At 36.9% G+C, this 144,179-nt stretch overlaps 1 protein-coding gene and 2 pseudogenes across 1 annotated transcript; all 3 read right to left on the bottom strand.

The window, feature by feature from the left end:
* Positions 1-25,007: 25,007 nt before the first annotated feature.
* On the bottom strand, positions 25,008-25,556 carry LOC149246783 (geranylgeranyl pyrophosphate synthase, chloroplastic-like). Its single transcript, XM_089442533.1, has one exon. It carries the CDS (start codon positions 25,554-25,556, stop codon positions 25,008-25,010), a length of 549 nt encoding a protein of 182 aa, XP_089298659.1.
* Positions 25,557-36,336: 10,780 nt separating this feature from the next.
* On the bottom strand, positions 36,337-110,915 carry LOC149246782 (geranylgeranyl pyrophosphate synthase 7, chloroplastic-like; annotated as a pseudogene).
* Positions 110,916-116,381: 5,466 nt separating this feature from the next.
* On the bottom strand, positions 116,382-117,540 carry LOC149246781 (geranylgeranyl pyrophosphate synthase 7, chloroplastic-like; annotated as a pseudogene).
* Between the last annotated feature and the right edge of the window lie 26,639 nt (positions 117,541-144,179).

Below are 144,179 nucleotides of genomic sequence, written 5' to 3'. Positions count from 1 at the left end.
TTAAGGATAGGTCAAATGTTGAAACTCCCTGATGAATCCCCTTCAACTAGGAAGGTGGCGCAAGCTCGGGAAGAACACCCTTATTGACTAAGTGTCGTAGGCTAAGCATAGCTATGTGTGTGTGTGTGTGTGTGTGTGTTAATTATAAAAGCTCAGAGGAGACAAGCACCATGCATGTGTACGAGGAAGGAGTTGCGTAGAGGCATAATGCCAGGTTTTTGAGGGAGACCCTCTATAAATAATGGTGTAAACCAAATAGATCCTTCATATATAACAAGTCTAGTGAGCACGAAATAACTAAGTGTAAGTTGTCCTTCCTTTATGAAACGATAATATTCCTATTAGTGTCATGGTTTCGAAGCAGCGAAATGTTGATGACAGACCCCCCCCATTCTTTCAATCTGTTCTGAATGATTATCCATCATCTATCTGGGGGCAAGGAACCCATCCACCCACCCACCTGACATCATGACGAGAAGGGGGGTCCTAATTTGATCTCGACTGTTAGTTTCCCCGGCGTATGAGGGTCATTGATTAGCCAAGGGGAAGCTTGAAGTTTTATTTTAGATATATATATAGGATAGGATGGCCACTTGGATAGGACGATTTCATCATGACATTGGAGTGATGTCACCTTGGTGGTTTCAGAAGGTGGGCTACGAGAAAAGGCTCAGGGGGGAAATGTTCTGATATAGGTTAGCATGACAAGGGAATGACATCACCCTGGAAATTTGGATAAGGGGATAGGGATACATGGTAGAGGAATTCACGTCCTATGGAACAAAAATACTATGTAAGTTCACAAAGACAGGTTCTATACCAGGGGATTTAGAAGGAGACATCAGCAAGACAGGAAAGCCTAAGATGGAGTAATTCTCGGCAATGACGGAAGAGGTTTTCTATCTCAAGGAATTTAGGTGGTGATGTCAGTGAGAAGGAATCCCTCATTTAATCTGGGTTGTTGATCCTTATGATGGATGCACTTCGTTGATCATCCATGAGGGTTACATCATGGTATTTGTGGACAAAGATCAAGATTAGATGGTCTTCCACATATGCATGCCATAGTGGCATCACTATGAAACGGAGCTGGAAGAAGGATTACATGGTAGTGAGATGGGATGCCATGTGGGCACCATGTGGGGACCACACAGGATCCATGTGGTAGGACATTGTGATGTGGCAAGAAATCATTGGCAAAGCCTATAAATGGCCATATCTCTCAATTCAAAAGTTGGATTGAGGTAAAATTTTATATTGTTAGAAAGCTCTCAACGAGCCGGACACAATGGTCATGTTTATTTTGGGTTTTGAAGAGTTTAAAAACTTATGAAATTTTCAGACCCTATTTCCATTACACAGCTATGGAGGTTGGGTCAGTGATAATAATGCCACTTTCTACCTTAGTATGAGCTATGCTTGGATGGAGGTATGTTACAATTTTGCATACTCCTCATATCATATTTTTTAACAGATTTTAGGTTCTAATTTAGAATCCCATCAGTATCCAATTACATTTCTAGATCACGTGCTATGGAGGGCATGTTATACTCTAAAATCAGTTAGTCAACTAGTGGGTAAAACTTCCAAGTCACAAGGAACTAGTTTTCAATTTTTTGGTACTCTAGTCTCATGTTACTATTGTTAACAAGAATAAGGCTCAACTACTAGACAAATATGATGGTATACGACAAATATGATAATAGACTCATGATGGGGTTGTTTAGTAACACTATCCTTCTTCATAAAAATTCAATAGGTGACATAGTATGCATTGTATTTTAAGGGGGGTTTTCTTCCCACCGGGATTTCCCTCTTTACTTGACTCTCCTCATATTGTGTCTTAAATAAATTGTTGCATGAGTACCTAAAATGGTTGCAAATTTATAGGATTCATTTATTTTTTTTACATAGTTGTTATACATGAGTATCTAACATGACTAAAAATTGTCAAGACTCGTTGACTAGTATAACCCCCAGTTAGGCTTTAAGGGGTTGTTGGTGTACACTACACTTAATAGTTCATCAAAATCACATCAGTACATACATTACGGCCATCATTGGAATATTTTTTGTACATTATTAGGGGAAAATAGGACCACTTTTCATTCACTACTAGACATTCCCTATCATTTGGCACATTATCTATTTTTAGGGTTTTCTATATTTAGTTGTTTTATTTTTAGCAGGGGGTGCAACCTAGGATGACATGTTGTACTAACTAAACATTGGTTTGAGGATTAAATGGATAATTCCACTCCATTAATGTACATTCCCTCATGCATAGGCCTCCCTATTGTGATTGTGCAATTCCTCCCTAATATTTAGAAATTGGTCACCATTTTTTTCTCTCCTCCTCTTGCTAGTTGACTTTTAGTCCTATTTTGGAGTTTATCCTAGTTTAATTGGTAATTTTTTTGTATGTGAGAGTTATTGATCAGTTATAATCGATTTCTAACTCCACTTTCTTTCAATTCACTCCATTATAGGATATTTTGCTAATTTTGGGTCTCCCGAACTAATTTGGACTCACTTGCCAAATAAGGAAAAGATTTTTAGTAAACTAAGTGCATGTTGTTGGAATCCCAACCTAATTTGAATTTCTTATTCCTCCTAGAGTGTCTATATATTTTATCCATGTTCAGAATTAATATAAAATCATATTTTATGAGTAATTTGAATTGTCTCCTTGGTTCATTAGTTAATATCTCAGTACTCTTATTCTCTCTTCTTTCTTTCTTTGCAAGTAGCTAGTCTATTATATTCACACACTTAGATCCTATTATTGTTCTTAAAATAAAATAGCTAAGTGGATGTGTTGAACCCCAAAAATATAAATGGATTCTACAAAGATAATTTTGCACTTGTTTAGGAAGAGAATAAGGATAATGCTAAGGCTAATGGATAAGGCTATGCTAGTGCATTATGACGCCATGTCACTACTATACCACCCCCTTGTCAATGCCACATGTCATCTTATATGGTAGAACCTACTAAAATTAGACATGTTATAAATAGGCCACCTACTAGTAATATATATGCTAATAATAAGCATGCTAACAATAGACAAGTTAATTGGTTGGAGGTAAAGGAATGATGGCCAGGGTTTTTGTGGGTGTTCTGTATCATTCTTCCACCACATGGTTCTTCTTTACTACTACCATGCATGATGGTTCAAATTTTTGTGAATGGCATCTCGCTCATGTGCCAATTCTAGATCTATTTAGGCACGCGGTGATCCTTGATAAGGCATCCATCCCTTTCCCTCTATATTATGCAGGTCTAGTGTCATTCAAATAGGAAGGTAAGACTTTGGTTACAGTAGAGTATTGTTTGTTTAGAATCGTTCTTTCAGTGGATCTGCCATTTAAGTAGATGGAACTAGAGATCCTCAATTCTATGAGTGAATTGATCTATTGAAATGGAGGATTAAATGTAGAGTTGTGATGCCTATTTTGTTATTTGACAGTTTAGTGTTTCCCTACTGTAGATCAGGTGGCATCGGTGGAATGGCATTCGGTTATGAATTTATTTTTTTCTGCTATATCTTTTCTCAAGTCCAATCCCCTCATATCCTTACTTCTGCGTAGATTTGGCTGCATATTTATGTGAATATCGAATATTGAATCCAAATCTAGGATCAGAGATATATTTCCAAGTTTTTCTTAAAACCCTAGTTGGAAAATCAACCTTACTTTGGGTTAGGGCCTCTGATTGCGTTAAAACATTGAAGAAAAATATCCAAAATATTATGGGTATTTCAATGATCTTACAAAGACTGATCTGTGGAGGAAAATCAATGCAAGATGACTTGAGGTTACACGACCATAACATTATTCCTTCATCCACCATAATCTTAAATTTGAGGCTTCGGGGAGGCTCATCTGGATCTAGCAATCTAAAGGGTGCAATGTCATACCGGGATGCAGTGAAAAACAAGGGAGTATCTATATCCCATACTGATCAGGTGAAAGTTTCTAATTCATTCTAGACAACTGGGAATAATCCCGCATCATCTGGGCAAGGCCAGAACCTACCGGGCCCCTACATTGCTGATCAAATTGAACATGCTCTAGCAATGGCAATAAATATACTAGAGGTAAAGGATCTATTTGACATTCTCCAATCACGAGCTATTGTGTGCAGGTTTAATGACATCTAGCCCAAATAAGAGGACCTTTAGCAATGGATATGCTCTAATTGGATGGCAATCTGCGACATTCATCTCTCTTATAAAGTTTTTTTTATCATCCAATTTGACACCCATAAGGACTTGGACTATCCTCTAAATGAAATTCTATGGTTTTGGAGCAGAGCAGGTCTATCTATTACCCCATGGTTTCCAGGATTTAATGTTAACACTTTGGTGGTTTCTAAAATTCTAGTATGGGTAAGAATGTATAGTATTCCTCTCCCTTTCTCGCACCACCATGTGTTAGAGGGAATTAGATATATGCTAGGAAAATACATCAAGACATATATAGACAGAGTTGATAAAGGTATTTTTACCTTTGCCTAAATCTACGTAGAGGTGGATCTTAGCAAGGGACTACCGAATAACATCCACTTGCTCCATAATAGTTTCCATTGGACCTAACCTCTAGACTTTGAGAACACGACATTTAGGTGTCACATTTTCCTTCAGACTGGTCATTTACAAAATACATGTTTGCAAGTAAAGAAGTTTCCAAATAGAGAAAAAGAAATAGTCCAAAAAGTAAAAGGGATGGAAGGTTCCAGATCCACATGTTTCAGAAGAAGAGAATGAAGAAGTTGTGGTGAATCAGATGAGTGAGGAGGTCCATAAACTAAGGGCTCCTTAAGTCCCTAAAAGTGTTGTTTCATACCCTAAAGGATCATGATCAACTAATTACATCATTTCCCAGAAGTTCCACCTGAAAAACTACTCAGAACTGGCCAAAACTAGACCATACAGACTGCTCCATGGGCAAGGTGTGATGCATACTAGCTTCCAAACTAGCCAGGTGCAATGCATACTGAAATGGCCTTCTGTGGGGTGCGATGAGCGAGAATAGACAAATGGCAGAGGAGTGGAAAATTCCATCAAGGAAAGGAAAAATCAAGCTAGGATTAGAGCGAAAGATCCAAGTTGGTCCTCTTTTCTTCCCTCTCATCTATCACACTTAAAGGAACTCTTGAAAAGCTTTCATTGTTTGTTTCTAAGATAGCTAACCATCTTAGTGGGACTAGCAGTTCGAATCGACACTAGTTTTTCCTTAAAAAAATTGGCAACTCCATTGGGGAACGAATAGTTTGTTTTGTTTGTTTATTGTTTGCTTTATAAACTACAGACAGAGCCTGAAGTTAGCCAGCTAGCCTTTGAAGCACCTTTGCTATGCAATTGCGATGTAGATGAATGCTGCTTTAGTCAATCTCCATGTTGGTTTATGAACCAAACATCTAACTTACAAAACATTCTAAGTGCCCTTGTGGTAGCTCAGAACCTCATAAGATCTTACCCCTATGCTTTGTTTTTACTGTCCATCATTACTCAGCCTAAATTACTGAACTTAGCTACAAATTTTGAGAAAAAACCAAGCTCAGTTTCGCTCCCTGGTCCATCGCACTATTCGTAATTGTGCAACCTAGATGCCTCGCACCTCCCATGTGTTGCAGGTGAGATGCATCCCTGTTTCCCTATGTTACAGGTGCGATGATTGAGTGATATTGTTTTCTTCTCTGAAAGTTGGTTTTTCCTCCTTGTTTTCAGCTTTATTCAATAGTTTTGTTGTACATGATCAGTATCTTCTTGCTGGAACCTTCTTACTTCACATATTTCATCCTCCATCAGTTAGGAATTGTAAATGTTTTGGTGTATTTGTGAATCATTTATAGTCTTCCTTTGTCAAAAGTAGCTTAATCAAACTGTTGTTTTTGATACAAGTGTCATAATTGTCATTTTGAATCAAAAGAAGAGTGTTGTAAAGTCTTCATCTTCTAGATAGTTGATTGTACTTTTGACATTGTACTTGATTTGAGTTATTAGTATTTGAAGTTTCGAAAAACAGTTTTCAATTTGAAATCGAAAAGTGTCGTCTTAGTCTTCCTTTCGTTTTGAAAAGAAATTGTTAGAAATGTCACTTTGAAAGAAAATAGTTCAGATCTGTACTTAGCTTTCCTTTTTGGCATTCACACATTAAGGAAGCAGAAAACAAATACATGCATGTGCATTTGCATTTTGACTGCATGCGAAATTTGATTTAGGAAAGTGCATTTAGTGTGTGCTCTATGCTCTCTGCTGAAAGAAAAATCATTATCTTCTTTCCTTTGTAGCTAGGATTTTCATTGCTAAAAGAACATAAACGATTGTTTATCATTTTAGATTACATATTTAGGAATTTTACATCTACATCACACGGTGAACCTTGAAAGACAAACTTCTAAGCAAGATCAACTCTAAAATAAATCTCAATGAACATAAAAATGCTTTGGAATCTAACGCAACACATCTAGAAGTCTAGGCTAGAGACGTGTCCCGGCGTCGTAAAACCTGGTAACTATTGTTTTCATTGAAGGTTGGGTGATTCCTCCTCTTTGATACGACAAGTGCCAGTATGGACTTGTGCTCCCCGTACCTTTGAGTATATATTGGGACACCACAATAGGCTGATATCCTTTATCCTTAGAAAGTCGTGTCTACCGCCCTATTAATCGCAATTCACTGAACACAGCATTCAGGAAGATTGACTACTGTACATAAGTCCTTGGTAATTTCTCTATCATTTATCACCAAGGTGTATTTTTCAGTTTTGCGATTGGTTTGGTAATCCCTCTGGCTAGATTTCCAGAGGCTAGATTTCCAGAGTAGTCACTTTCGTTCCTTTTTTACTCCTTAAAAGAAAAGGTCCATCTGAGCACTTGTCACTTCAGGCTCATTAAAAATTGAAGGTGACTAGAGTCACCTTTAGCTTTTTCTCAACTCTTAAAAATAAAAAAGCAAGTTGCGTCAAAGTGTCTTAAAATTTATTTTAATCAGAATAACATCCCTATTCCTTCGTTGATCTGAGGTTGAGATAATGGATTCTACCAATCAAGGAATCCCTCTTGGAGGGAATCCTAGTCCTTTCTCCTCTTGGGGAGATATTGGTTCTCCATATATGGCTACATTATCCCTTCCAGGAATCACAATCAGTCTGCCGGTATGGCTCTTCTCAACCTCTATCGTTCAAAACACCATGATTCCTCAACAATCTAATCAGCAACCAGATGATACTGAAGTTACCCCTTCACCTTCTACTTCATTTGTTTCTCCTTCCCCTTCTTCCTCTTCGCTTGGTGAAACTAGTGACACTAAAAACCAAGTAGCTGAGAAGAAAAAGAAAGGGAAGGAGAAGAAGAAGAAGCCAGCTAAACAAGGGAACAACAATGCATCATCCAGTGAAAATCTACACACTAAACTTTCCAAACCAAAAACTCCATGTGCAATTTGCAAGGGGAGCCACTACCATCGAGATTTCCCTTGCATTCCGCAGATCTTGAGAGAATGGTCTCCCCATTTACACCATTCAATGTCATCAACCTCTAACAGTCAGGATGACAGCACACCATCAACTAGTGAAAACGAAGTCAATAGACAGAAAGGAAAAGTCAGAGTTCTATATAGGTTATGTGAAGGTGATCATACTCTTCACTATTGTCCTTTTCTAGACGAAGCAAAAAGAATTTTGGATAACCATCCTACTTCACCGCAACAACTTCCACCTAAATACAGGAAACTCTTACCAAGTCCTTCGCTAGTTGAAAACCCGATTGACATAACTCAATTGTCGATCGAATCAACTATCATTGAAAGTGAACCTCCTGAGTCCATACCGGACCAAAGTCAACTGGTTGAAATGGCAGTCGACCCAGTCTTGCCTTCAGAAGGCCCACCTTCGGATGATACTATTTCCAAAGAGAATGAGAACGACACCGTTCAAATTCTTTTTGTCAATACAGAGTCTAATAAACTTTGGGGCAATCCACCCATTCCTTTACAACAGGAAGAGACCATTCCGAATCATAGTACAAGTTTACAAAATGATCGTTTCTGGTACTATCATAGATGAAGGGGCTTCAATGAGCATCCTTTCCTCAACTTCTTGGAAAGAGGTTGGTTCGCCATCATTTTTGCCTGAAAAACAAAATTTATCGTGCTTCAATAAAGGAACCAGTCGACCATTAGGGATCCTTCCAAAGTTACCGATAACTTTAAGAAAGAAAATTGTTCATTTAAACGTGATGGTAGTCCAAGGTCCACTAGATTACAATCTACTCCTTGGATGTGACTATATATATAGCATGGAAGCTATTGTTTCCACATTCTTTCGAGTGATGTGTTTTCCACACGAAGGCAAACTGGTGCAACTTGTCGACCAGCTTTCATTTCCTGGTTTAAACACAGCTATGAATCAACCATCATCCCTAAATGGTATCTTCATTTCAAAAATGTCTCTTCAACCTTCATTCCATCCACCTAATTACGGCGAGTAGTTCAGTGAGCGTGATGAAGTTTAGGGGGCATGCACCCTGTCTACTTCGGCAGGCAAACCTAGAGGAAAAGAGAGATTTTCTTGAAAGGTTGTAATGCTTGGGCTAAAAAACATTCCTATGTAGGTTATGTGATTAGTCTTATACACTTATTTCCTTTGTACAATTGTGGTTGGAAGCTCACACCATTCACCTACGTACATTATGTGATTAGAAGCTCACACGATTCACCTTTGTCTATTTTGATGGACAAAGCAAAGGAAGAGTTTTTTGTCTACCGACAGAAACAATCCTGCCTAACCGCAAGGACTTCCATTTGGTAACCTGGAAAATCTCCTTTTACTAAAACACCTGGGGGCATGCAAACCTTTGCATGCAAGTGAAAAATGACCTTTGATTTTCTTAGTTTGTAGGTTCTCAACCCTTTAACCTCGTAGCTCAACCGTTTCTAGCCTGCATAAAAAGGAAATGAGCACATGTTATAGTAGTGTTCAAGCCCATTAAAAAATAAATCTACTAAGAGACATTATCAAAAGACTGGTAAGAGCAATGTTCCCGCAAGGTTCAAGCTCGTTAAAAAATCAACTTGCACTGAGCATAGTTTCTCCTAATTCAAGCTCATTAAAAAATGAAACCACCTTTGGTAAATAACCTTTGTGATCGCCATGCTATCAGCCCTTTTGAACCTTGGTTGTGTTCCTACCATCACCTCCATTCATTTGGCCGACCATATGCTTCCACTTGATTGTTTACCCTTTTGAGGAACATCTGCGACGAGTGATTCTGATTGCCACCCTCTTCACACTGCCATGTTTTGAGAAGTTCCAAACTTACTTGGAACTGGTTGCTACCCGAAAATACCACTCATTCCTCAAAAATTAGTCCCTTTTAAAGTCTTTTGAGACTCGTTAAATATAAAAATATCGTCGAGCCATTGGCCTTTCCAGCTTCTTAAAGTAAAGGGAATGCCATCCCTCTCATATATTTTAATATTTTTGAACCTGAGGGATTATTAAACAAAAATATGGAGTGCTTGTCTTTGTCAGCTCATTAAAGCTATCGAAAAGTCATCCCTTTCGTATTATTTTATACTTTTTTGGACTTAAGGGATTATGCCACGAAAAAGCACTGTTGGAGTCTCCTTTTTGTCCCTTTTCAAACTTTCTAGACATGAAAAGGACCGAGTTATCTTTGTCGTTAAACTCGTTAAAATAATAGCGAAAAACTTGTCCACCCAGATAAGAACGAGTCTCACTAACGCTAGGCTCGCTAAACACAAAGCGACAGGTTTTCCCGAAGGGAAAATTATAGACCAAGCATATGTTATCCTCCTCAAGCTTATCAAAAATAAAGAGGTATTGGTCAGCAATGACTGGGGAAAAATGGGAAGAAAACTTGAAGAACTTTATTGGTAGCAGGTCGCTCTTGAACATGACACTTTCACTCCATCACCATGATTGAGTTGGGTTGGGTTTTTTCGTTCACCATCACCATTGGTCCTCCATACCATCCATGGGGTTAACACTACCAAGTCTATATCAGTGTCACCAATATGTTCAAGAAAAGTCATTAAGAGAATTCACCATCCAACAAATGCCTCATCCATTGCAATACTTCCACCCTTCATTTTTCATGACTGCCATTCCTAAACCTTATATCATCAGATCGTTTTCACCTCCACAAAAAATCATTTGCTTCGTTTCGCATCGTAGATGTGGGATACTTTAAGGCCCTCCTGTGATAGGTCACTTCTTGTCGACATCAGCTCATTATCCCAGAAGTTGACTTAGAAACAACCCTTTCAGTACTTTGAAGTTTGCATGCCTCAATGGCAAGTTTCTCACTTCCGGCGACAGGTTTACATCAATGACCTTTGACCGAAAGATTTTGCATGGTGTTCAACATCAACTCATATATTCACACCATGTGAATTGTAATGTAGTACCTTGAGGTTCATCATCATTATCGATGACTCCTCTCGTGTCTATTAACAACTTACATTATTGGCTGGTAATCAGGTGATGTCTTTCCATGTTCGACTTTAGAACATCTTTTCACATGGATCGACTTGTACATTAGGCGAAGATTGAACGAGTTTTGAAGACCTCACATCTAGTTTCATCCATCTGGGCTGTGATATATTTAGGAACATAAAGACATCAAATGTGCACAGAATCTACACAAATAGTCATCTAAACAAAATAAGATGACTTTTCATGTAAAGAATCACCAGTCTGTAACAGTAGATGATTGTTTGTCCTATGTACATGAAAATGAATTTATAAAGCTGAGCATGGGAATACCCGCCTCAGCTAGATCATGAAAATAATATGATGATGATGTATTGTATTGTATCTTATATAGGTCACCTTCCAGTATGAATAACTCGGATCCTCGTGATAAATCATTTCACCCGACATCAGAAGATTTATGACCTCATGCTTTAGGGGGCAATTATTATAGACATATTTGGGCACTACAACCCCAAAATCATATGTCCATAAGCCAAGGGCTCCTTAAGTCGCTAAAAGTGTTGTTTCATACCCTAAAGGATCATGGTCAACTGATTACATCATTTCCAAGAAGTTCCACCTGAAAAACTACTTAGAACTAGCCAAAACTGGACCATACGGACTGCTCCATGGGCAAGGTGCGATGCATACTAGCTGCCAAACTAGACAGGTGCGATGCATACTGAAATGGCCTTCTGTGGGGTGCAATGAGTGAGAATAGACAAATGGCAGAGACAGTTTGCTAAGTGGATGATCATGGAATCTTCCATAAACTTCTCCTGTGACACTTGCCTCTCTAAATTTGCCCAGGGATGGATAAGAGATCAATGAAATCTCCAAGTGGAACCAAGAACTATCAGTGGAATGTGTTATGAAACCAGCTCAATAAGAGATAGAAAAGATAGATCAACGCCTTAGAATTTAGCCTCTTCGAGGGGGAAACCTCCTTTACATTACATAAATGAACAATTCTTGGATGATTCAAATGACAAAACCTCCTTTCTATATATAGGAGTCTAAGGAGTCACAATATAACCCAGCTGACCTAACAATAATAATATAACGCCACAAAAATAACAATAGAGGGATTCTATGGGGCACAATAATAAAAATATTGGGATAATAGGGGCACAACAATATTAATAAGGGATGCAACTACAATATTAATGGGGTAATCACTAGTATTATAGGGACCCAACATGCCCCTCTCCTTCAAAAAAGTGTTGTCCTCAATGCTTGAGTAGTTCTGGATGCTTCTGTATAAAATTCTCATCCTCCCATGTGGAATCTTCAGTGGATAAGTTCTTCCACTTGATAATATACTCCAAAATTGATCGATTTCGTAGCTGTCGAGTTCTTGTTTCTGTGACTGCTTCTGGTTCCAATATAATTTTTCCTTCCTCATCAAGTTCTAGAAATATTGTTTGAACTGGGAGCTTGTCGCCTATAACCTTCTTTAAACAAGAAACATGGAAAATTGGGTGCAATCGAGAAGTTGCAGTAAGCTCCAATTTGTATGCCATAGTACCGATATTTTGCACCACCTTGTATGGACCATAATACTTTGGTGATAATCTATTATACTTCTTAGCTTGCTTGAGGGACATTTGCTTATATGGTTGTAGCCGTAGGAATACCCAATCACCTACATCAAAACTTCTTTCGATGCAATGTTGATCTGCTTGTTGTTTCATTCTATTCTGTGCCAACACGAGGTTATTCTTTAAGAGTTGGAGGACATGTTGTTGATGTTCAATGTGATGTTCCACTGCTTGAACCTTAGAATTTTCTCTTAAATATGATGTGATGGATGGTGGCTGATATCCATAAAGTGCCATAAATGGGGTCATTTTTTTTGCTGTATGGAAGGAAGTGTTATACCACCATTCAGCTAGAGGCAACCATTTGACCCATTGTGTCTGTTTATCAGATACAAAGCAACGAAGATATCCTTCCAAAAATTTGTTTACTATCTCAGTTTTCCCATCAGATTGAGGATGATAAGATGAGCTATGAGCTAACTGAGTACCAAGACAAGAAAATAATTTTGTCCAAAAATTTCCAGTGAAAATGGGATCTCTGTCACTTACAATAATCTTTGGGTTTCCATGTAGCTTTTGAATTGTTTCCATAAATGTAGTAGATACTGTACTGGCTTTAAATGGATGTGATAATGCACAAAAGTGTGCATACTTGGTAAGTCTATCAACTACCACCATGATGACACTCTTTCCCTCAGACTTGGTTAAACTTGTGATAAAATCCATTGAAACCTCCTCCCAACGTTGGCTTGGAATGGATAAAGGTTGTAATAGACCCAGGGTCTTAATTGTTTCAACTTTATTTTGTTGGCAAACCAAACATTCTACCACAAACTTTTGAATATCTGATTTAAGGCCATCCCAAAAAAATTCCTCCTTAACCCTATGGTAAGTTTTTAAAAATCTTGAGTGCCCTCCTAAGGGAGAAGTGTGCAATTCCATAAGAATCTTTTGTTTCAGTTGGGAATTCTTACAGAGGTATAAGCGATCTTTGTACCATAAAGAATCATTTTGCCAGCTAAATGTATCAGATGTACTGGAATCTTGTTGTAACTTTCGAATAAGTGCCCACACTTCTTCGTCATTCTTCCATTCCTCCCTTGCTTTGTTTATCCAATCTAGTTGGATAATAGAAATGGCACACAACAATGCTTCCACGTCCTCATCCTTTCTTGAGAGTGCATATGCCACCACATTTTGCTTCCCTTTTTTGTAGATGATTTCAAAGTCATAACCCAACATCTTTGTGACCCACTTTTGTTGCTCTTCAAAGGATAATCTTTATTCTAAAAAGTATTTAAAGCTATCATGATCTGTTTTTACCTTGAAGTGTCTTCCCATTAGGTAGGGTTGCCATTTCTTAAGTGCATGCAGTATTGCCAACATTTCCTTCTCATAAATAGCTTTGTGTAAAAACTTTCCCTTGATTGGACGACTTTCAAAAGCAATGGTCCTTTCATCTTGCATTAAAACAGCACCAATTCCATTTCTTGAAACATCATGTTCCACAATAAAGGTTTTTGTGAAGTATGGTGTAGCTAAGACCGGTGCTTGGCACATTGCCTCTTTAAGATGTTCGAAGGCCTTTGTTGCTTCTGGAGTCCATGAAAATGCATATTTCTTCAATAATTTTGTTAGAGGTGCTGCTATTCTCCCATAATTCTTAACAAACTTGCGATAATACCCTGTCAACCCGAGAAATCCTCGCAGATGCTTTATGGATGTGGGGATTTTCCATTCCTTAATGGCTTTAATTTTGCTAGGGTCTACCTTAACTCCTTCATGAGATACAATATGACCCAGATATTCCACCTCTTGTACTCCAAAGAAACATTTGGATCTTTTTGCATTTAATTGTTTCTCCTCCAATAGTTGTAGCACCCTGTCAACATGTTCCACATGATCCTTCCAAGACTTGCTGTAGATTAGTATATCATCAAAAAATACTAACACAAATTTTCTAAGGAATGGTTTGAAAATGGAATTCATCAAACCTTGAAATGTTGAAGGTGCATTGGTAAGGCCAAAAGGCATGACCAAAAATTCATAATGACCCTCATGAGTTCTAAATGCTGTTTTTGGAATGTCTTTAGTCTTCATTCTGATTTGATGATATCCTGAATGAAGATCCAACTTGGTGAAGTAAATTGATCCATGCAATTCATCTAGTAATTCATCAATGACAGGAATGGGAAACTTATCTTTAATAGTTAGCTTGTTGAGCTCCCTATAATCCAGACACATGCGCCATGATCCATCCTTCTTGTGCACTAATACTACTGGAGGAGAGAAAGAACTTTGACTCGGTTGAATTATACCAGCCTCTAGCATTTCTGCATCCATACATTCAATTTCACTCTTTTGGGCATAGGGATATCTGTATGGCCTGATGTTTGGAGGAACACTTTCTGGAATCAGATGAATAGCATGATCATGATCACGAATAGGTGGGAGACCTTTGGGAGTCTCAAATACCTTGGAATGATTGTTCAAGACTTTTTGGAGATCTAGAGAAATAGATGATTCCAATGTGGAAACATCTAGCGAACATAATTGTGCAATTACACCCCTTTGTTCCTTTTTTAGAAGCTTTGTCATACCATTAGAGCTGATTATCTTTCCTGGTTTCCCTGCAATACCCCTTAATTCAACTTCCTTTCCTTCCACAGAAAATTTCATGAAAATTTCTTGAAAATTAAAAGCTATTGTACCCAAGGATTGTAGCCATTGGACTCCTAGTACAACATCAGCACCTCCCATTGGAATGGAAAGCATTGGGCTAGTCAATACATATTCTCCCATCAATAGCTTGATATTATGGCACTTTCTAGAGCAATTTATTGTTCCTCCATTTGCAACCATCACTTGACACTCTAGTGCTGGATATAAGAAGCAATTCAATTCTTTTGCTACCTTACAATGAATAAAATTGTGGGTACTTCCTGAATCAATCAACACTATTACCTTTTTCTTCTTGATTTGTCCTTCTATCTTGATGGTTTGAGGAGTGGTAATTCCAGCCAATGCATTACAAGATATGGTCAGATTCATTTCTTCTTTATCTAGGCTTTGTTCCTGGAGTATATCCTCTTCTTTTGACCTTTCTTGCTCCTTTTCTTCTTCCTCTTCGCAATCTATGTAGAATAATTTCTTCTCAGCACACTTATGACCTTTAGTGTATTTTCTATCACAACTGTAACAAAGCCCTTTTACTCTTTTTTCTTCCAATTGTTGTGGTGTCAACCTTATAGGTTATGGAAGACTAGGGGCAACAACACTTCCATCTTTATAGTTGTGAGTGGTATGCTTCCTGGTTGCCATAATTTTGCTTTCCATTTTTCTTGCTAACCTGAATGCCTTCTCTAATGAATCAGGTTCCCAAAGGCAAACATCATGTTGGATATTATCCTTTAAAGATCCTATGAACACATCAATCCTATGCTCCTATGGAATATTTTTACCCTTATGTTCAATTTTTGGAACTCCTCAATGTGCTCCATTATTGAACCCTTTTGTTTGAGACTTATCAATTGGCTAAAAAAAGTGTTGCTTTTTGTATCCTCATAATGTGCTGTCAATTCTTCCGTAAAAATTGCCCAAGTGATAATTTGTTTACGAGAGCAAAGCCATTGATACCATACAAACTGATTTGGTTCCAAATATAAAGTTGAAATACTTACCTTTTGTGTGTTTTGCACATTATTGAGATCGAAAAATTGCTCCATCTGTAATATCCATGTTGCGGGATCCTTGCCATCAAACTTCCTCATATCGATTTTTGGAATATGGTGGGTCTTCGATCCCACGTTAGAGTCTATGAAATCATGATTAAATTTATTTTTTTTCACATCATGAGTTTCCTTTACAACCTTTTCACCATTAGTAAGTATTTCTTGTAGAAAATTTGTCAAATCTGTCTTCAAATCTACCATGTCTGTCTTCAAATCTGTCTTCAAATCTGCCATGTCTCTCTTCAAATCTGTCTTCAAATCTATCTTCAAATTGTCCATCTTAGCTTCCATTCCCTTTATCTTAGATGCCATGCCATTTATCTTAGCTTCTGCTAGCTTTTGTGAGCGTGACATTTGTTGCACTTGTTCTTGTAATTTTGATATATCATGTAGCATTTCTTCCTCTTCTTCATGAGTCATGCTAGGGCTTTCAGGTTGCTTACTAGGTGTTTGCATTTTCTTTCCTCGGGGCATCCGTTACCAATAATAATGCTCTACTATGCCCTTTGAATTCCTTCAAAATAAATTTTCAAACCAATCTTAAGCAAAAATTTAAAAGAATCTACACACCTTTTTTCACTTTGTAGGAGCTCGATATTTCCTTTGATGTATCTCTGCACTTTCAGATCATCCAAATCTAAAATTGTGACCTACAGTAGCCCTCTGTGTCCTCTTTCTAATGCCACCAATCTGATCCAAATTGGATTCTCCAAGGAAGAGTTATGAAAAATCTCCCACAGTGACCTGATTATAGACTAGTTCAGTAGAGTGAACTTGTACGACGTGCCACGAGTCACTGTTTTGACCTTTGGCTCTGAAAAATATATACAAGAAACTACAGTCTGTCCTCTTTCTGTACCTTCTTACGAAATTTCAATCAAATACTCAGAGAGAAATTTATGAATATTTTCCCCAGGTCACCTGTTTGGAATGAAATTCAATAGTCTGCAAGAAGACCAACTTCCTCAGATCATATCTCCGCAAATATAGTGCGAACAACTCTGAAATTTAGACCCAAGATTTAGCATGATTTCTTCTCAAATGGTTTTTTTTTTAGCTTCTGAAACATCGCAGAAAAAAAGTTATAGAGAAAATTCCACGATGACCCGTTTGGAGCAGCGAAACCCTAGAATCCAAAGCTCCAATACCAAATGTTATGAAACCAGCTCAAGAAAAGATAGAGAAGATAGATCAGCACCTTAGAATTCAGCCTCTTCGAGGGGGCAACCTCCTTTACATTACATAAATGAATAATTCTTGGATGATTCAAATGACAAAACCTCCTTTCTATATATAGGAGTCTAAGGAGTCACAATATAACCCAGCCAACCTAACAATAATAATATAAAGCCACAAAAATAACAATAGAGGGATTCTATGGGGCACAATAACGACAATATGGGGATAATAGGGGCACAACAATATTAATAAGGGATGCAACTACAATATTAATGGGGTAATCACTAGTATTATAGGGACCCAACAGAATGACACTAATCCAAAACCCAGAGCTGACTCACACCCTTGCAAGACATCTATAAATGGATCCCTCATCTGAGAGATCTAGAGGCCGGAATTTTGTATTTTGTAAGGAAGTGTTGTTGGTTTGTTGGTGAGAAGAGACATTGCATTGTTGGGTGATTTTCTTGTTCATGAGGTGAAGAAGGCTTCTACACTGGGAGGATGATGCTGGAACAGACAGTTGGGTTGTAATCCTCTCTTTCACTACTATTAATAAAGTTCTTTGAGTTTTCCTCCATTTAATTGTGTGTTTATGAATCTTGATCTTTATGAATGCAATTGTATGGTCAATGTGTTTTTGATTCCGCATTATTTATGATGTTTTAAATGGAGATGCTTTGATGGTTTTCTATTACTTTGACTCTACAAGTACTCTTTGAAGCAGGACAAGTAGGAGAGGAGTGGCAAATTCCATCAAGGAAAGGAGAAATCAAGCTAGGATTAGAGTGAAAGATCCAGGTTGGTCCTATTTTCTTCGCTCTCATCTATCACACTTAAAGGAACTCTTGAAAAGCTTTCATTGTTTGTTTCTAAGATAGCTACCCATCTTAGTGGGACTAGCAATTCGAATCGACACTAGTTTTCCCTAAAACACCAGTAAGGAAGAGGAAGTTGGAGCAACGATCCAGAGCTAGAAAACTTTTAAAAAAGCAGGGAAGGTAGTGCAACAGCCGATGGATGCACCCCCTCATCTAGATATGGGTGGAATGAAATGAACCCATCTATCAGAGAGCTTAGATATAGAAAAAGAAGTCTCTTTGAAGGAAAATAAAAATCAATTGGCAATTGTCAGTGCCACTCCTTCATAAGGAGTCTAGCAAAAACTTGAAAAGAAGAAAGGTAGAAAGGGTTAGGCAAATAGATTCTATTTTTCTAGATATACATTTTTAGTTAGTTCTTGAACATCTATTTTGGTCAGCTATAGTATGTCACATAGTCATTATTGATATGCCTGCGGGCATCTACAACATGTAATTTTCATTTTTATTAATGGAAATTATGGTTTTTTCTTGCGGAAAAATAATAGACATACTAACAATTGAAAAACTAACAATATAAATGTTATAAATAGACATCCTAATAATAAAAAAGGTTATCAAGACATGTTATAAATAGTAGCCCTCCTAAATATTGGAAATATGTAGGAAAATGTGCATGTACACTCACAAATCCAATATAAAAATTTTGGTCAAATATGGCACAATAATATTGGATTTGTGCACATGGAAACCTTTAAAGTTGAGAAGCCTTGTTGAATGACCTCATTCCAAACAAAGGAATTCTTTTTGAGTAGAAATTTTAAGGGAGAAATGAATTTTCCATAATTTTTCACAACTTCTTGTAGTTGTTTGTAAGTCTAAAGAATCCATGCAAGCTCTTGAAGGTTTTTGTTTCCCTCATAGCTTATAATTTGACCCCAAGAATTCAACCTTTGAAGCCCCAAAAAACAAATTTGAGAATTCTATGAATAGCTAGTGATCCTATTGGAGTTGGAACCCAAGCTTGGGGGCTTGGAACCCAAGCTTGGGGTTTTGCACCCATTGATATTTTGGCCAAAACCATGAGGAATTTTGGACATGTGATGGATGGACATTATAGAGGAAAACAAGGAGAATCCAATGCTTTGAGAATCGTCGAATTCCGAGATGTCCTTGATGACATATGAATTTTTGAAGTTGACAATGATTTTTTGGGTGTTCAAGTCATGTAGGCTTGAATTGAAATTAGACAAAACTCATGTCTCTTCACTAATTCAAGTAGCCCTTATAAAGTTTATAAGTATAAGGTGAGAGAACTCATTTTAGGTATCCAAATGTGCAACAATCCATAGACTTCTCAACAAGACAGTCGAGCTGAAGAAGAGATTGTTGTGTGTGGAGCATGATTGTTCAGAGATCTTTTGCTTCAGCTAGATGTACACCCCAGGAAGTTTGTACACCCCTCCACGCGGGGGGGGTGCGGGGGGGACTTTGCCCCCCTGTGAGGGTGGCTAGGGGGTCCAGGGACCAGCGGTCCCCCAGTGGGGATTTGAGGGCAGCGCCCCCGAAGCCAAAAATAGATGTAAAATTGCCTTGTAAAAGTATAGTAATTTCTAGTCAATCTAGGCCATTCATTAGGCGGATGATCTGACAATAGAACTTATGTTTAGTTTAGGGTTTTTTTCCCTAGAAGGCAACCCCTCTCTTTGTATGAGGGTATTTTATTTGAGGCCGTGATATAGATGTGTATTCTCTGAGCGAGACATAGAGAGGTGAGACTGTGAGAGAAAATAGAGGATATTACAGTGGATTTGTTGTAAGTTGTGTCTCTTCATTTTGCTGGATAATAGAAAGGAAGGGTTGGCTGTTCGGGGTGGACGTAGCCCAAACTGGGTGAACCACGTATATCTGTGTCTCTCTTGTTTTATGTGTTTTCTGTGTTTATATTTATGTAATATTTTATGTGTTCCATTGCTCCGTAATATATAATTTTCTAACAACTAGTATCAGAGCCGAAGGTCTATTTGGCTAATAAAATTGCAGGAAAGAAAGGTTCCTCGTTCGAGTGGGAGCAATGGCGGAAGATGGTAAGTTTAGGGTCGAGAAATTTAATGGCACTATGGAAGATGCAGATGGAATATTATCTGTATCAGAAAGATCTGTACCTACCATTGAGCGGAAAAACAAAGAAGCTGACGGCTATGACATATGAAGAATGGAACCTTCTCGATAGAAAGGCACTCAGAACAATACGGTTGTGCCTCGCTGCATCAGTCGCCTTCAACATTTCGAAGGAAACAACGACAGAGGGTTTGATTCAGGCGTTGTCGAAACTATATGAAAAACCCTCGGCCTCAAACAAGGTATTTCTTATGAAACGGTTATTTAATATGAAGATGTCGGAAGGTGGATCTATTGCAGATCATTTAAATGATTTTAATACAGTTACAAGTTAGTTAAGTTCTGTAGGGGTAAACTTTGAAGATGAAGTTAGAGCTCTGTTATTCTTGTGCTCATTTCCAGAAAGTTGGAATGGTTTAGTAATGGCCATTAGTAACTCTGTCTCTGGATCTAGTACTTTAAAGTTTGATGATGTTGTCGGTGCTATCCTTAGTGAGGAAATGTGATGGAAAAGCTCTGGTGAGACATCGGGTAATGCTTTGAGTGCAAAGTCTAGGGGAAGAAAAATGGAAAGAGGAAAGAGCTCAGGATATCACAGTAAATCAAGGAAAGGTAGATCCAAGTCCAGATCAGGGATAGTGTGCTGGAAATGCGGAAAGAAAGGACACCTAAAGAAAGACTATAGATCTCGGAAGGGAAAAGAAGGAGATGCACAACAAGAAAACAATCATGAAGCAAATGTGATAGGTGAGGTGTTACAAGATGCTTTGATTCTTTCTTTCGAAAATATTACCGATTCCTGGGTGGTAGATTCAGGGGCCTCATTCCATGCCACACCTGATAAGAAATACTTTCATGACTATGTTCAAGGAGATTTTGAACAAGTTCGTTTGGGTGATGATAAACCCTATAAAATTGTTGGAATGGGTAAGGTTCTTGTAAAACAGCAGAATGGAAACCAATGGTTACTAAAGGAGGTAAGGCATGTTCCAGATCTAAAGAAAAATCTGATTTCAACAGGACAGTTAGGTGGTGAAGGTTGTGTGACAACTTTCACAGATAAAGCTTGGAAGGTCACCAAAGGAGCCCTGGTAATAGAAAAAGGCGAAAAGGTTGGTACATTGTATTTATGAAATGGTATTTCTAACTCTGTTAATGCTTTAACTTCCAAATGAGCAGATGCAGCATTATGGAATCATAGGCTCAGACACATGAGTGAAAAGGGGATGAAGATTCTTCACTCAAGGAATTTGTTGCCGGGTTTGAAGAATGTTGATTTGGACTTCTGTGAAAATTGCATTTATGGAAAACATAAGAGAGTCAGATTTCTCAGAGTTGGGAAAGAAAAGAAGAGTGAAAAATTAGAGCTTGTGCATACAGATGTATGGGGACTTGCTCAAGTATCATCTCTCGGTGGCTCTTGTTATTATGTTACCTTTATTGATGATGCAACTAGAAAGACTTGGATTTATTATATTAAGAATAAATGGGATGTATTTGATACTTTCAAGAAATGGAAAGCTTTGGTTGAGATTGAGACAGGAAAGAAATTGAAGTGTCTTAGATCAGACAATGGAGGTGAATATTGCAGCAAAGAGTTTGATAGGTACTGTTCAGAGCATGGAATTTGCAGAGAGAAGACAGTTCCAAGAACACCACAAGAAAATGGTGTGTCAGAAAGGATGAACAGAACAATCATGGAGCGTGCAAGGTGCATGAGATTGCATGCAGGATTGCCTTTACAGTTTTGGGAAGATGTTGTAGATACTGCTGTTTATCTAATAAACAAAGGGCCTTCAAGTTCCTTGGATGGTGGTGTTCCAGTGGAAGCATGGACAGGTAAAAAGGTAAACTACTCCTTTTTAAATCCATTTGGTTGTGAGGCCTTTGTCCATATTGATAAAGAAAATAGAACAAAGCTTGAGGCAAAGTCAAAGAAATGTACCTTTATTGGATATGGTGTTAATGATTTTGGTTATCGCTTATATGATTACGAAAATCACAAAATCATTAGGAGCAGAGATGTAATATTCAATGAAAAGGTCTTGTATAAGAATCAGTTGCAGGAAAAGAAGCAAGAAAAAGAAAACAAGGAATATGCATTTCTTGATGAAATCACTGAAAACGTAAAGGTGCCTGAAAATAATAATAATCAATAACCACAACAACAGGAACCACCACAACAGCAATAGGCACCCCAAACACCTGAAAGTGGTGTTAGAAGATCTACCAGGATAAGTAGACCCTTTGAATGATACTCTCCTTCATTATATTATTTATTATTGACTGATTCTGGTGAACCCGAATGTTATGAAGAAGCAATGCAGGTTGAAAGCAGGAAGAAGTGGGAGGTAGCCATGGAAGAAGAGATGGAATCCTTAATGCATAACCAGACTTGGGACTTAGTCAGGTTGCCTGCAGGAAAAACTACATTGAAGAATAAATGGGTTTACAAGCTGAAGGAAGGTGATGGAGAAAACAGAGGTACAAAGCTAGACTTGTGGTGAAGGGGTTTGCACAGAAGAAAGGTATTGATTTTTATGAAATATTTTCTCTTGTTGTTAAAATGACTTCAATCAGAACTATTTTAAATCTAGTAGCAGCTGAAGATTTGCATCTTGAGCAGTTAGATGTAAAGACAACCTTTCTCCATGGGGATTTGGAGGAGAGATATATATGCAGCAGCCACAAGGATATGAGGTGAAAGGGAAGGAGAAACTAGTGTGCAGGTTGAAGAAGAGCTTGTATGGCTTAAAACAGGCTCCAAGGCAGTGGTATTTAAAATTTGACAAGTTTATGTCTGAACAAGGTTATACTAGCTGCAAAATGATGGCAGCTTATATTATATTGTTATTATATGTAGATGACATGCTTGTTGCAGGGTCTAACATGCAGGAAATAAATGTGCTCAAAAGAAAATTGGCAAATTCATTTGCAATGAAGGATTTGGGAGCTGAAAAACAAATCCTTGGTATGAGAATCACTAGAGACAGGAAAAAGCGCAAATTAAAATTGTCTCAGAATGAGTACATACAAAAGGTGTTGAAAAGATTTAATATGCACAATGCAAAACCAGTTAGTACACCTTTTGCTAGCCATTTCAAACTTAGTAAGGAAATGTGCCCAAAGACCCAAGAAGACATGGATTATATGTCTAAAGTTCCATATGCCTCAGCTATTGGAAGCTTAATGTATGCAACGGTTTGCACAAGGCCTCATATTGCACATACAGTGGGAGTTGTAAGCAAGTACATGAACAATCCAGGAAAGGAACATTGGATGGCAGTGAAATGGATTCTCATATATTTGAAAGGTACCACAAATCAAGCATTATGCTTTGTTGGTTCAAACATTTCTCTACAGGGATATGTTGATGCAGGTATGGCAGGTGACAGAGATAACAGGAGGAGCACTACAAGATATGTATTTACTGTTGGTGGAACAGCTGTCAGTTGGGTTTCAAAAATCCAAAGTGTTGTTGCGCTTTCAACAACAGAAGCATAGTATGTTGCTGCTACAGAGGCTAGTAAAGAAATGATTTGGTTACAAAGGTTTATGGGTGAATTAGGTAAGGAGCATGATATGGGCACGTTAGACAGTGATAACCAAAGTGCCATTCATCTTACAAAGAACTCAGCATTTCATTCCAAGACTAAACACATACAACTCAAGTACCATTTCATACAATCAGTGTTGGAAGATGGAGAGTTGAAGCTGGAAAAGATACACACTAGCCAGAATCCTGCAGACATGCTACCAAAAGTTGTAACCAGGGAAAAACTGAGAACATGCTCAGTTTCAATTGGTCTTCAAGGATCACAATGAAGATGAGAAACAACAAGGTCCAAAGAGGAATCATTGTCTAGCAAATGAAGCAGCAGTGGAGTTGCTACAATCATTCTCCAAGTGGGAGATTGTTGTGTGTGGAGCATGATTGTTTAGAGGTTTTTTGTTTCAGCTGGATGTATACCCCAAGAAGTTTGTACACCCCTCCACGCGGGGGGCTGCGGGGGGAACTTATTCCCCTACGGGGGTCTGGGGGGGCCGACCCCCCCCCCCCCTGGCTGGGGGTTCCGGGGGCCAGCGGTCCCCCGGCGGGGGTTTGGGGGTAGCACCCCCAAAGCCAAAAATAGATGTAAACTTGCCTTGTAAAAGTATAGTAATTTCTAGTCAATCTGGGCCGTTCATTAGGCAGATGATCTGACGGTAGAACTTATGTTTAGTTTAGGGTTTTTTGCCCTAGAAGGAAACCCCTCTCTTTGTATGAGGGTATTGTATTTGAGGCTGTGATATAGATGTGTATTCTCTGAGCGAGACATAGAGAGGTGATACTGTGAGAGAAAATAGAGGATATTACAGCGGATTTTCTGTAGGTTGTGTCTCTTCATTTTCCTGGATGATAGGAAGGAAGGACTGGTTATTCGAGGTGGATGTAGCCCAAACTGGGTGAACCACGTATATCTGTGTCTCTCTTGTTTTATGTGCTTTCTGTGTTTATATTTCTGTAATATTTTATGTGTTCCATTGCTCTGTAATATATAATTTTCTAACAGAGATGCCAAGATAAAAGAAATGAGAGTGTTTTGGGTCTGTACTTTCCTATTTCCTATTTGCCAATTCTACCCGAATAACCTCCCAAAAACAAGCAAGCAGCTAACTAGGAATTGAAATGTTTTAATATCTCTATTTTTAAAAAGTTCGAACATTAACATAGATTTATAATTTCTATAGGTTCAGATTTTGATAAAATGATGAGGATAGATATATATATATAAAATATATATAAAATAAAGTTAGTATATTTTGGTGTTGAAGATGAATCACAGTTGATGGTTGGAAATGGGTTCGTAAATATCTTTTTTTGGTATTGAATATGAATCACAGTTGATAGTGTGCAACCTATTGACAAAAATCTTCTTTTATGTCATTTTCACCAAAAATATTTTCTTAACATTTAAATTATAAATCATAGAAACCTAAAATCAAAAATATTAATAATAATATAATATTTTGAAACTGAAGAAATCTAAAGCATCCATATTATTAGAATCATTGGGACTATGGACAATGCCAGGAGATACAAAGTTATAAATATGGCACCATTTCTGAAGTTTAGCAGATGCTAAATGGATACATAACACACAGAGATTCAAGAACGCTTTTCAGTTCTCTCTGAGTGCAATGTAATCTACAAGACCCAACAAAGGTGCAGCCTTCGTTGGAACAAGATAGCTCCTCCTTACCTCTCTTCACCAATTCAATAGTAAACTCCTTTGCTTTCTCCAAAACCATCAACTTCGGATAAGTGGCCTTATCACTAACCAAATATTTTCTTATCGTCTTCCCAATTTCTTCTGACAATTTTGTGACATAGAGTATGTCATATACAACCTGAAATAGAAGCCCCAAGCAACAGGTAAACCTTCGAATTCTCTCAATTTCATCTTTCGAAGCACCACTAATGATCACCCCACACATAGCCGAGCACTCCAATAGCACTCCAGTCTTGTGAATATGAATCCATTCCAGAGTCTCAAGCTCAACAGAAGCATCTCGCTCACTCGCAAGATCCACAATCTGGCCACCCACAATCCCTTGGGATCCTGTTGCTCTACCCAATTCAGATACCACCCTCAAAATCTCAAACCACTTGTGATCCATTCATAATAGGTTACTAACTGCCTAATAGGCCTTATAAAGTGAACCATTTTACATTAAATAGGTATCCACTATTATATAATGGACCTTATTCAAAGAGGATGATCACATACAATAATTAACTAACTCCTAGATAGCCTAAGGTATGGAGGTTAATACAAGACCTTTACAATCAGATCATTGGTTTGTAACATGTGGCTAAAGGTAGCATCGACAAAAAATGAGTGTTAACCAATACTGCCAATAAGGAAAATAAAGGAAAAAGATGAAGATGGGATAGTTTAAGGCTATAAGAACGAATTACCAATGACTGTGATTGTTAGGTCCCTATAATACTAGTGTAGCCCCCATATTGTTATTGTTGTGCCCCATAGAAGCCCACTATTGTTATTGTTGAGATCTTACTTTATTATTGTTATGTAAGCCCTAATTATATTTTGACCCTTTAGACTCCTATATATATTAAGGAGGCCTTGTCATCTGAATCATCCAAGAATTGTTCATTAATGTGATGTAAGGGGAGGTTACCCCCTCAATGTGGCTTATTATCTAGGCATTGATCTATATTTTCTTATGTTTTTGTGTTATTTTGATTTGGATACATAACCTTTGGTATCAGAAGTAAAAACAGAGCATGATAGTCTTAAATAGTACTACTTGGAACAAAGAGAATCTTTAGAAGAGCAGCAAAAATGGGTCATGAAGATGTTGGGTTATGATTTTGAAATCATCTACAAAAAAGGGAAACTAAATGTTGTTGCAGATGCACTCTCAAGAAGGGACGAGGATGTGGAAGAATTGTTTTATGCCATTTCTATTATCCAACCTAATTGGATAGCTGAAGTACGAGATGGATGGAAGAATGATGAAGAAGTGTGGACACTCATTCAAAATTTTTAGCAAGATTCCAATTCCTATGCTACATTTATTTAGAAAAATGATTCACTATGGTACAAATATCGCTTATATCTATGTAAGAACTCCCAACTCAAATAAAAGTTTCTTTTGGAATTCCTCACCTCTCCTATAAGAGGCACTCACGATTTTTAAAAACTTACCACAATGTCAAGAAGGAATTTTTTGGGATGGCCTTAAATTTGATATTCAGAAGTTTGTGGTAGAATGTTTAGTTTTCCAACAAAATAAATTTGATACAATTACAACCTCGAGTATTTTACAACCATTAGCCATTCCAAGTCAGTGTTAGGAGGTCTCACTGGATTTTATCGCGGGTTTACCTAAGTCCGAAGGAAAGAGTGTCATCATGGTGGTAGTTGATAGAATTATCAAGTGTGCACACTTTTTTGTACTATCTCATCCTTCAAATCCAGTACAGTTGCTACTGTTATTTTTATAAATAGTTCAAAATATGCAAGGAAACCCAAAGATTATTATAGGTGATAGAGATCCCAGTTTCACTAGAAATTTTTGGACAAAATTATTTTCTTATCTTGGTACTCAATTATCTCATAACTCATCTTATCATCCTCAATATGATGGGAAAATTGAGATAGTGAATAAATGTTTGGAAGCATATCTTCATTTCTTTGTATCTAAAAAACAAACACAATGGGTCAAGTGATTACCACTGGCAGAATGGTGGTATAACACTTCCTTCCATACCGCAGTAAAAATGACCCCATTTATGGCACTTTATGGATATCATCCATTGTCCATGCCATCATATTTAAGAGACAATTCTAAGGTATAATCAGTGGAATATCACATCAGGCATCGACAACAAGTTCTCCAACTCTTAAAGGATAACCTAACTCTAGTGCGGACTTGAATGAAACAATAATCAAATGAGCATCATAGTGGAAGATGTTTTAATTTCAGTTATTGGGTATTTTTATGTCTACAATCATACAAACAAATGTGCCTCAAGAAATATAAGAAGGATAATAAATTATCACCCAATTACTATGGCCCTTACAAGGTTTCAAAAGATCGGTACTATGGCATACAAATTGGAGTTGCCTACATCTTTGTGAGTACACCCAGTTTTCCATGTTTCCTGCTTAAAGAGCGTTATAGGTGACAAGTTCCCAGTTCAAACTATTTTTCCAAAACTTGACGAGGAAGTAAAATCATATTGGAGCCTAAAGCAATCATGGAAACAAGAATCTGATAGTTACGGAATCGATCAATTTTAGAGTATCTCATTAGGTGGAAAAACTTATTTGTTGAAGATTCCACATAGAAGGATCAGTATTTCAAACAGAAGCATACAAAACTACTCAAGCATTGAGGACAACACTTTTTTGAAGTAGAAGGGCATGTTAGGTCCCTATAATTCTAGTGTATCCCCCATATTGTTATTATTGTGCCTCATAGAAGCCCACTATTGTTATTTTTGAGCCCTTCATTTATTATTGTACCCTATAGACTCCTATATATACCAACGAGGTCTTGTCATTTGAATCATCCAAAAATCGTTCATTTAATAATGTGATGTAATGGGAGGCGTCCCCCTTGAAGTGGATTATTATATAGTTGTCGATCTATATTTTCTTATGATTTTATGCTATTTTGATCTATATACATAGCATTGTTGATGTATTGACTTGAAATAATTAAATGGAATGGTTGTATCAACATTCCACACAATGTTGAGGCCACAATACATATACTAACAATAATGTAAACTAGAAAATGGAATTCAATGCCAACCAATAACTCAATTAAATGTAAAATCAATATGTGGCCGCAGCCATCATCTAATCATATCCATGATTCATTGTGGGTAATTTGTTGGGATGAGGAAATAAATCAATGGTTATCAAGTCCAACAAGCATTAACCCAACCATTGATAGAGAAAGCATAATCATTGTGTTTATAAATTGATATTGTTGTAACTATTGTTCAATATCTACCTATTAGGAAAATAAGAAATTATCAAAGGAAAAAACAATAAATTTAGCCATACGATACTAACCAACAGTCTAACCCAAACTCCATATTATGACCAAGCAATGAATAGAACAAGCACGAAATAGACTGTTAAACCACACACGACATTTAAACATCATTAACACAATTTTTTTACTTATATACCCAAATGCAAAAACTAACATTTGATGGGGACTTTGATTAAGCTTGGAAAATAGATACAAAGGGTGAGTTATATATAGATTAGGTGTATTGCTACTCACTAACAAAATTATAGATTACATTGGCTTTGGGACAACTTTCTCTGTTCAAGCAAGCTTTTTCTCCCAAGCCCTTGATCTTTATTTTATTTCCTATGTGTTTCATAGTCCGTGGAGATTGGTGACTATGGCATCCACAAAATATTTGTACCAAGCATATCTACCCCGAAAGGATCACTTCCTACCATCTCAACCACACGGCGTGACTCCAAGAGTGTCGAGAGAATTGAACCCATTACCTCTCAATAGCAGAGGAGCTTTAACGATGGGGACTCAACCAACTGAGTTAAACCTCAAGGCTACTCCCAAGCCCTTGATGCTTCTAAAGATGGCATTTTTATTCATTTCCTCTCTAGCTCTCCTCCTCTCCTCTTCATTGTCTTCTAATTCAATAGGTTTCATTTTTAATAGAGATACTCAAATTGCCAAGTATCTATATTAATTGTTCATCTTCTCATGTCTTTAGTTATGGACAATTAATTCAAACTTTTCTAATATTTAATTACAATTTTTAAAATGAGAGAAATGTCTCAGTTCTATTTCAAATGACATCTTCCCATTTAAAGGCTTTTGTTCCCTGTAAGGATTAACTCAATTATCTAGTTTCTTCTTAGTTACAATTCTTGCATTCTCTACTATTGCAAATCAAGGCTATTTGATTGGTTGTGATGGAATATTAAACAACCCTATCAAGTCATCTATATGTGGCAATCTATGATTGCATCTAGAGTTACATTCTACTACAGCTTAGTATGAGGGGGATGTATGATTTCTTATGAGCTCAACATAGAATTGACACATGTCCTTTAAATTCATATTATTAAAAATGAAAATATTTTAGTATAAAAAATATCAATGTATTAATTTTTTTTATTAAAAAAGGCTAATAATTTATAATATCAAAATAGAAGTATTTTAGTTAACAAATCTAAAAATAGTAGTTTATAATTGATTTTTTTAATAAAAATTAATAAATACAAATAAAAAAAATTGATTAATTTCTTTCTATACTTCAAAAAAGGAATAAAAAAATTTCCATATATAAATTAAGAATAATATTTTATATTATATTTATCAATAATATTTTATATATATCAATAATATTTTATATTATATTTACCAGCTAGTATGAGCTTACATCCATTTAAATTTGAATCTATCATGGGCCTAGAGGATCGTATAAACCTTCTTTTTGGAGTGTAGAACTTGAGATAGAAATTTGATACATCTCTGAGCATGATGGATTACATGGATCTAAGTGGATATATCTCCAAATAATGGTACTTCCACTACAAGATGGAAGATCCCAAATAGGAACTACTTTTGGCATTAACTTATTGATGACTTCATTAGTGAAGATGATATTTTCTACCATTTTTATGTGTTTATCATCTTTGAAACATAATATCACATTAAAAAGTCATATATTTGATTTATATATTTAACTATAATTTATAGAAATTTTTAATATTCAAAAATATCAGTTTATGCAATGTAAAGATTTTTCACAATTATATTTATTTTCTACAGTAATATATTTTTATATTTACTAATGTTAAAAATATAATTTACATATATAATAAATTGTTATTAATATTATTATTTAATTATCAAAAAAAAATTTAAATATTAATCATCAATCAAAATGGGTTTTATTGTCTATTTCAAATAAATTTATACGGTTCTATCCAATACTTAAATTATGGTAAACCAAATAATTAACTATACAATCACATTAAAAATATTAATGTGGTTGACATAGCCAAAGGCTTCATAAATATAACCAAAAAAACTATTGCAACACAAAGAATACCTTACTAATGCACACATTTACCTAATTAACCATGTATAAAAAGGTTATGGGTCAACTTTAAGTTACGAAAAAAAGGGAATTATAAATTAATGTTATAAATAATAATGAGGAACTTATTAGAATTGGAATAATCTCAAATCCCTAGGAAATTGGTGGGGTGTTAGTTACGTGCAACATGAATTTTTTAAATTTATTAAAAGTCATTGCAACCTAACAAACTCTTTAATACACTATAGCTGTTGATGGGAATTAAGACTAAGCTGAGCATATTCCCTTGAGAATCAATGTAGACCCTCAATTAAAAAAATCAAAATCAAAAGCAACAAATCCTCATCTACCTTAAGTTGAAATAAGAAAATTTAGACAATTAAAATAAAGTAGGGTAAACTAATTCTATTAATTAAACAATTAATTAATTAATTAAACAACTAATTAGTTAATTAAATAGCTAAATAAAAGCCACAAAATATAAATTAGTTAAAATTGACACTACTTCTATTCCATAACTAAATTATTATAAATTAATTAATTAATTAATTGAGATAAATTAAAATAAACTAATTTTATTAGTTAAATAGCTAACCAAAAGCCACAAAAGTATAGATTAGTTGGCAATACAATTTTTATTACTGTATATTACAATGAAAGTGACCTGACCCACTTGCCAATTCTACCCAAATAACTTCCCAAAAATAGGCAAGCAGCTAACTAGGAATTGAAATGTTTGAATATTTCTATTTTGAAAAAGTTCTAACATTAACATAGATTTATAATTTCTGTAGATTTAGTTTTTGATAAAATGATGAGGATAGATATATATGAAATAAAGTCCGTAGATTTTGGTATTGAAGATGAATCACAAAAATCTTCTTTTATATCATTTTCGCCAAAAATATTTTCGTAACATTTAAATTATAAATCCCAGAAACCTAACAGAAACCTAAAATCAAAAATATTAATAATAATATAATATTTTGAAACTGAAGAAATCTAAAGCATCCATCCATATTAGAATCATTATAAATATGGCACCATTATTGAAGTTTAGCAGATGCTAAACGGATACATAACACATAGACATTCAAGAACGCTTTTCAATGGATTTTATCGTGGGTTTACCCAAGTCCAAAGGAAAGAGTCTCATCATGGTGGTAATTGATAGACTTATCAAGTGTGCACACTTTTTTGCACTATCTCATCCTTTCAAATCCAGTACAGTTGCTATTGTTTTTTTTATAAATAGTTCAAAAGATGCAAGGAAACCCAAAGATTACTATAGGTGATAGAGATCCCACTTTCACTGAAATTTTTGGACAGAATTACTTTCTTATCTTGGTACTCAATTATCTCATAACTCATCTTATCATCCTCAATATGATGGGAAAATTGAGATAGTGAATAAATGTTTGGAAGCATATCTTCATATCTTTGTATCTAAAAAACAAACACAATGGGTCAAGTGGTTACCACTGGCAGAGTGGTGGTATAACACTTCCTTCCATACCGCAGTAAAAATAACCCCATTTATGGAACTTTATGGATATCATCCATCGTCCATGACATCGTCTTTAAGAGACAATTCTAAGGTCTAATCAGTGGAATATCACATCAGGCATCGACAACAAGTTCTCCAACTCTTAAAGGATAACCTAACTCTAGTGCAGACTTGAATGAAACAATAATCAAGTGAGCATCATAGTGGAAGATGTTTTAATGTGGGTTATTGGGTATTTTTATGTCTACAATCATACAAATAAATGTACCTCAAGCAAGATAAGAAGGATAATAAATTATCATGCAAGTACTATGGCCCTTACAAGGTGTTCAAAAGATTGGTACTATGGCATACAAATTGGAGTTGCCTACATCTTTGTGACTACACCCAGTTTTCCATGTTTCATGCTTAAAGAATGTTATAGGTGACAAGTTCCCAGTTCAAACTATATTGCCAAAACTTGACGAGGAAGGAAAATCATATTGGATCCTGAAGCAATCATGAAAACAAGAATCTGGAAGTTACGGAATCGATAAATTTTAGAGTATCTCATTAAGTGGAAAAACTTATTTGTTGAAGATTCTAGATGGAAGAATGAGTATTTCAAACAGAAGCATCCATAACTACTCAAGCATTGAGGACAACACTTTTTTGAAGTAGAAGGGCATGTTAGGTCCCTATAATTCTAGTGTAGCCCCCATATTGTTATTATTGTGCCTCATAGAAGCCCACTATTGTTATTTTTGAGCCCTTGATTTATTATTGTTGACCCTATAGACTCAACCATTGATAGAGAAAGCATTGATAGAGAAAGCATAATCATTGTGTTTATAAATTGGCGCTATTGTTCAATATCTACCTATTAGGAAAATAAGAAATTATCAAAGGAAACAACAATACATTTAGCCATATGATACTAACCATCACTCTAACCCAAACTCCATATTATAACCAAGCAACGAATAGAACAAGCACAAAATAGAGTGTTAAACCACACACAACATTTAAACATCATTAACACAATTTTTTTACTTATAAACCCAAATGGAAAAATTAACATTCGATGGGGACTTTGATTAAGCTTGGAAATAGATACAAAGGGTGAGTTATATATAGATTATGTGTATTGCTATTCACTAACAAAATTATAGATTACATTGGCTTAGGGACAACTTTCTGTGTTCAAGCAAGTTTTTTCTCCCAAGCCCTTGATTTTTATTTTATTTTCTATGTGTTTCACAGTCCTTGGAGATTAGTGACTATGGCATCCACAAAATATTTGTACCAAGCATATCTACCCCGAAAGGATCACTTCCTACCATCTCGACCACAAGGCTTGACTCCAAGAGTGTCGAGAGAATTGAACCCATTACCTCTCAATCACAGAGGAGCTTTAACGACGGGGACTCAACCAACTAAGTTAGCCCTCAAGGCTACTCCCAAGCCCTTGATGCTTCTAAAGACGACATTTTTCTTCATTTCCTCTCTAGCTCTCCTCCTCTCTTCTTCATTGTCCTCTAATTCAATAGGTTTCATTTTTAATAAAGATACTCAAATTGCCAAGTATCTATATTAAGTGTTCATATTCTCATCTCTTTAGTTATGGACAATTAATTCAAACTTTTCTAATATTTAAATACAATTTTTAAAATGAGAGAAAAGTCTCAGTTCTATTTCAAATGACATCTTCCCATTTAAAGGCTTTTGTTCCCCATAAGGATTAACTCAATTATCTAGTTTCTTCTTAATTGCAATTGTGTGCTTGCATCCTCTACTATCGCAAATCAAGGCTATTTGATTGGTTGTGATGGAATCTTAAACAACCCTATCAAGTCATCTATTTGTGGCAATCTATGATTGCATCTAGAGTTGCATTCTACTACAGCTTAGTATGAGGGGGATGTATGATTTCTTATGTGCTCAAAGTAGAATTGACACATGTCCTTTAAATTCATATTATTAAAAATAAAATATTTTAGTATAAAAAATATCAATGTATTAATATTTTTTTATTAAAAAAGGTTAATAATTTATAATATCAAAATAGAAGTATTTTAATTAACAAATCTAAAAATAGTAGTTTATAATTGATTTTTTTAATAAAAAATAATAAATACAAATAAAAAAAATTGAGTAATTTCTTTCCATACTTCAAAAAAGGAATAAAAAAGTTTCCATATATAAATTAAGAATAATATTTTATATTATATTTATCAATAATATTTTATATATATCAATAATATTTTATATTATATTTACTAGCTAGTATGAGCTTACATCCATTTAAATCTGAATCTATCATGGGCCTAGAGGATGGTACAAACCTTCTTTTTGGAGTGTAGAACTTGAGATAGGGATTTGATACATCTCGGAGCATGATAGATCCGGGGTTACATGGATCTAAGTGGATATATCTCCAAATAATGGTACTTCCACTACAAGATGGAAGATCCCAAATAGGAACTACTTTTGGCATTAACTTATTGGCGACTTCATTAGTGAAGATGATATTTTCTACCATTTTTATGTGTTTATCATCTCTAAAACATAATATCACATTAAAAAGTCATATATTTGATTTATATATTTAACTATAATTTATACAAATTTTTAATATTCAAAAATATTTATGCAATGTAGAAGATTTTTCACAATTATATTTATTTTCTACAGTAATATATTTTTATATTTACTAATTTGTACAATTTTTCAAATTGTACACATTAATAAATTAAAAATATAATTTACATATATAATAAATTGTTATTAATCTTATTATTTAATTATCAAAAAAAAAATTGATATTAATCATCAATCAAAATGGGTTTTATTGTCATATTTCAAATAAATTTATACGTTCTATCCAATACCTAAATTATGGTAAACTAAATAATTAACTAATACAATCACATTAAAACTATTAACATGGTTGATACAGTCAAAGGCTTCATAAATAAAACAAAAAAAACTATTGCAACACAAAGAATAAGGTACAAATTTACCTAATTAACCATGTATAAAAAGGTTATGGGTCAACTTTACTTAAGAAAAAAAGGGAATTATAAATTAATGTTATAAATGATAATGAGGAGGTTATTAGAATTGGAATAATCTCAAATCCCTAGGAAATTGGTGGGGTGTGAGCCACGTGCAACATGAATTTTTTAAATTTATGAAAAGTCATTGCAACTTAACAAACTATTTAATACACTACAGTTGTTGATGGGCATTAAGACTAAGCATAAGCTGAGCATATTCCCTTGAGAATCAATGTAGACCCTCAATTAAAAAGATCAAAATCAAAATCAACAAATCCTCATCTACCTTAAGTTGAAATAAGAAAATTTCGGCAATTAAAATAAAGTAAGGTAAACTAATTCTATTAATTAAACAGTTAATTAGTTAATTAGACAACTAATTAGTTAATTAAATAGCTAAATAAAAACCACAAAATATAGATTAGTTAGAGTTGACACTAGTTCTATTCCATACCTAAATTATTATAAATTAATTAATTAATTGAGATAAATTAAAATAAACTAAATTTATTAATTAAATAGCTAACTAAAAGCCAAAAAAATGTAAATTAGTTGGCAATACAATTTATATTCCTGTATATTACCATGAAAGTGACCTAACCCACTTGCCAATTCTACCCAAATAACCTCCCAAAAACAGCCAAGCAGCTAACTAGGAATTGAAATGTTTAAATACCTCTATTTTGAAAAGGTTCGAACATGAACATAGATTTATAATTTCTGTAGATTCAGATTTTGATCAAATGACCAGGTAGATATATAAAAAATATTTATATATATATATATATATATATATATATATATATATATATATATATATATATATATTAATTAAGTGTAAATTTTGGTGTTGAAGATGAATTACAGTTGATGGTTAGAAATGGGTTTGTAAACATTTTTTTTGTTGAAAATAAATTATAACTAATAGTGTGAAATTTGTTTACAAAAATCTTCTTTTATATCATTTTCACTAAAATTATTTTTTTATAATTTTTAAATTATAGATCACAGAAACCTAAAATCATATTCTCAAAAAATCCAATATCATTTTCACTAAAATTATATTTTCTCAAACACTTGGATTATAGATCATTTAGTTTATAGATCATAGAAACCTAAAATCATATTTTGAAATTGAAGAAATCTAAAGCATCCGTCCATAATATTAGAATCATTGGGACTATGGACGATGCCAAGAGATACAAAGTTATAAATATGGCACCATTTCTGAAGTTTAGCAGATGCTAAACAGATACATAACACATAGAGATTCAATAACGCTTTTCATTTCTCCCTGTATGCAATGTAATCTGCAATACCCAACAAAGGTGCAACCCTCGTTGGATCGACACATGATAGCTCCTCCTTACCTTTCTTCAGCAATTCAACAGTAAACTCCTTTGCTTTCTCCAAACCCATGAGCTTGGGATAAGTGGCCTTGTCACATAACAAATCCTTTCCTGCTGTCTTCCCAATTTCTTCCGACGATTTTGTGACACCAAGTATGTCATACACAACCTGATACAGAAGTCCCACGTGACGGGTAAACCTTCGAATTCTCTCAATTTCATGCTCGGACGCACCACCAATGATGGCCCCACACACAGCCGAGCACTCGAGTAGCACTGCAGTCTTATGAACATGAATCCATTCCAGAGTCTCAAGATCAACCGAAGCGTCCCGCTCGCTCGCGAGATCTACAACCTGGCCACCCATAATCCCTTCAGACCCTGATGCTCTACCCACTTCACATATCACCCTCAAAATCCGATCACTCCCCACCGTTTTGCTCGTGGACACTGCAATGTGCTCAAAGGCAAATCAAAGAAGTGCATCCCCTGCAACAAGAGCAGTGCCTTCCCCGAAGACCTTATGGTTTGTGGGTTTACCTCTGCGCAAATCATCATTGTCCATGCAAGGCAAGTCATCATGCATCAAAGACATTGTCTGGATCATCTCCATTGCACAAGCAGTTGGCATGGCGAGCTCCTCGGTCCCTCCCACAAGCTCACAAGCTGCAATGCAAAGAACAGGACGAATCCGTTTTCCTCCTGCAACAAAAGAATACCTCATGGATTCATATATTTTCTTGGGATGACTCAGTGGGATAGCCTTATCCAAAGCCTCATTCACTGCCAGTGCCTTGGAAAGGATGTACTCCTTGAAATCAAATTCAACGAAATCTGTGTTTGATGGTCTAACTGATGATACGACCAGATGTCTATATGACAAAAGCCCACGAGGAGCCAGATGGTCGCCAATAGAAGTCCCTGATGAGTCTGAAACTCCATGAAAACGTTTTATGGGAATCAAAACTCTCCTCAGATTACTTTCTTGAGAATCAATATTCATAAAATACAGGCCATGGCAGCTAGCTGTTGCTGTTGGAGATTTTTCTGATAAAATCCCAAAAACAAACAAACAAACTCCACACAGAGACACTGCTGTTTTTAAACACAGGATCTTTAACACAGCGGAAACTTAAAAAAATTACTTGCAACTGACAGAGTTTTCACACACACCACAAATTTCTATTCATTAATAAAAACTGTTGTTACAAACTATGGTTCTTCCTCTCTCACAGAGGGATTTACAAAAAAAAGGACTCAGACTGTTGTGTCTGCTGTATATATTATTTTGCTGCTACTGCCTTTTCCTTTTCATTCACGCACTGCTGGGTTCTCTATTTTCACTTCTTCGCACTGCTGTGCATTACAATACAATTTACATTGTTGTTTATTACAATTCTATTACATGGGCACTGCTGCGTCTCCCCTCTTCAATCTCCTCCACACAACAAAAAAAAAATTACATATATATATGACAAAAAAAGGAAATTACTTCACGTTTTCACTTGCCATGCTTCCGTAAAATAAATAATAAAAATTAAATGCTTTTACCAACTATTACTTGAGCCCATGCTCCCGCTGAAATAAAATTAAAAACTTCACCAAAATTTACCAACCACAGTAAATAACATTTACTGTTTTACTGAAACTTACTGGTGGTAAAGTAAAACTTTTACTTCACGTAAAATTTCATTTAATGCTCGCCTATACTTCACCCATTGACTTCATTTAAATCGCATTGCAGAATCCCATTTGGTCGGAACACAATATTGGGGCACACACATATGGTGTGATCTGCGATATGCGATCGGATCGCATCGCACCATCACAATCGCAGAAATCACAGCACATAAGGGAGTGTGTCAGAGTGTGTTTGCGATTTGCGATTTGCGATAGATCGCATCGCAAATAAAATAAACCTGCAGTTGAAATTATATTTCAACACTCCCCTTTAATTTCAACTGCTGGGTTATCAATCATACCCAGACGCTTCCTTAAAGATTCAAAGTTCTTCTGATCCAGTGGCTTGGTCAGAATATCCGCAACCTGTTCCTGAGTGCTGCAATGTTGTAAAACAATTTCTCCGTTGTTCACCAATTCTCTTATGTAGTGAAACCTTGTATCAATGTGTTTCGTTCGCTTGTGAAACACAGAATTCTTGGACAACGCAATAGCTGAGCTATTGTCACAAAAAATCACCGTTGTTGTTGCCTGCTCTTGGCATAAGCTCCTTAACATTCTCCTCATCCACACTGCTTTACATGCTGCTGCTGTAGCTGCCACGTATTCTGCTTCTGCTGTAGACAACGCCACGATTGGCTGTTTCTTGGAAGCCCATGAAATGGCTCCTGAACCCATGTGAAAAACATAACCGGATGTGCTTTTCCGGTCATCTATACTTCCAGCCCAATCGCTATCGGTGTAGCCAACTAAATCTGAACTTTCTGAAAAAGTATATAAAATGCCAAATCTTTTTGTACCTTTGACATACCTCAGAATTCTTTTTGCTGCCTGCCAATGTGCTTCTTTTGGCTTCTCCATGAATCTGGAAATCAAACTAACAGCAAACATTATGTCAGGCCTCGTTGCAGTTAAATACATAAGGCTGCCAACTATGCTCTTATATAAGCTAGGATCAAAATCCTTGCTGCTGTCCTCTTTGCTGAGTTTTAATCCCATTACCGTGGGAGTGATTGCTGCTTTGCACTCTTGCATATTAAACCTGCTCAACACTTCATTTACATATTTTGCTTGTGAAATAAAAATTCCATTTTCATTTTGATCTACTTCTATTCCCAAGAAGTATCTCAGCAAACCCATGTCAGTCATTTCAAATTCCTTTTTCATGACTGATTTGAACTGTTCAATGAGGTAGTCATCATTACCTGTAAAAATAACATCATCAACATACAAGACAATAATTAACATTTTGCCATCCTTTTCTTTGATGTAGACTGTGGGTTCTCCCTCACACTTGTCAAATTCATTTTCCAGTAGATAGGAATCTATCCTACTGTACCACGCTCTTGGAGCTTGCTTCAGCCCATAAAGAGCTTTCTTCAATCTACAAACTTTGTGTTCTTGGCCTTTCTTCTCATAGCTAAGAGGCTGCTCAATATAAACCTCTTCTTTTAACACTCCATTTAGGAATGCCAACTTTACATCCATTTGGTAGACTTTCCATTTGTTTTGTGCTGCTATGGATAGCACTGCTCTCACGGTTTCCATTCCTGCAACCGGTGTGAAAGTCTCCTCATAATATCTCCCATATTGCTACTTGTATCCCTTGACGACCAGCCTTGCCTTATGTCTTTCAATTTTGCCTTCAGCATTGCACTTGGTCTTATAGACCCATTTGACTCCAATGACTTCTTTACCTTTTGGTAGCTCAACCAAATCCCATGTCTTGTTTCTTTCTAGGGCATTCATCTCCTCATCCATAGCTTCTATCCGTTTCTTGTCTTTAATTGCCTCTTCGAAATGAATAGGATCATCAACATGACAATACAAGGCAAATAAGGAATTCATTCCTTCATTATAAATGTCACTCAAGTTTCTGAACTTCTTACCTCTTTCACTTGGTGTGCAAGTGCTTGAAGATGCACTTGAATTTCCTCCTTGTGGTGTGCTTGGAGAAGCACTCTCATTTCTCCTCAAGGGTGTTCCTTGCTGTCCTTGTGTTGGCGCTACTGTTTGGGGATGTATTTCTACCATTTCCTCATCATCTTCATCATGAGACAAACAGTTTTTAACATTAACTGTTTTCTCTATGCTTCCATCCCAAGCTTCCTCCTCAATAAACTGAACATCTCTGCTCACAAAGAACTTCTTGGTGGATGGGATATACAACCTGTAAGCTTTGGATTCCTCACTGTATCCAATGAAGATACATTTCTCCCCTTTGCTGTCCAACTTCCTCCTTAGCTGATCGGGAATGTGTGCATAGGCCACACATCCAAAAATTTTCATGTGGGTGACTCCTTGCTTTCTCCCACTCCATGCCTCTTCTGGCACTTTGTTCATCACAGCTTTTGTAGGACACCTATTCAAGATATATACAGCACAGTTTACGGCTTCAGCCCAATAATCATTTGGCAAATGCTTTGCCTTCAACATGCTTCTCGCCATATCCATAATGGTTCTGTTCTTCCTTTCAGCAACTCCATTTTGCTGTGGGGTGTACCTTGCTGTAAACTGCTTATGTATTCCATTTTCTCTGCAAAAACATAAAAATTCTTTGGAGATATACTCACCTCCTCTGTCAGTTCTCAAAACTTTGATGCGCAGCCCACTTTGATTTTCCACGAGTGCTTTGAAATTTCAGAATTTTTCAAACACTTCTGATTTGTTCTTCAAGAAATAAACCCAAGTCTTTCTTGTAAAATCATCAATGAATGTTAGAAAATATTGGTTGCCTGCTAAAGATGGGGTTTGCATTGGTCCACATAAGTCTGAGTGAACAATTTCTAAGGGTGCTTTTGCCCTTATGCTTTTCCCACTTGGAAAACTTTCTCTGTGTTGTTTTCCCAATATGTAGCCTTCACAAAGGTTGTCCGGTTTCTCTATCAATGGTAATCCTCTTACCATTCCTTTTCTGCTCAACAAGTTAAGACCTCCAAAGTTGAGATGTCCAAATCTCAAGTGCCACAACCAATTTTCATCCTTTGACACACTTTGGAGAGCCTCTTGGGTAACTGCTGCCATTGCATCTTTGTTTTTCAAATCTGCTCTTATTCTAAGAGGGAACATCCTGTTCCTTGTCATCTTCACTTCAGCAATGCATCTTTTGCTGGGTGGGATATCCATGATGGTGCATACATCATTCTCAAAGAAAACATTGTAACCATTTTGAACAAGCTGTCAAATACTCAAAAGATTACATCTCATTCCAGGAACATAATAGACATCTGCTATGGTTTTCCTTTCACCTTGCTTTGTAAATATTTTAACTTCTCCTTTACCCATAACAGAAATTTTGCTATCAGTCCCAAGTGTGACTTGTGACTTCACACTTTGATCTAAAGCAGAAAACAAAGCTATGTTTCCTGTCATATGGTTGTTGCAACCGGAGTCTAGAAACCATATATCTTCACTATTTGTTTCAGCCATGTTACAAGCTAACAACACATTATCTTGGTTGACATTTTCTCTAGTAATATTTGCACTAGACCTATTACTCACATCATGCTGCTTCTTCCTACATTCACTGGCATAATGCCCATATTTTTTACAATAATAACATTGGACATTGGATTTTTCATACCTTTGTCCTTGAGCATGATGTTGTCCACTTTGTTCGGTGTTGCCTTGACCTTGGTTCTGATTTGGATTGTTGCCTCTTCCTTGAGCATTTGCTCTGTTATCACTGAAAAGATTTCAAAGGAAAAAGGTAAGGTAAGGGAGAATTGGTCTTGGTTATTCTCATGCTCCTCTTGGTCATGTTCATGCAATAGACATTTGACCCAATTCTTAGTTTGAGCAAACAAGCCCATGGTGAGCAGAGATAAGAAATCTTCATCAAATTCAAGCAAGTACATGAGGTACCAACAAGGGCAGAAGAAACAGGTTGAAGACTTAAAGATACAATTGAACCAGCAAAAAGGATCTCCATAAAGAAATCTCACTTCAAGTAAGGATATGCTTCAAAGTTTTGGTAGTTTTGCTTGGTATAATCTTTTCAAACATTTCCATTCAGTTTTGGAGGGTCTTGAAACATTTGAAAGAATGTTTTAATAGCAAAGTTCTCAAATAGCAAAGTTTTGGGTTGAAACTGCTGAAGGTGACAGTTTTGTTTTTTGAGGATCTACCTTGAAAGAAAAAGAAGATTATTTTGAAAGGGATGTTGCTGCAGAGGTGTAATAAGATCACTTGAGAAGTTTTGAGCCCTAATCAAAAGGAAAATTCAAGAAATGAAGATACATACACATGCTAAACCTTGCGCTACGAAATCACTGAAGCAGCGTTTTTCAGGAGAAAACTGTTTTAGGTAGTCAACTTCCAGGAGGTCTCTAGAGCAACTGAAAGCATATTTTTGGAAATTGAAAGAGGTTTTTATTCCTAACATAGTGAAATAGAAAAACCTCTTTCAGTTTCTTCAAATTAATTATGAGCTTGGAGAAATGGGTGACTAAAAGTTGCGCTACGAAACTGCTGTAGGTGCAGTTTTTCATCTTCTGTTTTACACCTGTTTTTCAAGGATCGATTCTAGGCAGCTGGAGTAGTGTTTCAAAAAACCAAGAGAGGTTTTTGTTAAGCACGGATTTTTTCACAAAAAACTCCTTCCATTTTTCCAAATACATTTTTTACGAGAAGTTATGACCTCTGTCCCAAGACCTATTTTTCAGCCGGAACAGAGCAAGGGACAGTTTCCTGTTTGCCACGTGTTTTTCAAGGACAGTTTCTGGACAGTTGGAGAAATTTTTTAACAAACCAGGAGAGGTTTTTGTTCTGGACAACATGGGCTACAAAAACCTCCCTCTGTTTTGTAAAATGTGTCATGGATGAAGAGATAAAGGCTCTGTCCCACGTGCCAATTTTCAAGGATCCTAAACCTAAAAACAAGGAAACATGTTCCCTAATTTCTAGGGTTTGTCTTCAACAGTCAGATGACCACGTGGGAGGCTTCATCAAATTCGAATTCTTGAGGTTGCAATGTGTCAAAGAATGTTTTAAATGCTTGGATAAGGTTGTTGAATCATGATAAGGAGTTACACTCCTAGTTGTATTAGGTCTCTAGGACTGCTAGTTAGGTGTCATTTGCATTTAATAGTTAGTTTTGAGTGTCATTAGGTGTCATAGTAGGATGAATTCGAATTCCCCTCATGCTGGAGGAGGAATCTCAGTTATGTAAAGAGCTCTATATATAGCAGAAGAGCTGATGTACAAAACGTTGGATATTTGATAAAACAGAGTATTGTTTTGGCTTGTGTAAAAACTCAGTTTCAGTAATATAATTTGCTGCTTTTCTTCTCAGGATTCATAGAGTATTTCTATGTTCAAGATGTGTGGTTTTACTTTGTCCTTGATGTTTTTACAGTTGTATAAATACACAAACACTCAGAATTCACTTATGCTGCTCCGATTTCCTGTGTGTATTTGTAAAGTGTGGTTTTCTATGAGTTGTGTTTTGAGCATCTAAAGGCTAAATGCCCTGACTTCTATGTAAAGGCAGTGTCATTGTTTACTGAAGTATGATTGACTCCATAGGCCCAATGGAAATTTGTTTAATTTTTATCCAGCCTTCATATTTGTCATTGTTATTTCACAAGAGTTAGCCATCTTATTAATAGTCAAGATCAATAACCCTTTTTGAGAGAGCCCTCTCAGGCTAAGGAGGCTAAGCCTTAGTCAAAAGATTGGTTTGAAACAGTTACTTGAAGTCTTCCTGGTTTGCAGCCTTCCAGGGCTTGATTTCGAGATAACACGCTCGACTGTTCCTTCCACCTCTGTTCTAGCTTCTGCCTCTTCTTCTCTTGTTTCCTCTGCCTTGACCTCTTCCTCTTCCAAAGGACATCTAGGTTTTGAAGGCTTGCTCTAGAGATGAGTTTTCATTTCTACTCAACCTCTGCTCATGTGTGATCAGTGATGCATGAAGCTCATCAACTGAAAAGTTTGAGAGATCCTTTATCTCTTCTATGGTGGTGACAATCACATGGAACCTTGAGGGCAGGCACCTCAATAGTTTCTCCACAATCCTCCTTTCTTCAAGTATCTCTCCATGAGATCTTATTTGTGTGACCAGGCCAATTACTTGAGTGAAGAATGAGTCAATATTATCTGACTCCTTCATGCACAGATTCTCAAAATCTTTCCTCAGCAACTGTAGTTTTGCTGTTTTCACTTTCTCCATGCCTTGATAGGCTGTCTTGAGAGTTTGCCATGCATCTTTGGATGTCTTAGCTGCTGCTAACCTTGGAAACACGCTTCCATGCACTGCTTGATACAAGAAGAAGAGGGCTTTTGAGTCCTTCTTCTTGTGGCTCTTTAACAGATCCTTCTCTCCCTGAGTTAATGCATTAAACTCATTTTCATCTACTGGTTGTTCAAAACCATCCTCAACTATTTCCCATAAGTCTTGGGAAGCAAACAAGGCTTTCATTGTTATTGCCCAATAGTCATAGTTTTTACCATCAAATAATGGGAGCTGCATACCCATGCTATTGTTGGTGCCGGTGCCAGCCATTTTTGCACTCTTAACTATGCTTCAAAATACAGTCAAGTATTTAAGAGAAATACCTTGGATTCTTTTGCCTGAGTCTTCACGCTGCTGGAGAAGTTGCTGCAATAAGAATCCTTCCTTCAGCTTCTTTGAACCCTTCAAAGAGCCTGGATTAGCTCTGATACCACTGTTGGAGATTTTTCTGATAAAATCCCAAAAACAAACAAACAAACTCCACACAGAGACAGTGCTCTGTTTTTAAACACAGGATCTTTAACACAGCGGAAACTTTAAAAAATTACTTGCAACTGACAGAGTTTTCACACACACCACAAATTTCTATTCATTAATAGAAACTGTTGTTACAAACTATGGTTCTTCCTCTCTCACAGAGGGATTTACAAAAAAAAGGACTCAGACTGCTGTGTCTGCTGTATATATTATTTTGCTGTTGCTGCCTTTTCCTTTTCATTCACGCGCTGCTGGGTTCTCTATTTTCACTTCTTCGCACTGCTGTGTATTACAATTCTATTACATGGGCGCTGATGCGTCTCCCCTCTTCAATCTCCTCCACACAACAAAAAACAAATTACATATATATATGACAACAAAAGGAAATTACTTCACGTTTTCACTTGCCATGCTTCCGTAAAAGAAATAATAAAAATTAAATGCTTTTACCAACTATTACTTGAGCCCATGCTCCCGCTGAAATAAAATTAAAAACTTCACCAAAATTTACCAACCACAGTAAATAACATTTACTGTTTTACTGACACTTACTGGTGGTAAAGTAAAACTTTTACTTCACGTAAAATTTCATTTAATGCTCGCCTATACTTCACCCATTGACTTCATTTAAATCGCATCGCAAAATCCCATTTGGTCGGAACACAAAATTGGGGCACACACATATGGTGTGATCTGCGATATGCGATCGGATCGCATCACACCATCGCAATCGCAGAAATCACAGCACATAAGGGAGTGTGTCAGAGTGTGTTTGCGATTTGCGATTTGCGATAGATCGCATCGCAAATAAAATAAACCTGTAGTTGAAATTACATTTCAACAGTTGCCATACTGCTATAAGCCATGAGATGCTATTATAAATTACTGCAACGAAAAACAGAGATTGAAAACAGGTCAGTAGATGCAACAGAAGAATAAATGCATATGAATTCAAAGAAGTTTGTACTATTGAAAATTTGAACTTTATTACTGACATGTATGAGGGACAAGAATGATCATATTACTACACGAACATACTCAAATTTTTCCAGTACCTTAGAAGAACAGTGAAGAAGAACTGGGTTGCGTGCTTGTTGGGGAGCATGCATGAATTTCCTTTAAAGAGTGTTTGGACCATAATGCGCATCACAAACGACAAAGGTTACAGATGCCGATTAGAAATGTCTGTGCACAAAATTCTCTTGGGAAGAAATTGTTGCCCAACTGCTTTTGGGTTGGTTACTTATAATACAAAATGCTAGGCTATGAGCGGCCAAAGGTAGAAGAGCCAATGAGACAGATCGGGATTCTAAGTTATTATAATAAAATTATTTTAAATGATAGTTAGGTATGTGAAGACAACCATTTTTAGTTAAAGTGAATGTATTCTCTTAATATTTTTGTTGAAGTGAATGTATTATTTTTCATATAAAGAGAAAAGAATCTTTTTTATGGGATTGTTTTGTATGATGTGATATGATTAAATGATATATTTAATTATGATTGTATTTTTAGTTTAATAATATATTTTATATGACGTTTATTTAATGAAAGGATATTACTTTATATATAAATAATTAATATAATTATATTAAAAATATTAATGTGGTTGTTATAATCTAAGGCTTCGTAAATATAATAAAAAAAATTATTGCAATATGAAGAATGTCTTAGCAATGTACATATTTACTTGATTAACTATGTATAAAAAGATTATGGGTCAATTTTAACTTAGAAAAAAAAAAAATTATGTATCTTATTGTAAAATGGACCATTCTGCTAAATAAAAATTGATTATATATTAATTTCCTCATATAATTAGAATATTAATTTATTAAAATTGGAATAATCTCTAATCCCTAGGAAATTGGTGGGTGAGGGAGCTATGCGACAAGAATCTAATTTAACTTGAGAAAAAAAAGGAATTGCACATCTTATTGTAAAATGGACCATTTTTCTAAATAAATTTTCTTATATATTAATTTTTCCATCTAATTAGAATATGAATATATTAGAATTGGAATAATCTTAAATCCCTAGGAAATTGGTGGGCAAGGAGCCACATGCCAAAAATATAATTTATTAAATTTATTAAAACTCAATGTAACCTAACAAACTTTGTAACACATTAGAGTCGTTGATAAAAATTAAGACTAAGCATATGTTGAGCATACGCCAATGAAAATCAATATAGGCACTCAATTAAAAAAATAAAAAATAAAAAGTCAAGAGATCCTCATCCACCTTAAGTTGAAATAAGAAGCCTTCAGCAATTAATGTGAAAGATACCATAAAAGAATTATAAATATTAATTATAATTGGATTTTAATTATAAAAACATAATCAAAATCATGCCTCAATGTATCTTAGGGGAGGCTATTGCATCTACACATGCCAATCTATATTAGCATGATACAACATCTCAAGCATACTAGATCATACATGGATATCATAACCATAACAATAATTATCTAACATGCATGCATAATAACATATAGGAGACTGACACGCATGCATAGCAATATGCAATACCCTAAGGTCTAGTGTTGCAACTTAGCTCTGATACCACCCGCTTTTACAATCTCTCTAGGGTAAACATAAGCTGAGAGTTACTATGACAAAACCATACATCCAAGTTCCAGTTACGGAGGTAGGGTTTAGTAACCAGAAACTTACCAATACCTCTCAGGGACACCTGATTACCCAAATGTCATACAACATCCACTGTCGATCTAACCTTGAGCTCAAACTTCTTTTTACCTAACCTCATAGGCCATAAAAACACATGCCAAGTTTTGCATGCTACCAGAAGGCTCCATCTCCATGGACAAACCTTCCTTCATGTGGTTGCAACGAAAATTTCCTATTTCATAGGGTGCAACTAGAAACCCTGATCCATATTTTTAGGATTAGTTCCAATTCATTTGCCTAAAACTGCCCAAATTTCTCCAAAATCACCTTAATCACCTACAGGAGTCATTAGTCACAATTATTGACTCAATTCCTACTCAAACTTATCAAATACATGAAAATCATCTAGACAAAAACTTTGCAATCAAGGTACCCATAGGCCATAAATGCATAGTTTCATTAGAGAATCACCAAGAAGGATTGTTTCCCTCTCTTACTAGATGCAATAACATACAATAACCTATGAAATCATATCAAGTAGCTAAGAAATAATTAAACCATGGAATGGATCAATAACAAGAGAACATCATAAAACAAGAAATATATCATGCATGTAACCAACATTTAACTAGAATAGAACCATGACAAACCAATCATAAAATCAGAACGTGTGCTCATTAATCTCAATAAGAATAAACACATTAATATGTATGAAAATTCCAACCAAATTGGGGAATTTCACGTACCACCCGACCATAGATTGGGCTGAACCAAATCTCTCTTTTAGCCAATCACCCCCATTCCATATTCCAAGCATCAATGTGGAATCTCATGGGATAAACCAAAACAAAACCAACTAGGGAAGCATAGGCTAAACCACCTCAACCCTCAACCATAGTGGTTTCACCTAAACTAGTCCAGAAATGACCAAAGAAACACAAGCTTGGATGCCTCAGAAATTCTTCACCATACCCATAGGAATTCTCCTATCTCCACCCACCTCTCAAGGGCTTCCTGAAGAAAACCATTCCCACCCCTAACCCTTGGGATTTTCCTAATACCACCTCACCCGAATCCAAAATATTCTGACAATCCAAAGCTCAACCAAGAATTAATCCCATCACACCATAGCTATCTAGGAAATGGCAAGGCAAGGCTAAAGTCATTGTCAATCCAAGAAAATCCCATGCCATTGATAGAAAAATAACATGTAAACTAAATGCATGCACCATGCATTCAAATACCAACAATGAAATCACACATGAAACATGTTACATGCAAAATCTTCATGTTGTAGATGCTCCTCCAATATTTTCCTTGTGCTCCCTTGCTTTCCTTTCCTTTTCCTTTGCTTTCTTGCTTGTGCCCAAGTGCTCTCTCTCTTCTCCTAGAGATTTATTTCTGAAAGTGATCAAAAGCTAGAATTGACAATAGTTTTCAAATGTTTTTGTAATGTCTTTTTATCCTTGATGTCTACTATCTCTTCCTTTCCTTTTTCCTTTATCCTTCATTTTCCTTCATTTTCTCTCTAATTACCTTGAATGCATATTCTTGTCTCTTCATTTTCCTTTTCTCCTATTTTCCTTTATTCCTTATATTAAATTTATGTTTATTGCCTTTTTCCTTTGCTAATGCCAATGCCAATTTCCATAGCCAATAATTAACCACAAGTGATACCAACTATAATTTTTGTTCCCTCCATTCATATTGGAATATGTGTCCCATAACCTTGGTATTTTTTTTTCCTTTAATGTCCTTTATTACATGAAACTTTAACTAGAGGTTGTTACAGTAGTCTAGGAGGGGGCTGAAAAATAGGTGTCAGTACCGCAAAAAAAGTTGATGGAAAGTGTTCTCTTATTCCTACATAAATAACTCAGCTCACAAACCTCCTTTTAATTTAAATCTCTCTCTCCCAAAAAAAAAAAAAAAACTAAACTAAGACTTTCTATGCTCGGCATGAACCCCTGCATTGTTATGTTCATTAATCCATTGTGGTGTAACAGTAGGAGGTTGTTGATAACACTAGAGAAATGGGATTTGTTAATGATATGTGTGTGAATGGTGGAGAAAACATTCAGATGAGTTGAGTTTAAAGACAAAGTTAAACACTACAAGGAACTATGTTGAGTGGTTTCCTTCGGGTTGAGAAACAATCAAATAGTTCAACTTAAAGTTATGATTTTCTGTAGCTTGAATCAATGATCTAATATGTTTTTCTTGTGATATTAAGTGACTTGCAACTGCAGATTTCACCTCATGAACAAAACTATTGATAGGAGTATGTTTTAAAATTGTTGAGAATTTCCTTATGATGAATCTCATGAAAATTCATGTGCTTATGATGAAGGAAAATCATGGAACTTCAAACACGAGCATATGAGGATGATTGTAGGACAAATAGAACCAGCTTAAATATATCAAAGCCAATGGCGCGCTAGTGATGATGAATCTAGGAAAAGGGTGAGGTTATCAAGTTGGATTGTGTGCAGTAAAAGCACCAAAAACTACAAAGGATCCATTGAAATATGGTTGAGCTAATGAATTGATGCTCATTGCGTTCCTAAGAAAGAAACTGTGTACGAAAAATGTAATTGTAAACTAAGTTGTATTTATAAATATCATTATGATTTATGGTTGGGTCAAACATGTTTGTATTTGTGTTCAGGAAATAGAACACTAAGGAGGGTGCTCCTCCAAGGGGTTGGGGTTTGTGACAACCCCTTTGGGATAATCCCCTATTGTAGCCATTTTTTCTAATTAAAATGGCTAAGAATTGGGACACGAATTTTAGAGCTTGGGGAGGGAGATTTCTTGGGAAAATGTAGGAAGTTGGTCATTAATTATATTCATGGAGATTGACTTGTATGCCTTCAATGGATTGACTACATCATTAATTTCAACTAGAGAAGAGAGGACAAGAACCATACTTACCTCAGACAAATTCACAAGGAAAAAGGGACAAGGAAACTAAGACCAAGTTGAGCTAGCAGAAAGGAGGGAGTCTGAGGACATCTGAAATGGCGTCATGCGAGGATCTGACATGATAGCACCCACAGGACCACATGCAATTGGAACATAACCACCAGTCATAGATAAGGAGAGGGGCCTAGGCAAAGGCACAACGACAGAACCAATGGTAGTGCAACAATGGTAGTGGAAGTTGTGAAGAAACTTCTGAATGATGGGGAAGGAATTGATTCATTCATTCACAAAGGGAATTCATTGATGAATGGGAATGGATTCAATCATGGAGGGGGGAAATTCCTCACGATAGGAGGAATAAGAAAAGATAATATGCAGAGAGAGTTTGAGAGGATGGAGTTCACTCTAGTGATATCCCAGTTGAGGAAGCCTAGCCTTGGCTTTTTGAATGAAATTCATAAAGTAGTGGCTTACCTAAGGATTGGTTAACCCACTAGAAGTGGCTTTCCTTAGGACTAATGGACCCACTCGGAAGCTGTGGATTGGTAAACCTACTTGTCAGGAGAGAAACACCCATCTACTTGGGGGGTTAATGAACCAATGGGTATAGCCATGGGGCTGATAACACTCGTGATTTCCATAATTGATGAACTACTTGGAGAAGTGTTTTTATGCTCCTAAAGTAGCTTATCCAACTAATGAATCTTCCGATGTTAAAATGAAACTCTTCTCTTGAAATCGAGTTGTGACTCACTATGCCTATAAATAACCTTGTGTTGATGATGACTAAGTTAAAATCCTTTTGGTATAATAGTAGAGAGTTGTTGAGAACACCTAAAGAAAACATGTTCCCTATATTTGACTTCCTGATTAGTTGGTGGGTAGAGGTGGATTGACCTATGGAGACCTTGTTTCAATTGGTAGCATTGATTTTATTCCCTTGAGCACTCTTCCTCAAGCTTTGAAATCTGGCTCAAGGGTGATTGGATGCAAGAAAGGTTGCAGTACAAGCCAATCTAACATTGGGCGGAGAGTTAGAGTCCTAATCTCAGTTGTCAGGTCCTTCATTATAAGATAAGTGCATATTTTCTCTATGTGCAACTGAATTTTATATGTATACTTATTGTGCTATTTAAATGCCATTTTGAATGTGAATAATCTTAATTTTATGTTTGAATAGGAAATGTTGATTTCCTGTGTAATTTCTAAGGAATGGTTTAAATTCTTGTGTTTATTTTGAATATCAGATTGGCTTAATTGCTCAAGTATATAGGATGTGTGAATCTATGTGATAATATGAGCTTGAAATCAATCTAATTGGCCTAAGCATAAGAGATGGGTAGTCTATTGGTTATTGAATTCTTGTATCTTAATAATTTTAAATAATAGGCCCTTATGTGCATCGTTAATCTCAGGAGGGATAGCATTATATTTGCATGCTTATTCGTGTGTGTATGTGTGAATGTTAAGCACATTAAGGATAGGTCAAGTGCTGAGACTCCCCGATGAAGCCCCTTCAACTAGGAAGGTGGCGCAAGCTCAGGAAGAACATCCTTATTGACTAAGTGTCATAGGATAAGTATAGCTATGTGTGTGTATGTGTGTTAATTATAAAAGCTCAGAGGGGACAAGAACCATGGTTGTGTTCCAGGAAGGAGTTGCATAGAGGCATAACACTAGGTTTTGGAGGGAGACCCTCTATAAATAATGGTGTAAACCAAATAGATCCCATCATATATAACAAGTCTAGTGAGTGAAAAATAACTAAGTGTCAATTTTCCTTCCATTATGAAACAATAATATTCCTATTAGTGTCATGTTTTCGAAGGGGTGAAATGTTGATGACAGACCCCCCCTCATTCTATTGATTTGTTCCAAATGATTATCCATCATTTATCTGGGGGCGAGGAACCCACCCACCCACCCACCTGACGTCATGAGGGGAAGGGGGGTCCTCATTTGATCTCAACTATCAGTTTCCTCGGCATATGAGGGTCATTGATCAATTAAGGGGGAGCTTGAAGTTTTATTATATATATATATATATATATATATATATATATATATGATAGGATGGACACATGGATATGATGATGTCATCAGGACATTGGAGTGATGTCACCTTGGTGGTTTCAGAAGGAGGGCTACGAGAAAAAGCCGAGGGGGGGAATGTTCTAATATAGGTCGGCATGACAGGGGAATGATGTCACCCTAGCGGTTTGAATAAGGGGATAGGGATAAACGGTAGAGGTATTCACATCCTATGGAATAGAAATATCCTAGAAATTAACAAAGACAGGTTCTATCCCAGGGGATTTAGAAGGAGACATGAGCGAGACAGGAACGCCTAAGATGGAGTAATTCTTAGCAATGATGGAAGAGGTTTTCTATCTGAGGGAATTTAGATGGTGATGTCAATGAGCAAGAATCCCTCATTTAATTTGGGTTGTTGATCCTTATGATGGATGCACTTCGTTGATCATCCAAGAGGGTTACATCACGATCTTTGTGGGAAAGGGTCAAGATTGAATGGTGTGCCACAATGGCGTCACTATGAAACAGAGCTAGAAGAGGGATTACATGGTAGTGAGATGGGATGCCATGTGGGCACCATGTGGGGACCACACAAGCTCCATGTGGTAGGACATTGTGATGTGGCAAAAGCTCATTGGCAAAGCCTATAAATGGCCATATCTCTCAATTCGAAAGTTGGATTGAGGTAAAATTTTATATTTTCATAAAGCTCTCAACGAGCCAGACACAATGGTCATGTTTATTTTGGGTTTGGAAGAGTTTAAAAAATTATGAAATTTTTAGACCCTATTTCCATTACAGGGCTATGGAGGTTGGGTCAATGATAATAATGCCACTTTCTACCTTTAGTATGGGCTATGGGTGGATGGAGGTATGTTGCAATTTTGCATACTCTTCATATCATATTTTTTAACAGATTTTAGGTTCTAATTTAGAATCCCATCAATATCCCATTACATTTCTAAATCACATGCTATGGAGGGCATGTCATACTCTAAAATCAATTACTCAACTAATGGGTGAAACTTCCATGTCATAGGGAACTAGTTTTCAATTTTTTGGTACTCTAGGCTCATGTTACTATTATTAATAAGAATAAGGCTCAACTAGTAGACAAATATGATGGTATAGGACATATGTGATAATAGATTCATGATGGGGTTGTTCAATAACACCATCCTTCTTCATAAAAATTGCATAGGTGACATAGTATACATTGTATTTTAAGGGGGGGTTTCTTCCCATCGGGATTTCCCTCTTTACCTGACTCTCCTCATATTGTGTCTTAAATAACTTGTTGCATGAGTACCTAAAATGGTTGCAAATTTATAGGATTCATTGAATTTTTTACATAGTTGTTATACATGAGTACCTAACATGACTAAAAATTTCCAAGAAGTGTTGACTAGTATAACCCCCAGTTAGGCTTTAAGGGGTTGTTGGTGTACACTACACTTAATAGTTCATCAAAATCACATCAACACATACACTATGGCCATCATTGGACTCTTTTTTGTACATTATTAGGGGCACATAGAACCACTTTTCATTCACTACTGGACATTCCCTATCATTTGGCACATTATCTATTTTTAGGGTTTTCTATATTTAGTGGTTTTATTTTTAGCAAGGGGTGCAACCTAGGATGACATGTTGTACTAACTAAACATTGGTTTGAGGATTAAATGGATAATTCCACTCCATTAATGTACATTCCCTCATGCATAGGCCTCCCTATTGTGATTGTGCAATTCCTCCCTAATATTTAGAAATTAGTCACCATTTTTCTCTCTCCTCCTCTTGTTAGTTGACTTTTAGTCCTATTTTGGAGTTTATCCTAGTTTAATTGGTAAATGTTTTGCATGTGAGAGTTATTGATCAGTTCTAATTGATTTCTAAATCCACTTGCTTCCAATTCACTCCATTATAGGATATTTTGCTAATTTTGGGTCTCCCAAACTAATTTGGACTCACTTGCCAACTAAGGAAAATGATTTTTAGTAAACTAAGTGCATGTTGTTGAGATCCCAATCTAATTTGAATTTCTTATTCATCCTAGAGTGTCTGTATATTGTATCCATAATATAAAATCATATTTTATGAGTAATTTGAATTGTCTCCTTGGTTCATTAGTCAATATCTCAGTACTTTTATTCTCTCTTCTTTCTTGTTTTGCAAGTAGCTAATCTAGTATATTCACACACTTAGATCCTATTATTGTTCTTAAAATAAAATAGCTAAGTGGATGCGTTGAACCTCAAAAATAGAAATGGATTCTACAAAGATAATTTTTCACTTGTTTAGGAAGAGAATAAGGATAATGCTAAGGCTAATGGATAAGGCTATGCTAGTGCATTATGATGCCATGTCACTACTATACCACCGCCTTGTCAATGCTACATGTCATATTATATGGTAGAACCTACTAAAATTAGACATGTTATAAATAGGCCACCTACGGGTAATGTATATGCTAATAATAAGCATGCTAAGAATAGACATTTTAATTGGTTGGAGGTAAAGGAAAGATGGCCAGGGTTATCGTGAGTGTTCCGTATCAGTCTTCCACCACATGGTTCTTATTTACTCCTACCATGCATGATGGTTCAAATGTTCGTGAATGGCATCTCGCTCATGTGCCAAGTCTAGATCTGTTTAGGCACACGGTGATCCTTGATAAGGTGTCTATCCCTTTCCCTCTATATTTTGTAGGTGAGGTGTCATTCAGATTGGAAGGTAAGACTTTTATTATAGTAGAGTATTGTTTGTTTAGAACTGATCCATTTAAGCAAATGGAACTAGAGATCCTCAATTCTATGAGTGAATTGATGTGTCGAAATGGAGGATTAATTGTAGAGTTGTGTTGCCTTTTCTTTTATTTGACAGTTTAGTGTTTCCCTTCTATAGATCGGGTGGTATATGTGGAATGGCATTCAGTTACGAATTAATTTTTTTTCCCCTACATATTTTCTCAAGTCCAATCCCCTCATATCCTTACTTCTGCGTAGATTTGGCTGCATATTTATGTGAATATCGAATATGGAATCTAGATCTAGGATCATAGATATATTTCCAAGTTTTTATTAAAACCCCAGGTGGAAAATCAACCTTATTTTGGGTTAATGCCTCTGAACGCATTAAAACATTGAAGCAGAATATCCAAAATATTCTGGGTATTTCGATGATCTTATAAAGCCTGATCTGTGGAGGAAAATCAATGCAAGATGACTTGAGGTTACACTATTATAACATTATTCCTTCATCCATCATAATCTTAAATTTGAGACTTTAGGAAGGCTCATCTTGACCTAGCAATCCAAAGGGTGCAGTGTCATATCGGGATGCAGTGAAAAACAAGGGAGTATCTATATCCCATCTTGATCAGGTGAAAATTTCTAATTCATTCTAGACAGTTGGGAAGAAGCCCGCATCATCTGGGCAAGGCCAGAACCTACCGGGCCCCTACATTGTTGATCAAATGGATCATGCTCTAGCAATGGAAATAAATATACTAGAGGTAAAGGATCTATTTGACATCATCCAATCACGAGTTATTGTGTGAAGGTTTAATGGCTTCTGACCCAAATAAGAGGACCTTCAGTAGTGGATATTCTATAATTGGATGCCAATCTACGACATTCATCTCTGTTATAAAGGATTTTTTATCATCCAATTTGACACCCATAAGGACTTGGACTATGCTCTAAATGAAGGTCTATGGTTTTGGGAGAGTGCGGGTCTATTTATTAACCCTTGGTTTCCATGATTTGATGTTAACACTTTGGTGGTTTCTAAAATTCCAATATGGGTAAGAATGTATAATATTCCTCTCCTTTTCTCGCACCACCAGGTGTTAGAGGGAATTAGATATACGCTGGGAAAATACATCAAGACAGATATAGAGAGAGTTGATAAAGGTATTTATACCTTTGCCTAAATCTGTGTAGAGGTGGATCTTAGCAAGGGAATACCTGATAGCATCCACTTGCTCCCTAATAGTTTTCATTGGACCCAGCCTCTAGACTTTGAGAACATGACATTTAGGTATCACATTTACCTTCAGACTCGTCATTTACAAAATACATGTCTGCAAGTAAAGAAGTTTCCAAATAGAGAAAAAGAAACAACCCAAAAAGTAAAAGGGATGGCAAGTTCCAGATCCACATATTTCAGAAGAAGAGAATGAAGAATTTGTGGTGAATGAGATGAGTGAGGAGGTACATGTTCAACAAGGCACACCAAAAACCAGTAAGGAAGAGGAAGTTGGAGCAACGATCCATAGACAGAAAACTTTTGAAAAATCAGGGAATGGAGTGCAACAACTAATGGACGCACCCCCTCATTTAGATATGGGTGGAATGAAATGAACCCATGCCTCAGAGAGCTCCGGTTCAGAAAAAGAAGTCTCTTTGAATGAAAATAAAATCAATTGGCAATTGTCAGTGCCACTCCTTCACAAGGAGTTTGGCGAAAACTTGAAAAGAAGAAAGGTAGAAAGGGTTAGGCAAATAGATTCTATTTTTCTAGATATACACTTTTAGTTAGTTCCTGAACATCTATTTTGGTCAGCTATAGTATGTCACATAGTCATTTCTAATATTCCTTCGGGCATCTACAACATGTAATTTTGATTTTTATTAGTGGAAATAATGATTTTTCCTTGGGGAAAAACAATAGGCATACTAAAAATTGACAAACTAACAATAGAAATGTTATAAATAGACATCCTAATAATAAAAAATTTTATCAAGACATGCTATAAGTAGCAATCCTCCTAAATATTGGAAATATGTAGGAAAATGTGCACGTACACTAACAAATCCAATATAAAAAAATTTGGTCGAATATGGCACAATAATACTAGAGTTGTGCACATGGAAACCTTTAAAATTGAGAAGCCTTGTTGAATGACCTCATTCCAAACAAAGGAATTCCTTTTGAGTAGCAATTTTAAGGGAGAAATAATTTTTCCATAATTTTTCACAACTTCTTGTAGTTGTTTGTAAGTCTTAAGAATCCATGCAAGTTGTCCAAGATTTTTTTTCCCTCCTAGCTTATAATTTGACCCAAGTATTCAACCTTTGAAGCCCCCAAAAACAAATTTGAGAATTCTATGAATAGCTAGTGATCCTATTGGAGTTGGAATGCTTAATCAACATGATCTATGTGGTTTTCCCATGTTTAATTAATATCAAAATAACATAAATGAGTACTAGCACAGAATTGCATAGGAATGGGTAAACATCTTGTTCATGAAGCCTTGTAAGGTTGATACAGCATTACAAATGAAAAAATGCATTAGTAAAGTCTCATGATGACTTTCATATGTAGGTAAATTTTTGTTTGGGATGTCCACCTCTTTCATCTTGATCTGGTGGTAGCTAATTTTAAAGAAAAACATGGCTTTATGAAATTCTTCCAAGACGCCACCAATAGTTGGGACATAAAATTGTCCTTGACAGTCAACTTATTGACAACCTAGAAATTAGAACACGTGCAAATTACCTTCGTTATTTAATATCATGACCGTTGATGATGAGTACATGTTAGTACCAAGTTATATGACTCATACCTCCAATAATTCTTGAATTATCTTTTCAATCTCAGTTTTTTGTGCAAAAGGATGCCAATAAACAAAGACACACATTGGGTGGTTGACTACTTGGAATGATGGGAATACCATGGTAACGTTTGCCACATGAAGGTGGTAAACCTTGCATCATATCAAACACTTGTTGATTCTTAAAGAGAACCAATGAAAAATCAAGGTGAGTCTCTTGTGGTGTGTTGTTGACTACATATATTGAATTAAACTATGGAATAATATTTGGCTATCCTTTCTTCGACAACTTCTCTATACAATGAGAGGTGGAAATTTTAGGGGGACTAGATGTAACTCCCTTGAGGATATGTTTATGCCCTTATTGCATGAATCCCATGTATAATTCTTCAAACTTCATAGCGACTGGTCCCAAAGTGAATAACCATTCTACCATAAAAACTATATCACAATCACCCATTTCAATATAAAAAAATGTTTTTTTTTTTGTAATTTTGCATTTCCATAGCAACCCCGCATTTCATCATACCACCCTTGGCGATCATAATTTAAAAATTAGTTATGGGATGTAAATGAAAATGGGTGTCTTCTGCCACTCTCCTGTGGATAAAATTATGAGTGTTGCGACTCTAAATCAACATAACTTTACAGTGCTTCATGTAGCCAACCAATTTTAAGGTTTAAGGTGCTGAAAAACTTGACAGGTCATGGAGAGAAGTTTGGGGTAGGCCTTATGAGGATCTTTTGAAGGGACTTCATCTTCTATTAGTGGGGCATTTGTTAAATCTTTAGTAGCTTGGGAGGTACTCCAAGCCCTACGGTTTGAGGTTTGGAGGTTGGAGCACCACAAGAGTCACTTGGGGGCTTAGAACCCAAGCTTGGGGTTTTGCACCCATTGATATTTGGGCCAAAACCATGAGGAATTTTGGACATGTGATGGATGGACATTATAGCGTACAACAAGGAGAATCCAACACTTTGAGAATCGTTGAATTCTGAGATGTCCTTGATGACAAATGAATTTTTGAATTTGATAATGAATTTTTAGGTGTTCGAGTCATGTAGGCTTGAAGTGAAATTAGCCAAAAGTCATGTCCCTTCACTAATTCGAGTAGCCCTTATAAAGTGTATAAATATAAGGTGAGAGAACTCATTTTACGTATCCAAATGTGCAACAATTCATAGACTTCTCAACAAGACAGTCGAGCTCAAGAAGAGATGTCGAGATTGAAGAAAGGAGAGTGTTTCGGGTCTGTACTTTCCTATTTCAGGGGTCAAGGTTGAACAGGAGAAGGTTGTAGGCCTTAAGGGTTATTTTGGGAGGATGTGCATGAGTTTGAGGGATGGTTTCATCACTGTGTGTAGGGTCACAACCCTATTCCTCCTTGTAGACAAGGTCACAGGATTGTAGGAATGTTTTGTGAGGGTCATAAGCCTTGAACGGCCATCACAAGAGGCCTAAAGGGGCAGCAAGTGAGTAGGACTATGGGAAGGGATAGGTTGCAGTATTTGGAGGTCTGCTGGAGTGATTTGGTGGGATACAAAAATAGTTGATTGGGTGCCCTAACCAAAAGAGTAAATGCAACAGCATGTACATCCAAGCATTAAGACAATGTTTGGTGAAGATTGGATTGTTTTCTAGGTGGATCAGTCCTAGTGTGGACAGAAGTTGGAGAAGCCTGTGGAATCGATTTGGAGGGATTATCTTGATGGTTGAAATCCCTTCTTAGGATCAGATTTGGCAGTTTAGTATTGTGCATCATTGGAGTGGTGGAGGGAAGAATGTTGATGCCCAAAGTAGCCCTTGCCTAGCAGTCATAATGAGAGCTTGATAGTTGAAGGTTGGGTGAATATTGGAGCCTAATGTTTAGTTCTTTGATGGATGAAAGAATCTACTAGATTGGAATATTGGAGCTCATGGGTTGGCCAACCTAGAAGAGCAGATTGGATCAGCTCGTGTTCATTGTAGCAGAAGCGACTTGTAGCAGTGATAGGTGGTGGCCCTCCTAAAGACTTTATGTGTTGTCGTTTGATGGACTAAGGGGAGACTGTAGCGAGATTGTCATTATATCTTGTATTCCCTAGATTGTTGTATTATTCAAATTGGTTTAATATAACGAAGATTGGGTTGTACATATTTGTACAATATTTTGTAAAAGGTTGTCTATACTTGTGCATTTATGATTTACTTTTTTATATTGTTCTGTTGTGTAAAGTAGTTCTGTTGAGATTCTTGGTTTGGTAGCGCCAGAGATTCTAAGATTCTATCCTACACCCAAGATCGTGGAAATTTAACAACATTGTGTTCCAAATATGGTTCAAATAGGACTTCCATTTGAGTAGTCATGTGGAGATACATCCATTTGTAATATTTTTTTGTTAACATATATTCCCTTTGAAATAACATTCATCACAATTATAACAAAGATGAAGGTATTAACATGATCAGTTATTACTTCTATATGTGGATCCATTATGAGTTGGAGGAATTGGGGGTAGTCACTATGAGGGAGGTAAGGAAAGTGATGAATAAAGGTATCTTGGTTTGTGCATTGATCAGTGTCTTATCTTCTTTAGCTTTATCACAAGCTTCCATCCATGACATTGCATCATAAAATGTACTTTAATTGTTTTGTTGTAACCATTCATGAAACATTCTTTAAAATATAAATTATATTGACACTATGTATGGATTTCCAATTCGTGATTCCATAACTCTGCATGTTTGCATAATTTTTCTAGGCATTCCAAATGGATGGTTCATGTTCAAAATAAGAATAAAGTACTTACACAAACTATGTCCAAGAAATATATCTTTTATAATCCTTCCTATCCCATTTCCACCATTACCGACATTCAAAATTTAAATAAAACATGCCCATGTTTAGTTTGTGTATATCATCAATAATTTCATGGATAGAGAAATAATGTTCTGATTGTGTAACCCACCTTGAGGGATCCAACCCATCAAATTTGTTGATGTCAACCATTAGAAAATAGTGCCATGAATTGTGATTTTAAAATTATGGGCAATGATTATCCTAAAACATGTGTGTAACTTGCACTTCAGTGATATAAAAATCCTCCTCAATTGGATCAATATTTGGATATGATATATGGATATTCCATTGGTCACCTAATAATTTTAAGGCTTCTCCTTGTTTTATCATTTTACAGTCATAACTTAAATTATAGACTCAATATTAGCCACTTTTTCTTCTAGTTGTTAGCGCTTAACAAGCTAAGTATGTCATTGGATTTGAGTTAGTGGAGTCTAATGTTGATTCTCTAAGTTAACCATGCTATGAATTTCAAACATGGTACCACCAAATATTTTTTGGAAGTGTTTTTCTCCACTTATCTCATCATGATTAGTATCTTGTAAGGAGTCCTTTCATATATACCCCAAATCATTGTATTGTCAAGTCCACTCAAAATGGGTCACATAAAAGGTATACCCATGCAATCAAAAGGATGCAAATAATATTTTGAGATATGTATCTTGCAATGGTGTTGGTGGGACCCATAATATTTATTTTCTTCGTACTACTCCTATGGAGTATTACTCTATCTAATAATTGTTATGGCGAAAAAATATTGAAATTCCTTTCAGATGCTAATATGTAGGAATTTTGTTGGTTGATTGTAGAAGCTAGGGTTTGTAGGGTCCTATAGAAAAAGCACTGCCAAATTATATACCTCTTTCATATACTTGTGAGGTCCAATTGTAGTAATAAACCTAATATCTTAGAGTACTAACAAAGGAGGCTCAAATTTTCCCTTAGCCGTAAGAGCCAACTATCCAAGTATTAAACAATGATCTCCACGAGTACTATTCTTGGTGTACTATAGTAACAAGATGACTTATCAGTTGATCTAATGTTGGTTTTAAGTACACCTTGGGGACATATGATATACCCAAAGGTACATGGAAGTGAGATTCCATATATATAGGCATTATCTAATGTACTACTTGGAAGTTACCAACAAGGGTTAGTATTGTGATTCCACTTGTTTTCCTACATGTATTCTTCCTTAAATTTCCTTGAAAGAAAGTATATTATTTCCCAATCATAATTTAACACATTGTATAAAAAATACTATATTATTTAGAAATGTTGAAACATGTCTCTAGCCTAAAAATATCTACTAAAGTTCAAACATGTGCAATGAGTTGGCTTAGGAAGGAGCTATGATACTACGTGTAGTTATTCTCAACCTTTGAATTGAAACACAACCAAGTAAAAAAATATAATTGAAAATTAACCAAAAATAAGAGATAATAAGGTGAAATTTGTAAAGATAACCTCACATATTGATGATGAAAAGAAGAATACAATGTTGACCTCTAATTGAGAAAAGCACTAAATGCATAGCACAAGACAAATATTCCATAATCTCATATATCTATATATAACTTTTCCATAGAAAACCCTAACCACTTGTGATCCCTTCATAATAGGATACTAACTGCCTAATAGGCCTTATAAAGCGAACCATTTTACATTAAATAACTATCCACTATTATATAATGGACCTTATTCAAATAGGATGATCACATACAACAATTAACTAACTCCTAGATAGCCTAAGGTATGGAGGTTAAGACAAGACCTTTAGAATCAGATCATTGGTTTGTAACATGTGGCTAAATGTAGCATCGACAAAAAATGAGTGTTAACCAATTCTTCCAATAAGGAAAATAAAGGAAAATGATGAAGATGTGATAATTTCACGCTGTAGGAATGAATTACCAATGACTGTGGTTGTTAGGTCCCTATAATACTAGTGTAGCCCCCATATTGTTATTGTTAAGCTCTTACTTTATTATTGTTATGTAAGCCCTAATTATATTTTGACACTTTAGACTCCTCTATATACCAAGGAGGCCTTGTCATCTGAATCATCCAAGAATTTTTCATTAATGTGATGTAAAGGGAGGTTACCCCCTCAATGTGGCTTATTATCTAGTCGTTGATCTATATTTTCTTATGTTTTTGTGCTATTTTGATTTGGATACATAACCTTTGGTATTAGAGGTAAAAATAGATCATGATAGTCTTAAATAGTACTACTTGGAACAAAGAGAATCTTTAGAGGAGAAGAAAAAATGTCTCATGAAGATGTCGGGTTATGACTTTGAAATCATCTACAAAAACAGGAAGCTAAATGTTGTTGCAGATGCACTCTCAAGAAGGGATGATGAAGTGGAAGAATTGTTTTGTGCCATTTCTATTATCCAACCTAATTGGATAATTGAAGTACGAGATGAATGGAAGAATGATGAAGTAGTGTGGACACTCACTCAAGAGTTTTAGCAAGATTACAGTGCCTATGATACATTTATCTGGAAAAATGATTGACTATGGTACAAATATCGTTTATATCTATGTAAGAACTCCCAACTCAAACAAAAGTTTCTTTTAGAATTCCTCACCTCTCCTATAAGAGGCACTCAAGATTTTTAAAAACTTACCACAATGTCACGAAGGAATTTTTTGGGATGGCCTTAAATCTGATATTCATAAGTTTGTGGTAGAATGTTTAGTTTTCCAACAAAATAAAGATGATACAATTACAAAACTGAGTCTTTTACAACCATTATCCATTCCAAGTCAGTGTTAGGAGGTCCTAATGGATTTTATCACAGGTTTACCCAAGTTCGAAGGAAAGAGTGTCATCATGGTGGTAGTTGATAGACTTATCAAGTGTGCACACTTTTGTGCACTATCTCATCCTTTCAAAGCCAGTACAGTTGCTACTGTTTTTTTATAAATAGTTCAAAAGATGCAAGGAAACCCAAAGATTATTATAGGTGATAGAGATCCCATTTTTATTGGAAATTTTTGGACAGAATTATTTTATTATCTTGGTACTCAGTTAGCTCATATCTCATCTTATCATCCTCAATATGATGGGAAAATTGAGATAGTGAATAAATGTTTGGAAGCGTATCTTCATTTCTTTGTATCTAAAAAGCAAACACAATGGGTCAAGTGGTTACCACTAGCAGAATGGTGGTATAACACTTCCTTCCATACCACAATAAAAATAACCCCATTTATGGTACTTTATGGATATCATCCATCATCTTTAAGAGACAATTCTAAGGTCCAATCAGTGGAATATCACATCAAGCATCAACAACAAGTTCTCCAACTCTTAAAGGATAACCTGACTCTTGCACATACTTGAATGAAACAATAATAAAATCAGCATCATAGTGGAAGATGTTTTAATGTGGGTTATTGGGTATTTTTATGTCTACAATCATACAAACAAATGTGCCTCAAGCAAGCTAAGAAGGATAATAAATTATCACCCAAGTACTATGGCCATTGCAAGGTGTTCAAAACATTAGTACTATGGCATACAAATTGGAGTTGCCTACATCTTTGTGAGTACACCCAGTTTTCCATGTTTCATGCTTAAAGAACATTATAGGTGACAAGCTCCCAGTTCAAACTATATTTCCAAAACTTAATGAGGAAAGAAAATCATATTAGAGACTGAAGCAATCATGGAAACAAGAATATGGCAGTTACAGAATCGATCAATTTTAGAGTATCTCATTAGGTGGAAAAACTTATTTGTTGAAGATTCCACATGGAAGGATGATTATTTCAAACAGAAGCATCCAGAACTACTCAAGCATTGAGGACAACACTTTTTTGAAGTAGAAGGGCATGTTAGGTCCCTATAATACTAGTGTAGCCCCCATATTGTTATTATTGTGCCTCATAGAAGCCCACTATTTATTTTTGAGCCCTTAATTTATTATTGTTGACCCTGTAGACTCTTATATATACCAAGGAGGTCTTGTCATTTGAATCATCCAAAAATTGTCCATTTAATAATGTGATGTAATGGGAGGTTTCGCCCTTGAAGTGGATTATTATATAGTCGTTGATCTATATTTTCTTATGTTTTTATGCTATTTTGATCTATATACATAACATTGGTGATGTAGTGACTTGAAATAATTAAATGGAATGGTTGTATCGACATTCCACACAATGTTGAGGCCACAATACATATACTAACAATAAGGTAAACTAGAAAATGGAATTCAATGCCAACCAATAACTCAATTAAATGTAAAATCAATATGTGGGTGCAGCCATCCCTAATCATATCCATGATTCATTGTGGGTAATTTTTGGGATGAGGAAATAAATCAATGGTTATCAAGTCCAACAAGCATTAACCCAACCATTGATAGAGAAATCATAATCATTGTGCTTATAAATTGGTTTTGTTGTAGCTATTGTTCAATATATACCTATTAGGAAAATAAGAAATTATCAAAGGAAACAACAATACATTTAGCCATATGATACTAACCATCAGTCTAACCCAAACTCCATATTATAACCAAGCAACAAATAGAACAAGCACAAAATAGAGTGTTAAACCACACACAACATTTAAACACCATTAACACATTTTTTCACTTATAAACCCAAATGGAAAAACTAACATTCGATGGGGACTTTGATTAAGCTTGGAAAATGGATACAAAGGGTGAGTTTTATATAGCTTATGTGTTTTTCTACTTACTAACAAAATTATAGATTACTTTGGCTTAGGGACAACTTCTCCCATCAAGCAAGTTTTTTCTCCCAAGCCCTTGATTTGTGTTTTATTTTTCTATGTGTTTCATAGTCCCTAGAGATTGGTGACTATTGCATCCACAAAATATTTTTACCAAGCATATCTACCCTGAAAGGATCACTTCCTACCATCTCAACGATAAGACCTGACTCCAAGACTGTCAAGGGAATTGAACCCATTACCTCTCAATAGCAGAGAAGCTTTAATGATGAGGACTCAACCAACTGAGTTAACCCTCAAGGCTACTCCCAAGCCCTTGATGCTTCTAAAGACAACATTTTTCTTCATTTCCTCTCTAGCTCTCCTCCTCTCATCTTCATTGCCCTCTAATTCGATAGGTTTCATTTATAATAGAGATAGTCAAATTTCCAAGTATCTATATTAATTGTTCATCTTCTCATGGCTTTAGTTATGGACAATTAATTCAAACTTTGCTAATATTTAATTACAATTTTTAAAATGAGAGAAATATTTGAGTTCTATTTCAAATGAAATCTTCCCATTTAAAGGCTTTCATTCCCTGTAAGGATTAACTCAATTATCTAGTTTCTTCTTAATTGCAATTGTGTGCTTGCATCCTCTACTATTGCAAATCAAGGCTATTTGACTGGTTATGATGGAATCTTAAACAACTCTACCAAGTCATCTATTTGTGGCAATCTATGATTGTGTCTAGAGTTGCATTCTATAGCTTAGTATGAGGGGGATGTATGATTTCTTATGTGCTCAACGTAGAATTGACACATGTCCTTTAAATTAATATTATTAAAAATAGTAATATTTTAGTATAAAAAAATATAAATGTATTAATATTTTTTATTAAAAAAGGCTAATAATTTATAATATCAAAATAGAAGCATTTTAGTTAACAAATCTAAAAATAGTAGTTTATAATTGATTTTTTAAATAAAAATAATAAATACAAATAAAAAGATTGATTAATTTCTTTTTATACTTAAAAAAAGGAATAAAAAAGTTTCCATATATAAATTAAGAATAATATTTTATATTATATTTATCAATAATATTTTATATTATATATATCAATAATATTTTTTATTATATTTACTAGCTAGTATGAGCTTAGATCGATTTAAATCTGAATCTATCATGGGCCTAGAGTATCGTACAAACCTTCTTTTTGGAGTGTAGAACTTGAGATAGGGATTTGATACATCCTGGAGCATGATAGGTTCGAGGTTACATGGATCTAAGTGGATATATCTCCAAATAATGGTACTTCCACTACAAGATGGAAGATCCCAAATAGGAACTACTTTTGGCATTAACTTATTGACGACTTCATTAGTGAAGATGATATATTCTACCATTTTTATGTGTTTATCATCTCTAAAACATAATATCACATTAAAAAGTCATATATTTGATTTATATATTTAACTATAATTTATAGAAATTTTTAATATTCAAAATATCAGTTTATGCAATGTAGAAGATTTTGTAGAAAATCTGTGATAGGTTAACCCGATAATGCAATATAAATCAAAGAAGAATACTATAACCTACTTCTACTATCAATTTATGGAAGCTTAAAGATCGAGCTGAACAATATAACCAGAAGAAGAAGAATCAATGGCACAATACATGAAAATACTTTGGGGAAAGTCTCAGATAAAAAACCTCACACTATTGTATTTTCATACATGGTGGAAATACATAGGAATTATACAAATCCTTAGCTCTCACAACTAGCCAGCTCTCAGTACAATCCTCACAGATGCTCACAGGAAATCTTGTCTTCTATCCAACCTTCCTCTCTGCCCTCCAAGCTCCTATTTCCTTGTGTTGTTCCTTGTGGATGATTAGCCTATTACCAAGTGGAAAAACAAGCCTTCAAAACTGTGCAATCCTCAAGGATGAATCCTTGACTGCATGCATGAGTTTTCTCCATGAGAAAACACATGAAACTGATAGTACATTGTCCTTGAACATTAATCTCAACTGGTTCTTTCTCAGAATAGGCATGCATGAGTTTCTGATGAGGGAATCTTCAGTTAACTGGAGTAGCACTAGTTGAGTGCATTAATGCATCAATTGACTGTTAACTCACTATTAGTTCCTCAAACAGTTTGGAACTAATTTAACTGGACTTAACTCAGTAAATTGAGTTAACTAATTACAACTCAAATATAACTCAATCTTATCTCCTTAATTTAAGGGATAACTCTTACATGACTTCAGAAAGACTTCTAACTTGAATTTCTCCAACTAATTAATTTACAATTAATTAATTAATTATTTCCAGGTAGGTGTTAAGACTAAATTCGATTTTAATTCACAATTTAATTCAAGGACAAATTAAATTGGAATATTCTTGCTGCCATATTTCAACACTCCCTCTCAACAAGAAAGGGATTATCTGCCACCCAAATCCTGTCTCTATGGAACTCAAATTTACACTTTGACAATGCCTTTGTCAAAATGTCAGCATCTTGCTCCTCTATTGAAATATACTGCAGCAACATGATCCTCCTCGCTACACAGTCTCTGAAATGATGATACCGGATGTCGATGTGCTTGGACCTATCATGAAATACTAGATTCTCAGAGAGTTTCATACAACTCTGATTATCACAATAGATCATAGTTGGATCCATCCTCTTATCAAACAAACCAACTAGGATTTTCTGCATCCAGATGGCCTCACATGCTGGTTGACTTGCAGCCATGTATTATGCCTCTGCCAAGCTGAGTGCAACTGACCTCCTTTTCCTTTTGTACCAAGAAACTATCATTGACCCAAGGTTGAAAATCCCTCCTGATGTGCTCTTCTGATCTGATGGATTCCCTACGCAATATGCATCAGTGAAGCCCTATAGCTTCACTCCCTTTGTCTATCTGTACCATAGTCCATACTAAGATGTGCCTCTGAGGTATCTCAATACATGCTTTGTCGCCTTCCAAAACATCTTGGTAGGTTGAACCATCGCTTGACTCAGTTGGTTCACCGCATAGCACAAATCTAGTCATGTGTTCATTAAGTACATCAGTGAACCCACAAGCTGCCTGTACATAGTAGCCTCTACCACTTCTCTTGAAGTAGCAACCTCCTTCCTCTAGTTACCTGCTAGAGGAGTCTGCATGGGCTTGCACTTCTCCATGTGGAATCTCCTGAGTATCTCGTTGGCATACTTTCCCTGAGACACAAACAACTCCCCATCCTTCTGCCACACTTCCATGCCAAGGAAGTAATGCATGAGACCCATGTCTTTCATCTCGAATTCTCTTGCAAGGTCCTCCTTGCAAGACACGATCAACTGATCATCACCAGTCAATATGAGATCATCAACATAAAGTACGATGATCAACATCTTACCTTTCACCACGATGTGGTACAGGTTCGCATCCGCTTCACTCTTTGTGAAGCCCAACCTAGTGAAGTAGTTGTCTATCCTAGTGTACCAAGCACAAGGTGCTTGCTTCAACCCATACAATGCTCTCTTGAGTCAGCACACATGTGACTCACGATCGAAGGTCTCAAAACCTTCTGGCTGCTCTATGTACACCTCTTCCTCAAGATGGCCATTGAGGAATGTAGTCTTCACATCCATCTGATGGATATTCCAACCCATATATGCTAATAGTGCCAACATAGATTTGATAGATGAGTACCTTGCGACAGGAGAAAAATTCCCATCATAGTCAATCCCCTCGACCTGTGAAAATCCACGGGCAACAAATCTTGCCTTATGCTTCTCCACACTATCATCAGCAGCTTTCTTTACCTTGTAAATCCAATAGGAACTCACAAATGACTTGTTCTCTGGTCTCGGAACCACGTCCCAAACAATATTACAAACTATGGAGTCATACTCCTCCACCATAGCATCAACCCAAATCAGTTGTTGCACTGCTTCCTCAAAGGAAGATGGCTCAGTCTCAACACATTCCCCAGCAAGGGCCATGTATCCAGTGTACCTCTCAGGTGACCTCCTCTATCTGCGCTGAGAAGATGGTGCTCCCACATTCTCTCTCGCATCCTCCAACAATCTGTCAGCTTCTCTTGTGTGCTTCTGTTCATCTTATCAATTTTAACCCTGTACAGAAATTACCTGCATATGAATTCTAAAACACAGAAAATAAACAATGCGAGAGCATAACACATAAAACACATATACACAGAGATTTTCCCCTGGATCCCAAAACTGGGACTACCAGCTTGATTTTTCATTATATTCCTTTCAATGTTACAATACATATTTATACATGTCGAAGCATCCAATACCATGGACCGAAAACCATCGCGTCCAAAACCATGGACCGAAAACCATAGGTAGGTTCGCCCAACCTAATATAGGGTCCAAAATTTTTTTCCCAAGGCACTGCCCCAGACCCCATAGAGGGGGGCTACCCGCCCCCCTCAAACCCCCCCCCCCCCCCCCCCCCCCCCCCCATGACCCCCCTGTTGTGCAATCAGCGCAATGAAGGTGGGGCTCCGCCCCCCCCTCTAACCCCCCGGTTCACTACGTAGGTTAGTCGTGGAAATAATATAACACAATCCAACATTCTCCCACTTGTTGTCTTCTTTCCACAGGGGGCCACAGGGGAGCTTAGTCATTTATCCAGCCCTGAAATGCCCATTGTTTTTCTACACCAAGAGAACTTCTCAGAGCTCATAGATTTTGTCAATGCATCTGCAGTGTTCTTCAAAGTATCCACCTTTACCAGCAACACCTTTTTGTCTTCTATCATATCCCTCACAAAGTGATACTAAACATAAATGTTCTTTGTCTTTGAATGATAAGCAGGGTTCTTTGCTAAGAGAATTGCACTTTGGCTGTCACAGTCTATCCTTATAGCTCTCTGTACTAACCCCATACTTAAACACAATCTCTGCAACCAAACTGCTTCCTTTCTTGCATGAGTGGCTACCATGTATTCTGCCTCTGTAGTTGATAGTGCCACTATAGATTGTTTCTTACTCATCCAATTAACTGCACCTCCAAACAGGTTAAACACATACCCACTTGTAGATCTTCTCTGATCCAGATCTCCAGCCCAGTCTACATCAAAAAAGCCACAAATATCCAAAACTCTTTCCAATCCTAGTCTTCCTTGGTAGCACAAACCATAATCACTAGTGCCATGCAAATACCTAAAAACCCGCTTTGCTGTTGTCCAATGCTCCTTCCCTGGTTTTGACATAAACCTGCTCAATACTCCCACTGCATGTGCAATGTCTGGTCTAATACATACCATTACATACATCAGGATATCGACTGCAATTGCATATGGAACACGGGACATATCCTTTTCCTCTTCTTGTGTCTTGGGACATTGTTCAACAGATAGCTTTACACCTACAGGAATAGGAAACTTCACCGGTTTACTATCCTGCATCTTAAACCTCTGCAGTATTGTCTCAAAATTCTTCCTCTGGTTTAACCAGAGCTTCCTCTTTGCCCAATCTCTTTTAATTTCCATGCCCAAAATATAGTTTGCAGCACCAAGATCTTTCATGTCAAATTTGGAGGACAATTGGGTCTTCAAATCCTAGATAATTTCTTTGTTATTTCCAACCAGCAACATATCATCCACATACATGACCAGATAAATAACACAGTCACCAATTAATTTAAAATACATACAGTGATCTGCTTTGCTTCTGGTGAAGCCAAGTCCCCATATAAATGTATCAAATTTCTAATACCACATCCTTGGTGACTGTTTTAACCCATACAGAGACTTCTTTAACTTGCATACCAGTTCTTTCTTACCCTTCACCGCAAAGCCTTCAGGTTGCTTCATGTATATTTCCTCTTCTAGATCCCCGTGAAAAAATGTTGTCTTCACATCCATCTATTCTACCTCAAAATCAAAAGTAGTAGCAACAGATAAAAGTAATCTAATAGAAGTTACCCTAGCAACAGGAGAAAAAACATCACCAAAATCAATTCCCGGCACCTGGGAATAACCTTTTGCTACCAACTGAGCTTTGTATTTCTCCACCTTTCCTTCTGTATTTGTCTTCTTCTTGAACACCCATTTGCTACCAATGGGTTTCCTTCCAGCCGACAACTACACCAGATCCCAAGCCTCATTTTTGTGCAAAGATGCCATTTCATCAACCATGACCTCTTTCCAGAGTTTTCCATCCTCTCAATCTATTGCTTTCTTCACAGTTTTGGGATCATCATTAGTAATAGATAAAGAAAAATTTGAATAGAAAGCAGATGGACTATACCTTTTTGGTTGCCTTCTTTCTCAAACTAATCTTCTTACACTTGGAGCTTGTGGCTCTTCATCTTCTGATTCCTCCTCTGTTGTAGAGTTTGATTCTTCCTCCTTTAGCTCAAACTCTATCTTCTCAGGTTCCTTTGGTTGGACTTCATGTTTAATGACATCTTTCACCTCTCTGAACACCACATCTCGGTTGTACACAACCTTCCTTGTTTCTGGGTTCCAAAGCTTATAACCCTTTAAACCATCCTTATACCCAATAAAGGTGCACTTTTCAGATTTACTATCCAACTTGGTTCATTTCTCCTTTGGAACATGTAAATATGTATCACATCCAAATACCCTCAGATGTGAAAGAGAGGGTTTCTTACCAGTCCATACCTCTTGTGCAGTCTTATCCTCCAATGCTGATGAAGGTGAACTGTTGACCAGGTAACATGCTGTCTCCACCGCCTCTGCCCAGAATTCCCGTCTTAACCCGACACCACTAAGCATGCTTCTTTCTCTTTCCATTAACGTCTTGTTCATTCTTTCTGCAACTCCATTTAGCTGAGGTGTATATGGAGTAGTATTCTGCCGTGCTATACCACACTTCTTACATAATTCTTCAAATTCCTTACTGCAAAACTCTCCACCATTATCTGTCCTCAGCACCTTTATCTTCTTCTCTGTCTGGTTTTCCACCAGAGCCTTAAATTCTTTAAACTTGTCAAAGACTTTATATTTCTTCTTAAGGAAATATATCCATGTATTCCTTGAGAAGTAATCTATAAATGATACATATTACACAGACTTACCCAGTGATGGAACCTTCGCAGGTCTAAACACATCACTATGCACAAGCTCTAATATTTGTTTCGCCCTCTTACCACTAGAGGGGAAACTCACCCGATTCTGCTTCCCATATACACAATTTTCACAGAAATCAAAATCCAGAGAGCTATTACTCATACCTTCTACCATACCTTTACCATGAAGTATTTAAAGGCCCTTCTCTCCAATATGTCCAAGCCTTTGATGCTACAGCATGGTCTTCTCTCCTCAGACCACTAGATTTTCTGCTCCACTTTCAGGTACCATAGAACTATTGCATCTATCAACAACAGTGCTACCTTGCAGCTTGTACAAAGTTCCAGTCCAAACTCCCCGCATCAATACCAGTGCTCCCTAAACCATCTTGTAGGTATCCTTCTCGAACACTATTTTTACACCTACATCATCCAGCTTGCTTACAGAAATCAGATTTCTGGCCAATGCAGGAATATGCAAACCACCAATAAGTGTTCTAACCCTTCCACCTTGCAACTTCAACTTTACTTTTCCGCCACCAACGATTCTAGCCTTCCTGTCATCCCCAAGAAGACATCACCACCATCATATTTCTCATACTCACAGAACCACTCTCTATGGGGAGTGAAGTGAAAGGATGCACCTGAGTCAATCAACCATGCCTCATGATCTACATGTGTACTTGAAGAAGCCAAGTACACATCCCCACCTTCATCGGAGGTGGCTTACGCCTCTGTAGAAGGAGCATCATCAGATCCCTTTCCTTTATCAGGAGCTTTAGATTTAAAATCCCTTTTGTAGTGCCCTTCCTTTTTGCATTTCCAGCACACCACCTTTACAGGTTTTCTTGGAGATTTAAATCTCCCTCTAGATTTAGATCTCCCACTTGATGACTTATTTTTGTTTCTGTTCTGGGACTGTCCTCATATAGACAAGGCATCACCATTCTGGCTCTCCATATTTTTCCATCTCATCTCCTCTGTCAGCAAGGAAGAGACTATTTCATCAAACTGCAAGGTAGTTGCATTGCTACCTATTGCAATAACCAGACTATCCCATCAATCTGGTAGAGAACACAACAAACTAATGCACTTATCTTCATCTGAAATTTTGATATAAATAGACGATAACTGACTTACCATAGTATTAAACACATTCAAATGCTCTGTTACCGAGTCTCCATCTTTCATCCTCAGGTTATATAGCTTTTTCCATAGGAACGATTTATTCACTAGAGACTTAGATTGGTACAAAGTCCCTAACTTGTCCCACAAAGCCTTCATCGTAGCTTCCCCTAATACATTCAACAATACTGAATCTGAGACACACAATCATATTGTGCTCTTTGCCTTTCGATCCAACTTCTTCCATTCTTCATTGGACACTCTCGTTGGTTTAGTACCCAGATCTACCACGATCCACTGATATTTATCCACCAACAGATCCTCCATCTTGAGTTTCCACAACTCAAAACTCTGACCATTAAATTTCTTGATCTCTATCTTTCCACTACTCGCCATCTTCTTTCACCACCAGAATCGATCTCGCAGATCTCCCACTGAACAGGGTCTACCACAGCCCCGAGCGAAACCCCTCAGCAACAAAGGCATCCCCTTGAAGCCAAAACAACTCCGATACCAAATTTAGGTTTTAACCTTGTACAGAAATTACCTGCATACGAATTCTAAAACACAGAAAATAAACAATGCAAGAGCATAACACTTAAAACACATATACACAGAGATTTTCCCCTGGATCCAAAAACCAGGACTACCAACTTGATTTTTCATTATATTCCTTTCAATGTTACAGTACATATTTATACATAGCGAAGCATCCAATACCATGGACCAAAAACCATCACGCCCAAAACCATGAACCAAAAACCATAGTTAGGTTCAGCCAACCTAATATAGGGTCCAAAAAAAGATTTCCTGGGGTGCTTCCCTAGACCCCGTAGAGGGGGGCTACCCACCCCCCTCAAAGCCCCTGGGACAGGGGGCCTATCGACCCCCTTGTGACCCCCCCGCTGCATAATCGGCGCAACAAAGGGGGGCTCTAGCCCCCGGGTTCACTACGTAGGTTAGTCATGGAAAGAATATAACACAACCCAACATATCTCTGGAAGAATCTGCTTGAGTGGATGTCTCCACTCCTGGAACCTATGTATGTGGATGTTCTGCATCAATCTGAGGCTCCTCCTCCTTAGGAACCAATATTTCCTCCATAACCTATAGTTGGAGCTCCCTCTCAAGGGAAACTCGCATGGACTTCTGCTCATCAAACTTGAAATCTATATGAACCACTGTCCTCCGACTAGTAGGCAAGTACACCCGATAGTTGTGAGGTGTATCAGTGTACCCCACAAATATCCCCAACTCTATTGTTGGCTCAAGCTTCTTCCGTGCATCCTTTGTCACATGGAAATACACCAATGAGCCAAGGATCTTGAAGTGACCCACATCTGGTCTCTTACAGAAAAAAGCTCCTCTGGTGTCTTCATCCCAAGTATGTGATGCGGACTTCTATTTAGCAAATAGACTATTGTGTTGCATGCCTCAGCCCGCAAGTGAAGTGGTAGGCCTTGGCCATGCAGCATTTCCCGTGCTTCTCGTACAACAGTTATGTTCTTCCTCCCGACCACCCCATTCTACTGTGGGTTATGAGGTGTCATCAACTCTCGTTTAATTCCTTCTGCTGCACATAAGTCCTTAAACTCTTGAGAGACATATTCTCCACTGTTGTCGCTTCTCAAGGCCTTGATCTTCTTCCCTGACTCTTTCTCGACCAAAGCTTTTAACTCACAAAACTTTGTGAAAGTTTGGTCCTTCTTCTGCATGAAATAAACCCATAATTTACAAGAATAGTCATCAACGAAAATCACATAATACCTTTGCTTCGTTGTGGATGATGTCAAGAATGGTCCACACAAATCAGTATGAACCCGCTCTAAGATAGCCTCTCCTCGACTGTCTCAATCATGAAAGGAAGACTTGGTGTACTTTCCGAAGGTACAACCTTTGCAAGTGTCAACTTGCTCAAGTTTACCTTTGGCAAGTCCTGTAGATATATGCTGCATTATCTTCAAAGCCCCATGATGCAAATGGCCCAACCGCCTGTGCCACAACTCGACAATGTCTTGGCTTTGCACCAATTCTGCTTTTGTACTCAATGATGCACAATCATCTACCTCTAGTTTATAGAGATTCTTCACCCGAATCGCTATCCTCTTGGTCTAACCCATGGCTATGTGTCTTAGGAACGACTTTCCTTTATTGAAGACAACATCGTAGCCTTTGTCCTCCAACATCGCGACCGATACCAAGTTCTTCTTCAGTCCAGTCACATACATCACATCTGTCAAGGTGAGAGGAGCTCCATGTTCCCTCTTAAAAGCAACCGTGCCCACTCCTGAAACACTATACCTTCCGTCGTCACCCATATCGATGTGCATCTTGAGGTCTTTCTCCTCTAAGGCACTGAATAAATTTTTATCACCGGTCGTGTGAAATGAGGCTCCACTGTCAAGATACTAGACACAACCCATCATCGATGACACCATGCATGCGATGAGGGTAAAGTCCATTTCGAACTGAGAGGCTAATGCCTCACCTTTTGATCCTTTCGAGGATCCCTTCTTGGACTTCTTCAATGGGAAATTAGTCGTATAATGTCCCATATTATGACAATTAAAGCATCTTACTTTAAACATGTCACCCTTCTTCCCTCCATCAGAAGAATTCGATTTGAAATGGGAAGCCTTCCCCTTCCCTTTCCTTGCCTTACTTGCTAAGGCCATATTTTCTTCATCACCATTCTTGGATGAAGAACCATCTCGTGTGCTCCTCCTGATCTCCTCCTGCATAAGATCTGACCACTTTCGTTCCCAATCCAATAGTTTCTCCCTTCCATTCAAAGAGTCCTCGTAGTTATTACAACTCTTTGGAAGGCCAAGGAGAGCAAGGCTCACCCTATAATCATCTGCAGTAGTTATTCCCACACTACCAAACTCATCTCTGTAAGCGGTGTGCTTGTTCAGATATGTGGAAATAGTATCGCCCTTCTCCATCTTGATTCTTCAAAGCTTATCCTTGAGCATCAATTTCCTCTTATCGCTACTATTCTGGTAGAGGTCCTTCAACGTCTTCCACATTGAAAATGGAGTTTCCTTTCCATAGAGACTCGAGACAATATGTTCTTGAACTCCCTCAAGGATGATTCATCTCACCTTTGCCACACACTTCTTCCACTCAACCAACTCTTGTGCATTAGTTGAAGCTGGCTTTGGGATTTCTTGATCAATGAATTCCTTCAAGCCATTGTCTTCTAATACAACCTCCATTCTATCTTTCCATGCTATGTAATTTGAGCTACCTTCCAAGGCATACTCGAGTCTCAAGTCATAGAATGTCATTGGCCAACCTTGAAGTATGATATGAATTCGATTTGCACCTCCAACCCTGAACTTCAAACTTATTTCTAGTTGCTAATCACAAATGCAGATTCATCACGGTTATTCAAAGAAAACCACGTCACCTATAATAACCGGATAGTGGTCGGTAAGGGGGCAGGCTTTCACTCCTACCAAGTGCCTCTGGTGGTCCGTAAAGGGGCATTTTTGAATAACTGGCTGGTGGTCCATAAGGGGGCAGGCTTGAATAACCGACTGGTGGTCCGTAAGGGGGCAGGCTTTCACTCCTACCAAATTCCTTTCATCGCGGTTATTCCAAGAAAACCATGCCACCTAGGATAACCCGATGGTGGTCCGTAAGGGGGTAGGCTTTCACTCCTACCAAATGACTCTAGTGGTCCGTAAGGGGGCAAGCTTCAATAACCGGCTAGTGGTCCATAAGGGTGCAGGCTTTCACACCTACCAAATGCCTTTCATCACGGTTATTCAAAGAAAACCACGCCACCTAGAATAACCAGTTGGTGGTCCGTAAGGGGGCAGGCTTGAACTCCTACCAAATGCCTCTAGTGGTCTGTAAGGGGGCAGGCTTGAATAACCAGCTGGTGGTCCGTAAGGGCGCAGGCTTTCACTCCTACCAAATGCCTCTGATGGTCCGTAAGAGGGTAGGCTTTCACAACTGTCAGATGCCTCTTAGTCATTAACATGTTTCGTTAAGATGATAAAATTATTTTAAATGATGCTTAGGTGTGTGAAGACAACCATTTTTAGTTAAAGTGAATGTATTCTCTTAATATTTTGTTGTTGGAATGAATGTGTGTACTTTTTTTATTAAAGAAAAAATGATAAAGAGAAAAGAATCTTTTTGAAATTTTTGTGGATTGTTTTATATGATGTGATATGATTAAATGATATATTTAACAATGATTGGATTTTTAGTTCAATAATATATTTTATATGAGGTTTATTTAATGAAAGGATATTAATTTATATGTAATTAACTAGTATAACTATATTAAAAATATTAAAAATATTAATGTGGTTGCTATAGTGTAAGGCTTGGTAAATATAACAAAAAAAACTATTGCAATACAAATAATGTCTTACCAATGCACATATTTACTTGATTAACCATGTATAAAAAGATTATGGGTCAACTTTAACTTGGAAAAAAAAAATTACACATCTTATTGTAAAAATGGACCATTTTGCTAAATAAAAATTGCTTATATATTAATTTCCTCATATAATTAGAATATTAATTTATTAAAATTGGAATCATCTCAAATCCCTAGGAAATTTGTGGGTGGGGAGCCATGTGGCACGAATCTAATTTAACTTGAGAAAAAAAAGGAATTGTGCATCTTATTGTAAAATGAACCATTTTTCTAAATAAAATTTGCTTATATATTAATTTCTCCATCTAATTAGAATATGAATATGTTAGAATTGGAATAATATCAAATCCCTAGGAAATTGGTGGGCAGGGAGCCACGTGGAAAAAATATAATTTATTAAATTTATTTAAACTCAATGCAACCTAACAAACTCTGTTAGGCACTAGAGTCATTGATAAACATTAAGACTAAGCATATGTTGAGCACATTCCATTGAGAATCAATCTAGGTAGTCAATTAAAAAAATTAAAAATAAAAAGTCAACAGATCCTCGTCCACCTTAAGTTGAAATAAGAAGCCTTAGGCAATTAATGTTAAAGATACCATAAAAGAATTATAAATATTAATTATAATTGGATTTTAATTATAAAAACATAATCAAAATCATACCTCAATGTATCTTAGGGGAGATTATTGCATCTACATATGCCAATCCATATTAGCATGATACAACATCTCAAGCATACTAGCTCATACATGGATATCATAACCATAACAATAATTATCTAACATGTGTGCATAATAACATAAGGCAACTGATACTCATGCATAACAATATGCATTACCTTGAGGTCCAATGTTGCAACCTGCCTCTGATACCACCCTGTAACACCCCACCCCATATTTACCCACTTTTACAATCTCTCTAGTGTAAACATAAGCTGAGAGTTACTATGACAAAACCATACATCCAAGTTCCAGTTATGGAGGTAGGCTTTGGTAACCAAAAACTTACCAATACCTCTCAGGGACACTTGATTACCCAGATGTCATATAACATCCACTGTTGATCTAACCTTGAGTTCAAACTTCTTTCTACCTAACCTCATAGCCCATAAAAACACATGCCAAGTTTTGCATGCTACCAGAAGGCTCCATCTGCATGGACAAACCTTCCTTCATATGGTTGCAGCCAAATTTTCCTATTTCATAGTGTGTGGCTAGAAACACCGATACATATTTTTAGGATCAGTTCTAAGTCAACTGCCCAAAATTCTCCAAAATCACCTTAATCACCTATAGGAGTCATTACTCATAATTATTGACTCAATTCCTACTCAAACTTATCAAGTACATGAAAATCATTTAGACAAACACTTTGCAGTCAAGGTACCCATAGGCCATAAATGCATAAATTCATTAGAGAATCACCAAGAAGGTTCGTTTCCCACTCTTACTAGATGCAATAACATACAATAGCCTATGCAATCATATCAAGTAGCTAAGAAATAATTAAACGATGGAATGGATCAATAATAAGAGAACACCATAAAACGGGAAATATATCATGCATGTAACCAGCATTTAACCATAATAGAACCATGACAAACCAAGCATAAAATTAGAATGTGTGCTCATTAATCTCAATAAGAATAAACACATTAATATATATGCAAATTCCAATCAAGTTGGGGAATTCCACTTACCACCCAACCATAGATTGAGCTGAACCAAATCTCTCTTTTAGCCAATCACCCCTATTCCATATTCCAAGCATGAATGTGGGATCTCATGGGATAAACAAAAAAAAAAACCCAATGAGGTAATCGAGAGGATAAACCACCTCAACCCTCAACCATAGTGGTTTCACCTAAACCAATCCAAAAATCACCAAACCAACACAAGCTTGGATGCCTCGGAAATTCTTCACCATACCCATATGAATTTTCCTGTCTCCACCCACCTCTCAAGGGCTTCCTGGAGAAAATCATTCGCACCCCCAACCCTTGGGATTTTCCTAATGCCACCTCACCCGGATCCAAAATATTTCGGCAATCCAAATCTCAACCAAGAACGAATCCCATCACACCATAGCTATCTAGGAAATGGCAAGGCAAGGCTAAACTTGTTGTCAATCCAGGCAAATCCCATGCCATTGATAGAAAAATAACATGTAAACCAAATGCATGCACCATGCATTCCAATCCCAACAATGAAATCACACATGAAACTTGTTACATGCAAAATCTTCGTGTTGCAGATGCTCCTCCAATATTTTCCTTGTGCTCCCTTGCTTTCCTTTCCTTTTCCTTTGCTTGCTTGCTTGTTTCCAAGTGCTCTCTCTCTTATCCTAGAGATTTATTTCTGAAAGTGATCAGAACCTAGAATTGACAATAGTTTTCAAGTGTTTATGTAATGTCTTTTTACCCTTGATATCTAGTGTCTCTTCCTTTTCTTTTTCCTTTTTTCTTTCATTTTCCTTCATTTTCTCTCTAATTACCTTGCATGCATATTCTCGTCTCTTCATCTTCCTTTTCTCCTATTTTCCTTTATTCCTTATGTTAAATTTATGTTTATTGCCTTTTTCCTTTGCTAATGCCAATGCCAATTTCCATAGCCAGTAATTAACCACAAGTGATACCCACTATAATTTTTGTTCCCTCCATTCATATTGGAATACGTGTCCCATAACCTTGGTCTTATTTTTTCCTTTAATGTCATTTATTACATGAAACTTTAACACGAGGTTGTGACATTAGTCTAGGAGGGGCTGAAAAAACAAGTGTCAGTACCGCTAAGAAGTTGATGGAAAGTGTTCTCTTATTCCTACATAAACAAATCAGCTCACAAACCTCCTTTTAATTTAAATCTCTCTCTCCCAAAAAAAAACTAAACTAAGACTTTCTATGCTTGACATGAACCCCTGCATTGTTATGCTCATTAATCCATTCTGTTGTAATAGTAGGAGGTTGTTGATAACATTGGAGAAATGGGATTTGTTAATTATATGTGTATGAATGGTAAAGAAAACATTCAAATGAGTTGAGTTTAAAGGCAAAGTTAAACACTAGAAGGAACTATGTTGAGTGCTTTCCTTCAAGTTGAGAAACAATCAAATAGTTCAACTTAAAGTTATGATTTGCAGTAGCTTGAATTTATGATCTAATATGTTTTTCTTGTGATATGAAGTGACTTGCAACTGTAGATTTCACCTCATGAACAAAACTATTGATAGGAGTATGATTTAAAATTGTTGAGAATTTCCTTATGATGAATCTCATGAAAAATTCATGTGCTTATGATGAAGGAAAATCATGGAACTTCCAACACGAGCATATGAGGATGATTGTAGGACAAATAGAACTAGCTTAAATATATCAAAGTGCATAGTGGCACGCTAGTGATGATGAATCGAGGTAAAGGGTGAGGTTATCAAGTTGGATTGGGTGCAGTAAAAGCACCAGAAACTACAAAGGATCCATTGAAATATGGTTGAGCTAATGAATTGATGCTCATTGAGTTGCTAGGAAAGAAATTGTGTATGAAAAATGTAATTGTAAACTAAGTTGTATTTATAAAGATCATTTTGATTTATGGTTGGGTCAAGCGTGTTTGTATTTGTGTTCAAATAGAACACCGAGGAGGGTGCTCCTCCAAGGGGGTGGAGTTTGTGACAACCCCTTTGAAATAATCCCCTATTGTAGCCATTTTGTCTAATTAAAATGGCTAAGAATTGGGACACGGATTTCAGAGCTTGGGGAGGGAGATTGCTTGGGAAAATGGAGGAAGTTAGTCATTAATTACATTCATGGAGGTTGACTTGTACACCTTCAATGGGTTGACTACATCATTAATTTCAACTAGAGAAGAGAGGACAAGAACCATACTCATCTCAGACAAATTCAAAAGAAAAAGGGACAAGGAAACTAAGACTGGGTTGAGCTAGCAGACAGGAGGTAGTCTGAGGACATCCGAAAGGGCATCATGGGAGCATCTAACATGATACCACCCCCACGACCACATGAAATTGGAACATAACCAATAGTCGAAGACAAGGAGAGGGACCTAGGCAAAGGCACAATCACAGAACCACATATGGTTGCAACAATGGTAGTGGAAGCCGCAAAGAAACTTCTGAATGATGGGGAAGGAATTGATTCATTCATTCATAGAGGGAATTCATTGATGAATGGGAATGAATTCAGGAATCAAGGAATGGATTCAATCATGGAGGGGGCAAAAATTCCTCACAATAGGAGGAATAAGAAAAGATAATATGCAAAGAGAGTTTGAGAGGATGGAGTTCACTCTAGTGATATCCCAGTTGAGGAAGCCTAGCCTTGGCTTGTTGAATGAAATTTATAAAGCAGTGGTTTTCTTAACGACTAATTAACCCACTAGAAGTGGTTTTCCTTAGGACTGATGAACCCACTGGGAAGCTTGTGGATTGATAAACCTACATGTCAAGAGAGAAACACCCATGTACTTGGGGGGTTGATGAACCAACGGGTATAGTCGTGGGGTTGATAACACTCATGATTTCCATAATTGATGAACTACTTGGAGAAGTGTTTTTATGCTCCTAAAGTATCTTATCCAACTAATGAACCTTCCAATGTTAAAATGAAACTCTTCTCTTGAAATCAAGTTGTGACTCCCTATGCTTGTAAAGAACCTTGTGTTGATGATGACTAAGTTAAAATCCTTGTGGTATAATAGTAGAGAGTTGTTGAGAACACCCAAAGAAAACATGTTCCCTATATTTGACTTCCTGATTAGTTGGTGGGTAGAGGTGGATTGACCTGTGGAGACCATGTTTCAATTGGTAGCATTGATTCTATTCCCTTGAGCACTCTTCCTCAAGCTTTGAAATCTCGCTTGGGGGTGATTGGATGCAAGAAAGGTTGCAATACAAGCCAATCTAACATTGGGCAGAGAGTTAGAGTCCTAATATCAGTTGTCAGGTCCTTCATTATAAGATAAGTGCATATTTGCTCTATGTGCAACTAAATTTTATATATATATACTTATTGTGCTATTTAAATGCCATTTTGAATGTGAAGAATGTCAGTTTTATGTCTGAATAGGAAATGTTGATTTCCTGTGGAATCTCTAAGGAATGGTTTAAATTCTTGTGTTTATTTTGAATGTCAAATTGGCTTAAATACTTGATCCAAAATGGATCCTGAAACTCTCCAAGTCTTCATGAACTCTCTATAATTTATGCCAAAGATTAAAAATCTTGTGAAGATCAAGCTTATCAGAGGAATCCTCATGACAGTTGCTAACTGCGATCAGCGTGGATCAACGAGGGCCATCGATCAAGCGCAGACCATGGTAACACATGCTGTCATGAATTAGCAAAGTCAGCGATGGTTTGAGTCAACGGGGGAGGAATCTGATATCGCAGGGCAAACCCCTCAAAGAAGGACAGCCCTGAAAAATCATGAAATGCACCAGAAAGTGTTTTGGCTCCGTCCGAGGTGAGATTCCACAGAAACTGACAGGATATCAGAAGGGCTTCGAGCGGTAAGTAGTTTAGACCGAGTCCCGCCCAATGCCACACAGCGAGTGACACGCGTCCGACGGAAGAGAGAGAAAATTGCTCACATCGGACGGGTAAACGTCGAGCAAGTTATCCGCCCGATATGTGCAATGACCGTAGGATCTGGAGGGTCCAAATCAACAGTGGAGATGCGACCCGATGGATGACCGGATTTAACAAAGTTATAAAGCAGATTGTGTGGGATTTTGAAGTCCAACATGGACGATGAGTTGGTAGAGATTCATGTTTCGCGGGCATTCCTGGAGTAAATGAAAATAACAGCCATTTCAAACGATCGAGTGTTTCCAGTGAACTTGACATGCTCATCCATTAAAGGAATAGGTGGCCACCTCCCTATAAGGCATTATGCAGTTACTGTAATCGCCGAACGAAGGGATTTGAACGGATGGAGGTAAGGAACCAGAAAGCCGAGAAGCGGAAACGAACAGTCAAGAAGAAGATTGGCTTTAAAGCCACAGAATGATAGAGAGTAGAGGGGGGTAGCCGAGGAGGTAATAAGCAGACCTAGAAGCATAGAAACCAGAGCCGAGCTGACCTAAAGAAGAAAAGGCAGCAAGTGAGCCAGGGTTAAGACAAAGACAGAGAGAGTACTCCAGAGAGTCTGTGTACTCCAGAGAGACTTGGGGGATCCAAGTACAGTCCTACTGATTGTATCTGTTGTGTGAGACTCAAATTGAGCTCACTGTAATAGGCAGAGCCACCAGAGGTTGGAGGCAGAGCCGCAGAGCCAGAGAGCTCTAATAGACTTCTAAAGAGCCACGAGGCTACAGTGAATTTGCAGCACAGCAGGAGATCGAATGATCGAGCTAGAGAGAGTACTCCAGAGAGTCTGTGTACTCTAGAGAGAATTGGGGGATCCAAGTACAGTCCTACTGATGTATCTGTTGTGTGAGACTCAAATTGAGATCACTGTAATAGGCAGAGCCACCAGAGGTTGGAGGCAGAGCCCCAAAGCCAGAGAGCTCTAATAGACTTCTAAAGAGCCACGAGGTTACAGTGAAGTTGCAGCACAACAGGAGATTGAATGATCGAGTTGTGGTTGGTTGTCTGAGGTGTGTCAAAGACAGGAGAAGGAGTTCCAAAGACAAATGCAGAATTTTGAGGGAGTCAGAGAAGCCAGAAGCTCGAGAAGCTTAGAGCACTGACTAAAGGAGTCAAGTCCAAAGAAGCCTAGACCTGTCTGCAGAACAGGGACAGCCAAGGGTAAGATGGCATTCTAAGCCCATTGGTCCAGATGTAAACCAATGGAGTTAAGTGTAGCACTTGTAAAAGAATTGTAGCCATAATCCCAGAGAGTCTAATCGAGTTGATTAGAGCTCAAGGAGACGTAGCCCAAGATATCAGGGTGAACTCCATATTATATTGTTGTCTTATGGGCTTTGTTGAATTGTTTCTTTATTTACTGTTATTTGTGTTTCACATCAACATAAGCAAATGAACATAAGCACTCAACAGTTAAAAGCAAATACAAGCTTACACCTATATTTTCAAGCATTTCTTAATTCTGCATTGGTTAATCATTAAGATCTGGGAAAATTTAAAACTTTGGAAGTGGGAGAGGTTATTGTAAGTTAGACAAGAAGCCTAAGATCCCCATTTTCAAATCAGGTGGTATCAGAGCTTAAGATTGATTAACCCCACCTTCAAAGAAGGTTGTATCAGAATGCTTGATTGACAGGGCAAAAATTTCTTGTCTAAAAGGTGTTTGGATAGTCGATGATTGATTGCCTCATTGATTGTATGCTTGGTTGCACACTGACTATTGTTTGAGTTTGCAGAGGTGAAGGGAAAGTTATTGATAGCTCAGTCCAGGAAGGACAAGAAGGAAGAAGGGCTGAGGGCATTCTTCTATCCCAAAGGACCTCAGGGCAATCCTTGAAGCACAAAAGGTTGTTGCAAGAGGTTACTGAATAAGCTCTTTAATAATATGGTTTGAAGTTCTTTTGTGAACTTTGAAAATGACAACTTCTAAAAGTGAGTTCTCAAATTCTTCTTGCTCCACAAGTTCCTTAATGGAGACATGAAGCAAGACTTGTCCACCATGATGGATATGGTGAGAGAAATGTATGAGGAGGGAAGGAAGAGAAACATAGTTAGAGAGCAGTTGAATTCCGTGGAGGAAGAGAAGCGGATGCTTCCTGGAAAATTGTAGGAAATGGAGAGGCAACTTCATATTGCAAATGTGAACCTGAAAAGGATGCATGAGTTGGAGTCACAACTCTTTGTTGCCAAAGAAGCCTTGGCCAAGTATCAGCTTGAAGAATAGGTAAACCATTCCTGTTTGTCTTCAAATTCTTCTAAGAATGCTTATATTGGTTCTTTTGAAAAACATACCAGAGGCATAGGTTCCAAGCTAATGTCCAAGATGGGCTATGAAGGAAAAGGATTGGACAAACATGCACAAGGTATTATTGAACCAATAATGGTTGAGGAAAGGCCTAAGTATTTGGGTCTTGGCTATGGACAGTCTTATGGAGAGAGTTCCAAAACTGCCATGAAGGCCATTGAAATAGTTCCAAAAAGGAGTTTCATTGCAGGTCCTCTACCTTAGAAGTGTGAGGATTGTATTTAGGAGGAATGCAATAGCTTGAAACATCATTCGCAGGATGCAGGTGTTCAGAAGCAGACACTTGAACCAAAGAGTTGTGGAAACTCTAAAAGCCTTGAAGAAAGTGATGGTGTTCCAAAGGGAGCCACTTCTTCATTTGCTTCACCTCCTCATGAAGGAAATAAAGGTGAAAGAGGCAAGTATAAATCTGGTTCTAAAAACATTCATTTTGATTTTGTAAAGCATGGAAAAAGAATTGCATGTTCCTTTTGTGGTTTGGATAACCATTATGTTTCTAGATGTTGGAAGAGGATGGCCACATACAGGAAACTTTTGAAGGAAAAGAAGCAAGCAGCCAAAGGTCCACAAGATAAGGAAAATCATGCTGTCAAAAGGATGCACATGTGTTGCACTTACTGCCATAAGCAAGGGCATATTTCTGAAAGGTGTTGGACTTCGAATCCAACACTACTTCCACCAAAGCTGAAGGATAAGGTGGAAAAAGAAAATGGCAGGGATGGAAACAAAGATTTATGCAGGAGCATCTAGACCTAGCCAGCAATGTGATGGAGTGGTCACATGTTGTGGCTAATACAAGTTTGGTGGAAGACTTGGTTGTTAAATTTGTATTAATTTCAAATAAATGTAAGTAGTTAAGAGTGGCCTAATTCTGAACAGAAATTGGGAATAAATGGCAAATGATCCTCCCTGCGTGGAGATCAAGCCAAGTAGTCTAGTTTGTTTAGATTAGGATAGGATTTGAATTCTAAATGTATAATTTATTCCTCCAAATGTGGAGGAGATGGTTAACTTAGCATATATGCAATCTCCTTTGTTTTCTAAAGGGGATGCGAGAGGAGAGACAGAGAGAGGAATCAAGGCCTTTGTAAGCCTATGGGGCGCATAGGAGGAAAAAGGCCGCTAAATAGAATAATCGGGCCAGAGAGGGCAGAGAACCCAATATAGCTTTGTATTTATGTTTTGAACACAGAGGATTGATTTTGAGGGTTGGACTAGATCGCATTTCTTTTGATACAGAGATGTTTAGTGTTGTAATCTGATCAAAACCGAGTTTCTATAATCGATTCATTGTGAATAAACTTAGTGTTACATGTATAACTATACAACCGGCCTGTGGAGGCCTGAAGACTTATTTTTCTCCATATGTGGATGATTTATGGCATTGATTCTGTGTTTTCATACATTACCATAGAAATTCCACTGACTAAGGCAAACTTCGTGTAATTTGGGTCCGCAAGCAGAAAATCCATTTACACAGAGAAATAGCGCAAAACCACTCAGCAGAACGATACAACGGACTTGAAAATTTATTCGCAAGAGCTTTGGGCCTTATCGGGTCTGATATATAGATCGCATCACATCGGAGGAAGGGAACCGACTTGGGAAGTCAGCGAATTCCGATATCGCAACCCAACGGGACCCGAAATAGTATAGGGATGATTGGATAGCCTTTCGGATCTGCAAATGGCTATCACATCGGAGGTTTTGAAGTAGTGGTTGTATATTGTTAAGCACCATTGCAGATCGCCGATAGAGATTAGTGATAATCACATCGGACCCCTGCTAAGGAATAGCGCCGATATATGGGACCATTGAGACTACCGATTGCTGATATTGCGATCTAATATGAGCCGTCCGATCGACCAAATTTAGATCTGCGGCAAAAGCACATATAATTGTTTAAAAGGAGTTAAAGCATTGTTTTGACGGTTTGAGAAGTGTTTTGGTCCTGAAAGGGAAAAAGCCATGTTTAAACCTTTTTGAAGGCATTTCGGTTCCGATAGGGGAAAGGGCCTATATTTTGTGGAGCAAGGGTGTAAAGCGGGGTGATTTGAGTTTTTAAGGCTAAATGCCTGTAAACCGCTTCCGATATGCATACATGTGGGCATGAAGTTTTAAAGGGCTGTTATTAAGGGAATTTTAAGTCCCGATAAGGTATATTTGTGTGGCAGCCTTAGGGTTGCATCATTTTTGGTATCATAGCAGGAAAAGGAAGAAATTTCCTATGAAGAGATGTTTGCTTATGAAGATTTAAGACTATAGAGGTATGGAAATAGTATCATGTTGAATGAATGAAGTTTGGCACCAGATTACAACAGTGAACTGTAGAAGAACTTTTGGGAAGTTCTTAGAGATTGTAGTAGAACTTGCAGATGCAAGAGACAAAGGAAATCCATTCAAAACACAGGTGATAGCATAAGAAAGTGTGAAGACTGCAACAATATAGACCAAGAGAAGCTGTGAGAGAAGAACCAGATGTGTTCTTAAAAGAAGAGCAGGGAAAGCACTCAGAAGTGGTAGTGAACTTGAAGAATCCAACAAGAGATTAGACAAAGAGGACAGCTGAAGTGTTCTCGAAAGAGAGAGTGAGAGATTGCAAAAGCCTAGAGGGAGCAAAGGTGTTGCTTAAGAGAAGGTTCCAGATAGAGGATCGTGCTTACCAAAAGACTGAGTGAGGAGAGCTTAGTGAGGTAAGATCGCAGTAAGGAGGACTTGTTGTTGCAGAGACTTATTGCAGAGGAGTGAGGAGCTCATGGAAAGAGAGGAGAAGGGGATGACTATAGATAGTCATAGCAGAGGTTTAGAAAGAAGCCATAGTAGAAGGAAAGATGCCAAAGCAAATGACATGAGGATGAGTCAAGAAGAGTTTGACAGAGAGAAAGCTGAGATAGATTTCCAGATTGGAATATTGATGGAGATGCTGCAGAGAAGTGTTGAAGACCAGAAGAATGGTTGGACCATGAGGAAAAGAGTAAAGTGGCAAAGGCTACGAGAAAAGAGAAATCAACAAGTGAAGTTAGAGATAGTAGAAGAATTGAGAAAGATTGAGCAAATATTGAGTGCTCAAGAGGAATTGGAGGAACTCAGAGAAGCAGAAGCAGAAATGGAAGTTTCCATTTGTAGACCAAAACAAGGTGAAATGTTGGGTGAAGAGGATAATGAGAGATCAGCTGAATATCTCATGGACTATTGGCATAGTTCAGAACAATTTGAAGATATGTTGACAAGGGAAGTAGATGAGGCAATGAAGCCTTGTGATTTTAATTCTCATAGTTTGTGTATGTTTGCAGGATATGCAGAGGATGATGGACAATCTGGTGAAACTGTCACAAATAGGAATGAAGCTCTTGAGGTGAAGTATGATGGAGAATCCCTTTTAGAGGAAGAAGGTGTTGATCTATTGTAGCAAAAGGAGTTCGTAGATGAAATCCTGTTTGGTGTGAAATAGTCAAATGAGGTTGATATAGACCAGAAGTCTAATGACAATTCCATAGTGGTACCGCAAGAAGGTAAACCAATGAATTTGTTTAATGGAATTGATGAAAGATGCTTGCAATATGATAATGTAGAAAACAGGTCAACTCAGGAGGATTGCCAAGAAAAGAATGAAGCTGAGAATGGAAATTGTGATGAACTGCTGGAGAGATTTCACAAGGAAATAGAATTCTTGGAGAGATTACTCAAGGAACCTGAAGGAGAAATGAAGCTTACAGAACCTGATGGAGAAAAAGGTGTGGAAGACAACATTAATAAATATGATGCTGAAATCAGAGAAATTGAGCAGAGATTATTTGAAGGTGAGATGAAACATCAAGAGCAACAAGGAAGTTATGTCCTCAGAGACATGAAGGAGACAGAAATATTAACTCAGCAAGATGAATATGGAAGGAACTAGCAATTTGGAAGGGATGATCGTCTACATGAGAGTGAATTTGAGGAAGGCATTAAATTGCAAAAGTATAGAAATTGGCAGAAGAATGAAGAACCAGAGATTAGTCTAGCAGTACAAAGAAAGACAAGTGAAGACCGAAGATACAGATGGAGAATGAAGAAAAGGGTCAAGTGGAAGCTATTGCAACAAAGGTGGAATGGCAAGGTCATGAACAAGTTTAGGGAACTTGAAAAAATTCATATTAATTTGTTAAAGAAGGAAAGACTCAGAGAAATGGAGTCACAACAAGAAGGATCTGCTGAAATCCAAAAGATCTATGATGGAGGATTGGTGCTTGAAGCATCAAAAGAAGATGAAAGGTATTGTATTTTGAAAACTGAAAGTTGTTGTGTGTTTGCAGGTCATATAGACTTGAGGAAAGACAAGCAGTTATTGGAAACTGTTATATTAACAGATGGAGAGATGACTACTCATAGTCATATGCAGAATAAGGAGGGAAGTTACAACCAAGTGCAGGAAGATGTCCAGTCAGATGACATCCAAAGGATAAGTCAAAAGGAGGATGGAAAAAGAATTATTGAAATCAAAGGATACACTGAGGTAAGGCAACTATTTAGTGTTGTCATAAGTGAAGGAAACTCACATAATTATGTGATGCAGAGGGAAAAGCAGTTGTTAAACATATATGTAGTAAATTATGTAGATATTAGACAACTATTGAAAACTGAAGCTAAAAGAGGACAGCTATTGAAGATTGATATAGAAGACTTTGTAGATATTAAACAGTCATTGAGGATCATTGACCTTGAATAAAGCCAGAGTAAAGAAGGATTAAAGACAGATATTGCAGACAATGCAGTTAGTGAAGATTGTGCAGAACTTTTAAGAGAACTTCCAAATGAGATGGCAGATTTGTGGCATAAGTCAAGTCCTTTGAAGAGGAAGCAAGGTAAAGTATTTTTGTTTAATGAATTGCTTGAATCTGATGAAGATTTACATACAGGAAGAAGGCAATGTGAAGTCAATTTGAACCAAGAAGTTAATTCTGAAGAACAAATCGAATTAATGAAGGGTGAGATTAGAAATTCTTAGAATGATGAAATGTTGTTGAATCTATAGTATGAAATTGCTGAACTGGAGATGAGTACAAGAAATAATAGTAACAGAATTACTATTATGCCACAAAAATTTATTGATGAAGAAAAGGTTGGAAGTGACAATTCAGGGGTAGACAAGTATAATGCCATAATCCTTAAGAGTGCAAAAATGAAGTTACTGGAGGAAGAAATATTCCAAGTAGCTAAACAAGCAGGAAGAACGTTGAGTTTTCAAGAAATTTGTGGAGTTACAGGTATGCTGGAATTTGAAGTAAGGAATGATGAAGTCATGAATGAGAAACTAGAAGAAGGACCTGGGATTATTGCAAAGAATCAATGGAGAAAGCATTTGTACATTTCAGAAATGTATATGGAAGGTTATTGGCACAGGGATTATGATGTTCTATTTCAAGAAAACAATCAGTTGCAGGAGAATAGTATTCAACACATGAGAAGTGAAGTGGACAAAGAATTGGATGAGTTGTGGAAAATCATACAACAACATTCCAATAAAACAAATACAGGACAAAAGAAGAAAGGAAGATTGACTGGAAGGATTGGTACAGGTGAAGGGAATGGAAAACTGCAAATTAGAGTGAGCAAAACAGCAGTGAAATATGTGAAAAGGACAGCAGCAGATAGTGAGAGCATAGCAAATGGGGCATTACAACATAAAGGATGGAGACTTGAGGGACAAACAACAACAGCAGTAACCAAGGACAGACTACCAAACCAAGTATGGGATCTAGGAGGACATAGATCAGAAGTGCATGATCAGGAGATCATGATTAATTTAAACTTTGGGAGTCTGATGCAGGAGCATCTAGACCTAGCCAGCAATGTGATGGAGTGGTCACATGTTGTGGCTAATACAAGTTTGGAGGAAGACTTGGTTGTTAAATTTGTATTAATTTCAAATAAATGTAAGTAGTTAAGAGTGGCCTAATTCTGAACAAAATTGGGAATAAAATGGCAAATGATCCTCCCTGTGTGGAGATCAAGCCAAGTAGTCTAGTTTGTTTAGATTAGGATAGGATTTGAATTCTAAATGTATAATTTATTCCTCCAAATGTGGAGGAGATGGTTAACTTAGCATATATGCAATCTCCTTTGTTTTCTAAAGGGGATACGAGAGGAGAGACAAAGAGAGGAATCAAGGCCTTTGTAAGCTTACGAGGCGCATAGGAGGAAAAAGGTCGTTAAATAGAATAATCAGGCCACAGAGTGCAGAGAACCCAATATAGATATGTATTTATGTTTTGAACATAGAGGATTGATTTTGAGGGTTGGACTGTGTAATTGATTGCATTTCTTTTGATACTGAGATGTTTAGTGTTGTAATATGATCAAAACCGAGTTTCTGTAATCGATTCATTGTGAATAAACTCAGTGTTGCATGTATAACTATACAACCGACCCGTGGAGGCTTGAAGGCTTGTTTTTCTCTGTATGTGGATGATTTATGGCATTGATTCTGTGTTTGCATACATTACCATAGAAATTCCGCTGACTAAGGCAAACTTCGTGTAATTTGGGTCCGCAAGCGGAAAACCCATTTACACAGAGAAACAGCGCAAAACCACTAAGCAGAACGATACAGCGGACTTGAAAATTTATTCGCAGGAGCTTTGGGCCTTATTAGGTCTGATATATAGATCGCATCACATCAGAGGAAGGGAACCGACTTGGGAAGTCAGCGAATTCCGATATCGCAACCCAACCGGACCCGAAACAGTATAGGGATGATTGGATAGCCTTTCAAATCCGCAAAGGGCTATCACATCAGAGGTTTTTAAGCAGGGGTTGGATATTGTTAAGCACCATTGCAGATCGCCGATAGCGATTAGTATTAATCGCATCATATCCCCACTAAGGAATAATGCCGATATATGGGACCATTGAGACTACCAATCGCCGATATTGCGATCTAATATGAGCTGTCCAATCGACCAGATTTAGATCTGTGGCAAAGCACATATAATTGTTTAAAAGGAGTTAAAGCATTGTTTTAAAGATTTGAGAAGTATTTTGGTCCCGAAAGGGAAAAAGCCATGTTTTAAGCCTTTTCGAAGGCATTTCGGTTCCGATAGGGGAAAGGGCCTATATTTTGTGGAGCAAGGGTGTAAAGCGGGGTGATTTGGGTTTTTAAGGCTAAATGCCTGTAAACCGCTTCCGATATGCATACATGTGGGCATGAAGTTTTAAAGGGCAATTATTAAGGGAATTTTAAGTCCCGACAAGGTATATTTGTGTGGCAGCCTTAGGGTTGCATCAAAGGTTCCATGATTGATGTGTTTCAGGATGATTCACATATTGATACTGATGTGCAAACAAAGGAGGGACCTTTGAAATGGATTGGTAAGAAATGGTTAGAATTCTTATCCAATTAATATTGCATGACTATTGCTGCATCTATTTGAATTTCTTTGTGGAATAAATACTAGTTGCAGGATCTTACCAAAATGTTAAATGGAAAGAAGTTGAGTAGGAAACTCACTTTATTGCTGCAACAGTATGTTCATTTCAGCTTCAAAAGTACAATGTACTTAATCAAAAGTTGAAAGATGGAATGCATGCATGAGCATGAGATGCATGTGATGTTGGCTTGGGAGAAGTTAACTTGGTCTCCAAAATGGAGATAATGATGAAGTGTTTCATCTTTTGGAAAAGAGTCCTAAAAGTCTTTTTCCTACATGCTTGACTTGAAGAGTCATTTGTTGTAAAGGCATGTTTTATTGGTTGGCTATCTAGTCAATCATTTGTATGCAGATATAAGACATGGAAGGGTTCACAAGATGTGAAATCTGTTTCTTTGTTGAAGCAGGAGTTAGTCCATCTAGTTGTTGTCAGTATGCCTGCTATTGTTAACAGTTGTTGTTGGCAGCTTTTCAAACAGTTACAGATGAAAGTTTTGTGGAGCAGATGTACTTCACATTTGTTTGAGCCACCTTGGATAAAGGATCAAGGAAAAGAAGTTCAAACTATCTTCTATAAACTTCACAGCAGAAGTTCTACATGAAGTCTAGGAGGAAAACAATTCTTCTTGAGATGACCAACCCATCCAAGAAGGGAAGTGGTCAGAGATTTTGGTTCAGAGGCACTATGCAAAGGCAAGTGCAGGGAGGCTAAAAGAAGAGGGTGTTGTTACTCTCATTTACTCCTCAGATCAGTATATTAGTCTTTTGGTGGACCAAAAGTTCTTTTAGTGGGAAGGCATGATCCAAAATGGATCCTGAAACTCTCCAAGTCTTCATGAACTCTCTATAATTTATGCCAAAGATTAAAAATCTTGTGAAGATCAAGCTTATCAAAGAATCCTCATGACAGTTGCTAACTGCGATCACCGTGGATCAACGAGGGGCGTCGATCAAGCGCGGCCATGGTAACATGCACTGTCAATGATGAATTAGCAAAGTCAATGATGGTTTGAGTCAACGGGGGAGGAATCTAATATCGCAGGGAAAACCCCTCGAAGAAGGAGAGCCACATGCGCCCGGACCTGAAAAATCATGAAATGCAACAGAAAGTGTTTCGGCTCCATCCGAGGCAGGATTCCACAGAAACCAATAGGATATCAGAAGGGCTTTGAGTGGTAAACAGTTTAGACTGAGCCTAGCCTGATGCCACACAGCAAGTGACACACGTCTGGCGGAAGAGAGAGAAAACCGCTCACATCGGACGGGTAAACGTCGAGCAAGTTATCCGCCCGATATGTGTGATGACCGTAGGATCTGGAGGGTCCAGATCAACAGCGGAGATGAGACCCGATGGATGACCGAATTTGATGAAGTTATAAAGAATATTGTGTGTGACTTTGAAGTCCGACGTGGACGATGAGTTGGCAGATATTCGTGTTTCACGAGCATTCTTGGAGTAAACAGAAATAACGGTCGTTTCAAATGATCGAGTGTTTCCGATGAACTGACACGCTCATCCGCTAAAGGAATAGGTGGCAACCTCCCTATAAGGCGTTATGCAGTTACTATAACTGCAGAAAGAAGGGATTCAAACGGATGAAGGCAGGGAACCAGAAAGCCGAGAAGTGGAAACGAACAATCAGGAAGCAAATTGGATTTAAATCCACAGATTGACAGAGAGTAGAGGGGGGTAGCCCAAGAAGTAGTAAGCAGACCTAGAAGTAGAAAAACCAGAGCCAAGCTGACCTGAAGAAGCAAGGGCAGCAAGTGAGCCAAGGTTAAGACAAAGACAGAGAGAGTACTCCAGAGAGTCTGTGTGCTCCAGAAAGACTTGGGGGATCCAAGTAGAGTCCTACTGATTTTATCTATTGTGTAAGACTCAAATTGAGCTCACTGTAATAGGCAGAGCCACCAGAGGTTGGACGCAGAGCCACAGAGCCAAAGAGCTCTAATAGACTTCTAAAGAGCCACAAGGCTGCAATGAAGTTGCAGCACAGTAGTAGATCAAATGATCAAGCCAGAGAGAGTACTCGAGAGAGTCTGTGTACTCCAGAGAGACTTGGCGGATCCAAGTACAATCCTATTGATTGTATCTGTTGTGTGAGACTCAAATTGAGCTCACTGTAATAGGCAGAGCCACTAGAGGTTGGAGGCAGAGCCGCAGAGCCAGAGAGCTCTAATAGACTTCTAAAGAGCCACGAGGCTGCAGTGAAGTTGCAGCATAGCAGGAGATCGAATGATCGAGCTGTGGCTGGTTGTTTGAGGTGTGTCGAAGACAGGAGAAGGAGTTCCAGAGACAAATGCAGAATTCTGAGGGAGTCAGAGAAGCCAGAAGCTCGAGAAGCTCAGAGCACTGACTGAAGGAGTCAAGTCCAGAGAAGCCTAGACCTATCTGTAGAACAAGGATAGCCAGGGGTAAGATGGCATTCTAAGCCCATTGGTCTAGCTGTAAACCAATGGAGTTAAGAGTAGCACTTGTAAAATAATTGAAGCCATAATCCTAGAGAGTCTAATCAAGTTGATTAGAGCCCAAGGAGACGTAGCCCAAGATATCAGGGTGAAATCCATATTATATTGTTGTCTTATGGGATTTGTTGAATTTTTGCTTTATTTTCTATTATTTGTGTTTCACATTAGCATAAGCAAATGAACATAAGCACTCAACAGTCAAAACCAAATACATGCATACACCTATATTTTCAAGCATTTCTTAATTCTGCATTGGTTAATCATTAAGATTTGGGAAAATCTAAAGCTTTGGAAGTGGGAGAGGTTCTTGTAAGTTAGAAAAGAAGCCTAAGATCCCCATTTTCATATCACTGCATGAGTATATAGGATGTGTGAATCTATGTGATAATATGAGCTTGAAATCAACCTAAATGGCCTAAGCATAAGAGGTGGGTAGTCTATTGTTGATTGAATTCTCGTATCTTAATAATTTTAAATAATAGGCCCTTATGTGTATCATTAATCTCAGGAGGAGTATCATTATATTTTCATTCTTATTCGTGTGTGTATGTGTGAATGCTAAGAACATTAAGGATAGGTCAAACGTTGAAACTCCCCGATGAAGCCCCTTCAACTAGGAAGGTGGCACAAGCTCTGAAAGAACATCCTTATTGACTAAGTGTCGTAAGCTAAGCATAGTTATGTGTGTGTGTGTGTGTGTGTGTGTGTTAATTATAAAAGCTCAAAGGGGACAAGCACCATGCTTGTGTACCTGGAAGGAGTTGTGTAGAGGCATAACGCCAAGTTTTGGAGGAAGAACCTCTATAAATAATGGTGTAAACCAAATAGATCCCTTCATATATAACAATTCTAGTGAGTGCGAAATAACTAAGTGTCAGTTGTCCTTCCATTATGAAACGATAATATTCCTATTAGTGTCATGGTTTTGAAGGGGCAAAATTTTGATGACAGACCCCCCCTCATTCTTTCGATCTGTTCCGAATGATTAACCATCATTTATCTGGGGGCAAGGAACCCATCCACCCACCCACCTGACGTCATGACAGGAAGGGGGGTCCTCATTTGATCTATATATATATATAGGATGGCCACTTGGATAGGATGATGTCATCAAGACATTGGAGTGATGTCACCTTGGGGGTTTCAGAAGGAGGGCTACGAGAAAAGGCCCAGGGGGGAAATGTTCTGATACAGGTCGGCATAATAGGGGAATGACATCACCCTGGTGGTTTGAATAAGGGGATAGGGATACATAGTAGAGGAATTCACATCCTATGGAACAAAAATATTCTGTAAATTAACAAAGACAGGTTCTATACCAGGGGATTTAGAAGGAGACATCAGTGAGACAGGAAAGCCTAAGATGGAGTAATTCTTAGCAATGATGGAAGAGGTTTTCTATCTTAGGGAATTTAGATGGTGATGTCAGTGAGCAGGAATCCCTCATTTAATCTGGGTTTTTGATCCTTATGATGGATGGACTTCGTTGATCATCCAAGAGGGTTACATCATGGTATTTGTGGAAAAAGGTTAGGATTAGATGGTGTGCCACATATGCATGCCATAGTGGCATCACTATGAAACAGAGTTGGAAGAAGGATTACATGGCAGTGAGATGGGATGCCACGTGGGCACCACGTGGGGACCACACAGGATCCATGTGGTAGGACATTGTGATGTGGCAAGAGGTCATTGGCAGAGCCTATACATGGCCATATCTCTCAATTCGAAGGTTGGATTGAGGTAAAATTTTATATTGTCAGAAAGTTCTCAACGAGCTAGACACAATGGTCATGTTTATTTTGGGTTTTGAAGAGTTTAAAAACTTATGAAATTTTTAGACCCTATTTCCATTACAGGGCTATGGAGGTTGGGTCAATGATAATAATGCCACTTTCTACCTTAGTATGAGCTATGGGTGGATGGAGGTATGTTGCAATTTTGCATACTCTTCATATCATATTTTTTAACATATTTTAGGTTCTAATTTAGAATCCCATCAGTATCCCATTACATTTCTAGATCACGTGCTATGGAGGGCATGTCATACACTAAAATCAGTTAGTCAACTAGTGGGTGAAACTTCCAGGTCATAGGGAACTAGTTTTCAATTTTTTGGTACTCTAGGCTCATGTTACTATTGTTAACAAGAATAAGGTTCAACTAGTAGACAAATATGATGGTATAGGACATATATGATAATAGATTCATGATGGGGTTGTTTAGTAACACCATCCTTCTTCATAAAAATTTCATAGGTGACATAGTATGCATTGTATTTTAAGGGGGGTTTTCTTCCCACTGGGATTTCCCTCTTTACCTGACTCTCCTCATATTGTGTCTTAAATAAATTGTTGCATGAGTACCTAAAATGGTTGCAAATTTATAGGATTCATTGATTTTTTTTACATAGTTGCTATACATGAGTACCTAACATGACTAAAAATTGTCAAGACTCGTTGACTAGTATAACCCCCAGTTAGGCTTTAAGGGGTTGTTGGTGTACACTACACTTAATAGTTCATCAAAATCACATCATTACATACACTATGGCCATCATTGGAATCTTTTTTGTACATTATTAGGGGCAGATAGGACCACGTTTCATTCACTACTAGACATTCCCTATCATTTGGCACATTATCTATTTTTAGGGTTTTCTATATTTAGTTGTTTTATTTTTAGCAAGGGGTGCAACCTAGGATGTCATGTTGTACTAAATAAACATTGGTTTCAGGATTAAATGGATAATTTGACTCCATTAATGTACATTCCCTCATGCATAGGCCTCCCTATTGTGATTGTGCAATTCCTCCCTAATATTTAGAAATTAGTCACCATTTTTCTCTCTCCTCCTCTTGCTAGTTGCCTTTTAGTCCTATTTTGGAGTTTATCCTAGTTTAATTGTTAATTTTTTTGCATGTGAGAGTTATTGATCAGTTATAATTGATTTCTAGCTCCACTTGCTTCCAATTCACTTCATTATAGGATATTTTGCTAATTTTGGGTCTCCCAAACGAATTTGGACTCACTTGCCAAATAAGGATAATGATTTTTAGTAAACTAAGTGCATGTTGTTGGAATCCCAACCTAATTTCAATTTCTTATGCCTCCTAGAGTGTCTATATATTGTATCCATGTTTAGAAATAATATAAAATCATATTTTATGAGTAATTTGAATTGTCTCCTTGGTTCATTAGTCAATATCTCAGTACTCTTATTCTTTCTTCTTTCTTGCTTTGCAAGTAGCTAGTCTAGTATATTCGCACACTTAGATCCTATTATTGTTCTTAAAATAAAATATCTAAGTGGATGCGTTGAACCCCAAAAATATAAATGGATTCTACAAAGATAATTTTGCACTTGTTTAGTAAGAGAATAAGGATAATGCTAAGGCTAATGGATAAGGCTATGCTAGTGCATTATGATGCCATGTCACTACTATACCACCACCTTGTCAATGTCACATGTCAACTTATATGGTAGAACCTACTAAAATTAGACATGTTATAAATAGGCCACCTACTGGTAATATATATGCTAATAATAAGCATGCTAACAATAGACATGTTAATTGGTTGGAGGTAAAGGAAAGATGGCCAAGGTTTTCGTGGGTGTTCCGTATCAGTCTTCCACCACATGGTTCTTATTTACTCCTACCATGCATGATGTTTCAAATGTTCGTGAATGGCATCTCGCTCATGTGCCAAGTCTAGATATGTTTAGGCACATGGTGATCCTTGATAAGGCATCCATCTCTTTCACTCTATATTTTGTAGGTCTAGTGTCATTCAAATCGGAATGTAAGAATTTGGTTACATTAGAGTATTGTTTGTTTAGAACCATTCTTGCAGTGGATATACCACTTAAGTAGATGGAACTAGAGATCCTAAATTCTATGAGTGAATTGATCTGTCGAAATGAAGGATTAAATGTAGAGTTGTGATGCCTATTTTGTTATTTGACAATTTAGTGTTTCCCTATTGTACATCGGGTGGTATCGGTGGAATGGCATTCGATTATGAATTTATTTTTTTCCGCTATATCTTTTCTCAAGTCCAATCCCCTCATATCCTTACTTCTGCGTAGATTTGGCTGCATATTTATGTGAATATCGAATATAGAATCCAAATCTAGGATCATAGATATATTTCCAAGTTTTTATTAAAACCCCAGGTGGAAAATCAACCTTATTTTGGGTTAATGCCTCTGATCGCATTAAAACATTGAAGCAGAATATCCAAAATATTCTGGGTATTTCGATGATCTTATAAAGCCTGATCTGTGGAGGAAAATCAATGCAAGATGACTTGAGGTTACACTATTATAACATTATTCCTTCATCCATCATAATCTTAAATTTGAGGCTTCAGGAAGGCTCATCTTGACCTAGCAATCCAAAGGGTGCAGTGTCATATCGGGATGCAGTGAAAAACAAGGGAGTATCTATATCCCATCTTGATCAGGTGAAAATTTCTAATTCATTCTAGACAGTTGGGAAGAAGCCCGCATCCTCTGGGCAAGGCCAGAACCTATCGGGCCCCTACATTGTTGATCAAATGGAACATGCTCTAGCAATGGAAATAAATATACTAGAGGTAAAGGATCTATTTGACATCGTCCAATCACGAGTTATTGTGTGAAGGTTTAATGGCTTTTGACCCAAATAAGAGGACCTTCAGTAGTGGATATTCTCTAATTGGATGCCAATCTACGACATTCATCTCTGTTATAAAGGATTTTTTATCATCCAATTTGACACCCATAAGGACTTGGACAATGCTCTAAATGAAGGTCTATGGTTTTGGGGGAGTGCAGGTCTATTTATTACCCCTTGGTTCCCAGGATTTAATGTTAACACTTTGGTGGTTTCTAAAATTCCAGTATGGGTAAGAATGTATATTATTCCTCTCCCTTTCTCGCACCACCAGGTATTAGAGGGAATTAGATATACACTAGGAAAATACATCAAGACAGATATAGAGAGAGTTGATAAAGGTATTTTTACCTTTGCCTGAATCTGCGTAGAGGTGGATCTTAGCAACGGACTATCGGATAGCATCCACTTGCTCCATAATATTTTTCATTGGACCTAACCTCTAGACTTTGAAAACACGACATTTAGGTGTCACATTTGCCTTCAGACTGGTCATTTACAAAATACATGTTTGCAAGCAAAGAAGTTTCCAAATAGAGAAAAAGAAACAACCCAAAAAGTAAAAGGGATGGAAGGTTCTAGATCCACATATTTCAGAAGAAGAGAATGAAGAAGTTGTGGTGAATCAGATGAGTGAGGAGGTACAAGTTCACAAGGCACACCAGAAACCAGTAAGGAAGAGGAAGTTGAAGCAACGATCCAGAGCCAGAAAACTTTTGAAAAAGAAGGGAAGGCAGTGCAACAGTCAATGGACGCACTCCCTCATTTAGATATGGGTGGAATGAAATGAACCCATGTATCAGAGAGCTCGGATTCAGAAAAAAGAAGTCTCTTTGAACGAAAATAAAAATCAATTGGCAATTGTCAGTGCCACTCCTTCACAAGGAGTATGGCGAAAACTTGAAAAGAAGAAAGGTAGAAAGGGTTAGGCAAATAGATTCTATTTTTCTAGATATACATTTTTAGTTAGTTCCTGAACATTTGTTTTGGTTAGCTATAGTATGTCACATAGTCATTTTTGATATGCTTGCAGACATCTACAACATGTAATTTTCATTTTTATTAATGAAAATTATGGTTTTTTTCTTGGGGAAAAATAATAGACATACTAACAATTGACAAACTAACAATAGAAATGCTATAAATAAACATCCTAATAATAAAAAGGGTTATCAAGACATGTTATAAATAGTAGTCCTCCTAAATATTGGAAATATTTAGGAAAATGTGCACGTACACTCACAAATCCAATATAAAAATTTTGGTCAAATATGGCACAATAATACAGCATATGGAAACCTTTAAAGGTTAGAAGCCTTGTTGAATGACCTCATTCCAACCAAAGGAATTCCTTTTGACTACCAATTTTAAGGGAGAAATAATTTTTCCATAATTTTTCACAACTTCTTGTAGTTGTTTGTAAGTCTTAATAATCCATGCAAGCTCTTGAAGGTTTTTGTTTCCCTCCTAGCTTATAATTTGACCCAAGTATTCAACCTTTGAAGCCCCCAAAAACAAATTTGAGAATTCTATGAATATCTAGTGATCCTATTGGACTTGGAATGCTTAATCAAGATGATCTATGTGGTTTTCCAATGTTTAATTAATATCAAAATAACATAAATGAGTACTAGCACAAAATTTCATAGGAATGGGTAAAGATCTTGTTCATGAAGCTTTGGAAGGTTGATACAACATTACAAACAAAAAAATGCATTAGTAAAGGCTCATAATGACTTTCATATGTAGGAAAATTTTTATTAAGGATGTACACCTCTTTCATCTTGATCTGGTCGTAGCTAATTTTAAACAAAAACATGGCTCTATGAAATTCTTCCAAGAGGTCACCAATAATTGGAACACGAAATTGTCCTTGACAGTCAACTTATTGACAGCCTAGAAATTAGAACACATGTGCAAAGTACCTTCGTTATTTAATACCATGACCATTGGTGATGAGTACATGTTAGTACCAAGTTATATGACTCCTACCTCCAATAATCCTTGAATTATCTTTTCAATTTCAATTTTTTTTGCAAAAGGATGCCAATAAACAAAGACACACATTGGGTGGTTGACTACTTGGAATGATGGGAATACCATGGTCACGTTTGCCACATGAAGGTGGTAAACCTTGTGTCATATCAAACACTTGTTGATTCTTAAAGAGAACCAATGACAAATCAAGGTGAGTCTCTTGTGGTGTGATGTTGACTACATATATTGAATTAAACTATGGAATAATATTTGGCTATCCTTTCTTCGATAACTTCTCTATACAATGAGAGGTGGAAATTTTAGGGGGACTAGATGTAACTCCCTTGAGGTTATGTTTTTCCCTTCTTGCATGAATCCCATGTATAATTCTTCAAAATTCATAGTGACTAGTCCCAAAGTGAATAACCATTCTACCCTAAAAACTATATCACAATCACCCATTTCAATATAAAAAAATGTTATTTTCGAGATGATACTCACCAATTTGTAATTTTTCATTTCATAATACCACCCTCGGCGATCATAATTTAAAAATTAGCTATGGGATGTAAACGAAAATGGGTGTCTTGTGCCACCCTCCTGTGGATAAAATTATGAGCGTTGCAACTCTAAATCAACATAACTTTACAGTGCTTCATGTAGCCAACCAATTTTAAGGTTTAAGGTGCTGAAAAACTTGACAGGTCATGGAGAGAAGTTTGGGGTAGGCCTTATGAGGATCTTGTTAAGGGAATTCATTTTCTATTAGTGGGGCATTTGTTGAATTTTTAGTAGCTTGGGAGGTACTCCAAGCCCTAGGGTTCGAGGTTTGGAGGTTGGAGCACCACAAGAGTCACTTGGGAGCTTGGAACCCAAGCTTGGGGTTTTGCACCCATTGATATTTTGGCTAAAAACATGAGGAATTTTGGACATGTGATGGATGGAGATTATAGAGGACAACAAGGAGAATCCAACGCTTTGAGAATCGTCAAATTCCAAGATGTCCTTGATGGCATATGAATTTTTGAAGTTGACAATGAATTTTTTGTTGAAAATGCAACAAGATGATGGAGCTTAGTGAAAAGAAGTCGCCTTCACTAAGTGGGCCCGTAGGCTATTTTTGGCGCAAAGTCTATTTTTAGACTATGTCTATTTTTAGACATATGGATCATGGTCTATGAGTTGCAAGATGCTATTTATGGATGATTGGTCATGTTGGTAAAAATAGATGGACTTCTATTTTTAGACATATGGGTGGAGTCTATTTTTAGACTGCCAGTCTAAAAATAGAACAATCGAATATTATTAGCTCTTAATAATATTTGGACTATAAACATTATCTTATCCTCTTGCAGCACTTCAGTTTGAGCTATGGATGTGGCACATGCAACTGCCAGAAGGAAATACACTTTTCCTATGGGTTAGTTGAGCTATTGCATGATGGACTTCAGTTAGAACTCAAGTGATTGAGTTTGGTGGAGTTGATTGAGGAGTTGATGGAGTTGTGTTCAGTTTGACTTAGTTGAACTAGTTGTATTTAGTATAACTGCCAAATACACTAGTGATGAGTGATTTGAATTAATTATTAATTAATTCACTAATTATTAACTCATAAATCAACTAAAGAATACATCTGTTAACTTAGTGCATGGACAGTTCAATGGAGACAAGTGTTAGAGGTGGGTGAAAGAGTGAGACTACTATTAGTTGTGACTATAGTTGTGCATGAGATTTGCACAATCATTGATTGAGATTGCCAATGAGGATTGCGTAGTACAAGCCAAGGGAATTCGAACTTGGATTTGATCTATTCTAAACTTGGATTGCGCAGTAGAGGCAGGCAAACAGTGGAGGAGATTTGAACATGTGACTTGATTCAGATCTGAGCTAGTTTGTGTGTAGCATGTGGATATAATACTGAGTACTTGTGAGGAATATTGTACTATGTATTGTTACATGTTCTCTATCATTATAATATACAGATAGTTCGGGGTTTTCAGCTATATGCTTTCCCCATTACATACTGTGTTGATATGTGTGATTGATGTTTCAATGTGCGCATGCGATTGTTTCTTAATTCTGCAAATTGATGATCAATAGTAGAGGAGGTTATGTATTATGCATGCATTCCACAAATAGTGTATAATCGGGATAATCTCTGTGAATAAGTGTTATATTACTCAAAATTTCTACATGGTATCAGAGCGAAGTTGATCATCAGATCTATTATTCAGAAAGTGATTACATTTTATTTCTTCAAGCAGAGTCTATAATCGGGCCAGGTATCCTCTGGATTTATCCTTCTTTTGGAAGGTGATATATCCGGTAAATGCCCATATAGTCAATCTCTGTACAAGAAATACTTTGTTCTCACGAATTTTAGATCAGAAGCAGTTGAGTTTTGAGCTGGTGGAATTCGAATTTGCAGCAGTTTTTTCTTGGTGTCGAAGTTGAAATGTCTTTCAACGAATTGCAATTGGAGTATGCCCTTGAAGGCAGCTCGAATTATATTGCATGGAAAGATAGGATGGAGGCGGTGTTAGATGAAAATGGGTTGAAGGAGTTCATAGATGCTGAGGTCCCAAAGCCTACTGATGCTGCTCACGTTGAGGCTTGGCAAAGGAAGACAGCAAAGTGTCGAAGGATTCTGTTGGAGGGCGTGAAGGATCACATTGTATCCAGCCTGCATGGAAAGGCTTCTCCATACTTGATGTGAAAAGAGTTGATAGATTTATTCCAAAGCAAGAGCAACCAGAGGAAGTTGGCACTCAAGGATAAACTCAGAAACATTAAGTGCGAGAAAGGAGACAGTATACCCAAGTATCTCACGAAGTTCACCCAATGTTGGGATGAGCTGGGAAGTGTGGGGGTGACTGTCGATGATGAGGACTTGGTGAGCTTGCCTCTCCTTGGTATTCCGAAGAGTTGGCATTCCTATCAGGACTCTATCAATGGTCGGGAGAAATTTCCAGGATGGGAGAGACTTTGGTCTGATCTTGTGCAAGAGGAGATTAGGCGGAATACTAGGGACGGATCTTCATCAAAGGCATCTAATGAAGAAAATTGCGCTTTGGCTGCCAAAGCAAAGAAGGGGAAGAACAAGAAAGCTTCTCATTCCGGTGCGAAAGGCAAGAAGCACGACATGTCTAAGGTGAAGTGATTTCATTGTCACCAGCACAGACATTATGCCACAAATTGTCCGCAGAAGAAGAAAAATAAGCAAGCTGCTAGATCTATAGCGGGAGAGGCCTTAGCCTCGAAGTTTGAGCTGGATTTTTTGCTGATCGCATGCTTGGTATCAAGTGTGATGGGATCGATATGGTTCTTTGACAGTGGTGCGTCTTTTCACATGATAGGAGATCGATATTTGTTTTCTGATTTAGATGAGAAAGATCTTGGAGTGCGCATCGAGATGGGCGATGATGGTAGATACAATGCGACCGGTATCGGTACCATTTCCTTTGAGAGGGAGTCTGGTAAACCCTTCATATTGAAGGAAGTGATGCATGTTCCAGGATTGAAGAAGAATCTTATCGTTGTGGCAATGTTAGAAGGCAAGGGATATGATGTTGTCTTCAACAAGGGAAAGGCTTTCTTGCACAGTAAGACAACTGGAGAAACCCGGAAGATATGGGTTCAAGTCAAGAACCTTTATCAATTGCATGTAGATGGCTGCGTAGCAATGGCATGCAAGGCAGAAGGATTGGTGAGCTGGGATGATGGCGAGTTGTGGCACCGGAGATTGGGCCACCTTCACCATGGAGCCTTGAAGATACTGCAGTAGATTTCTACTAGGCTACCTAAAGGCACTCTTGCGCAGTTAGATTAGTGCAAGGGGTGTACTTTGTGAAAATTTGTGAAATCCACCTTTCACGAGAAGGATAGTCGCGCCACGACGATCCTTGAGAGAATTCACACAGACGTGTGTGTACCTTTCTTAGTAGCTTTGACAGCAAAGCACAAGTACTATGTGATCTTTGTTGATGATTTCTCTCGAAAGTGTTGGATCTTCTTCATGCAGAAGAAGAGCGAGACATACTCAAAGTTCTGTGATTTCAAAGCACTGGTCAAGAAGGAATCGGGGAAGAAGGTGAAGGCTCTTAGGAGCGACAATGGTGGTGAATTCATCTCTAGCCAGTTCAAGGACTTCTACAGTGCAGAAGGGATTTGAAGAGAGCTCATAGCTCCCCATCACCCACAGCAGAACAGGGTTGCTGAGTGGAACAACAGAACAATCGTGGGTGCTACACGGGCAATGTTGCATGATCAGGGCCTACCCCTTCACTTGTGGGTAGAGGCATGCAATACTATAGTATATGTGTAGAACTGTTGTCCTCACAAGAGACTTGGCATGAGTACACCCGAGGAGGCTTATTCTGGTAAGAGGCTTGATATTTCCCATTTGAGGATTTTTGGTTCTCTTGTTTACATGCATGTGACGAAAGATGCCAGGAAGATGCTGGAGCTGACCACAGAGGTTGGGATATTTGTGGGGTACTGATACGCCCCACAACTATCATGTGTATTTGTAGACAGTCGCAAGACTGTTGTGCGATGAGATATCAAATTTCAGGAGGAGAAAGCCATGAAGTGTTCGCTTGAGAGGGAACCACACTTGCATGCAGATAAGGAGATATTAGTTCCTAAGGATGAGCTTCAGGATGTGGATCAGCCACAAGATGAAGTTCATGGAGTGGAAGAGACCACTCATGTAGCGCCAACCATCAGAGGGCAAAAGCGCACTACAGAAGCTGAGCGACTGGCTCAAGATGCAGAGAAGGTTGTAGGACCACCTATAACACAGTGTAGACAGACACAGTCACCTGATCGGTACACTGGATACATGGCTCTTGTGAGCAAATGTGTCGTGACTGAGCCATCCTCTTTCGAGGAAGCTGTGGAGGATCCCGCATGGGTAGATGCCATGGTGGAAGAGTATGATTCGATTGTCAGAAACAATGCATGGGAGATTGTCGCAAGACCGGAGGGGAAATCAGTGGTGGGTTCGAGATGGATCTACAAAGTGAAGCAGGTAGCTGACGAGAGTGTGGAGAAGTACAAGGCAATATTTGTTGCCCGAGGCTTCTCACAGATAGAGGGGATCGACTATGAGGAGACCTTTGCACCTGTCGCAAGGTATTCTTCCATACGGACGATTCTTGCTCTCTCAGCACAGATGGGGTGGCACATCCATCAGATGGATGTGAAGACTGCATTCCTCAATGGAGTCATTGAGGAGGAGGTGTACATAGAGCAGCCCAAAGTTTTTGAGATCTTCAGCAGCGAGTCGCATGTGTGCAGGCTCAAGAGAGCGCTATATGGGTTGAAATAAGCACCTTGTGCTTGGTACACACGGATAGACAGTTATTTCACCAGACTTGGATTCTCCAAGAGTGAGTCGGATCCTAACCTATACCAGATTGTGGTGGATGGTAAGTTGCTGATCATTGTACTTTATGTAGATGATTTGATTTTGACAGGAGATTAGCTGTTGATACTTTCACGCAAGGAGGATCTTGCTAGAGAGTTTGAGATGAAGGACTTGGGCCTCCTTCATTATTTCCTGGGATTGGAAATTTGGCAGCGCAGTGATGGACTATTTGTTTCTCAGGGTAAGTATGTTCGGGAGATAATGGAGAAGTTCAACATGCATGGCTACAAGCCTGTTGATACTCCTCTTCTTGGAGGTTGGAAGAAGGAGGATGCTACTTCAGTGGAGGTAGTGGATGCCACTGTTTATCGACAGTTGGTGGGGTCACTTATGTATCTGGTCAATACACGACCTGATATATGCTATGCTGTTAACCAGCTTTCACAAGCTATGGTTAAGCCAACCAAGCTCTTCTGGAAGGCAGGCAAGCATGTATTGCGTTATCTCAGAGGCACATCGGGATATGGATTGTGGTACAGACAGGAGGATGAGGTGAAGCTATGTGGCTTCACGGATCCAAATTGGGTAGGGAGCCCAACGGATGACATCAAGTACCATCATATCAGAGATTGTGTGTAGCGGAGAATCATGTTACTTTCATACATTCCCACGAAGGATCAGGATGCTGATATCTTGACGAAGGTGCTCACCAGGAGCAAATTCAAATACCACAGAGGCAAGATAGGGGTTGCAGATAATCCATATCTTGTTGAGAGGGAGTGTTGAAAATGCAACAAGATGATGGAGCTTAGTGAAAAGAAGTCGCCTTCACTAAGTGGGCCCACAAGCTATTTTTGGTGCAAAGTCTATTTTTAGACTATGTCTATTTTTAGACATATGGATCATGGTCTATGAGTTGCAGGATGCTATTTATGGATGATTGGTCATGTTGGAAAAAATAGATGGACTTCTATTTTTAGACATATGGGCGAAGTCTATTTTTAGATTGCCAGTCTAAAAATAGAACAGTCGAATATTATTAGCTCTTAATAATATTTGGACTATAAACATTATCTTATCCTCTTGCAGCACTTCAGTTCGAGCTACAGATATGGCACATGCAACTGCCAGAAGGAAATACGCTTTTCCTATGGGTTAGTTGAGCTATTGCATGATGGACTTCAGTTAGAACTCAAGTGATTGAATTTGGTGGAGTTGATTGAGTAGTTGATGGAGTTGTGTTCAGTTTGACTTAGTTGAACTAGTTGTATTTAGTCTGACTGCCAAATACACTAGTGATGAGTGATGTGAATTAATTATTAATTAATTCACTAATTATTAACTCATAAATCAACTAAAGAATACATCAGTTAACTCAGTGCATGGACAGTTCAGTGGAGACAAGTGTTAGAGGTGGGTGAAAGAGTGAGACTACTATCAGTTGTGACTATAGCTGTGCATGAGATTTGCACAATCATTGATTGAGATTGCCAATGAGGATTGCATAGTACAAGCCAAGGGAATTCGAACTTGGATCTGATCTATTCTCAACTTCAATTGAATAGTAGAGGTAGGCAAACAGTGAGGAGATTTGAACCTGTGACTTGATTCAGATCTGAGCTAGTTTGTGTGTAGCATGTGGAGATAGTACTGAGTACTTATGAGGAGTATTGTACTATGTATTGTTACATGTTCTCTATCATTATAATATACAGATAGTTCAGGGTTTTCAGCTGTATGCTTTCCCCATTACATACTGTGTTGATATGTGTGATTGATGTTTCAATGTGCGCATGCGATTGTTTCTTAATTCCACAAATTAATGATCAATGGTAGAGGAGGTTATGTATTATGCATGCAGTCCGCAAATAGTGTATACTCAGGATAATCTCTATGAATAAGTGTTATATTATTCAAAATTTATACATTTTTGGGTGTTCAAGCCATGTAGGCTTGAATTGAAATTAGCCAAAACTCATGTCTCTTCACTAATTTGAGTAGCCCTTATAAAGTTTATAAGTATAAGGTGAGAGAACTCATTTTAGGTATCCAAATGTGCAACAATCCATAGACTTCTCAACAAGACAGTCGAGCTCAAGAAGAGATGCCGAGATTGAAGAAAGGAGAGTGTTTTGGGTCTGTACTTTCCTATTTCCTACTTGCCAATTCTACCCAAATAACCTCCCAAAAACAAGCAAGTAGCTAACTAGGAATTGAAATGTTTGAATATCTCTATTTTGAAAAAGTTCGAACATTAACATAGATTTATAATTTTTATAGATTCAAATTTTGATAAAATGATGAGGATAGATATATATATAAAATAAAGTTAGTAGATTTTGGTGTTGAAGATGAATCACAGTTGATGGTTGGAAATGGGTTCGTAAATATCTTTTTTTGGTATTGAATATGAATCACAGTTGATAGTGTGCAACCTATTGACAGAAATCTTTTTTATATCATTTTCACCAAAAATATTTTCTTAACATTTAAATTATAAATCATAGAAACCTAAAATCAAAAATATTAATAATAATATAATATTTTGAAACTGAATAAATCTAAAGCATCCATATTATTAGAATCATTAGGACTATGGACAATGCCAGGAGATACAAAGTTATAAATATGGCACCATTTCTGAAGTTTAGCAAATGCTAAATGGATATATAACACATAGAGATTCAAGAACGCTTTTCAATTCTCTCTGAGTGCAATGTAATCTGCAAGACCCAACAAAGGTGCAGCCTTCCTTGGATCGAAACAAGATAGCTCCTCCTTACCTCTCTTCACCAATTCAACAGTAAACTCCTTTGCTTTCTCCAAACCCATTAGCTTCGAATAAGTGGCCTTATCTCTAACCAAATCTTTTCTTGTCGTCTTCCCAATTTCTTCTAACAATTTTGTGACATAGAGTATGTCATCTACAACCTGAAAAAGAAGCCCCAAGCAACGGGTAAACCTTCGAATTCTCTCAATTTCATCTTTCAAAGCACCACCAATGATCGCCCCACACACAGTTGAGCACTCCAATAGCACTCCAGTCATGTGAATATGAATCCATTCCAGAGTCTCATGCTCAATAGAAGCATCTCACTCACTCGCAAGATCCATAATCTGGCCACCCACAATCCCTTGGGATCCTATTGCTCTACCTAATTTAGATACCAGCCTCAAAATCACAAACCACTTGTGATCCCTTCATAATAGGTTACTAACTGCCTAATAGGCCTTATAAAGTGAACCATTTTACATTAAATAGGTATCCACTATTATATAATGCACCTTATTCAAACAAGATGATCACATACAATAATTAACTAACTCTTAGATAGGCTAAGGTATGGAGGTTAATACAAGACCTTTACAATCAGATCATTGGTTTGTAACATGTGGCTAAAGGTAGCATTGACAAAAAATGAGTGTTAAACAATACTGCCAATAAGGAAAATAAAGGAAAATGAAGATGGGATAGTTTAAGGCTATAGGAACGAATTACCAATGATTGTGATTGTTAGTTCCCTTTAATACTAGTGTAGCCCCCATATTGTTATTGTTGTGCCCCATAGAAGCCCACTATTTTTATTGTTGAGATCTTACTTTATTATTGTTATGTAAGCCCTAATTATATTTTGACCCTTTAAACTCCTATATATACTAAGGAGGCCTTGTCATCTTAATCATCCAAGAATTTTTCATTAATGTGATGTAAGGGGAGGTTACCCCCTCAATGTGGCTTATTATCTAGGCATTGATCTATCTTTTCTTATGTTTTTATGTTATTTTGATTTGGATACATAACCTTTGGTATCAGAGGTAAAAACAGAGCATGATAGTCTTAAATAGTACTACTTGGAACAAAGAGAATCTTTAGAAGAGCAGCAAAAATGGGTCATGAAGATGTTGGGTTATGACTTTGAAATCATCTAAAAAAAAGGGAAGCTAAATGTTGTTGCAGATGCACTCTCAAGAAGGGACGAGGATGTGGAAGAATTGTTTTCTGCCATTTCTATTATCCAACCTAATTGGATAATTGAAGTATGAGATGGATGGATGAATGATGAAGAAGTGTGGACACTCATTCAAAAATTTTAGCAAGATTCCAGTGCCTATGCTACATTTATCTAGAGAAATTATTCACTATGGTACAAATATCGCTTATATCTATGTAAGAACTCCCAACTCAAATAAAAGTTTCTTTTGGAATTCCTCACCTCTCCTATAAGAGGCACTCACGATTTTTAAAAACTTACCACAATGTCAAGAAGGAATTTTTTGGGATGGCCTTAAATCTGATATTCAGAAGTTTGTGGTAGAATGTTTAGTTTTCCAACAAAATAAATTTGATACAATTACAACCCTGAGTATTTTACAACCATTAGCCATTCCAAGTCAGTGTTAGGAGGTTTCAATGGATTTTATCGTGGGTTTACCCAAGTCCAAAGGAAAGAGTCTCATCATGGTGGTAATTGATAGACTTATCAAGTGTGCACACTTTTTTGCACTATCTCATCCTTTCAAATCGAGTACAGTTGCTACTGTTTTTTTTATAAATAGTTCAAAAGATGCAAGGAAACCCAAAGATTACTATAGGTGATAGAGATCCCACTTTCACTGAAATTTTTGGACAGAATTACTTTCTTATCTTGGTACTCAATTATCTCATAACTCATCTTATCATCCTCAATATGATGGGAAAATTGAGATAGTGAATAAATGTTTGGAAGCATATCTTCATTTCTTTGTATCTAAAAAACAAACACAATGGGTCAAGTGGTTACCACTGGCAGAGTGGTGGTATAACACTTCCTTCCATACCGCAGTAAAAATAACCCCATTTATGGCACTTTATGGATATCATCCATCGTCCATGACATCGTCTTTAAGAGACAATTCTAAGGTCTAATCAATGGAATATCACATCAGGCATTGACAACAAGTTCTCCAACTCTTAAAGGATAACCTAACTCTAGTGCAGACTTGAATGAAACAATAATCAAATGAGCATCATAGTGGAAGATGTTTTAATGTGGGTTATTGGGTATTTTTATGTCTACAATCATACAAATAAATGTGCCTCAAGCAAGATAAGAAGGATAATAAATTATCATCCAAGTACTATGGCCCTTACAAGGTGTTCAAAAGATTGGTACTATGGCATACAAATTGGAGTTGCCTACATCTTTGTGAGTACACCCAGTTTTCCATGTTTCATGCTTAAAGAATGTTATAGGTGACAAGTTCCCAATTCAAACTATATTGCCAAAACTTGACGAGGAAGGAAAATCATATTGGATCCTGAAGCAATCATGGAAACAAGAATCTGGAAGTTACGGAATCGATAAATTTTAGAGTATCTCATTAAGTGGAAAAACTTATTTGTTGAAGATTCTAGATGGAAGGATGAGTATTTCAAACAGAAGCATCCATAACTACTCAAGCATTGAGGACAACACTTTTTTGAAGTAGAAGGGCATGTTAGGTCCCTATAATTCTACTGTAGCCCCCATATTGTTATTATTGTGCCTCATAGAAGCCCACTATTGTTATTTTTGAGCCCTTCATTTATTATTGTTGACCCTATAGACTCAACCATTGATAGAGAAAGCATAATCATTGTGTTTATAAATTGGCGCTATTGTTCAATATCTACCTATTAGGAAAATAAGAAATTATCAAAGGAAACAACAATACATTTAGCCATATGATACTAACCATCACTCTAACCCAAACTCCATATTATAACCAAGCAACGAATAGAACAAGCACGAAATAGAGTGTTAAACCACACACAACATTCAAACATCATTAACACAATTTTTTTACTTATAAACCCAAATGGAAAAATTAACATTCGATGGGGACTTTGATTAAGCTTGGAAATAGATACAAAGGGTGAGTTATATATAGATTATGTGTATTGCTACTCACTAACAGAATTATAGATTACATTGGCTTAGGGACAACTTTTTGTGTTCAAGCAAGTTTTTTCTCCCAAGCCCTTGATTTTTATTTTATTTTCTATGTGTTTCACAGTCCTTGGAGATTAGTGACTATGGCATCCACAAAATATTTGTACCAAGCATATCTACCCCGAAAGGATCACTTCCTACCATCTCAACCACAAGGCTTGACTCCAAGAGTGTCGAGAGAATTGAACCCATTACCTCTCAATCACAGAGGAGCTTTAACGACGAGGACTCAACCAACTAAGTTAGCCCTCAAGGCTACTCCCAAGCCCTTGATGCTTCTAAAGACGACATTTTTCTTCATTTCCTCTCTAGCTCTCCTCCTCTCCTCTTCATTGTCCTCTAATTCAATAGGTTTCATTTTTAATAAAGATACTCAAATTGCCAAGTATCTATATTAATTGTTCATATTCTCATCTCTTTAGTTATGGACAATTAATTCAAACTTTTCTAATATTTAAATACAATTTTTAAAATGAGAGAAAAGTCCCAGTTCTATTTCAAATGACATCTTCCCATTTAAAGGCTTTTGTTCCCCGTAAGGATTAACTCAATTATCTAGTTTCTTCTTAATTGCAATTGTGTGCTTGCATCCTCTACTATCCAAATCAAGGCTATTTGATTGGTTGTGATGGAATCTTAAACAACCCTATCAAGTCATCTATTTGTGGCAATCTATGATTGCATCTAGAGTTGCATTCTACTACAGCTTAGTATGAGGGGGATGTATGATTTCTTATGTGCTCAACGTAGAATTGACACATGTCGTTTAAATTCATATTATTAAAAATAAAATATTTTAGTATAAAAAATATCAATGTATTAATATTTTTTTATTAAAAAAGGCTAATAATTTATAATATCAAAATAGAAGTATTTTAATTAACAAATCTAAAAATAGTAGTTTATAATTGATTTTTTTAATAAAAAATAATAAATGCAAATAAAAATTTTTGAGTAATTTCTTTCTATACTTCAAAAAAGGAATAAAAAAGTTTCCATATATAAATTAAGAATAATATTTTATATTATATTTATCAATAATATTTTATATATATCAATAATATTTTATATTATATTTACTAGCTAGTATGAGCTTACATCCATTTAAATCTGAATCTATCATGGGCCTAGAGGATGGTACAAACCTTCTTTTTGGAGTGTAGAACTTGAGATAGGGATTTGATACATCTCGGAGCATGATAGATCCGGGGTTACATGGATCTAAGTGGATATATCTCCAAATAATGGTACTTCCACTACAAGATGGAAGATCCCAAATAGGAACTACTTTTGGCATTAACTTATTGGCGACTTCATTAGTGAAGATGATATTTTCTACCATTTTTATGTGTTTATCATCTCTAAAACATAATATCACATTAAAAAGTCATATATTTGATTTATATATTTAACTATAATTTATACAAATTTTTAATATTCAAAAATATCAGTTTATGCAATGTAGAAGATTTTTCACAATTATATTTATTTTCTACAGTAATATATTTTTATATTTACTAATTTGTACAATTTTTCAAATTGTACACATTAATATATTAAAAATATAATTTACATATATAATAAATTGTTATTAATCTTATTATTTAATTATAAAAAAAAATTGATATTAATCATCAATCAAAATAGGTTTTATTGTCATATTTCAAATAAATTTATACATTCTATCCAATATCTAAATTATGGTAAACTAAATAATTAACTAATACAATCACATTAAAAATATTAATGTGGTTGACATAGTGGAAGGCTTCATAAATATAACCAAAAAAACTATTGCAACACAAAGAATGCCTTACTAATGCACACATTTACCTAATTAACCATGTATAAAAAGGTTATGGGTCAACTTTACTTAAGAAAAAAAGGGAATTATAAATTAATGTTATAAATGATAATGAGGAGGTTATTAGAATTGGAATAATCTCAAATCCCTAGGAAATTGGTGGGGTGTGAGCGAGGTGCAACATGAATTTTTTAAATTTATGAAAAGTCATTGCAACTTAACAAACTCTTTAATACACTACAGCTGTTGATGGGCATTAAGACTAAGCATAAGCTGAGCATATTCCCTTGAGAATCAATGTAGACCCTCAATTAAAAAGATCAAAATCAAAATCAACAAATCCTCATCTACCTTAAGTTGAAATAAGAAAATTTCGGCAATTAAAATAAAGTAAGGTAAACTAATTCTATTAATTAAACAGTTAATTAGTTAATTAAACAACTAATTAGTTAATTAAATAGCTAAATAAAAACCACAAAATATAGATTAGTTAGAGTTGACACTAGTTCTATTCCATACCTAAATTATTATAAATTAATTGAGATAAATTAAAATAAACTAAATTTATTAATTAAATAGCTAACTAAAAGCCAAAAAAAATGTAAATTAGTTGGCAATACAATTTATATTCCTGTATATTACCATGAAAGTGACCTGACCCACTTGCCAATTCTACCCAAATAACCTCCCAAAAACAGCCAAGAGATACAAAGTTATAAATATGGCACCATTTCTGAAGTTTAGCAGATGCAATAACACATAGAGATTCAATAACGCTTTTCATTTCTCCCTGTATGCAATGTAATCTGCAATACCCAACAAAGGTGCAACCCTCGTTGGATCGACACATGATAGCTCCTCCTTACCTTTCTTCACCAATTCAACAGTAAACTCCTTTGCTTTCTCCAAACCCATGAGCTTGGGATAAGTGGCCTTGTCACATAACAAATCCTTTCCTGCTGTCTTCCCAATTTCTTCCGACGATTTTGTGACACCAAGTATGTCATCCACAACCTGATACAGAAGTCCCACGTGACGGGTAAACCTTCGAATTCTCTCAATTTCATTCTCGGACGCACCACCAATGATGGCCCCACACACAGCCGAGCACTCGAGTAGCACTGCAGTCTTATGAACATGAATCCATTCCAGAGTCTCAAGATCAACCGAAGCGTCCCGCTCGCTCGCGAGATCTACAACCTGGCCACCCATAATCCCTTCAGACCCTGATGCTCTACCCACTTCACATATCACCCTCAAAATCCGATCACTCCCCACCGTTTTGCTCGTGGACACTGCAATGTGCTCAAAGGCAAATCAAAGAAGTGCATCCCCTGCAACAAGAGCAGTGCCTTCCCCGAAGACCTTATGGTTTGTGGGTTTACCTCTGCGCAAATCATCATTGTCCATGCAAGGCAAGTCATCATGCATCAAAGACATTGTCTGGATCATCTCCATTGCACACGCAGTTGGCATGGCGAGCTCCTCGGTCCCTCCCACAAGCTCACAAGCTGCAATGCAAAGAACAGGACGAATCCGTTTTCCTCCTGCAACAAAAGAATACCTCATGGATTCATATATTTTCTTGGGATGACTCAGTGGGATAGCCTTATCCAGAGCCTCATTCACTGCCAGTGCCTTGGAAAGGATGTACTCCTTGAAATCAAATTCAACGAAATCTGTGTTTGATGGTCTAACTGATGATACGACCAGATGTCTATATGACAAAAGCCCACGAGCAGCCAGATGGTCGCCAATAGAAGTCCCTGATGAGTTTGAAACTCCATGAAAACGTTTTATGGGAATCGAAACTCTCCTCAGATTACTTTCTTTGAGAAGCAATATTCATAAAATACAGGCCATGGCAGCTAGCTGTTGCCATACTGCTGTAAGCCATGAGATGCTATTATAAATTACTGCAACGAAAAACAGAGATTGAAAACAGGTCAGTAGATGCAACAGAAGAATAAATGCATATGAATTCAAAGAAGTTTGTACTATTGAAAATTTGAACTTTATTACTGACATGTATGAGGGACAAGAATGATCATATTACTACACGAACATACTCAAATTTTTCCAGTACCTGACAGTGAAGAAGAACTGGGTTGCGTGCTTGTTGGGGAGCATGCATGAATTTCCTTTAAAGAGTGTTTGGACCATAATGCCCATCACAAACGACAAAGGTTACAGATGCCGATTAGAAATGTCTGTGCACAAAATTCTCTTGGGAAGAAATTGTTGCCCAACTGCTTTTGGGTTGGTTACTTATAATACAAAATGCTAGGCTATGAGCGGCCAAAGGTAGAAGAGCCAATGAGACAGATCGGGATTGAGAGTGGTCTAAGTTATTATGATAAAATTATTTTAAATGATAGTTAGGTATGTGAAGACAGCCATTTTTAGTTAAAATGAATGTATTCTCTTAATATTTTTGTTGAAGTGAATGTATTATTTTTCATATAAAGAGAAAAGAATCTTTTTGATGGGATTGTTTTGTATGATGTGATAGGATTAAATGATATATTTAATTATGATTGTATTTTTAGTTTAATAATATATTTTATATGAGGTTTATTTAATGAAAGGATATTACTTTATATATAAATGATTAATATAATTATATTAAAAATATTAATGTGGTTGTTATAGTTTAAGGCTTCGTAAATATAATAAAAAAAATTATTGCAATATGAAGAATGTCTTAGCAATGTACGTATAAAAAGATTATGGGTCAATTTTAACTTAAAAAAAATTACGTATCTTATTGTAAAATGGACCATTTTGCTAAATAAAAATTGATTATATATTAATTTCCTCATATAATTAGAATATTAATTTATTAAAATTGGAATAATCTCTAATCATTGGTGGGTGAGGGAGCTATGCCGCAAGAATCTAATTTAACTTGAGAAAAAAAAGGAATTGCACATCTTATTGTAAAATGGACCATTTTTCTAAATAAATTTTCTTATATATTAATTTCTCCATCTAATTAGAATATGAATATATTAGAATTGGAATAATCTCGAATCCCTAGGAAATTGGTGGGCAGGGAGCCACATGCCAAAAATATAATTTATTAAATTTATTAAAACTCAATGTAACCTAACAAACTTTGTAACACATTAGAGTCGTTGATAAAAATTAAGACTAAGCATATGTTGAGCATATTCCAATGAAAATCAATATAGGCACTCAATTAAAAAAATAAAAAATAAAAAGTCAACAGATCCTCATCCACCTTAAGTTGAAATAAGAAGCCTTCAGCAATTAATGTGAAAGATACCATAAAAGAATTATAAATATTAATTATAATTGGATTTTAATTATAAAAACATAATCAAAATCATGCCTCAATGTATCTTAGGGAGGCTATTGCATCTACACATGCCAATCTATATTAGCATGATACAACATCTCAAGCATACTAGATCATACATGGATATCATAACCATAACAATAATTATCTAACATGCATGCATAATAACATATAGGAGACTGACACGCATGCATAGCAATATGCATTACCCTAAGGTCCAGTGCTGCAACTTAGCTCTGATACCACCCGCTTTTACAATCTCTCTATGGTAAACATAAGCTGAGAGTTACTATGACAGAACCATACATCCAAGTTCCAGTTACGGAGGTAGGGTTTAATAACCAGAAACTTACCAATACCTCTCAGGGACACCTGATTACCCAAATGTCATACAACATCCACTGTCGATCTAACCTTGAGCTCAAACTTCTTTTTACCTAACCTCATAGGCCATAAAAACACATGCCAAGTTTTGCATGCTACCAGGAGGATCCATCTCCATGGACAAACCTTCCTTCATGTGGTTGCAACGAAAATTTCCTATTTCATAGGGTGCAGCTAGAAACCCTGATCCATATTTTTAGGATTAGTTCCAATTCATTTGCCTAAAACTGCCCAAATTTCTCCAAAATCACCTTAATCACCTACAGGAGTCATTAGTCACAATTATTGACTCAATTCCTACTCAAACTTATCAAATACATGAAAATCATTTAGACAAAAACTTTGCAATCAAGGTACCCATAGGCCATAAATGCATAGTTTCATTAGAGAATCACCAAGAAGGATTGTTTCCCTCTCTTACTAGATGCAATAACATACAATAACCTATGAAATCATATCAAGTAGCTAAGAAATAATTAAACCATGGAATGGATCAATAACAAGAGAACATCATAAAACAAGAAATATATCATGCATGTAACCAACATTTAACTAGAATAGAACCATGACAAACCAATCATAAAATCAGAACGTGTGCTCATTAATCTCAATAAGAATAAACACATTAATATGTATGCAAATTCCAACCAAATTGGGGAATTTCACGTACCACCCGACCATAGATTGGGCTGAACCAAATCTCTCTTTTAGCCAATCACCCCATTCCATATTCCAAGCATCAATGTGGAATCTCATGGGATAAACCAAAAAAAAACCAACTAGGGAATCATAGGCTAAACCACCTCAACCCTCAACCATAGTGGTTTCACCTAAACTAGTCCAAAAATCACCAAAGAAACACAAGCTTGGATGCCTCAGAAATTCTTCACCATACCCATAGGAATTCTCCTGTCTCCACCCACCTCTCAAGGGCTTCCTGAAGAAAACCATTCCCACCCCCAACCCTTGGGATTTTCCTAATACCACCTCACCCGAATCCAAAATATTCCGACAATCCAAAGCTCAACCAAGAATTAATCCCATCACACCATAGCTATCTAGGAAATGGCAAGGCAAGGCTAAAGTCATTGTCAATCAAGGAAAATCCCATGCCATTGATAGAAAAATAACATGTAAACTAAATGCATGCACCATGCATTCAAATACCAACAATGAAATCACACATGAAACATGTTACATGCAAAATCTTCATGTTGTAGATGCTCCTCCAATATTTTCCTTGTGCTCCCTTGCTTTCCTTTCCTTTTCCTTTGCTTTCTTGCTTGTGTCCAAGTGCTCTCTCTCTTCTCCTAGAGATTTATTTCTGAAAGTGATCAAAAGCTAGAATTGACAATAGTTTTCAAATGTTTTTGTAATGTCTTTTTATCCTTGATGTCTACTGTCTCTTCCTTTCCTTTTTCCTTTTTTCCTTCATTTTCCTTCATTTTCTCTCTAATTACCTTGAATGCATATTCTTGTCTCTTCATTTTCCTTTTCTCCTATTTTCCTTTATTCCTTATATTAAATTTATGTTTATTGCCTTTTTCCTTTGCTAATGCCAATGCCAATTTCCATAGCCAATAATTAACCACAAGTGATACCCACTATAATTTTTGTTCCCTCCATTCATATTGGAATATGTGTCCCATAACCTTGGTATTGTTTTTTCCTTTAATGTCCTTTATTACATGAAACTTTAACTAGAGGTTGTTACAGTAGTCTAGGAGGGGGCTGAAAAATAGGTGTCAGTACCGCAAAAAAAGTTGATGGAAAGTGTTCTCTTATTCCTACATAAATAACTCAGCTCACAAACCTTCTTTTAATTTAAATCTCTCTCTCCCAAAAAAAAAAACTAAACTAAGAATTTCTATGCTCGGCATGAACCCCTGCATTGTTATGTTCATTAATCCATTGTGGTGTAACAGTAGGAGGTTGTTGATAACACTGGAGAAATGGGATTTGTTAATGATATGTGTGTGAATGGTGGAGAAAACATTCAGATGAGTTGAGTTTAAAGACAAAGTTAAACACTACAAGGAACTATGTTGAGTGATTTCCTTCGGGTTGAGAAACAATCAAATAGTTCAACTTAAAGTTATGATTTGTTGTAGCTTGAATCAATGATCTAATATGTTTTTCTTGTGATATTAAGTGACTTGCAACTGCAGATTTCACCTCATGAACAAAACTATTGATAGGAGTATGTTTTAAAATTGTTGAGAATTTCCTTATGATGAATCTCATGAAAAATTCATGTGCTTATGATGAAGGAAAATCATGGAACTTCCAACACGAGCATATGAGGATGATTGTAGGACAAATAGAACCAGCTTAAATATATCAAAGCCAATGGCGCGCTAGTGATGATGAATCTAGGAATAGGGTGAGGTTATCAAGTTGGATTGGGTGCAGTAAAAGCACCAAAAACTACAAAGGATCCATTGAAATATGGTTGAGCTAATGAATTGATGCTCATTGAGTTCCTAAGAAAGAAACTGTGTATGAAAAATGTAATTGTAAACTAAGTTGTATTTATAAATATCATTATGATTTATGGTTGGGTCAAACATGTTTGTATTTGTGTTCAGGAAATAGAACACTAAGGAGGGTGCTCCTCCAAGGGGTTGGGGTTTGTGACAACCCCTTTGGGATAATCCCCTATTGTAGCCATTTTGTCTAATTAAAATGGCTAAGAATTGGGACACGAATTTTAGAGCTTGGGGAGGGAGATTTCTTGGGAAAATGTAGGAAGTTGGTCATTAATTATATTCATGGAGATTGACTTGTATGCCTTCAATGGATTGACTACATCATTAATTTCAACTAGAGAAGAGAGGACAAGAACCATACTTACCTCAGACAAATTCACAAGGAAAAAGGGACAAGGAAACTAAGACCAAGTTGAGCTAGCAGAAAGGAGGGAGTCTGAGGACATCTGAAATGGCGTCATGTGAGGATCTGAAATGATAGCACCCACAGGACCACATGCAATTGGAACATAACCACCAGTCATAGATAAGGAGAGGGGCCTAGGCAAAGGCACAACGACAGAACCAATGGTAGTGCAACAATGGTAATGGAAGTTGTGAAGAAACTTCTGAGTGATGGGGAAGGAATTGATTCATTCATTCACAAAGGGAATTCATTGATGAATGGGAATGGATTCAGGAATTCACGAATGGATTCAATCATGGAGGGGGGGAAATTCCTCACGATAGGAGGAATAAGAAAAGATAATATGCAGAGAGAGTTTGAGAGGATGGAGTTCACTCTAGTGATATCCCAGTTGAGGAAGCCTAGCCTTGGCTTTTTGAATGAAATTCATAAAGTAGTGGCTTACCTAAGGATTGATTAACCCACTAGAAGTGGCTTTCCTTAGGACTAATGGACCCACTCGGAAGCTGTGGATTGGTAAACCTACTTGTCAGGAGAGAAACACCCATCTACTTGGGGGGTTAATGAACCAATGGGTATAGCCATGGGGCTGATAACACTCGTGATTTCCATAATTGATGAACTACTTGGAGAAGTGTTTTTATGCTCCTAAAGTAGCTTATCCAACTAATGAATCTTCCGATGTTAAAATGAAACTCTTCTCTTGAAATCGAGTTGTGACTCACTATGCCTATAAATAACCTTGTGTTGATGATGACTAAGTTAAAATCCTTTTGGTATAATAGTAGAGAGTTGTTGAGAACACCTAAAGAAAACATGTTCCCTGTATTTGACTTCCTGATTAGTTGGTGGGTAGAGGTGGATTGACCTATGGAGACCTTGTTTCAATTGGTAGCATTGATTTTATTCCCTTGAGCACTCTTCCTCAAGCTTTGAAATCTGGCTCGAGGGTGATTGGATGCAAGAAAGGTTGCAGTACAAGCCAATCTAACATTGGGCGGAGAGTTAGAGTCCTAATCTCAGTTGTCAGGTCCTTCATTATAAGATAAGTGCATATTTTCTCTATGTGCAACTGAATTTTATATGTATACTTATTGTGCTATTTAAATGCCATTTTGAGTGTGAATAATGTTAATTTTATGTTTGAATAGGAAATGTTGATTTCCTGTGTAATTTCTAAGGAATGGTTTAAATTCTTGTGTTTATCTTGAATACCAGATTGGCTTAACTGCTCGAGTATATAGGATGTGTGAATATATGTGATAATATGAGCTTGAAATCAACCTAATTGGCCTAAGCATAAGAGATGGGTAGTCTATTGGTTATTGAATTCTTGTATCTTAATAATTTTAAATAATAGGCCCTTATGTGTATCGTTAATCTCAGGAGGGATAGCATTATATTTGCATGCTTATTCGTGTGTGTATGTGTGAATGTTAAGCACATTAAGGATAGGTCAAGTGCTGAGACTCCCCGATGAAGCCCCTTCAACTAGGAAGGTGGCGCAAGCTCAGGAAGAACATCCTTATTGACTAAGTGTCATAGGATAAGCATAGCTATGTGTGTGTATGTGTGTTAATTATAAAAGCTCAGAGGGGACAAGAACCATGGTTGTGTTCCAGGAAGGAGTTGCATAGAGGCATAACACCAGGTTTTGGAGGGAGACCCTCTATAAATAATGGTGTAAACCAAATAGATCCCATCATATATAACAAGTCTAGTGAGTGCAAAATAACTAAGTGTCAGTTTTCCTTCCATTATGAAACAATAATATTCCTATTAGTGTCATGTTTTCGAAGGGGTGAAATGTTGATGACAGACCCCCCCTCATTCTATTGATTTGTTCCAAATGATTATCCATCATTTATCTGGGGGCGAGGAACCCACCCACCCACGCACCTGACGTCATGAGGGGAAGGGGGGTCCTCATTTGATCTCAACTATTAGTTTCCTCGGCATATGAGGGTCATTGATCAGTTAAGGGGGAGCTTGAAGTTTTATTATATATATATATATATATATATGATAGGATGGACACATGGATATGATGATGTCATCAGGACATTGGAGTGATGTCACCTTGGTGGTTTCAGAAGGAGGGCTACGAGAAAAGTCCGAGGGGGGGAATGTTCTAATATAGGTCGGCATGACAGGGGAATGATGTCACCCTAGCGGTTTGAATAAGGGGATAGGGATAAACGGTAGAGGTATTCACATCCTATGGAATAGAAATATCCTAGAAATTAACAAAGACAGGTTCTATCCCAGGGAATTTAGAAGGAGACATGAGCGAGACAGGAACGCCTAAGATGGAGTAATTCTTGGCAATGATGGAAGAGGTTTTCTGTCTCAGGGAATTTAGATGGTGATGTCAATGAGCAAGAATCCCTCATTTAATTTGGGTTGTTGATCCTTATGATGGATGCACTTCATTGATCATCCAAGAGGGTTACATCACGATCTTTGTAGGCAAAGGTCAAGATTGAATGGTGTGCCACAATGGCGTCACTATGAAACAGAGCTGGAAGAGGGATTACATGGTAGTGAGATGGGATGCCATGTGGGCACCATGTGGGGACCACACAAGCTCCATGTGGTAGGACATTGTGATGTGGCAAAATCTCATTGGCAAAGCCTATAAATGGCCATATCTCTCAATTCGAAAGTTGGATTGAGGTAAAATTTTATATTTTCATAAAGCTCTCAACGAGCCAGACACAATGGTCATGTTTATTTTGGGTTTGGAAGAGTTTAAAAAATTATGAAATTTTTAGACCCTATTTCCATTACAGGGCTATGGAGGTTGGGTCAATGATAATAATGCCACTTTCTACCTTTAGTATGGGCTATGGGTGGATGGAGGTATGTTGCAATTTTGCATACTCTTCATATCATATTTTTTAACAGATTTTAGGTTCTAATTTAGAATCCCATCAATATCCCATTACATTTCTAAATCACATGCTATGGAGGGCATGTCATACTCTAAAATCAATTACTCAACTAATGGGTGAAACTTCCATGTCATAGGGAACTAGTTTTCATTTTTTTGGTACTCTAGGCTCATGTCACTATTATTAATAAGAATAAGGCTCAACTAGTAGACAAATATGATGGTATAGGACATATGTGATAATAGATTCATGATGGGGTTGTTCAATAACACCATCCTTCTTCATAAAAAATGCATAGGTGACATAGTATACATTGTATTTTAAGGGGGGGTTTCTTCCCATCGGGATTTCCCTCTTTACCTGACTCTCCTCATATTGTGTCTTAAATAACTTGTTGCATGAGTACCTAAAATGGTTGCAAATTTATAGTATTCATTGAATTTTTTACATAGTTGTTATACATGAGTACCTAACATGACTAAAAATTTCCAAGAAGTGTTGACTAGTATAACCCCCAGTTAGGCTTTAAGGGGTTGTTGGTGTACACTACACTTAATAGTTCATCAAAATCACATCAATACATACACTATGGCCATCATTGGACTCTTTTTTGTACATTATTAGGGGCACATAGAACCACTTTTCATTCACTACTGGACATTCCCTATCATTTGGCACATTATCTATTTTTAGGGTTTTCTATATTTAGTGGTTTTATTTTTAGCAAGGGGTGCAACCTAGGATGACATGTTGTACTAACTAAACATTGGTTTGAGGATTAAATGGATAATTCCACTCCATTAATGTACATTCCCTCATGCATAGGACTCCCAATTGTGATTGTGCAATTCCTCCCTAATATTTAGAAATTAGTCACCATTTTTCTCTCTCCTCCTCTTGTTAGTTGACTTTTAGTCCTATTTTGGAATTTATCCTAGTTTAATTGGTAAATGTTTTGCATGTGAGAGTTATTGATCAGTTCTAATTGATTTCTAACTCCACTTGCTTCCAATTCACTCCATTATAGGATATTTTGCTAATTTTGGGTCTCCCAAACTAATTTGGACTCGCTTGCCAACTAAGGAAAATGATTTTTAGTAAACTAAGTGCATGTTGTTGAGATCCCAATCTAATTTGAATTTCTTATTCATCCTAGAGTGTCTGTATATTGTATCCATAATATAAAATCATATTTTATGAGTAATTTGAATTGTCTCCTTGGTTCATTAGTCAATATCTCAGTACTTTTATTCTCTCTTCTTTCTTGTTTTGCAAGTAGCTAATCTAGTATATTCGCACACTTAGATCCTATTATTGTTCTTAAAATAAAATAGCTAAGTGGATGCGTTGAACCTCAAAAATAGAAATGGATTCTACAAAGATAATTTTTCACTTGTTTAGGAAGAGAATAAGGATAATGCTAAGGCTAATGGATAAGGCTATGCTAGTGCATTATGATGCCATGTCACTACTATACCACCGCCTTGTCAATGCTACATGTCATATTATATGGTAGAACCTACTAAAATTAGACATGTTATAAATAGGCCACCTACGGGTAATGTATATGCTAATAATAAGCATGCTAAGAATAGACATGTTAATTGGTTGGAGGTAAAGGAAAGATGGCTAGGGTTATCATGAGTGTTCCGTATCAGTCTTCCACCACATGGTTCTTATTTACTCCTACCATGCATGATGGTTCAAATGTTCGTGAATGGCATCTCGCTCATGTGCCAAGTCTAGATCTGTTTAGGCACACGGTGATCCTTGATAAGGTGTCTATCCCTTTCCCTCTATATTTTGTAGGTGAGGTGTCATTCAGATTGGAAGGTAAGAATTTTATTATAGTAGAGTATTGTTTGTTTAGAACTGATCCATTTAAGCAAATGGAACTAGAGATCCTCAATTCTATGAGTGAATTGATGTGTCGAAATGGAGGATTAACTGTAGAGTTGTGTTGCCTATTTTTTTATTTGACAGTTTAGTGTTTCCCTTCTGTAGATCGGGTGGTATATGTGGAATGGCATTCAGTTATGAATTAATTTTTTTTCCGCTACATATTTTCTCAAGTCCAATCCCCTCATATCCTTACTTCTGCGTAGATTTGGCTGCATATTTATGTGAATATCGAATATGGAATCTAGATCTAGGATCAGAGATATATTTCCAAGTTTTTATTAAAACCCCAGGTGGAAAATCAACCTTATTTTGGGTTAATGCCTCTGATCGCATTAAAACATTGAAGCAGAATATCCAAAATATTATGGGTATTTCGATGATCTTATAAAGCCTGATCTATGGAGGAAAATCAATGCAAGATGACTTGAGGTTACACTATTATAACATTATTCCTTCATCCATCATAATCTTAAATTTGAGGCTTCAGGGAGGCTCATCTTGATCTAGCAATCCAAAGGGTGCAGTGTCATATCGGGATGCAGTGAAAAACAAGGGAGTATCTATATCCCATCTTGATCAGGTGAAAATTTCTAATTCATTCTAGACAGTTGGGAAGAAGCCCGCATCCTCTGGGCAAGGCCAGAACCTATCGGGCCCCTACATTGTTGATCAAATGGAACATGCTCTAGCAATGGAAATAAATATACTAGAGGTAAAGGATCTATTTGACATCGTCCAATCACGAGTTATTGTGTGAAGGTTTAATGGCTTCTGACCCAAATAAGAGGACCTTCAGTAGTGGATATTCTCTAATTGGACACTAATCTACGACATTCATCTCTGTTATAAAGGATTTTTTATCATCCAATTTGACACCCATAAGGACTTGGACTATGCTCTAAATGAAGGTCTATGGTTTTGGGAGAGTGCAGGTCTATTTATTACCCCTTGGTTTCCATGATTTGATGTTAACACTTTGGTGGTTTCTAAAATTCCAATATGGGTAAGAATGTATAATATTCCTCTCCTTTTCTTGCACCACCAGGTGTTAGAGGGAATTAGATATACGCTGGGAAAATACATCAAGACAGATATAGAGAGAGTTGATAAAGGTATTTATACCTTTACCTAAATCTGTGTAGAGGTGGATCTTAGCAAGGGAATACCTGATAGCATCCACTTGCTCCATAATAGTTTTCATTGGACCCAGCCTCTAGACTTTGAGAACATGACATTTAGGTGTCACATTTACCTTCAGACTCGTCATTTACAAAATACATGTCTGCAAGCAAAGAAGTTTCCAAATAGAGAAAAAGAAACAACCCAAAAAGTAAAAGGGATGGCAAGTTCCAGATCCACATATTTCAGAAGAAGAGAATGAAGAATTTGTGGTGAATGAGATGAGTGAGGAGGTACATGTTCAACAAGGCACACCAGAAACCAGTAAGGAAGAGGAAGTTGGAGCAACGATCCATAGACAGAAAACTTTTGAAAAATCAGGGAATGGAGTGCAACAACTGATGGACACACCCCCTCATTTAGATATGGGTGGAATGAAATGAACCCATGCCTCAGAGAGCTCAGGTTCATAAAAAGAAGTCTCTTTGAATGAAAATAAAATCAATTGGCAATTGTCAGTGCCACTCCACAAGGAGTCTGGCGAAAACTTGAAAAGAAGAAAGGTAGAAAGGGTTAGGCAAATAGATTCTATTTTTCTAGATATACATTTTTAGTTAGTTCCTGAACATCTATTTTGGTCAGCTATAGTATGTCACATAGTCATTTCTAATATGCCTTCGGGCATCTACAACATGTAATTTTGATTTTTATTAGTGGAAATAATGATTTTTCCTTGGGGAAAAACAATAGGCATACTAAAAATTGACAAACTAACAATAGAAATGTTATAAATAGACATCCTAATAATAAAAAAGGTTATCAAGACATGCTATAAGTAGCAATCCTCCTAAATATTGGAAATATGTAGGAAAATGTGCACGTACACTAACAAATCCAATATAAAAAAATTTGGTCGAATATGGCACAATAATACTGGAGTTGTGCACATGGAAACCTTTAAAATTGAGAAGCCTTGTTGAATGACCTCATTCGAAACAAAGGCATTCCTTTTGAGTAGCAATTTTAAGGGAGAAATAATTTTTCCATAATTTTTCACAACTTCTTGTAGTTGTTTGTAAGTCTTAAGAATCCATGCAAGTTGTCCAAGATTTTTTTTCCCTCCTAGCTTATAATTTGACCCAAGTATTCAACCTTTGAAGCCCCCAAAAACAAATTTGAGAATTCTATGAATAGCTAGTGATCCTATTGGAGTTGGAATGCTTAATCAACATGATCTATGTGGTTTTCCCATGTTTAATTAATATCAAAATAACATAAATGAGTACTAGCACAGAATTGCATAGGAATGGGTAAACATCTTGTTCATGAAGCCTTGGAAGGTTGATACAGCATTACAAATGAAACAATGCATTAGTAAAGTCTCATGATGACTTTCATATGTAGACAATTTTTTGTTTGGGATGTCCACCTCTTTCATCTTGATCTAGTGGTAGCTAATTTTAAAGAAAAACATGGCTTTATGGAATTCTTCCAAGACGTCACCAATAATTGGGACACGAAATTGTCCTTGACAGTCAACTTATTGACAACCTAGAAATTAGAACACGTGCAAATTACCTTCGTTCTCTAATATCATGACCGTTGATGATGAGTACATGTTAGTACCAAGTTATATGACTCATACCTCCAATAATTCTTGAATTATCTTTTCAATCTCAGTTTTTTGTGCAAAAGGATGCCAATAAACAAAGACACACATTGGGTGGTTGACTACTTGGAATGATGGGAATACCATGGTAACGTTTGCCACATGAAGGTGGTAAACCTTTTGTCATATCAAACACTTGTTGATTCTTAAAGAGAACCAATGAAAAATCAAGGTGAGTCTCTTGTGGTGTGTTGTTGACTACATATATTGAATTAAACTATGGAATAATATTTGGCTATCCTTTCTTCGACAACTTCTCTATACAATGAGAGGTGGAAATTTTAGGGGGACTAGATGTAACTCCCTTGAGGGTATGTTTATGCCCTTATTGCATGAATCCCATGTATAATTCTTCAAACTTCATAGCGACTGGTCCCAAAGTGAATAACCATTCTACCATAAAAACTATATCACAATCACCCATTTCAATATAAAAAAATGTTTTTTTTTTGTAATTTTGCATTTCCATAGCAACCCCGCATTTCATCATACCACCCTTGGCGATCATAATTTAAAAATTAGTTATGGGATGTAAATGAAAATTGGTGTCTTCTGCCACTCTCCTGTGGATAAAATTATGAGTGTTGCGACTCTAAATCAACATAACTTTACAGTGCTTCATGTAGCCAACCAATTTTAAGGTTTAAGGTGCTGAAAAACTTGACAGGTCATGGAGAGAAGTTTGGGGTAGGCCTTATGAGGATCTTTTGAAGGGACTTCATCTTCTATTAGTGGGGCATTTGTTAAATCTTTAGTAGCTTGGGAGGTACTCCAAGCCCTACGGTTTGAGGTTTGGAGGTTGGAGCACCATAAGAGTCACTTGGGGGCTTAGAACCCAAGCTTGGGGTTTTGCACCCATTGATATTTGGGCCAAAACCATGAGGAATTTTGGACATGTGATGGATGCACATTATAGCGTACAACAAGGAGAATCCAACACTTTGAGAATTGTTGAACTCTGAGATGTCCTTGATGACAAATGAATTTTTGAATTTGATAATGAATTTTTGGGTGTTCGAGTCATGTAGGCTTGAAGTGAAATTAGCTAAAAGTCATGTCCCTTCACTAATTCGAGTAGCCCTTATAAAGTGTATAAATATAAGGTGAGAGAACTCATTTTACGTATCCAAATGTGCAACAATTCATAGACTTCTCAACAAGACAGTCGAGCTCAAGAAGAGATGTCGAGATTGAAGAAAGGAGAGTGTTTCGGGTCTGTACTTTCCTATTTCAGGGGTCAAGATTGAACAGGAGAAGGTCGTAGGCCTTAAGGGTTATTTTGGGAGGATGTGCATGAGTTTGAGGGACAGTTTCATCACTGTGTGTAGGGTCACAACCCTATTCCTCCTTGTAGACAAGGTTGCAGGATTGTAGGAATGTTTTGTGAGGGTCATAAGCCTTGAACGGCCATCACAAGAGGCCTAAAGGGGCAGCAAGTGAGTAGGACTATGGGAAGGGATAGGTTGCAGTATTTGGAGGTCTGCTGGAGTGATTTGGTGGGATACAAAAATAGTTGATTGGGTGCCCTAACCAAAAGAGTAAATGCAACAGCATGTACATCCAAGCATTAAGACAATGTTCGGTGAAGATTGGATTGTTTTCTAGGTGGATCTGTCCTAGTGTGGACAGAAGTTGGAGAAGCCTGTGGAATCGATTTGGAGGGATTATCTTGATGGTTGAAATCCCTTCTTAGGATCAGATTTGGCAGTTTAGTATTGGGCATCATTGGAGTGGTGGAGGGAAGCATGTTGATGCGCAAAGTAGCCCTTGCCTAGCAGTCATAATGAGAGCTTGATAGTTGATGGTTGGGTGAATATTGGAGCCTAATGTTTATTTCTTTGATGGATGAAAGAATCTACTAGATTGGAATATTGGAGCTCATGGATTGGCTAGCCTAGAAGAGCAGATTGGATCAGCTCGTGTTCATTGTAGCAGAAGCGACTTGTAGTAGTGATAGGTGGTGGCCCTCCTAGAGACTCTATGGGTTGTCGTTTGATGGACTAAGGGGCAGCTAGAGAGCAGAATGAAAGTGAAGGACCGACATGATGACATAAAACATGGAGACTGTAGCGAGATTGTCATTATATCTTGTATTCCCTAGATTGTTGTATTATTCAAATTGGTTTAATATAAAGAAGATTGGGTTGTACATATTTGTACAATATTTTGTAAAAGGTTGTCTATACTTGTGCATTTATGATTTAATTTTTTATATTGTTCCGTTGTGTAAAGTAGTTCTGTTGAGATTCTTGGTTTGGTAGCGCCAGAGATTCTAAGATTCTATCCTACACCCAAGATCGTGGAACTTTAACAACATTGTGTTCCAAAGATGGTTCAAAATTATTTTGAATAGGACTTCCATTTGAGTAGTCATGTGGAGATACATCCATTTGTAATATTTTTTTTGTTAACATATATTCCCTTTGAAATAACATTCATCACAATTATAACAAAGATGAAGGTATTAACATGATCATTTATTACTTCTATATGCGGATCCATTATGAGTTGGAGGAATTGGGGGTAGTCACTATGAGGGAGGTAAGTGATGAATAAAGGTACCTTGGTTTGTGCATTGATCAGTGTCTTATCTTCTTTAGCTTTATCACAAGCTTCCATCCATGACATTGCATCATAAAATGTACTTTAATTGTTTTGTTGTAACGATTCATGAAACATTCTTTAAAATATAAATTATATTGACACTATGTATGGATTTCCAATTCGTGATTCCATAACTCTGCATGTTTGCATAATTTTTCTAGGCATTCCAAATGGACGGTTCATGTTCAAAATAAGAATAAAGTACTTACACAAACTATGTCCAAGAAATATATCTTTTATAATCCTTCCTATCCCATTTCCACCATTACCGACATTCAAAATTTAAATAAAACATGCCCATGTTTAGTTTGTGTATATCATCAATAATTTCATGGATAGAGAAATAATGTTCTGATTGTGTAACCCACCTTGAGGGATCCAACCCATCAAATTTGTTGACGTCAACCATTAGAAAATAGTGCCATGAATTGTGATTTTAAAATTATGGGCAATGATTATCCTAAAACATGTGTGTAACTTGCACTTCAGTCATATAAAAATCCTCCTCAATTGGATCAATATTTGGATATGATATATGGATATTCCATTGGTCACCTAATAATTTTAAGGCTTCTCCTTTTTTTATCATTTTACTGTCATAACTTAAATTATAGACTCAATATTAGCCACTTTTTCTTCTAGTTGTTAGCGCTTAACAAGCTAAGTATGTCATTGGATTTGAGTTAATGGAGTCTAATGTTGATTCTCTAAGTTAACCATGCTATGAATTTCAAACATGGTACCACCAAATATTTTTTGGAAGTGTTTTTCTCCACTTATCTCATCATGATTAATATCTTGTAAGAAGTCCTTTCATATATACCCCAAATCATTGTATTGTCAAGTCCACTCAAAATGGGTCACATAAAAGGTATACCCATGCAATCAACAGGATGCAAATAATATTTTGAGATATGTATCTTGCAATGGTGTTGGTGGGACCCATAATATTTATTTTCTTCGTACTACTCCTATGGAGTATTACTCTATCTAATAATTGTTATGGCGAAAAAATATTGAAATTCCTTTCAGATGCTAATATGTAGGAATTTTGTTGGTTGATTGTAGAAGCTAGGGTTTGTAGGGTCCTATAGAAAAAGCACTGCCAAATTATATACCTCTTTCATATACTTGTGAGGTCCAATTGTAGTAATAAACCTAATATCTTAGAGTACTAACAAAGGAGGCTCAAATTTTCCCTTAGCCGTAAGAGCCAACTATCCAAGTATTAAACAATGATCTCCACGAGTACTATTCTTGGTGTACTATAGTAACAAGATGACTTATCAGTTGATCTAATGTTGGTTTTAAGTACACCTTGGGGACATATGATATACCCAAAGGTACATGGAAGTGAGATTCCATATATATAGGCATTATCTAATGTACTACTTGGAAGTTACCAACAAGGGTTAGTATTGTGATTCCACTTGTTTTCCTACATGTATTCTTCCTTAAATTTCCTTGAAAGAAAGTATATTATTTCCCAATCATAATTTAACACATTGTATAAAAAATACTATATTATTTAGAAATGTTGAAACATGTCTCTAGCCTAAAAATATATACTAAAGTTCAAACATGTGCAATGAGTTGGCTTAGGAAGGAGCTATGATACTACGTGTAGTTATTCTCAACCTTTGAATTGAAACACAACCAAGTAAAAAAATATAATTGAAAATTAACCAAAAATAAGAGATAATAAGGTGAAATTTGTAAAGATAACCTCACATATTGATGATGAAAAGAAGAATACAATGTTGACCTCTAATTGAGAAAAGCACTAAATGCATAGCACAAGACAAATATTCCATAATCTCATATATCTGTATATAACTTTTCCATAGAAAACCCTAACCACTTGTGATCCCTTCATAATAGGATACTAACTGCCTAATAGGCCTTATAAAGCGAACCATTTTACATTAAATAACTATCCACTATTATATAATGGACCTTATTCAAATAGGATGATCACATACAACAATTAACTAACTCCTAGATAGCCTAAGGTATGGAGGTTAAGACAAGACCTTTAGAATCAGATCATTGGTTTGTAACATGTGGCTAAATGTAGCATCGACAAAAAATGAGTGTTAACCAATTCTTCCAATAAGGAAAATAAAGGAAAATGATGAAGATGTGATAATTTCACGCTGTAGGAACGAATTACCAATGACTGTGGTTGTTATGTCCCTATAATACTAGTGTAGCCCCCATATTGTTATTGTTAAGCTCTTACTTTATTATTGTTATGTAAGACCTAATTATATTTTGACACTTTAGACTCCTCTATATACCAAGGAGGCCTTGTCATCTGAATCATCCAAGAATTTTTCATTAATGTGATGTAAAGGGAGGTTACCCCCTCAATGTGGCTTATTATCTAGTCGTTGATCTATATTTTCTTATGTTTTTGTGCTATTTTGATTTGGATACATAACCTTTGGTATTAGAGGTAAAAATAGATCATGATAGTCTTAAATAGTACTACTTGGAACAAAGAGAATCTTTAGAGGAGAAGAAAAAATGTCTCATGAAGATGTCGGGTTATGACTTTGAAATCATCTACAAAAACAGGAAGCTAAATGTTGTTGCAGATGCACTCTCAAGAAGGGATGATGATGTGGAAGAATTGTTTTGTGCCATTTCTATTATCCAACCTAATTGGATAACTGAAGTACGAGATGAATGGAAGAATGATGAAGAAGTGTGGACACTCACTCAAGAGTTTTAGCAAGATTCCAGTGCCTATGATACATTTATCTGGAAAAATGATTCACTATGGTATAAATATCGTTTGTATCTATGTAAGAACTCCCAACTCAAGCAAAAGTTTCTTTTAGAATTCCTCACCTCTCCTATAAGAGGCACTCAAGATTTTTAAAAACTTACCACAATGTCACGAAGGAATTTTTTGGGATGGCCTTAAATCTGATATTCATAAGTTTGTGGTAGAATGTTTAGTTTTCCAACAATTACAAACCTGAGTCTTTTACAACCATTATCCATTCCAAGTCAGTGTTAGGAGGTCCTAATGGATTTTATCACAGGTTTACCCAAGTTCGAAGGAAAGAGTGTCATCATGGTGGTAATTGATAGACTTATCAAGTGTGCACACTTTTGTGCACTATCTTATCCTTTCAAAGCCAGTACAGTTGCTACTGTTTTTTATAAATAGTTCAAAAGATGCAAGGAAACCCAAAGATTAATATAGGTGATAGAGATCCCATTTTTATTGGAAATTTTTGGACAGAATTATTTTATTATCTTGGTACTCAGTTAGCTCATATCTCATCTTATCATCCTCAATATGATGGGAAAATTGAGATAGTGAATAAATGTTTGGAAGCGTATCTTCATTTCTTTGTATCTAAAAAGCAAACACAATGGGTCAAGTGGTTACCACTAGCAGAATGGTGGTATAACACTTCCTTCCATACCACAATAAAAATAACCCCATTTATGGTACTTTATGGATATCATCCATCGTCTTTAAGAGACAATTCTAAGGTCCAATCAATGGAATATCACATCAAGCATCAACAACAAGTTCTCCAACTCTTAAAGGATAACCTGACTCTTGCACATACTTGAATGAAACAATAATAAAATCAGCATCATAGTGGAAGATGTTTTAATGTGGGTTATTGGGTATTTTTATGTCTACAATCATACAAACAAATGTGCCTCAAGCAAGCTAAGAAGGATAATAAATTATCACCCAAGTATTATGGCCATTGTAAGGTGTTCAAAACATTAGTACTATGGCATACAAATTGGAGTTGCCTACATCTTTGTGAGTACACCCAGTTTTCCATGTTTCATGCTTAAAGAACATTACAGGTGACAACCTCCCAGTTCAAACTATATTTCCAAAACTTAATGAGGAAAGAAAATCATATTAGAGACTGAAGCAATCATGGAAACAAGAATATGGCAGTTACAGAATCGATCAATTTTAGAGTATCTCATTAGGTGGAAAAACTTATTTGTTGAAGATTCCTCATGGAAGGATGATTATTTCAAATAGAAGCATCCATAACTACTCAAGCATTGAGGACAACACTTTTTTGAAGTAGAAGGGCATGTTAGGTCCCTATAATACTAGTGTAGCCCCCATATTGTTATTATTGTGCCTCATAGAAGCCCACTATTTATTTTTGAGCCCTTAATTTATTATTGTTGACCCTGTAGACTCTTATATATACCAAGGAGGTCTTGTCATTTGAATCATCCAAAAATTGTCCATTTAATAATGTGATGTAATGGGAGGTTTCGCCCTTGAAGTGGATTATTATATAGTCATTGATCTATATTTTCTTATGTTTTTATGCTATTTTGATCTATATACATAACATTGGTGATGTATTGACTTGAAATAATTAAATGGAATGGTTGTATCGACATTCCACACAATGTTGAGGCCACAATACATATACTAACAATAAGGTAAACTAACAATAAGGTAAACTAGAAAATGGAATTCAATGCCAACCAATAACTCAATTAATTGTAAAATCAATATGTGGGTGCAGCCATCCCTAATCATATCCATGATTCATTGTGGGTAATTTGTTGGGATGAGGAAATAAATCAATGGTTATCAAGTCCAACAAGCATTAACCCAACCATTGATAGAGAAATCATAATCATTGTGCTTATAAATAATTGGTTTTGTTGTAGCTATTGTTCAACATATACCTATTAGGAAAATAAGAAATTATCAAAGGAAACAACAATACATTTAGCCATATGATACTAACCATCAGTCTAACCCAAACTCCATATTATAACCAAGCAACAAATAGAACAAGCACAAAATAGAGTGTTAAACCACACACAACATTTAAACACCATTAACACATTTTTTCACTTATAAACCCAAATGGAAAAACTAACATTCGATGGGGACTTTGATTAAGCTTGGAAAATGGATACAAAGGGTGAGTTATATATAGATTATGTGTTTTTCTACTTACTAACAAAATTATAGATTACTTTGGCTTAGGGACAACTTCTCCCTTCAAGCAATTTTTTTCTCCCAAACCCTTGATTTTTGTTTTATTTTTCTATGTGTTTCATAGTCCCTAGAGATTGGTGACTATTGCATCCACAAAATATTTGTACCAAGCATATCTACCCCGAAAGGATCACTTCCTACCATCTCAACGATAAGACCTGACTCCAAGAGTGTCAAGGGAATTGAACCCATTACCTCTCAATAGCAGAGAAGCTTTAATGATGAGGACTCAACCAACTGAGTTAACCCTCAAGGCTACTCCCAAGCCCTTGATGCTTCTAAAGACAACATTTTTCTTCATTTCCTCTCTAGCTCTCCTCCTCTCATCTTCATTGCCCTCTAATTCGATAGGTTTCATTTATAATAGAGATACTCAAATTGCCAAGTATCTATATTAATTGTTCATCTTCTCATGGCTTTAGTTATGGACAATTAATTCAAACTTTGCTAATATTTAATTACAATTTTTAAAATGAGAGAAATATCTGAGTTCTATTTCAAATGAAATCTTCCCATTTAAAGGCTTTCATTCCCCGTAAGGATTAACTCAATTATCTAGTTTCTTCTTAATTGCAATTGTGTGCTTGCATCCTCTACTATTGCAAATCAAGGCTATTTGACTGGTTGTGATGGAATCTTAAACAACTCTACCAAGTCATCTATTTGTGGCAATCTATGATTGTGTCTAGAGTTGCATTCTATAGCTTAGTATGAGGGGGATGTATGATTTCTTATGTGCTCAACGTAGAATTGACACATGTCCTTTAAATTAATATTATTAAAAATAGTAATATTTTAGTATAAAAAAATATAAATGTATTAATATTTTTTATTAAAAAAGGCTAATAATTTATAATATCAAAATAGAAGCATTTTAGTTAACAAATCTAAAAATAGTAGTTTATAATTGATTTTTTAAATAGAAATAATAAATACAAATAAAAATATTGATTAATTTCTTTTTATACTTAAAAAAAGGAATAAAAAAGTTTCCATATATAAATTAATAATAATATTTTATATTATATATATCAATAATATTTTTTATTATATTTACTAGCTAGTATGAGCTTAGATCGATTTAAATCTGAATCTATCATGGGCCTAGAGTATCGTACAAACCTTCTTTTTGGAGTGTAGAACTTGAGATAGGGATTTGATACATCCTGGAGCATGATAGGTTCGAGGTTACATGGATCTAAGTGGATATATCTCCAAATAATGGTACTTCCACTACAAGATGGAAGATCCCAAATAGGAACTACTTTTGGCATTAACTTATTGACGACTTCATTAGTGAAGATGATATATTCTACCATTTTTATGTGTTTATCATCTCTAAAACAATATATCACATTAAAAAGTCATATATTTGATTTATATATTTAACTATAATTTATAGAAATTTTTAATGTTCAAAAATATCAGTTTATGCAATGTAGAAGATTTTGTAGAAAATATGTGATAGGTTAACCCGATAATGCAATATAAATCAAAGAAGAATACTATAACCTACTTCTACTATCAATTTACGGAAGCTTAAAGATCGAGCTGAACAATATAACCAGAAGAAGAAGAATCAATGGCACAATATACATGAAAATACTTTGGGGAAAGTCTCAGATAGAAAACCTCACACTATTGTATTTTCATACATGGTGGAAATACATAGGAATTATACAAATTCTTAGCTCTCACAACTAGCCAGCTCTCAGTACAATTCTCACAAATGCTCACAGGAAATCTTGTCTTCTATCCAGCCTTCCTCTCTGCCCTCCAAGCTCCTATTTCTTTGTGTTGTTCCTTGTGGATGATTAGCCTATTACCAAGTGGAAAAACAAGCCTTCAAAACTATGCAATCCTCAAGGATGAATCCTTGACTGCATGTATGAGTTTTCTCCATGAGGAAACACATGAAACTGATAGTACACTGTCCTTGAACATTAATCTGAACTGGTTCTTTCTCAGAATAGGCATGCATGAGTTTCTGATGAGGGAATCTTTAGTTAACTGGAGTAGCACTAGTTGAGTGCATTAATGCATCAATTGACTGTTAACTCACTATTAGTTCCTCAAACAGTTTGGAACTAATTTAACTGGACTTAACTCAGTAAATTGAGTTAACTAATTACAACTCAAATATAACTCAATCTTATCTCCTTAATTTAAGGGATAACTCTTACATGACTTCAGAAAGACTTCTAACTTGAATTTCTCCAACTAATTAATTTACAATTAATTAATTAATTATTTCCAGGTAGGTGTTAAGACTAAATTCAATTTTAATTCACAATTTAATTCAAGGACAAATTAAATTGGAATATTCTTGCTGCCATATTTCAACACTCCCTCTCAACAAGAAAGGGATTATCTGCCACCCAAATCCTGTCTCTATGGAACTCAAATTTACATTTGACAATGCCTTTGTCAAAATGTCAGCATCTTGCTCCTCTATTGAAATATACTGCAGCAACATGATCCTCCTCGCTACACAGTCTCTGAAATGATGATACCGGATGTCGATGTGCTTGGACCTATCATGAAATACTAGATTCTTAGAGAGTTTCATACAACTCTGATTATCACAATAGATCATAGTTGGATCCATCCTCTTATCAAACAAACCAACTAGGATTTTCTGCATCCAGATGGCCTCACATGCTGGTTGACTTGCAGCCATGTATTATGCCTCTGCCAAGCTGAGTGCAACTGACCTCCTTTTCCTTTTGTACCAAGAAACTATCATTGACCCAAGGTTGAAAATCCCTCCTGATGTGCTCTTTCGATCTGATGGATTCCCTGCGCAATATGCATCAGTGAAGCCCTATAGCTTCACTCCCTTTGTCTATATGTACCATAGTCCATACTAAGATGTGCCTCTAAGGTATCTCAATACATGCTTTGTCGCCTTCCAAAACATCTTGGTAGGTTGAACCATCGCTTGACTCAGTTGGTTCACCGCATAGCACAAATCTAGTCTTGTGTTCATTAAGTACATCAGTGAACCCACAAGTTGCCTATACATAGTAGCCTCTACCACTTCTCTTGAAGTAGCAACCTCATTCCTCTAGTTACCTGCTAGAAGAACCTGCATGGGCTTGCACTTCTCCATGTGGAATCTCCTGAGTATCTCGTTGGCATACTTTCCCTGAGACACAAACAACTCCTCATCCTTTTGCCACACTTCCATGCCAAGGAAGTAATGCATGAGACCCATGTCTTTCATCTCGAATTCTCTTGCAAGGTCCTCCTTGCAAGACACGATCAACTGATCATCACCAGTCAATATGAGATCATCAACATAAAGTACGATGATCAACATCTTACCTTTCACCACGATGTGGTACAGGTTCGCATCCGCTTCACTCTTTCTGAAGCCCAACCTAGTGAAGTAGTTGTCTATCCTAGTGTACCAAGCACAACGTGCTTGCTTCAACCCATACAATGCTCTCTTGAGTCAGCACACATGTGACTCACAATCGAAGGTCTCAAAACCTTCTGGCTACTCTATGTACACCTCTTCCTCAAGATGCCCATTGAGGAATGTAGTCTTCACATCCATCTGATGGATATTCAAACCCATATATGCTAATAGTGCCAACATAGATCTGATAGATGTGTACCTTGCGACAGGAGAAAAATTCCCATCATAGTCAATCCCCTCGACCTGTGAAAATCCACGGGCAACAAATCTTTCCTTATGCTTCTCCACACTATCATCAGCAGCTTTATTTACCTTGTAAATCCAATAGGAACTCACAAATGACTTGTTCTCTGGTCTCGGAACCACGTCCCAAACAATATTACAAACTATGGAGTCATACTCCTCCACCATAGCATCAACCCAAATCAGCTGTTGCACTGCTTCCTCAAAGGAAGATGGCTCAGTCTCAACACATTCACCAGCAAGGGCCATGTATCCAGTGTACCTCTCAGGTGACCTCCTCTATCTGCGCTGAGAAGATGGTGCTCCCACATTCTCTCTCGCATCCTCCAACAATCTGTCAGCTTCTCTTGTGTGCTTCTGTTCATCTTATCAATTTTAACCCTGTACAGAAATTACCTGCATATGAATTCTAAAACACAGAAAATAAACAATGCGAGAGCATAACACATAAAACACATATACACAGAGATTTTCCCCTGGATCCCAAAACTGGGACTACCAGCTTGATTTTTCATTATATTCCTTTCAATGTTCCAATACATATTTATACATGTCGAAGCATCCAATACCATGGACCGAAAACCATCACGTCCAAAACCATGGACTGAAAACCATAGGTAGGTTCGCCCAACCTAATATAGGGTCCAAAAAAATTTTCCCATGGCACTACCCCAGACCCCAGAGAGGGGGGCTACCCGCCCCCCTCAAACCCCCCCCCCCCCATGACCCCCCTGCTGTGCAATCAGCGCAATGAAGGTGGGGCTCTGCCCCCCCCTCTAACCCCCCGGTTCACTACGTAGGTTAGTCGTGGAAAGAATATAACACAATCCAACATTCTCCCACTTGTTGTTTTCTTTCCACAGGGGGCCACAGGGGAGCTTAGTCATTTATCCAGCCCTAAAATGCCCATTGTTTTTCTACACTAAGAGAACTTCTCAGAGCTCATAGATTTTGTCAATGCATCTGCAGTGTTCTTCAAAGTATCCACCTTTACCAGCAACACCTTTTTGTCTTCTATCATATCCCTCACAAAGTGATACTAAACATAAATGTTCTTTGTCTTTGAATGATAAGCAGGGTTCTTTGCTAAGAAAATTGCACTTTGGCTGTCACAGTCTCCACTCCTAGAACCTATGTATGTGGATGTCTCCACTCCTGGAACCTATGTATGTGGATGTTCTGCATCAATCTAAGGCTCCTCCTCCTTAGGAACCAATATTTCCTCCATAACCTATAGTTGTAGCTCCCTCTCAAGGGAAACTCGCATGGACTTCTGCTCATCAAACTTGAAATCTATATGAACCATTGTCCTCCGACTAGTAGGCAAGTACAACCGATAGTTGTGAGGTGTATCAGTGTACCCCACAAATATCCCCAACTCTGTTGTTGGCTCAAGCTTCTTCCGTGCATCCTTTGTCACATGGAAATATACCAATGAGCCAAGGATCTTGAAGTGACCCACATCTGGTCTCTTACCGAAAAAAGCTCCTCTAGTGTCTTCATCCCAAGTATGTGATTCGGGCTTCTATTCAGCAAATATACTATTGTGTTGCATGCCTCAGCCCACAAGTGAAGTGGTAGGCCTTGGCCTTGCAGCATTTCCCGTGCTGCCCCTACAACAGTTATGTTCTTCCTCTCGGCCACCCCATTCTACTGTGGGTTATGAGGTGTCATCAACTCTCGTTTAATTCCTTCTGCTGTACATAAGTCCTTAAACTCTTGAGAGACATATTCTCCACTGTTGTCGCTTCTCAAGGCCTTGATCTTCTTCCCTGACTCGTTCTCGACCAAAGCTTTGAACTCACAAAACTTTGTGAAAGTTTGGTCCTTCTTCTGCATGAAATAAACCCATAATTTACAAGAATAGTCATCAATGAAAATCACATAATACCTGTGCTTCGTTGTGGATGATGTCAAGAATGGTCCACACAAATCAGTATGAACCCACTCTAAGATAGCCTCTCCTCGACTGTCCCAATCATGAAAGGAAGACTTGGTGTACTTTCCTAAGGTACAACCTTTGCAAGTGTCAACTTGCTCAAGTTTACCTTTGGCAAGTCCTGTAGATATATGCTGCATTATCTTCAAAGCCCCATGATGCAAATGGCCCAACCGCCTGTGCCACAACTCGACAATGTCTTGGCTTTGCATCAATTCTGCTTTTGTACTCAATGATGCACAATCATCTACCTCTAGTTTATAGAGATTCTTCACCCGAATCGCTATCCTCTTGGTCTAACCCATGGCTATGTGTCTTAGGAACGACTTTCCTTTATTGAAGACAACATCGTAGCCTTTGTCCTCCAACATCGTGACCGATACCAAGTTCTTCTTCAGTCCAGTCACATACATCACATCTTTCAAGGTGAGAGGAGCTCCATGTTCCCTCTTAAAAGCAACCGTGCCCACTCCTGAAACACTATACCTTCCGTCGTCACCCATATCGATGTGCATCTTGAGGTCTTTCTCCTCTAAGGCACTGAATAAATTTTTATCACCGGTCATGTGAAATGAGGCTCCACTGTCAAGATACTAGACACAACCCATCATCGATGACACCATGCATGCGATGAGGGTAAAGTCCATTTCGAACTGAGAGGCTAATGCCTCACCTTTTGATCCTTTCAAGGATCCCTTCTTGGACTTCTTCGATGGGCAATTAGTCGTATAATGTCCCATATTGTGACAATTAAAGCATCTTACTTTAAACATGTCACCCTTCTTCCCTCCATGAGAAGAATTCGATTTGAAATGGGAAGCCTTCCCCTTCCCTTTCCTTGCCTTACTTGCTAAGGCCATATTTTCTTCATCATCATTCTTGGATGAAGAACCATCTCGTGTGCTCCTCTTGATCTCCTCCTGCATAAGATCTGACCACATTCGTTCCCAATCCAATAGTTTCTCCCTTCCATTCAAAGAGTCCTCGTAGTTATTACAACTCTTTGGAAGGCCAAGGAGAGCAAGGCTCACCCTATAATCATCGGCAGTAGTTATTCCCACACTACCAAACTCATCTCTGTAGGCGGTGTGCTTGTTCAGATATGTGGAAATAGTATC

The sequence above is a fragment of the Pinus tabuliformis genome, chromosome 7 (assembly GCF_031772625.1).
Source record: "Pinus tabuliformis cultivar Carrire ecotype Pingquan chromosome 7, CPIR1, whole genome shotgun sequence".
NCBI classification, from domain to species: domain Eukaryota; kingdom Viridiplantae; phylum Streptophyta; class Pinopsida; order Pinales; family Pinaceae; genus Pinus; species Pinus tabuliformis.
Note: the sequence above shows the minus strand (reverse complement) of the source record. Positions and strands in the feature narration are given on the sequence as shown.

Coding starts and splice junctions, on each gene's coding strand:
- LOC149246783 (XM_089442533.1), bottom strand. CDS start 25,556: ATGGATCACAAGTGGTTTGAGATTTTGAGGGTGGTATCTGAATTGGGT.